General features: G+C 29.8%; 1 protein-coding gene across 2 annotated transcripts; it reads left to right on the top strand.

Moving 5' to 3' along the window:
- The first annotated feature begins 46,495 nt into the window (after positions 1-46,495).
- LOC148301089 (lachesin-like) lies at positions 46,496-113,696 on the top strand. 2 transcript variants are annotated; one of them, XM_088273841.1, is made up of 9 exons: positions 46,496-46,854; positions 63,910-64,099; positions 80,886-81,019; positions 86,528-86,713; positions 87,767-87,959; positions 91,143-91,271; positions 93,681-93,800; positions 110,190-110,360; positions 111,194-113,696. In XM_088273841.1, exons 2-9 carry the CDS (start codon positions 64,018-64,020, stop codon positions 111,550-111,552), a joined length of 1,374 nt encoding a protein of 457 aa, XP_088129967.1. In that variant the 5' UTR covers positions 46,496-46,854; positions 63,910-64,017; the 3' UTR covers positions 111,553-113,696. The 2 variants fall into 2 exon arrangements, with proteins under 2 accessions (XP_088129967.1, XP_088129968.1); XM_088273842.1 differs by having other exon boundaries at positions 80,886-80,992.
- The last annotated feature ends 30,483 nt before the right edge of the window (positions 113,697-144,179 follow it).

Raw genomic sequence — 144,179 nt, forward strand, 5'->3', positions numbered from 1 at the left:
CTATTTCTCCACTAACTCATTGGCTAAACTTTCGATTTAATTCAGGCGCATTTCTTTGAAGTTTCAAAGAAACGCCAAGTTGCTAGAACAAACATGGCGTCAGTTTATTTTTCTTTGCAGTGCTCGCCAACGAATTATTCCGGTCAAGTAACAAACAATTTTTTGAGAAGAAATACGTAATATTTATATTAACAATAATAAAAAAATTGTTTTGTATTCGTAATATTTCTTTTCTAAGGTTCCAATATAATGAATGTACTTATTTTGTATTGTTTGTACATACTTAAACGTTTCCAATTAATATTTGGTTCATATATTATTCTATTTTATCAATTTATTTACACATTTTTTTTATATTGGCTTATTCCTGAATAAAATAAGTTGCTTAAATTTTAAGTCATCATAATTTTTTGATACAAATATAATGACTTTTTAAAGCCGAAATATAATTTTTTTGCTACTATTTTGACACTTACATAAAATAAATTGAAATAAAAATAATATGTAATCTCAAACAAAATAAATAACGTGTCGTTTATGGTTTATGGAATTTCGATTCCGTTGAGTGATTCTCCTAATTCACATACATTCGCCTCATAAATATGGTTTACTGTTTTTTCTTCACTCAATCGTTCCACATGCCTAAACCATCTCAACTAACTCATTACTCATAATTGTATCGATTATGCTTACTTTACCCATGAATTTATTCCCTATACCATTATTCTGACATCTATCACACACCGTTTTCCGCACATTTGTCTGAAAAATCACGTTTCGACTGCATTTAGTCTATGTACATCCATCCTTCCTATGCTAACTCTATGATTTATTTTTATACATGTAGCTACAAACACAGACAATTTTTTTTTTACATTTATACATATGGCAAACTTATAATTTTAGTTTCGCTGTGCCTCTCCAAAAAAGAGACTGCGCTTTTGTACTTGGAAAGGGATTTACACTCATGGATTATTGTTTTACTTGATTAATGGTATAATGGTCTTTTTCTTTTCTTTTAAATATTTTTTATAAAGATCACACATAACGGGCATTATTTTTTTTCTTTTGAATTTGAATACATTCTATTTTTATTCTTTAGGGAGTTTATTGAAGTATTTGGTTCCCAAGTATTTATATGTAAGATGTAAAAACTAATGGTTTTTAATCGTTTAAAACTAGATTGGTTTTTAATCAAAACTTCTTAATTTTTAGTCGCCTCAGTTTTGTTATTCCTTTTAAAATTTTGATCAGTCTCCTTTTGACATTGTGGGGGGAAAAAATCCCTGCAAGCTCTTTCTCAGCTACATCCTTCTCACACTTCAACTTGAAGAAAGTTTCTCAGGAATGTTCGAAAGCGGAAAATTGCGATCTTACCCCTTGGATACCAGCAGAGATACGTCCAAGAAAATGCAGCCCCGATCGGATCTCAAATACCTTACTGTCATTTAAAAATGTGATTCACATGACAGAGGGATTTGAAAATATGTAATTATTTAATTGTTATGAAGATAAAGTACAGTTTCTAGATGTATTATTTTTCTAGAAGGTTATATTTTAATTTTAAATAAACATACAAAACTTGGGTCTTAAGAGTAAGCTATGATACAGAGAGAGGTGACAACAGACCTAATATAGTCGCAGTGTCATAAGGGATGCAAGATCCCTTGACCTCATATTTAAATAAAAAAATGATTTGTATACACTACTTTTTATCTTTATCTGTACCCAATGGTACAAAGGGCACTACACCAAATTTTGCAATGTTTATTCGATCGTTCATTATATGACGGCATGATGAATTTAGTCCTGTACTTCAAGAACCAGTCCTGGAAAATATGAAATTAAGGAAAGAGTGAAGAAAAGAAATGCATTGAACTCACCCGCTTTAGGAATTGAGTCCGGGACCTCCAGTAAAGTAACCAAATATGTTAACCACTACACTACGGAATTTTATAACCATGTCTGAACAAACTGATGCGTTTTTTAAATAGATATTATTATAAAAATTCCTACATTTTAATAATAATAATAATAATAAAAATAACTCTTTATTCCAGCTTGACTAAGTGGTGGGTGCAATACTTAGTCAACCATATATGTTTTACAACATTTTTTTATAAAATGAAATTAAAATTCCAATAATAAATAAATAAAATTTTAAGAAAAGAAACCGCGAAAGAAAAACAATTGAAAATAAAGTTTTTTTTGGAGAGATGTAGTAGATGAAGATGGCTTCGTAGAAATAAACCTTGAAAATATCTGATTTTTCAGAAGTTAAAAATATTTAATTGATATTTATAAAATAATAAGGCAGACGGTGGATATCTTTGGTTCCACATTCAATAATAAACGATGTTTTTGTTTAGGATCTAATTAAAATTCCAGTAGGACCTCTGGTAGAATGCGTTATTCATGGCGAATCGAGACCCCATAACCCGAGGGTGAGGGTCAGGAGATCAGCATAGATATTCGAGGGACGACACGGGGTTGGAATGTTGAGAAAGAAATAGAGCATAGTGAAAATTCGAGGCTGTGCGAAAAATTGTGAAAATAATTCAGTATTTTTTCCAACAAAATTGAATTCATATTCCAACTGTACGAGTATGTATTTTGTTACTTTATTTTTTTATGAATTACCTAACATCCAAGTGACTCTGAAATCTAGCTACGGCTTATGCAACACCGCTTATCATGACCGTACTCAGGCTTCAACTTTTGTTAGTTTCATAGCTTTTGCCTGCTCGTGAGTGGATTTATTTACTTATTGACAAAGCACCCAAAATTGAGTGATACATAATTAACATGGATTTACTCACGCTAACCATTACACCAAAAAAAAGTACGTGAAACGTGTATGTTAAAACAAGGATTTATGTAAAATATAACACTCGTAAATATATATTTCGAGCAAAATTTGTGGGGCAGTCCGCCTCCGTGGTGTAATGGTCAGCATGTTTAGCTACCGTGCTGGAGGTCCCGGGTTCGATTCCCAGGGGAGGGTGAAAATAAATATTAGTGATTTAACACTAATATTTATTTAATATTACCCTGGACTGGTTCCTGAAGCGCAAGAGTGATTACCTTGCCTTCATGTAAGTAATGATCAAGATAACACTGCGTCAATTTTATGCAGTGCCCTATGCACCATTAGGTGCGGATAAGGGTTATATAATAACCATTACACCACGGAGGCGGACTGCCCCACAAATTTTGCTTGAAATATATATTTACGAGTGTTATATTTAACATAAATCCTTGTTTTAAAATAAACGTTTCACGTACTTTTTTTTAAGTACTTCTTAATTTATTTTGGATTTTAATAGTATTTTTAAAAATAAAAATAAAAAAATAAAAATGGAACTGGCAAAGGAAAAAATAGAACAGGCAAAGGAAGGATGAAAGCAGAGTGAACGCTGTTGAAATACGCTCCCTCAGACGAATGTGTGGAAAATCATTGTATGACAGAATTAAAAACAACGATATAAGAAAGGAATGTAAGGCTGAACGAGGAATAATTGAAAAGATTAGGAAGAGTTCTTTGCGGTGGTATGGACATGTGGAGCGAATAGATAACGAGAGAATGACTAAGAAAATATATGTGGCGAATGTGAGAGGGAAAACAGAACGTGGACGACCGAAAAAGACTTGGCACGATCAGATCAATCAAAACCTAAAATCTGGCGGTGTCAAAAGTCTGCGTAATCGGAGGGCATGTATGACTAGATGTATGGATGTGAAGGAGGCGAGGAGTGTATATCAGAACAGAAGAGTGTGGCGTTCCATCCTCTCTGCCTACCCCTGCGGGGAAACGGCGTGATGGTAGTAGTAGTAGTAGTATAAAAATAAAATAAAAATTAAGTGAAATACAAATCGAACGTTAACTAAACAACATTATTAAAAAATAAAAAATAAATCATAGAAAATTTTACATAAATACATAATCCACATAATTAATCAATTTTAAAACTTAATCTCCTAACACTTAAACGATAAATTTTCAAAAACGCGTGTTTCGTGCGAGTATCCTTGTGGAAGCCTCGCAAGCCCGCTGTGTAGTTTCCGGTTCCATGACGAAAAGCTCTCCTTCATTCGGACCGGTAAAAGCACTCGGAAGGTATTCTGTTTTGGAAGCTCCTTACTCTCCGACTGATTCAACCCCGAGAAATATTATCATCCGGTCACTTAGGATCCGGGGATGGTGGAAGTAAGGATTTTATATATTGGTCACGGGATAACGACAAAGCACGTTTCTTGCATCCCTTAAAATTTTATCTTAATCTCACAAAAAAATGTTCTCAAAATTGTAGTGTTAGTAAAAAAAAACTGTCATTTACCTTTAAATACTTTTTAATTGTACCAGTGAATAGTTTTTTGCCTCCGTAATATAGTAGTCAACACGTTCGACTACGGCGCTGGAGATCTCGATCAGATTCCAGGGTCAAAAAAAAAACAAGCGGTTTTTCATTCTATTATATATTATTTATATCCCTAGACTGGTATCTGAAGCGCTGGGCTGATTACATTTCCTATGTGTATTTAACTGTCAAGTAATTGATCATTTTATACAAACACTGTTTGTATAAAATCAAGTGCCCTATGCACCATTGAGTTTGAGATTAACACTAGGTTAGAGCAAAGGTTAGATGAAAACTAATTTTACAGTTTTCACCGGAATTGATATTTTTTATATTCAAATTTTGTTCAATTTAGTGACGTATAATTTATTAAAAAAATATATAATTAAGAAGTTACTTCCCAAAACCTCTATTTAAGAGGCTTTGCAAACTACCACTTTATTTTTTTTCTGCAGATAGAATAGTAAAGATAAGGAAAATAAACGTAAAACCTAGTGGTATATATAAATATGGATAGGCATGGAAGTCGAAATAGCTATCGGGAGTCAAAATAATCGGCGGGTATGTATATGGAGATGGTAGAGGCGAAGAATGTTTTCAAATACAGAGTGGTGTGGCGTTTTATTCACTCTGACTACTCTTGCGGAAAAAAAGCGTGATGGTTAGTTATATAGTAATATAGTAATGATAGGTATCACCCCATAGCCAACTCAATAATTGAAATTAAAAACATTTAATCCATTTTATTCATTGTTTTGGCATTTACTTTGTGGTAAGACATGATGAAATTATTAAAGAAAACACTTGTTTTTAACCACTTGAGTTTATTTTATGACGACTTGTTTCAAAAGCCAGCTTCCATCTTCAGGTCTAAATGTAAACTAAAACATAATAAATAATTAACTGTTCTATAATTTTTTCCTTTATTTTCAAACTGCGCCCCATTGACATACCCCCTCCCCCTAACTTACCCCTCTCCTTATTTATACAACAGTTAATTGTTTATTATGTTTTAGTTTATATTTAGACCTAAAGATGGAAGCTTAGTTTTCGAAACTAGGCGTCATAAAATAATCTCAAGTGGTAGAAAAAAACTAGTCTTTTCTTTAATAATTACATTTCATATACTTATGTTTTACATTATAAAATAAAAATTAGTAAATAAATAGTGACCACTAAAATAAAAATAAAAAGAATGATAAACTTTTCAAACGAAAAAATATTCGCTATTGTCATCAGTTCCCGTGGTTCAGTTATAAAATCCACTTTAACTTAAAACATATTTTTACACTTATGAAAAAACGCATTCATTGTTTTAAATTTAAAGCACTCACATTCATTTGAAAAGTGTGAATATGTATGTGTACGTGTGGGTATTAAAATAATTTACGGTACGGTGTAATATGTTCGGCGGCTCTGTTTTATTGCATTCGTAAACACTGGTCATGGTGCAAAAACACAAAAAGGCCGTTTCCGCCCACCGCAAGCGCGACCATAGTGCCTGGAGTACACTGCGTACCATAAACTAACGGACCAAAAATATTAACTTATTTATTTATTTTTAATCATATACATAATTACAAATAAAAAATAACAATAATGTGCCAACACTGAGTCTTTTCATTTACAGTTTACAACATTTATGTTTAAAATTATATTAACCCTAGAATACTGAAGTATCGTAAAAATTACGACGGCTAAATGAAGATTAGAGTGGTTCCTCGAGCGCCCGACGCGGCTGCTGAGAGAACCACGCTCCATCATTTATTTAATTTTCTCCGGACATTTACATCTCAAGTCTACAATTTTTCGCTCATCTATAAATATTGTGATTGGTGTTAACTTGAAATGGTTAAAAGTTATAATTTTATAAAGGTTAGCTGTTAACTGATGAAAGTGCATCAATAATATCATTGCGTCCTTCAATATAGTAATGCTGGTCTAAACGGTGTAGTGTATTTCTAAGAATCTGTGCCGAATGAACACATGTGGCAAGTTGGCGTTAAAAAGTGCTTTGTGTTCGTCCCTTAAGGGTACTTTACGACCATAGTGTATTCATCCGAAACCCCTAACTTCTCGGAGATAAATGACTGCAATAAAAATGTGCAAAGACAATACCAACCTGAAAACATGTGCTTAAATAGTTAAATTTTATGAAATCGAACTACAAACTTAAATACCTCAATTGCGCCAGCTCAATTTCAAAGGAAAACCTCATAGACAAAACCATCATGTCGGATCACGGAAGGGCGGCAAAAGAGGATAAAAGTGAAGTCCCGTTTGATTGTGCTAGTCTGGAAGTTGGAAGTTGGCCATCCACAATGACGAGGAGATCAACAAGCTGCCCTCCAGCGTGACGACCATCGCTCAGGAATGCGTCCTGCCCAACACCTTGGCCATTCTCCAGCCCATGGGATCAAGAGGAAGGCGTATTAATTTGTCGGCTCATCTTTTCCCCGCTCCAGACTCGACAGCCCGAGATCGATTGACGACGTTTTAATCCATTTTTTTATATCATTATCATCATCATCTTATTATTATTATTACTATCCATGTCTTTATAAGCGCCCTTGAGGTAGTATTTTACGAAAATGGCGCTATACAAATTATCCAAATTATTATTATTATTATGCCTGGAAAGAACAATCTTTTAGTCATTTCTGCGCTTCACAGTAGCCTTCTTAATAAACCTTTTATTTTTTTATTTAATTTTAAACCGAAAGAATGTTATTTTACATTAGTATTTTTTATTTATTTTATCCTGTTTATTCCCGTTTTATTTCTTTGTTATATTTTTTTTATGTTTAGTAATAACGTCAATCGAAAGATAGTTTTGTAATCTAGGGTAATTGGAAAATCGTTTATGGTATGTAATGAAATACGCCATAGCCGAATGGTTAGATATATTTCAGATATATCCACCTCAAATATTCATTTGTTAATAACGCTTTTATACTTAGTTCCCTATATTTAATGAGTTATTTCGTTATTTATATGTGACTCAATGAGTGATATCTCTAGATTTACCATTTTTTTGGCAATACCGGTGGTAGAAAAACAACTAAAACTCTCATTAATATTACCACATATAATTTTATTCACAAAACTAAATTAAAAATGAAACGTTATTTTCATTAAAAATAACGTGTATTTTATTATTTAGAACATACCTTAAGAAATTTTTACCGCGTAGGTTATTCTGATTTTTTTTTTTCATTATTTTATTAGGTACATTTTTTATGCAACTGAAACTCTTATAATTCTTTTATACACCCATGTACATATTATTCTGAGGCATATCCTAAAACTGAATTCCATAAAAAAGATTTAGTGTTAAACAATTCTTACTATTGAAGATATTTAAATATGTGTTTTTTGGTAAGTCAAAGGTATTGCTGCTTAGCATTAAACTCGCCAATGTGTACATATATTCTGTAGAAAATTTTAAAATAAATAATTGCATGACGCATAGTAAGTACATGCATGCTTAGGAAATTCGAGAATAAATGCTTTTAACTGAAATGATAGTTATAATAATAAACGAGGGTACCAACTCTATAAATGGAAACTGAAGAAAAATGATAATTTTGCACGTTGAAGTATGGCTTATCCTGAAATATTATATCTTTGTGTTATCAAGATATTAATCAACGAACTATATTTTTAAACGTTGAAGTATGGCTTATCCTGAAATATTATATCTTTGTGTTATCAAGATATTAATCAACGAACTATATTTTTAAACGTTGAAGTATGGCTTATCCTGAAATATTATATCTTTGTGTTATCAAGATATTAATCAACGAACTATATTTTTAAAGTCAGATAATTATAACCAGTACTGTACCTTCCTTCCAGAGCTATGCATATTTTTACGTTCGTATAAGTTTGGCATGTACTGAAATTTTCCCACACAAATACACGTTACTTTAAATTCTTTCGTGATTATACATACCATAATACGTACAAACGTTTGTAGGTCCGCATTAGTGCATCGGGCAGCATATAGCCAGGTACTGCGCTAGCGCGGTGTCGGCTATTTGTCAAATTTGTTTTTTTACTACGTGTTATACGTGCCTTATGACCTAAGTGACATAAACGCCACGTGACGATGGTCGAATTCTGCAGAATTTTATTAGCGCTCAAGTAAAAAACCTGACACGGTTTTTTTTGTATTCTTGAAATACTTGAATGAGAGGATTGCATATATTTCTTTTAATATTTTAAGAGAGCGTTATCTTGAAGTGATAACTGATTCTGAAACAACACTCATTTTTGCACACACACAGATGAAAACTATTTTTAATATTTATTGTAGATATATGTTGTTGGCTTTATTTTTTTAATATCTTATTAAACGTATTTTTTTTAAATTTCTTACTAGTGAAATTATTTCATAATTTAAATTTAAAATTTTGGTATCTCAATAGTGATGAAGAAGAATATACATATCTGGGTATTTACAGAGCTTACGGTCTATCATAATCTGTTTTTAATTATATTACTCAACTTCCGAGTGTATCTGAAACCTAGGTACGACTTATCCAATACCGTTTATCATGGCCCTATTTAGGCTTCAACTTTATACGTTTTAAAGCCTATACCTATTCTTTATGTCTAAAGTTACTATAATTTTAAGTAATTCACGAGTGAAGATTTCTTGGCAAAAAAACGCTCGAAGTGTCATAAGCTGTTCAGTGATGACTTCGAATGCTAGTTATATACACTTTGAATAGGTACTTTAAAATAAGTGTAACATGCACCTTTCTATCCAAGGTGTCAATAAAAATACAATTACAAGTTCATAAATTTGAGTAGTGTGGTTGTCATTCATGGGTAGAATATTACACTGTATAAAGTGTTCACTTTAACCAGCCTATGACAAGTATTAGCCCTGTAAATTCTTAGATTGAAAATTTTTCTTCTTCATATTTATTGAGGTATCAATAAAAACAACTTTTCAGTCGGAAAAACACAGAATTTGTGAAAAAAGCTTTGGACTCAATCAAATTATTTTAGTAAATATCAAATAACAAAGATTAAAGTAATGTATATATAAATATTGTTTAATTTCATTAATTGATTCGGCAGTCACTTTGTGGTAAAATCTATCCATTATTAATAAATGTTTTACTTAGTACATACCAATATTTCTCAAAATCTACTGTGACACGAGTTTTGATACATTCCGCATCATTTTCAAACACCGTTTATGAAGCTAATTCTAAATTTTAGAGTTGGGTCCTTGGGACGTTGAAGGTTGAAGAGGGGGTAATAGCTGTTTCTAAGTTTCATTTATTTATTTTTATTTTTTAAAATTTCTTATCAGTGGAAACATAGACAATAGGGGGGAGGCTTTATTCATTGTCATATTGATAACACGTGTCACAGTAGATTTTAAGATATATTGGTATTTACTAAGTAAATTATTTATTAAAACATTAAGTTGATAATTAACTGTCCAATTTTATTTAGTAGTTTTCATAGACTAAAAAAATAGGAAAATTTATACAATTAATCATAAAATATTAACTATTACAACCCTTAAGAATACTTTGCCTATTAATTACGTATTGGAAACTACCCTTATATTGAATATAATTTTGTTCCACACCACCGTCTAACAACGCTTGTAGGGAGTAATTAATTCACATTAGTGGGTATGTAAACTTTAAAACAACCATAAAATACATAAATTTGTAATTTATTATTTCATGGAAAAAATATCAAAGTAGCGATGGTAATTTCCTATTGAATCATGGCCTTAAGAAAGAAGTTTTTATTATTTATGGATATGAAAAATCTATTTCCTTCTTCAGCTAGATACGTGATCAAATTTATGCAAAAAAATATTCTTCACGTATATTATTCATTCCAAGTAAAAATATCGAAAAGAATATTGATTTTTTTTAATATATAAATAATAATTTTCTACATTAACAATTACTTTTGAAAATAACCAGTCTATGAACCTACATATAAACATTCAATTATATCTTTAATTTAAAATACTTTTTTCATGTTAAATTAAATAATCTGAAATACTTTTTATTAAGTGATCACTTTTTACACGTGTTACATTCACCATTTTACCGAAGAAGATTTCATTTGAAGCATTAATAGAAATTTTCAAAAAATTCAGTATTATTATTTCTTTTCGTACAAGGTATATTATTATGACTTTTTTAATTCGTCTTCAATTCCACTCAGCCAGAAATGGTCATCATCGCTGAAAAAGGCATGTTTTACATTAAAATTTTAATTTTACTTCTACTAGAACCATCATGCCATTTACTACAGGGGTAGGTAGAGAGGATGGAACGCCTCACACTTCTGTCCTGACATACACTCCTCGCTTCCTCCACATCCATACATCATGTCATCCGATTACGCAAACTTTTGACACCACCAGATTTTGTTTCTGATTGACTTGATCGAGCAAGTTTTTTGTCCATACCACCTTAAAGAACTCTTCTTAATCTTTTCAACTATTCCTTCTTCAGCCTTACATTCCTATAATATGTCTTCATTTTTAAGATTTGTAATGTAGATCTATTATGTATTATTACCTATCCCAGAAGGACTAAGGACTTAAATTTATTTTTATTTTAATTTTTACTGGGTCAGATGAACTGTGACCGTGACACACATTTCGAGGTACTCATCATCATTATCAAATACCGTTTAATCTTAAGAATTAAGGTTTAAGCTTTAAAAATAAGATTACTCTGCATTACATCAATTACCATCGTCACGTTACATTTCACATCCACACATTTACAAGTGTATAATGTTCCTTGATATGGTACAAGTTACCCGTTTACTTGTACCATTGTGTCGGGTCTATTAATGCTGCCGACAATAATATAATAATACACGGTACAGCACAAAGTGCGATACGTAAATGTGCTCACATTCCAGCCGAGAATAAGCGACTAAATGATTTACTCAACACATTACGTCTAGAGTTCCTTACTCCGTACCGCGCGGAGGGGCAATTTACTCCCCTTGATATAGTCTAAGATGGCTTTAATACCTAAATACAGGGAGCTCTGTGTCAAGAAAAGTTTTTCCCATTATAAAAATATATTTTTAATCAATTGATAACACTTAATTAATGAGTATTCAATTTTAATAAACAGAAATAATATCTTTTAAACCCTTATTGTATTGAAAAAATGAAAAAACAGTTTCAATATAAATAAACGACAATTACTTTAATTATTTTAGCTTTGAATTCAATCTTATTAGTTTTTTAGTACACTCCAGTAGTCCAATACCACGAGGAATTTTGAAAGCAAGGAGTTGAACACACTTAAAATTTTATAAATATTTTTTTTTTTAAATCGTGTTTTCAAATTTTAAATTATACGCATGTACTCGTTTATATATATGTGTTTGTATATATATATATATATATATATATATATATATATATATATATATATATATATATATATATATATATATATATATATATATATATATATATATATATATATATATATATATATATATATATATATATATATATATATATATATATATATATATATATATATATATATATATATATATATATATATATATATATATATATATATATATATATATACATATGAATATATACCTATTTACATTATGAACTGTATTGACTACATTCAATGCTTGAAAGACTAACTTATATTTAATAGATGACGAATGATACATATATTGTTGAACGAAATCTAAGATTATTTTTTACGAAGCATATTTGATCCAAGATATACCAAATATTTAACATTCTCTGTTTCTCTATTTCAACAAAAAAAAAAACAAAACTGCTATAATTTTATGGATGATTATGTATGAAAGCATTTTGAATTCCCTATTGTCTTCAGAAGAAGCCATCTGAGCTTATTAGTCCAATTTGAATATCTGCCTTCATTGTTTGACAAGAACGATATCCCTAATAGTAAAATTATTATGTAGATAATCTCATACTTATTCTTTAAGATGCGTTTTAGTGCGCAATTACCAGATTCCTTGGTATTGTTTATTTCAGAACGATGCAAAGATAATAAATATGTCCAGAATATAATTTAACAAATGAATCTTTACGGTTGGTTTTAAACAACAACAAAAAATCATTCAAAATAAGCATGAAAATGATATTTATAAGATTGATAAGTCAAATTATTTGTAAATACGGTTTATTTTCATTATATTAAAAAATTATTACTTATTGAATTTAGGCTTTTAATTTTAAACTTGCCTGTAATCAAATTGATCTTTAATATTTGATTTTTACTGAAAAATAATAAGAGAGAAATGAATCATGCAATTCTTTCCATGAAAGATGTATTTTGATTTTATTTATTTTTTCATTCAATTAATATTTCAAGTGTTTGTACATATGCATATAAAGAAATGTGTGTGAAAGAAGTTTTTTTCATACTTTTTGCTGATTTTTTTCTTATTATTTTTTGACATCTCATCAAAGATGAAGAAGAATATGGAAGTCTGGGCATTTACGGGGCTTACGACCGTCATAGGCTGGTTTGTTTGGTGTTACATCTCACCAATAGATGTCTCTAGTGAAGTTTTAGTGATTCATGAACAAGGTTTCTAAATTGGTTCATATATATAGAACTTCCAAGAATTTGAGTAGTGTGGTTGTCAATAATGGGTAGAATTGGTGAATGTTACACGTGTGTAAAGTGATCACTCAAACCAGCCTATGACGGTCGTAAGCCCCGTAAATGCCCAGACTTCCATATTCTTCTTCATCTTTGATGAGATGTCAAAAAATAATATGAAAATAACTCCTGTAATTGGAGATAATCCAGATTTTGTGAACAAGTATTTGGACACACTCAAAATGTTGATTTTTTTCTTGTTATTTTATCCTTATTAAGAAATAATAATAAAGTTTTTAAACGTAAGGAACGTAAAAAACCATATTTTCGTGTATTGAAAAATATTTAAGGGCATTTTGAAAGATATCCATAAAAAATATCAGTTAAAATATATTTTTATACGTTTCTCTAACTAGTTTGTATTTATTACATTACTACAATGAATATTTTTTTGGAATTTATGAAAGCAACATTATACAGACGTTTTCATAAGTAAATAGAAAATGCAGGAGTCTTTAATATAATAAACATTATGCATACAAATTACATGTTACAAGAAGTGGAAGCTTGAAGACATGAACACCCTTACACCCCTCTGAGGGCGCGAAGCCAGCAGAGACGTTCAGCGGTGACTTCATTATACGCGAATACCACCGTTTGTTTGCGTATCCACTAAAATGCTAACCCGGATTATTTTCAACATCTATCCTCTTTCTCTTCCCTCGCTGACGCCAATTATGCGCCATGTTTGTAACTACTAGGAGAAATATTGCGAAAATTCGAACGCCGAGCGATATTTCTAGAAAACTTACTCCCCGCGAAATGTAAATGAATCGCTTAATATTCTACTTATGAAGACGATTATTCAAGGACTACGCCAAGTGTTTGTTGCGGGCACATTAAGACTTTCGTGTGAGGTTATAATGTGAGCGCTCTCAGTATTTTAATAACGCAATTCGGAAATTTGGGGTTGTGAATTTCTCCCCTGAATTAATATAAACTTGTTATAAGTGAGAGTACACAACTTTTTGAAATTGAGAAATAAACATTATCGCGTTCGAGAATTTAATAAAGGCCACAAAACACAAACCTCCAGTGTGATACAAGTGTTCACATAAAGGATAGGTAATATTGTGAACTGAAGGAAACTTTGGATATTCCCCCACACGGAGCGCTGCTTTGAAAATAAATGTAGTCATTTCAATCGCATAATGTATTTCAGAGATTAACCTAACTTGTCTTTTCTCTAATAATTTAGTGTTTATTACCAAAAATGTATTCATAACTGTTTAGTATTCTAACAAAATTTATTGGAACAGTTCTCTCAAAAGTCGATTGTATTAATATTCTTCACAATATTTGATATATACAATATTTTTTTAGTAATCATGATACGATAAACTCCAAAGTTACAATGTAAAAATTATTAAAAACAACACCAACAAAAAACATCGTTAAGAAGTATTCAGATTTGTTTAAAAATTATCTATAAATTTATTTATTTATTACTAAACCAGCTTCATTCTGTTGTAATAAAATGCATATGATACTCATAAATTGACCAGTCTGACCAGTGACCAGTTTGATGATGTCGGTAACGACAAAACCCGGTCGCTGGTCAAATAAAAATAAAGTGGAAAAGCTAAAAATATTGGTTTTAATCTCATAAATTGAAATAATAATAAATAAAAGAAAAACGGGTATTTTTTGTGATATACTATATTATAAACCTTTATCAATGTTTCTGATAATTTCACAATCTAACTTGTGTCAAATCAAATATTTTTAATAAAAGATTTTATTTTCTATATTCAATATATTATTGATGCAATGTGTGATTTACATTCTTTACAAATCTATTAAAAGGCACACCTATTTTTCTTCAAGCCATATTAATACTTAGATAGCGAATTAGGAATTACATGGAATCGCCGTTCTGTTTTTCCTCAATTTCCTTACTTTATATTAGAAATATCCTCAAGCCTGAGTTCCTGCAATTTTTCCATAATTTTTCATCAAGCATACGAGATTTTATTCTACCCCTAAAACTAAATAATCTGCAGCACAATAAACCATAATGATTCCATGTATATTATTTAGATAGTACGTACCTACATACTTTTTCTATTATTCAAGTCTTATTTATCCAGATATAAAATAAAAATATTGTGAAATTTTCTGTCAGTCTCTGTATTATTGTGATAAGACACATATTATACCAAGAATCGTTACATACAAATATATTAATAATCTAATGCAAAATTTTACATGTTTTATCGTATGTAGATACTAAAACTTTTGTATCCTCTTATGATTTTCACATAATATTTCACGAAGTATTATATCGTCTTCACATAACACTATTATCGGAGGCGCTTATTCAGAATATTCAGCCAATACACTTATTCAAATTCGAACACTGCTTCCTCAATAAATAACGCGGTAAAACGATTTAAGCATTTCCCGCGAAATACGATAAAACACACTATCGTAAATATACTATCACCTACATATTCTACGTCCATACTGTACTTTGAAGTATATATGCATAGATATTCGACCACAAAAATACCGGGGCTTCTAGTTTTCTTCATACTGTAAATTTTTACTACCTTAGACACAGTATACTTGTCTACACCAATTTTTCTTAGTAAAACAATGCAAGTAAATAATTTATGAACGGTACGGCATTGAAAGCTCCGATTACTTTTAAATACCGCAACATGATTGATAACAGGTAAACCAAAATTTTAACACATCTCAACCCAAGAGAACTTCACTTGTTCCGGTACAAATTTTAATGAATTTCAGTGTCTTTGCCGTTGCAGATCCCGCGATGTGGAACAACTCACCCCTGAATCTGAGATCCATACAAAATTCTGAAGAGATTTTTTTTTTAAAAGGAAAATATTTATGTTTTTATTATTTACACATATATTTCAATTTCACACTATTTCGAATTTCGATTCGAACCGAGAAACTCTGACTTAAGAGTTCGCGACACTAACCACGGGACCACAACCCGATACTGATCTTTTTTTTTGAACCCGTATCCGCACCCAATGGTGCATAGGGCACTGCATCATATAAACGCAGTGTTATCTTGATCGTAAAGATATGAGGAAAGGTGATCAGCCCTCCGCTTCAGGTACCAGTCCAGGGTAATATTGAATAAATATTAGAGTGAAAAAATCACTTAAATTCATTTGACCCTCCCCCCAAGAATCGAACCCGGGACCTCCAGAACGATAGTCGAGCGTGCTGACCAATAAACGACGGAGTTTTGATCATAATCAGATTAAATCTAAATTTTCACTTAAATACATCGATTGCATTACGCAACTTTCTATACGTAAATATATATTCGTAAAAATATAATTTTTTTTTTTTTTTAAATAAGACACGTAAATTGTAAAGCGCTCTTGAGGTGATTATTGACGAAAATGGCGCTACATAAATTTGCCATATTTTTACATATTATTATAAATACATAAAAAGCTAGGTTTGTAATGTACTTCAAGCAATTTAGAGAACACAGGGGTAGGTACTTGTGCTCGCATTTATGTAACACAGTGTAACACTACACAGAATATAGGCAGTGTTGACACCTTAACCTTTCATAGGCATTGTTGTTCAATATACAGAGCGGAACGCTCCCCATAATAGAGCTTAGCGGCATGATTTCATAAATCACCCTGTACCATTAGCATCATCCTGTTTGTATCATTTACCTGGCTACCCTCGCACACGTACGAGGCCAGGGGCGGTGCGTAAGAGGAAATGAAAAAAAAAGAATGATTAATTACTCTGCCTGAAACTAAGATATTTAAACAAAATAATATGAATTACCATTTTGCTTCATATTTAAGGCACATACACTCAGGTTTTTCATTTTAATGAATAACATTATAAGCAATGCTACTTATTATCAACAAACATAATATTTTGTATCAGGTTGTGCATAATTTTTGACATTATAGTTCGATGAATTTTCTTTTCTATTAATCCTTTTCTCAAGCTTTTCTATTCTACGAATAAACCACAACAAACTGAATGTATTTTCCAAACCACATTAAACACCCCATTTTTTTTAAATTAAATATTTCTTAATATAATATATATTAATCCCAAAATGAAATGAATATTAATCCCAAGAGATGTGTCTTTTTTCGCGAGTGTTTTTGCCTAGAATTTTCACTCATGAATTACATGAAATTATACTAACTTAAAACATAAAGAGCAAATCCACTCGCGAGTAGGCTTACGCTATGAAACATAAAAAAGTTGATACCTGAGTAGGGTCATGATAAGCGGTGTCGCATAAGCCGTAGCTAGATCTCAGAGTCACTTGGACTTAAGGTAATTTTAAAAAAAATATGTCTTTATTTTGTAATTTTATGAGTGAAAAATATGTGATCTTGAGTATTAAAATTGATAGCAAAATTTTACGTTAATAACGGAGTCTTATACATGACAATGTGAAATACATTAACACAGTTAAAATAAATGACGTTTTGTAAAATTACAAAAATTCATAAATTAATAATATTTCCATTTCTTCACAAGCATTGTAAAATTAAACATCTTCTTTTCATCTCATTAAGCCAGACTATGCCACAGCAAAACGTGGTTGGGCGCAGTTTGTTAATAATAATATCTTCACAGCGTACCTACTGTTCTATTTTATCCATTATATTTAAAAGGGTTTATTTTAATAAATATACCAAATAAAACATATTCACTACACTCATTTAGAAGTACTATGTCAACATTTTTCTCGTCGTCCTTACTTAAATCAATCAAAAAGTGTACTCTTTAAAAAATACTCTTCATTTGAGACAGTAGAATCGCATGATTACAGTTCCAATTTTGTCGGGTAAATCCTGTTATTTTGTTTGTAGTCGTTCGCCTGGGAAAACAGTTTTAACTGGATTCGCACACATATATGTAATAAAATAACTAGGTACCTACCCATACATTTTATTAAGTACATACAAATAGTACCTACATAAAACAGTTCTACCAACAGATGTCGCATGCGTCACTCAGAAGAAAACAAAAGACTTCCGATAATATTATTAACTGTCAGAATCATATAGATATAAAAATTATTGTAAAGATTAATTAAGAATAAACTTTTACTGTCGTTTCTTTAATTACAAAGCAACACATTGTTTATTTTATTATTATACACCCACTTTACATATTATTTACACTTAATTTTCAAAAGGAAAATATTACCACGTTATAAAACGACAATTTTGTTAATCAAAAATAAAGAAACAAAATAAAAATAAAAATGGATACTGGTCCTCAAACATTACAAAACTTACTAGAAAAATTAATACAAAATGCTCAGGTAAGCAAACATCAAAATTTAAAAGATATTTCAGAGAAGTTCATCATTGAAAAATTTACAAGCAAAAATCCTAATGCAAACCAGTGGATAGATATTTTTGAAAAAGAATGTATACGTTTTGAGGTGACAACGGATGAGAAAAAAATTGAAATATTAAGATTGTTTATGGATAAAAGTTGTGAAGATTGGTACAGTTCGATGATGATAAAATTTTCCATGAACTCAGAATGGATAGTATGGAAAAACAACTTTTGTAAAACATTTACAAACAAGGGATGGAACCATGTAATGTTTGCATTATCTTTTAAATATAACGACGGTTCCTTGTTAGACTATGCCATAAGGAAGGAAAAACTTTTGTTGGAGATGAGAAGAACGATCGACATGGGTACCTTAGTAGATCTTATTGTGGCTGGTTTACCAGAATTTATAATTAATAAGATTGATAGAGAAAAATTAGAAGATACAGTTGATTTATTCAATGAAGTAAAAAAACACGAAAACATTGTAAATAAAAAAAGGTTTTCGGATCAAAGAAGATATGGAAATCTAAGAACTAGTGGTAAAATTAAAGATAAAAGTCCATGTAAGATTTGTGAAAAATTAAATAAGGGAACTCGATATCACCCTGAAGTAACGTGCTGGTTTAGAACAAAGGAGGATGATAAGTTTAATAATAAAAATACTATCAGACATGTAAACAATTCAGTTATAGAAGCTAAGTTAAACGAAACCGATCAAAAAAACGAATAGTAACACCATTAATAAATGTCAAACTATTACTAAATGATCAAATTGAAATATTTGGAATTTACGATTCAGGTTCAAATGTTTCTCTAATAAATTCTAAGTTATTAAAACTAAAAGGAAAAGGAAACAATATGAATGAAGCAGATTTAGTAACAATTAATGGTGTTAAAAAGACAAACGGTTTGACGACTTTGAAAATAAAAATATTTGAATTGGAAAAAAACGTTGATGTATATATTATTGATGAAGAAAATTTCAAATATGATTTTTTGATAGGATTAGATATGATAAAAAAATTTAAACTAATCCAAAATGAAGACTTAAAAATAACACAAAGACAATGCTTGAAAAATGAAAATAAAAAGAAAGTAGAAAAAATTTCTACAAAATATAAAATTAAAAATAGTGAATTTAAAAATACAGAAAATAACAACAGCGAGGAATGCAAAATAAATTATAATGAACATGTAAAAGAAGAAGATTTTGAAATAAAAATAAATCATTTAAATCAATTTCAAAAATCTAAAATAAATGAACTGATTTGCAAATATAAATCCGTTTTTGCAAAAGACAAATATGATATCGGCACTGTTAGTGGATACGAAGCGAGGATAGACTTACTAGTAGACAGATATTGCAGTAAGAGGCCTTACAGATGTACTGTAGAAGATAAAAAGGAGATAGAAAAACAAATTGCAAAATTACTGGATAATAAGCTAATAGAAGAATCCTACAGTCCATTTGCTGCACCTGTTACATTGGCATTTAAAAAAGAGGAAAACAAAAAATCCAGACTGTGTATAGATTTCAGAGACTTGAATAAAATAGTAGTGCCTCAAGCTCAACCATTTCCTTTAATTGAAGACCTAATGATAAAGACCAGGAATTGCAAATTTTTTTCAACACTAGATATAAACTCAGCGTTTTGGTCTATTCCTTTACGAATCGAAGACAGAAAAAAGACGGGATTTGTTACACAAGAAGGACATTTCCAATGGACTTGCCTACCATTTGGATTGAAGACCTCACCAGCAATTTTTCAAAGGATACTAGGTAACATATTAAGAAAGTATAAACTTACTGATTTCACGGTTAATTACATAGATGATATTCTTATATTTTCTAAAACTTTTGCTGAGCACATTAAACATCTAACACAGTTGCTGGAAGCGATCGAAACGGAAGGTTTCAGGTTAAAATTTACAAAATGCGCATTTGCGTCAGACTTGGTAAAATATCTAGGTCATATAATTCAAAATAATTCAATAAAACCAGTAAAGGATAATTTGATTTCAATAAAGAATTTTCCTGTTCCAAAAACGATAAAAAATGTAAGACAATTTCTGGGGAAAATAAACTTTTACCATGAATACATACCAAAGAGTGCAATAATACTAGATCCATTGCATAACTTACTAAGGAAAAATCAAAAATTTATTTGGTGTGATAAATGCCAAAAAGCATTTGAAATAACAAAAAGCATGCTTTGCTCACAGCCCGTTCTAGAAATTTTTGATCAGGATTTACCAATCAACATTTATACCGATGCTTCTTTAGAAGGTGTTGGGGCCATTTTGAAACAAAAGCAGCCCGATGGTAGAGAAAAACCAGTGGCATACTTTTCAAAAAAACTAAATGAAGCCCAGAAGAAAAAAAAAGCAATATATTTAGAATGTTTAGCAATTAAGGAAGCAGTAAGATATTGGCAATACTGGTTAATAGGTAAATCATTTACGGTTTATTCAGATCACAAACCTTTGGAAAATATGAATCTGAAATCTAGGACCGATGAAGAGTTAGGTGATTTAACATATTATTTATCGCAATATGAATTTGAAATAAAATATAATCCAGGAAAGAAGAATTTAGAAGCAGATTGTCTAAGCAGGAATCCAGTATTAGAATCGAGTGAAAATGCAGATGAACAATTAAAAGTTGTAAATTTGGTTAAATTAGAAGATATTTTAAGAGATCAGAATAAAAATGAAAGAATTCAACAGAAAAAAAACAAATGGATTGAAAAAAACAATGTCTATTTTAAAAAGGTCAAGAAAAAAGAAAAAATAATTCTTTCAGAACCGTTTAGCATCGAAATCATAAAAGACATACATGAAAACCTATGCCATATTGGAATTGGACAAATGCAAAAAACTATTAGTCCACATTACACAGCCAAAAATTTGACAAAAAACATAAAAACAATTTGTAGAAATTGTGAAATTTGTATTAAAAATAAATCAAGAGGACAAAAGAAATTTGGATTTATGTCTCATCTAGGCCCGGCCACAAAGCCTTTTGAAATAATATCTTTAGACACAATTGGAGGTTTAGGAGGTTCAAGATCAACAAAAAAATATCTACATCTCTTAGTGGATCACTTTACAAGATACGCATTTATTTTAACCTCGAAAACTCAGAATGCAAATGATTTTATAAAACTAGTCATGAAAATAACAGAAACCGAGGATATTGGTATGCTTCTCACCGACCAATACCCAGGAATAAACTCGAAAGAATTCAAGGAATTCTTAAATGACAAGCAGATCCCAATAATCTTCACTGCAGTAAATGCACCATTCTCAAATGGCCTAAATGAAAGGCTGAATCAAACATTGGTGAACAAAATCAGATGCAAAATAAATGAAAAAGGGAAAAGAAGAGCATGGACCACAATAGCTCAAGAATGTGTTAATAAATATAATAATACTAATCACTCAGTCACTGACTTTTCCCCAAGTTATCTTTTATATGGTACAGATGTAAATATTTTACCCAACGAATTAAAACAAGGAAAATCTAATAATGACTGGATTAGAGACAGGCAAATAGCGCTTGAAAATACAATAAAATCACATAATTACAATAAAACATTATTTGACAAAAATAGAATGGGCTGCGAATTCAACGTAGGAGACATGGTGTATGTGGAAAATGGAAACAAGCTAAACAGAAAAAAATTGGATGAACTAAAAATTGGACCTTATAAAATTATTGAAAAAATTTCTAACTCAATATACAGAATTGATACAGGTCACAAAAAAATAAAATCAAACCTTTATCATATCACTAAACTTATACCAGTCCCTTCACTACAAGAAGATGATCCGGAGGACGAGTGAAAATTTTACTATGAATTTTCATCCCCAAGGGGGGAGATGTAATAAAATAACTAGGTACCTACCCATACATTTTATTAAGTACATACAAATAGTACCTACATAAAACAGTTCTACCAACAGATGTCGCATGCGTCACTCAGAAGAAAACAAAAGACTTCCGATAATATTATTAACTGTCAGAATCATATAGATATAAAAATTATTGTAAAGATTAATTAAGAATAAACTTTTATTGTCGTTTCTTTAATTACAAAGCAACACATTGTTTATTTTATTATTATACACCCACTTTACATATTATTTACACTTAATTTTCAAAAGGAAAATATTACCACGTTATATATATATAAAAAAGATTCTTCCTTTTCTTACGAAATTAGTATTATGAATACATTTAAACCATGAATACATTAAAAAACTTTTATTTTATTTAAGAAGGTATTATTATGTAATGCACTTTATTTTTTATAATTTGAAAAAAATTATTATAATACGTTTTGGAGGGATATCGTATTTTTTTATATAAAAAATTAAAATCTAATTATATTTCGTTCGATTGATTTTAGCGTTTATACACCACCTACTTAACTTTTTTTATTAAAATATGTTTTTCAATGGTAACAAATTGAGCTACTTTATCTGCGTCATGAGCTGCATCAATATATGTTTTAATTCTTAGGTGCATAAACATACTAATTTAAGTGATGGTAAGTGGAAGTATTATTTTAATAATTATGCAAATTCAAATTTTCATGTTAAAAATATATTTTCTCATTTCAATAGTTATTATACTCAAATGACATTTATTGTATTTAATCACTTAAAAACAACTACGGTAGTATACATTATATTGATTTTTTTCTTTACTTTGTAAACTTTAATTTTTTTCTCCTGAAAAATAAAATTACGAAAATTTGTTCGCAGTCAAATATGGTTCATATTTAATATAGAATTTCATAACCAAATGATTTACGTTTTTTCTCGTAAATATCAATAGAACCTTCATATATTCTCTTCTTTTTCCTCTTCTTTATCTTTTTCTTCTGACCCTTATCAGCATCCAATGGTGCATAGGGCACTGCATCTCATCGACACAGAATTCATCTTTGTTGAGGTGTCAAAAAATAATATGAGCTCCTTTGATTGGGGATAATCCAGATTTCTGAACAAGTATTAAGGCACACTCAAAATGTTATCTAGGTCTAAAAGCAATACACAGGCAACAGTTCAGGATGATATTAAATAAATAATGGAGTGAACATTTTCTCTGACTAGTAATCCATAGTGAAAATTCATTTTCTGTGAGGAAAACGACTTTGATCTGAATTTAGGTCATAACTGTAACTTAAAATTCTTTAAAAGAACGATACGAAATGGTAATATTGTATTTTAGCACCTCCCACCGGTCCTGTCAAGTGTCCACCACGTTCCACTCTGAGGGATGAGTCTACTGTCCGCACGCTCCAGAGGTGGATCAGGATTTACACAACAAAACCCACATTGACAGACTACACACAACATACAGCCGAAGTGGTCGCTGCGGATTACGGCCGATCGAGAACCATTTCAGATGTTAATCTGCTGTTGGCCTCTATTATGTTGGACTTGTTATCATCCTACCGGAAGTAAATAACAATGACGTTAATTTAATATACGAAATAATTATCTATACAACTTTCCCATTCCAAAGGGTAATATGTATGTTTATTTGCCGATTGCTTTAAAGTTTTGACACATCGTAGCAAGTATTGTAGTTTTAATTTATTTTTATTTACATATCTTACTAGCTTAATATTGCCCTTAATAAAATCCCGAAGGATTTTAAACTTGGAATTTAATATATTGACTAGTTACAAATGACTAACTGCATTGGTGTTTATTTTCTTGCCAAGCAATAGTGACTTAAAAGGCCCTCCTGAACATTTTACGTTTTAGTTGTTGGTTACTTTCTCCTGTACGACTACGATATGTGTAAAGGCAAAACTTTTTTCTTCTACAAACCTTTATCTCGACTTGATGGTGCATAGGGCACTGCAACATATAAACGCAGTATTATCTTGATCGTAAACACATGAAGGTGATGATCAGCCCTCCGCTTTATATACCAGTCCAGGGTTATGTCAAATAAATAAATGTGGGAAAAATCACTCATATTTATTTGACCCCCCCCCCTGGGAATCGAACCCGGTACCTCCAGTACGGTAGCTGAACGTGCTGACCATTTCACTACAGAGGCGGATAATTCGATTATTTTAGTATAATTTTGTTTAAAGGATTTTGTGGCTACAAAATGTATATGCATGTTTTTTTTCAAGTGAAAGTAGTTTATTAATTATTTGTTTAATTTGTATCAAGTAAATAAACATTTTTTCTTGCTAAGGCTAGAGAAGTAAGAAGGTTGTTGATTTTTTTTATATGTAAGAGGCCGCATGACATTTTAAATCAGTGAATCTTAACCTGGATTCGACGGAACCTCAGGGGTTCGGTAAGTCAGTCTGCCGGGTTCGGCGGAGGTCAAAATACGCACCCGACTTATTGTACGACATATTGATTTATCCAATAGATCTAGTATATTGTATGAAAGGAATCTATCAAATATTATGCAAAATGATACGACATACGATATATTCATTTATCCAATACATTAAGTATATATTTTTAAGGGGAATATACCAATCAAACAATACATTTTTACAATCGAGGGTTCAGTGAACGCGCATATGAAACCGGTGGGGTTCGGTACCCTCAACACGGTTAAGAACCACTGTTTTAAATTAATCAAACAATAACTGAGATAATTGTTTGATTAATTCAAAATGCCAATTATTTACCAACGCCGAAGTTATAACTTTCAGTAAAAAAATATCTTATTTTTATTTTCTACGTTTCACGATTGTAAATTTTTAATACGTATCACGACTCCCATTTATATTTTTAATAAAGTGAATATTTAGCTTGATGAATATGGAAATATTCTATATGTATTTTTTTTTACATATCAAGGTAATGTAAGTTTCATTAAAAATGTTTGAATAAAACATTAGTAGCTTTTTCCATTTCCAATACATTTTAGCTGTAATATTGGGTTGAATAATAACTATTTTATTGTAACTGCAGTGTAAACACGCCGGCGGCTTGCAAACCATTATATCCCACCACTGTCTACGGTCATAAATCAGAAACCGATAACTGCCATATTGAAATATCAATCCTGATGGTTTATGATCACCATTCCATTAAATAGATTGGTGATCGGAGAGTAGTCAACGGCTAGCCACGTCGTTATACTTGTACATGGAACTTGTATTATATAAGCCACCCACCCTAACAGGACAGTGGAAGCAAGTTTATTGTACACATCAATATTTTGCGGGTTTTTTTATGTTTTTTTTATTTTTTTTTATTAATATTTTTTTTATTTTAACATGCTTATTATCTGTCTTCGTAATGTAATGGATAGCACGCTTGGCTACCGCGCTGAAGATCCCGAGATCGATCCGCAGGAGGGGGGTCAAATAAGTATTAAGTGTTTTCAATATTTACAACATTTTGAGTGTGTCAAAATACTATTTGGACACACTCAAATGTTGTAAATAAATTATCTGGTCAAATTATAAGCTTAAATAATAAAAATGAAAATGATGTTTTCTGGCGTTTCTCATGTGTGTGATTATAATCCAGGATTTGGACCTCACATACCTACTAATATAAGAGTTTCTGCTCAATAAAAAGCTTCTTTTCATCTCACCAATAGATGTCTCTAGTGAGATTCTAGCGATTCAAGAACAATGTTTCTAAATTGGTTCATATTTATGGAACTTCCAAGAATTTGAGTAGTGTGGTTGTCAATAATGGGTAGAATTGGCAAATGTTACTCGTGTGTAAAGTGATCACTTAAACCAGCTTATGACGGTCGTCAGCCCCGTAAATGCCCTGACTTCCTTATTCTTCTTCATCTTTGATGAGATGTCAAAAAAATAATTTTCAATATTGTTAATATTTAAAGCATTTGCTTTGTGGTTAGTCATTTTAACTTTTTTTATTTTAAAAATAAAACAACTTTGTTTTAACAACTTTTTATTGGTACACTTCATCCAACCGGTTTCGACAGGAGTTCCTTGAGTTCCTTGTCATCATCAGGGTTTATGTACTTAATTCTAAAACATTGAAACACTCATAGTTAACCGTTTGGATAAAATGTACCAATAAAAAGTGGTTAAAACAAATTTGTTTTATTTTACTAAGTTTATAAAATGTGCCACAAAGTATCTGCGAAAAACATTCAAGCATTCAAAAACATTCATTACTTTTATATTTTTTTACAAAAATATTGATTATATTAGTATAAAACAACTCATGATCATGTATCATTTAACAATTATGGATGAATTTAGTGAAAAAGAAGCACTGGTTTGGCAATAGAAAATGGGATTCTTAATATCTTCGAAATGTATTAAAATGTTCAAGTTTACAATTCAAATTTCGCGCGTAAATGCACACACTTCTATATCCTCTTACATATCAGCGCAATAAGCAATCAGTCAAGGGGCTGAATCATCCTGTCACATGGTGTTTGTAATATTGTACCTTCATCAAGCTGTACAATAAATGTGTCGTGAATCTTGTCACCGACACGCGTATATGAGAATCCCATATCTACCATACAGCGGTATCCCGTATTTATAATATGTACTACAATCCCTTATTTTATTAATTATACGGCGAATAGGGTGGATCAAATCACGGGGTGGTTTAATTTTTAGGGCACTTGAAAACGTCCCAACCTTCGTCATATGAAATACAAACTCCAATGATGTAGAAATTATGAATAAGGGCGTATTTTTTGTTGTTTTAAATTATGTTTTGATGTAGGTTTTTTTCAGCTGCACTATAGGCAATAAGCCCTAATATCGTTTGTCATTTTCTATTACGCACATATATCCTTTTTCCAGAGCTCTTTCGATTGCAACATCTCTGTATGATACTTCTTCAAACCATTATCTGCATCGAATAGTGCATAGGGTACTGCATCATATCAACACAGTGTTATCTTGATAGTTAACACATGAAAGAAAGGTGATCCGCCCTTCGCTTCAGGTACCACTTCAAGGTAATATTGAATGAATATTACAAAATAAAATCACTTCTATATTTGACACGCCCCTTTGGGAATCGATTCCGAGACCTTCAGTAAGGTAGCCGATCGCGCTGACCATTACACTTGGAAGGCGAAGAACAATGATACTATCAGATGTAAATAAATACATCGGTCAAAGTAATTTTACGTGAAAATGAAACAAACACTTTTGAATTTGTATTGTAAACACGACTAGTTTTGAGTACTACAGATGTTCTCATCAGGTTAACATACAAGTTTTGTATTTTCACCTGCTGATGAGAACATCTCCAGTTAGACACAAACTGCTTGTGTTTCCATTAATAAGCTCAAGTGTGGTGTTACGCAAATGTTTCATTTATTGTATTTATATTATTTAAATCATCATGTTACATTCCACAATGTTTATGTGATGCTACAGTAGGCTTTGACCGCTATTTTTTTGTTTATTTGACAAAACGGTTACATCACGAACTGTGTTGAACGGTGACAAGTTCAGTCAGCAGTTTTGATGAATTTAGACGTTTCGTAATTTTTAAATGAGATTAAATTTAGTACCAAAAATCAAAATAACATGCGTTTATTATTATCGAGAGCATTAGTAAAACTCACGTCTTTTAATCAACTGCACGTGATTTGGTATTAATTTCTTAATTTATATCTTTAAACGTGATACTGGAAGAAAAAATTTTCTCTGATAATGATATGAAAATGTATTTAAGGAAAGGATTCTGATATACGTTTTACTAGTTCTAAAAGAATCTTCAAATAAACACAACAACAATGAACCGTTTCATTGGGCTAGTACTTATTTTACCACTAATTTTATTTACGCAAGTAAGTAAAAATACTATCGATTTTTTTAACCGTAATTCGTACTGCAAATTTTAAAGATCGTTTAGTTTTAATGGTCTGTTATTACCTGCAAAGGTGGTGATCAGTCATGTGCTTCAGGTGATATCAAATAAATATTGCAGAAAAATTATCCATAGTTATTTTTATTTTTATTTCATTTGTATCCAATGCATTGTATTGCAATTTTGTATTTTTTTTTGTATTTGAACTTTTTATAGACAACAATGCTATGAATTCTGGACTTTTATATCCAGATATTTAAATATTTTTAAATACATTTGTATATCACAGTAAAATTTTACACCTGCTTAAAAATAAAAATTTGATATTTTATTACTTTTACAATATAATGATAAGGTAATCAAAATAAAGAGTACATTTTAATTGTTAAATTATATTAATTTATATTATTGTTTTTCCATAACTAAATAAAATGATATCGTTTTTTGTAGGAATGCGCATCAAAATGGATACCACCATGCCAAATAGTGATAAAAACATCTCATATCATTACTGGCTCAGCATCTTCTATATTTCAATCATTTCAACCAAAACCTGACGTTTGTGTCTGTCTCAATAAAGAAATCAAATACGAGGATGAATTAATGAATGAAATCAACACCATTGATTCAGCGGAACAATATTTAATAAAAGACGATGATGTTAACAGTCAGTTTATTAAAGATGATTCACCTTTGCATGATATTGGAAATCTACAACACAATTCCAATAAAGAGTCATCCGAAATTCATTCCACAAGAGGTTTGAGATTAAGTTTTGACTTGGACAAACTCTTTGAGAAAGACGATGGTCCTGATAACAACACCGAAATTTTTGAACGAGACCAAGCAGTTTTGATTCCAAGTAATGCAGAATTGAGCAAACGGAATTCATCAAAAATTCAAGAAGACGACATTTCGAAGCATTTAAAAGTGATTTTTATGAATATTCCATCAGCTTTGACCAGAATATTTGATCAAAAATCAATATCAGTGTATTAAATACAAAATCTACGCATCATCTATCTATCTTCAATATTTTAATAAATCGTGAAATATATTTTTTTTGTATAAATTTAATTAATTTCACGAAATAAATATCGGCACGCTCCACTAATAAGTTTTCTTTTAATACATCTACAAACATTAAGAACTCAATATATTAAGACGAAGGAAAATAAACGAATAACTTTGGCACACACTTATAATTTGAGTGTTTGAATGTATAAATAATATTATTTATGAAATAATATAATAACGTTACTTAAAAAAAGGTGAATGATAAATATCTCCATGTATTCTGTATAAATAAAACTTGAATGTGTATTTGATGATGTTTCTGGTTCAAGCATATGTCAAATTTTTCTATTTGAGGTCATAAAATATGTCTTTCACGAATTTGTGTAGTTGATTGTAGTACAAATACACTGTTATTCAAAACGGTTCAATTTATGTATTATTTTATTTTTAGTTAACAAATATTTGCTTTAAAATTAAAAACTCGTAGAAAATATAAATTTATCACTTGAATAACTTAAGGAAATATTTCTGTTGAAGTCTACGCATTAGAAAAAAATGTAACTGCGGTATGTTTTGATATGCATTTACGCATATGTGTTATTACTATTATCAATATTTATTAAAATTAAAAATTCACATATTCCTTCGAAATTTAATATAACCCTTACACTCGCGCGTTATTGTTTTCCAATAAGCCTCGGTAAACATGAAAAAGGGAATAATATTTTCCTATCTTGTTTGAAGCCGTTCGAGCCGTCTTTTTTTTCCTTTGCTCCGAAACGAGATGTTTCTTTTCGATTACTGCCAACTGTTTGCCCATCACTTTCTGGATCAGCTAATCGACTTTGAAGACAAACAAACCTTAAAAATACACGACATTTTTATACATCAATAAACTCAAAATGTACCAGTCGAAAAAACCATATAGGCCGACTATCTGTGGCTTCCTTTGTGAATTCCATTTATGGAAAACAGCAGACGAAATTTCAAAAATATTTTTTGAGAAAATTTTACTTTGGATTAAGATACATTAAATTATAATTCAATGAAAAGGAAATATCAGACATTTTCTGAAATTTCAAAATGAAACCATTGTCAATTGAAAATTCAATGAACAATACTCATCCAAAAAAAGATAAAATACCCATATTGAAATAGACCTCTTCCGAGCACATGGTTTAAGTTTAAATAAAAATTAACGTATTATTTTTTTTACATCTCATCAAAAATGAAAAAGAATATGGAAGTCTGGGCATTTACGGGGCTCACGACCGTCATAGGCTGGTTTAAGTGATCACTTTACACACGTGTAACATTCACCAATTCTACCCATTATTGACAACCACACTACTCAAATTCTTGGAAGTTCTATATATATGAACCAATTTAGAAACCTTGTTCATGAATCACTAAAACTTCACTAGAGACATCTATTGGTGAGATGTAAAGAAGCTTTTTATTAAGCAGAAACTCTTATATTAGTATGTGAGATCCGAATCCTGGATTATAATCACACACATGAGAAACGCCAGAAAATACCATTTTCATTTTTATTATTAAGCTTATAATTTGACCAGATAATTTATTTACAACATTTTGAGTGTGTCCAAATACTTGTTCACAAAATCTGGATTATCTCCAATTATAGAAATGAAAATAACTCCTGTAATTGGAGATAATCCAGATTTTGTGAACAAGTATTTGGACACACTCAAAATGTTGTAAAAAAATTAACGGTAAACACCTCAAAAACAAAAATATACATGTGTACTCCTACAATCTTATACCAAGGCAAATATAGCAGTTATCAGAAGAGAAGATGTACAATAATTGTGCAATACCAAATCTTATTTGCGCAGTTCAATTTCAACATTTGCCCTACAGATCTGTTCCGACCAATAAATAATTAAAATTTGTTAAGGATTTATATCACTAAAGTTAACACGTATTGGGTAGGTAAGGTTAAGTTAGGTTAAATTTTGAGAACTTAGTACCTACTTAGAATGAGTAAGGTTAAGTAACTTTAGGTTAGATAACGTTAGGTTACGTCAGGATAGGTTAAATAAATTAAGTAAGGGTTAGGTTAGGATAAGATAGGTTAGTTTTTGCAAACTAAGCACCTACTTAGAATGATGTAATGAAACCGATTCGTTAAGTATGCTTGTATTTGACATTGTTTAAGAACAATTCCCTCTTCTAGCACAAAAAATATTATTTACGAGAAAAAAAATCAATAACAATAAGAAAGAAGGAAGAGGGAAAAGCAAAAATCTTGTGTTGTGGTATTCCTCTCTTAAAGTCTCTTTAAGAGCTTAGCTCTTACTTAATTATTTGTGTAGTTCAATTTCGGGATATGCCCCATAGCTCTGTTCAGACTAATAAATAATTAAAAATTGTTGAGGATTTATATACCATTAAACTTAACGCATATTTGGAAATGTCCTTTTACGTGGCACAGGACTACGCCATTACATTGCAAATCGTGTTTCAGTGAAGAGGGTGTCAGTGAGTTTACTTTTTTTAAATTTAACTCGCATAATCCCGAGTGGGAATACGTGTTTTGTGTTTTGTGGACTGCGGTATATGATTTACTCCACGTGTAAATAGATTCTAGTCACGTTCCGCACAAACACGAATTGTATTAACTTTACTTCTATACGTATCTTCTTGTTTTTCTTTAGCTTTCTTTCTGTTCGTCTCTCGTTCTGTCTTGTTCCGTGCATTTGCAGTAGAGTCCAAACGGTGCAGATGTACATTACGTTTTAGGAATACATCCTTGTAATTTATTATTCTTAACATTTAATTATGTACTAGTTTAGTACCTACTGACAAAGATGCCATTGGACTTGTTAAATAATATTATTTTTTGACATCTCATCAAAGATGAAGAAGAATATGGAGGTCTGGGCATTTACGGGGCTGACGATCGTCATAGGCTGGTTTCAGTGATCGCTTTACACACGTGTAACATTCACCAATTCTACCCATTTTTGAAAACCACACTACTCAAATTTTTGGAAGTTCTATATGTATGAACCAATTTAGAAACCTTGTTCTTGAATCACTAGAACTTCACTAGAGACATCTATTGGTGAGATGTAAAGAAGCTTTTTATTAAGCAGAAACATTATTTTTCATCTTTGATTAGATGTCAAAAAATAATATGTAAAATAACTCCAATAATTAAGGATAATACAGATTTGTGAACAAGTATTTCGACACACTCAAAATGTTGTTTTATTTTGATATTACATTTTGAAATTATATTTGAATCTTTAGGTATTGTTATTTATTTTTGAGCCATTAATTAATTCGACTAGATCGAGACTGTAATATTAACAATATTTTTATGCCCAAATTATTGTTCTTCCTCTTTTTACCCTCATTTGCATCCGATATTTCAAAAGGCACCATATTAAATTGATGCAGTGTTAATTTGATTGTTTATCTATGAAATCAAACAATATTTTTTTTTAAATAAACAAACATGAACTTATCTTTTCAAATCCCGTAATAAACTTACTTAATTTTTTATTTTTACCGCCATTTTTGTAGAATTCCACCTAAAATACCAAGGACGCTCATGCTCGTAAGATCAAACAGCAACATGTCAACTTTAGGATAATATAATCATTGGTACATTTTTCGGACACCGTGACGCAGTTGAATAGATGATCGATCACGAAACTGGCGTCGCGGGTTCGATTCCCGCCGATAGTAAAATAAGTTTAAAATAATTATTTTTTTATTGGTCTGGATGTTTGAAAAATATTTTTCACATTGACCTTCCCTATCCTTACTATCCTATCTTGCAGACAAGGCTCTAAAAGTAGAGGCTTCGCGGGTTACTCCTTTAAAAAATATAAACAAACATCAACAAATATAAACAAAATAATAATAAATATGAACAAACAGAAACCATTTTTTTTTTAAAAAACGCTATTTTTCAAATACTAAAGGGTGACAAATATTTGAATTTAAAAAAGTTTATCTTCGAGATTCTTAAATGATTTTTCAACTCCAAAGTGCAATACTTAGCAATTTCAACAAAACTTTAAATACTTGGGAATTAAATATTTCAATTAACTCCCTAAAAAAAATTAAAAAATAGAAGATATAAAAATTCTTAAAAAAAAAGAATGCCCATTACATACAAATCTTGAAAAAATATATAAAAAAGACTATTATACCATTAATTATATGAAACATTAATCCATGAGTGTAAGTCCCTCTCCAAGCACAAGAGCTCAGTCTCTTTTTTGGAGAGGCACAGCGAATCTAAAACTAAAAATTTGCCATATGTTTAAATGTTTAGAAAATGTATTATGTTGTTCTTAAAAATGTAACTTTATTAAATAAATAAATTAAAATAAATTAAATAATAACTAATTTGCAAATTAAATTTCATTCCAAGAAATATGACTAGTCCATACATTTATCAGCCATATATGTATGCAAACGACGTCACTAGCCCTCGACTGATCTTCCTAAGGCCTCGCTCTCCGTGACGAGTGGCCTTCCCGGACCCCACTTCGTCCTCCGGCCTTCCGACGCGAGTTGAGACTCCCTGGGTCCCGAGGGGGTCGTACGGAACCGGCGCGAACGATTGGATCCCCCGCTATTGCCACTTGTGACGTCACGTACCACGTATCACATAAGGACCAGATCTTCACTTGACGTTAATTTTTATGTGATATAATTCGATTCGTGATACACAAAGACGGTAAAAAGAAACCAAGGAAAAATTAGCATGATCAAATATTTTAAGTAATTGAAAGTCGTCAGGAGTCAAAATATCACTCTTATATGTAGGTTTGTATGAGGAGATGCATGAATGTGGAAGAAGAGAAAATTGTTTGTAAAACAGATTAGTTCGGCGTTCTATTAGCCTACCCCTGCGGTAAAGCATCGTGATGATTAATACACCTATTTTTAAAATAATAACCCGCAAACTTTCTTTTTTACAGTATTGTTTGCAGAAAGGATGATAAAGAAAGGAATAATGGGAAAATTACATCACGAAAACCCAGACAAACTGAAAAAAAATATTCCTTGAACTCATTTTGCAATTGTCGGGTATCGAACCCACGACACCAGTTTCGCAGTTGAGTCTACCCAACTACGTCACGGCTCCTGAGAAAGTTTGTAAGTTTCAGGAATAATGTTAAATATATTACATTACAAAAATATTTTCGGATTTTAATCATGTTACAAATTGAAAATCCAACCCCTTTGTGACTTGTGACTAGATGTCACGTCGTATTTCTGGCGGGGTTGACGGGACGCACCCTTTATATTATGTTTGCACCGGTATCAATCGGTTTATCTAATAAATAACGCTTATACACTTCCCGAAGGTTTCCATTTCCCCGGTACACGAATAAACCGTTTCATGTTTTTCTTCAAGGTTAAAAACAGTTTTTCTTTTATTTAATTTTCTTAACTAAAAACTTGTTTTCCTTAAAAATGTAAAAGCATTTGCGTCGAGTGTAAAAGAGTTTTCTGATATAAACGTAAAATTGTACAAACAAATATAATTTTTAAATATTGAAAAAGGGTACAAAAAACATTGTACTTTAATTAAAAGAAAGGATTGCCAAAATATTCTTAGTTTTCTTACAAATTTATAACGTATATGATTTTCAAACACCTATTTAATACATTATTTTTTGACATCTGAACACAGATGAAGAAGAATATGGAAGTCTGGGCATTTACAGGGCTTACGACCGTCATAGGCTGGTTAAAGTGATCATTTTACACAAGTATTTAAATTCTTTAAATTATTGGATCTTCTAGGTATATTGATCAAACTTGTTACACAGTTTTTGATCTCGATATACTTCACGAGAGACATCTATGTTGGGATATCCAAATTGGAGATAATCCAGATTTGTAAACAAGTATTTGGACACACTCAAATGTTTTATCTATTTTATTTTCAAGATATGGCAGTTGAGATTTTTTTAATTTGATTCATTGAAAGCTTTCAAATGCTTGTTTATTTAATTTTCAAAAAATAACGCTGTATTTCAAAACATAACTATATTACCCCGAATAACTTTAAAATTAAATTGATCAGCATTAATCCAACTCATCGAAAATCCATTTTTTAGTGTTACATCCGAATAAATAAATTAGGGCTGAAGGAAAAAAATTAATTTGCATTATTTATAGGGGGATGGTAATTTTCATCTTGAAATATGTTATAGTAAAATATTTTTTCTCAAAATATTAACATTCCGGTTTACCAACAAAATGTATCCAAACATCATTTTGCTTACACTCTTATAACGTAAAGGAGGCACTCACGTGTTCAAACATTATTGAAATGGACGGCCCATATACTATCAGACTTTGGAACTTTTATACATCAAACTTTTACGACAGGAATTTTGAATATGCTCCCTCTCCCTCCACCCTCTTCGAAGGGAGAGAGACGCAGCAGTGAAAAGTTGCAAACTTACAAAGAAGAAGCGAGTTTTTTAAATTATTATATTACGTTACAATGGAAGGATAGAACATGCTGGAATTTTGTTTAGAGTTTGTTCGTTGGATGCACAAGGAATACTCATGCAAAATGTTGATGGCTTGCTCAAACTGTCGGAAAAATACTTATACCTTGGCAGGCTAGTACTGCCTGAAATCAGTCAATGCAGTCTGGAACCGATTACTTGACATTTCATCTGTATTCAAAATTTTAACTTTTTTTTCTTGATTTTCTGTCAATTATGTCTCCTGAGAACCTTAAACAAGCTTGCCTCTTTTACAAAGCATCAGGTTTGCGCCGCCCACGACGACCGCTGCTGACAATTCGTCGGCAGTTCTAGTCAGAACTTCGGGACGCGGATCTGACTTGGGAGGACGCAAGAGAGCTGGCAGCCGACAGAAAAGCCTGGAGACAGTTTGTGGACTCCATATGCTCCACCTAGGGAGCGGATATGGTTATATTATTATTATATAATTGAGCTTTTTTAGTGACAATTTATATCATGAGCGCTTTTATATCGTTTATATTTAACTACTCTTACAGTAATATTCATTGCATCTCCTCCGGTTGATGTGTATGTACGTAAGTAGATAAAGTACGTGGCAATAAATAAACTTCGGAATATAGCATTTTTAATTCAGATTCACCCATTCATTTCAATTTTAAATCTCTCATCCATATCTGAGATTGAGAGAACGTTTTTCAGAACCGAGTCAAATACGTTTCCTTTACCTACTGAAATCTGATGAAAGAGCTTTTCAGTAATGCGGAACATTCCCTTAAAGTCTGGTCAGTAGAAAGCTGCCAGTATCAAGATAATTTGCTAAATAGTCATTTCAAAAGAAAACACATACTCCTCAAGCTCGACTACTTAAATAAGTCGGACGAATTTCTGTAAAGATATTATTCGCAAATGAATTTGCCCGAAGGCATTGCCGGCCTCGCCCCCTAGATAATATAACAGATAAGCTACGCGGTACGTTGGAAACCACACAGATAAGACGCAATATGAAAGGGAGGGAAGGAGAGGAACTGTGCAGAAAGGAGTGATATCTCTCTAATTGTATCGTGTTTAGTGTGTGAATCCGCATAATAGTAGACAATTTCTTTAATAATGCTTCAAATCGGCACTTTTCATTAGCCACGATTCAATAACTAAATATCAAATGAGTAGTTTGGTATCAACGTTTTTCGTAAAAAAGGTGTATCTAACTAACTAACTATCACACCGCTTCCCCGCAGGGGTAGGCAGAGAGAATAGAATGTCACACCTCTCTGTCTTTGCAAACATTCCTCGACTCTTCCACGTTCATGCATATCCTCATACACAAGGGTGCATCGATTGTTATTTTTATAGATATCGTATTTGGAATAGATAGAACGAAAACATAATTAAATTATAAGCAAATTAATTAACACTTTGAACATTTTGAAACCAAACTAATGTGTTTAAAAATAATAAAATAAAATAAAATCTTATTTCTTTGGTGTATTTGTTGGTTTTCATTATTATTTTTTGTTTAAAAATATACTTGCAATGATGTTCGAGTTTATACAATGAACATTCTTCATATCATATATCTGTATAAAAGTATAAAGAGATAATAATAAATGCATTGGTATTCAATTAAATTGTTTCTGTAAATTATTTACACAACAAATTATTTCATATCAAATAAAATTAAATCAAGAGATTTTGATATCAGTAAACAGTAATGGTCCATTAAATGGAAATCAACAATTTTTATTCTTATCTCAACATAGTTAATGAAGTTTTTTGAGGTGGAAATGTAAATAACTGATGATTTACAGGACTAATAACTTGTCATTGCCTGGTTAAAGTGATACAATTTAAACACCATATGACAATCACCATGCTGACTTTATTGATAACCACATTAATTTTTCATTTGTGTTACCATACAAACGACAAATTTCTGAAATGTTGTATTTATACTCCAATTTATAAGGACAACTAAATGTTTCTTCATCGGCGATATCTATGATTAATATTATTATGTTTTTTGATAGCAGGAATCTTCATGAAATTCAATATAAGATTCTTTCGTGAGCTATTTTACAAACATGGAGACGCCTGAAAAGAATAACATGTTATTGAAAACTCATTAATAAATATTAAATATTTTAATAATTGAAGTTCAAGTAGGATAAATCCAGAATATGTGAACTAAAATTGAGAAACATTATATATATATATATATATATATATATATATATATATATATATATATATATATATATATATATATATATATATATATATATATATATATATATATATATTTATATATATATTGTAGTTATTAAATAAAAAAAGCACTTGTTTAATACTACTTAGTGATTATTTCATTACACATGACTAGTTTCGAAAACTACAGATGTTTTAATCTTTAAGTGAAAAGTAAAGTTTTACTTTTAAACTGTGGATATAAACATCTGTCATGTCATTCAACAAAGTTAATTCCGAATCAATAAAGATTATTGGGAAGAAAAATCTGGGTTATAAAATGTAATATGTAGAAATGCCCAAACCCTTTTGCATGGTTTCAATATACTTCACATACTTTTGAACCGTTCAAGACAACCCTTAATTCCAGCGTTTATATTATATGATAAATATAAGAAAAGGGACCCTTCGCTCGCGGGGCTAGGAGATAGAAACTGAAATCCTGAATACACACTTTCCTTCTCTGTAACACCATCTTCCAACTTTGCAAAGGGAAGGACCGAATTTATATGCTTTATTAACTAAACTTAACTCCGGCGTTAAGTTGAATCATCCTAGTGTAACGGAATTAGAGATTGAAAAATTGCTAGATTATTTTTTCAATGTCTTAGTATTTTAAAATGAGGTCGAAAGGTTATTTTTTTTACTTTTTGACATCTCAACATAGGTGAAGAAGAAAATGAAAGTATTTACAGGGCCCTGTCATCGGCTGGTTAAGTGATTAAAAGTGGTCAAATTATAAGCTACGTAAAAAATATGAAAATTATATTTTCAGACTTTTTCAGTATGTATGTGAGAAGTGGAGAAAATCCAAATTTGTTAACTTTATTTTGAAAAAAATTTAAAATACATTTTAAACACAAAAAAATACTACCGGGAATCAATGACATTAACGCACAACTTTCAAAAACATTTTTATTAATAACCTGTTTCCAGACATACATGAGTCTGGTCATTTCCACTATGTTTCTTTTCACAATGCTCGCAAAGCAATGATTTTTTTAAAAATTAAACAAGAGTGCATTCAAGAACAATAAAACGCTTAGTGGTAGCAGCTGCTAAAAAGTAGGTCATGAGCACTGTTAAGTATTTCGCATGTTCCTGATACTCCGGGATAAAAAGCTGTTTCAAAGAAAAACGTTTTTATTTGTCACAGGTATTTGACACAGGTAATAGATTAAAAAAAATATATATCTTTAAATGCAACGTTATGTACATTTTCAAGATAATTGTTCAACAACTTAAGAAGATGATTTTGAACAAATAAAAAAAAAAATTATATTGGTTTATATTTTCAAAATAAATAATTATTTTGATATTAAACATTTTTCGAAGAGTCACCTTAATGTGTCTATATCATATTAATTTTTAAAAAGTATAAAACTGTAAAAAAAATGTTTCTATAAAAATATTTAACATTACACAATCGGGTAAAATAAATCTAGGTTTATAAATTTCTTGATTAGGTACTACGAATATTATTAACCAAAATAATATTGAACTTAACATGGATTTAAAAATTCATGTTATAGTTTATTTATCTTATCAATAAATTTTATGTATAATTATTAAATCAAGTTTTGTGGACAAAGGTTGTATATATGCCGCTAATTATTCAATATTTTTTATTGACCTATTCATCCTAAAATAGTTCTACATTATTTATATTTTTCAAAATAAAAATTAGTTATTGATGTTATGGATCATACGTTGTTATAAAATTATAAAATGTTAAAGCCTTTATGAACTTAAGAGGTTTGCACAGTTCACCCCAAGGTTTGGAATAAAGAATAAAGAAAGAAAGTTATCGTCAAATCTCGATAAAAAACTACCATTCACAAAAATTATACAAATAATCAGTTTAGTTTTTGGTCTTTTTAATCAATTTTTTTTTGTCCATAAAAAGGATGATAAAAAATCTGTCTCTTTTGAATTGTTTCAATGTTAAATGTAAAGCTTTAGGACTTATTTTGGAATCTGTGTAACCAAATATTTTTTTTAATGTAAAGAGTCAAACGTAAATAAAAAGGGTTCTGCATAAGTCGCCATGGGGTGAATGAATGTTAAATAAAGAAAACACGAGCCAGTTGAGAGATACATCAAAAGATTACCTCCTTCCTTTAAAAGAAGGATTCCTTTGAAGACGGTTTAGTCAAGTTCTAAGGACGAAGGTTGTGTTCATTTTGCGATGTTAAACTGATTATTAAATAATTAAAAATGAACCCTCTTACGAAAACATTCCAGAAAGAAATTTAAAATGTTTTTATGGAATTAATTAAGGCAAACAAACATCTTTTTAGATTGTAGACATAGCATTATATTTTTTATTTGGGTGATCTGTCAAAAAAGAAAAAAAATATTATGCAATAAAGAATATTAAAATAAAAAATTATACTCAATTATAACAGACATATTTTAAGGTATTTAAAAATTTTTTATTTGATAAATCTTCATAACAATAAACGTTAATATACAATATCAACGTATTGATCCAAAAAAATACAAATGATGAATAAAAAAAATCATAAAAAAAATATTTTCGAAACTAACAAAATCCTAATAAGTGTAAATAAAAAGAATGTTTGAAAAAAAAATTAAAAATTATAAAAAAACACTTTAATCTAAAGGTTCTTCTTCGAGATACTAAAATGACTTTACAATACCAAACACTTCCAAAAAAACCTAAATTATTTCGTAACCAAGTACTTAAATAACATTCCCTTTGATATAAAAAGAGTTGATAATTCTAAAAAAAATCCTTATTTACATGTTAATCGAAAAAACACAAACACAAAATAGAAAAATTAAAAAAAAAAATCACCTATAAACAAAAACAATACACAACGAGTGTGAGTCTTTCTCCAAGCACAAGAGCTTTGTATCTTTATTAGAGAGAACAGCGTTACTAATTTTAAGATTCTCAAAAGTAGAAATATATTCAAATGAATTAAATTATTGTCTAGTAACTGTATTAAATAAAATAAAAATAATTATAATAATGATAACTCATACTAGTTCATTTATTGACGTATGTTTTTAAAGTAAAGGGTATGTCGGTCGTATAAGAATAATGTAGGTATAAATATGATTTCATTAAGATGAACAGGGATTCGTCCCCAATAAATAACAGTCCGTTAGGCTTCCCTCGACCACGGCGTGAAGTGTGTACCAAGTATATTGTTTCCTGTTCACTTATCGGTGAGCCCGCAATTGACCCGAGTGTCTCATTGTCCCGGATTGTCCCGATTGTGTGTGACTTCTCGACCCGAACGGCATCCGGATACCCCCGCCCATAAAATCAACCCCGCCCAACCCCTTGACCCCCATCATCCCCTGGTAGGCGGCATTTAAATGTCGACACACATTCAGATACAATACAATACTATGGCACAGTCAGCGCCACAAATCTCCACTGTGCGAAGGAGCTTAAGGCGGCCTTCACAATCTCTATTTTTTTACTAAGGGTGACAACTTTACAGCTAAAAAAGAGGAAAGAAACTTGGATTCTGAACATTTACTCTTTAGTTCTATTGGCACAAATAGCTTAAATAAACATTGCGATTAAGCAGACGATATCTGTTTATTTAATAAATCATTTTAAATACAAAAGCCGTGGCTTAGTTAAGTAGACCCTCAACTGTGAATCTGTCAAGTTCGATTCTAGGCAATTGCAAAATAAATTTTAAAAGTATTCATTTTCAATTGGTCTTGGTGCTTATGATATATTTTTCGTATCTTCCTTGCCTATCTCAACTATCTTATCTGCAGACAAACCTTTTTTTTTTTTCTTTATTTAAAATTCTTTTGCATTACATAAATTCAAAAACAAAAAATATTTAATAAAAAATAAAAATGAATACAAAAAAAGATCCCACAAAGGCATGGCCTGTGTGTGGGTATACAAAATAAATAGTCATAGTACAGGGTATAAGGCTATAGGTTTCTAAGTATAATTAGTTAATACTTAATTTAATTCAAAAAACTTAATTTAAATAAAAAAAAATACTTGACTCTCAGTGAGCAATTATTATTATTTTTTTTAATTAAAACTTAAACATAAAAAAGATGACAAAGTAAAAAGCTAGCGATATGTGCTAAATGAAAAAGGAACTTAAATCTGTCTCTTTTATAAATAATCTAAGCAAATTTTTAAATTTACACGAACTAATTAAAGCTTTCTGAATTATTCCTGAAAATGAAACAATTTGAATGATGTAGTATTCTTACAACATTTTGAGTGTGTCCAAATACTTGTTCACAAATCTGGATTATCTCTTATTACAGAAGTTATTTTTCATATTATTTTTTGACATCTCATCAAAGATAAAGAAGAATATAGAAGTCTGGGCATTTACGGGGCTGACGACCGTCATAGGCTGATTTAAGTGATCACTTTACACACGTGTAACATTCACCAATTGTAACCATTATTGTCAACCACACTACTCAAATTCTCGGAAGTTCTATATATATATATATATATATATATATATATATATATATATATATATATATATATATATATATATATATATATATATATATATATATTAACCAATTTCGAAAAACTGTTCTTGAATCACTAAAACTTCACTAGTGACATCAATCTAGAGACGTCTATCACTTAAATCAACCTATGACGGTCGTCAGTCCCGTAAATGCCAGACTTCCACATTCTTCTTCATGTTTGATGAGACGTCAAAAAATAATATAACAATCTAAATACGATTTTTTTTCTTTATATCACTTAAAGCATTGATACATTATATTAATAATCAATAAACCTTCTTTTGTTCCCTCTTCGCATAAAATATTTCCAAGAAACGGGTCAATACTTACCTGAATTGGGAGTGTAGTTCCGAAACTGATCAGTAGTATGATTTTTTAAAGAAGTTTACATAACATAGATTGAGTCATTAAGTAGATAAGAATTAAAACTCTCAAAGATATATTTGTTCATGTGTTTAATCAAAGATTGATCATGTGTCAACTATACATACTTACCTTTTAGTAATACATCGTCTTTAAATCTGTCTATTTAAATGTCAAAAAAAAAATTATCAACTGGGTTTTTTCAACTCACATCATCATTTCTATCATCAGCCCTTGAAATAAAAATTTGCCACTCGAATAACAAAAATAACACTAAGCCGAATATAAAGTTTTTTTTAAAACAAAAATGAGATGCCATATAAGTATTATTAATATTGCAAGTGCTAAATTTACTCGAACCTTTAAAAATAAAATGACGAGTAGTAAATATTTGCAAATATTTTTTTTTTACTTCTGGTGATTCGGGTAGCAACACAAATCGACGTAATTTCTATTGTGAAACGGGGTTTACACTGAAGCGCTCCAAGCATCGTCTGGAACAGATAAATAACTGAATAGCCGAGTTGACAAGACTTATGAATAATTCAAAAGCGATGAAGTGTTTTTTTGGAATGATCCTATTCAAATTTATTTACCTTAATCAAGGTCTAATCAGGATACTTTATGAAAAATCCTACAGAACATCGTTTTATTGCAGGCCAATAATATTCATCGTCAGTAAATTTACGTTCTCAAACCTTACGAAACGTACAATCAAGTTCGTTTTTTTTCAAATACGACTCAAAGCTTTAATTATCATCATATTTCACCGTTCTCATATAATCTAATGAGTTTACCAATGAATTTTTATAAAATTATTAATTAACTAATTTTGACCTTTTCATTAACGTTTTATGTACCAATTTTGATTTGAAAAAATGCAAAATAATTGCATTTATATTAATAATTGGTTTTAAATTCAAAATTGGTATTTTTTATATTAATTATTTTTTTCACATAAAATGTACATAAAATATACATAAATATACATGTCACATAAAATTATTTTAAAGTGTAGAGAATTGAACCCAAAAACAACAAAAACTTGACTCTTTAGCAAACAAAATAATATTTTATATTATTAATTGTAGAACATTAATTATAATTTATTTTTCGTCCTCTTACTGACATTTCAGCTACACTCACAGGAAACTTCTTCAAATAACTATACTACTTAAATTAAGTAGGTAATAGCGCCCAAAAGAAACCTTGCGAGAGTATTTGAAAAAATATGCATTATTTTTTTTTACCTGAAGTACATTTGTACTTCAATATTTGTGAAAAATTAGATTTTTCTAAAATATTGTATCCCAAAAAAACAATCATTTATTTCTACTAGATTCGTTACAATGTAATAAAAAATAATATTTTAGTTAAATAAAATCGATTCAATTCTACAAAAACACAACTTACTTAAAATTTTAATGTTTTATTTATTTATTTATAAATATCAATCCATTTACAAGCTAAAATATCGCCATATAAGAAACAAAGCTAACAATTCTATTTTGTATGTAACATAAGTACGTAAATTCCGTATTTAGCAGTTTTGCTTTCCATTGAGAAATAAGCTTATTCGAGTATTTTCCTGCCTTGCTTACCGAAGTATTCACGTGATTATAAATAACATCCACTGTCATTGAAAGTTAAAACGTAGTTATTTGTTGAATAAACGTTTAGAACATCGTTTTTCTTTACTTCACATGTATTTATATACACACCTATATTTTTAGATATACCCAAGCTTTAAATACAAGGGGTTTATAAATGCAATACATTCATTACGGTCCCTAATGCGAACATCTATAGTATTTTAACCTGAACAGGAAGTAAAGTTTCACAATATTGTTTCTTCATTTTATGATTATTTTATATATTATTATTTGACATCTCAGCATAAATGAATATAATCCCGATTTGTGAACAAGTATTTGGACACACTGATGTATGAATTGTACACACATGTAAATGAATTATCTGGTGAAATTTTAAGCTAAAATAATAAATGAAAAGGATATTTTCTGGCGTTTCTTATGTATGTAATTATAATCCAGGATTCAGACATCACATACAAATAAAAGAGATTCTGCTTAGTAAAAAAAAGCTTCTTCATCACACTAATAGATGTTTCTAGTGAAAATTTAAGTTTCTTTATATTTTGAAAATTAGCGTCATAACCCCTTATAAATACGAATTAATTAATTCACTAAAGATTGTTTTCGATATAATCATAAAGAAGATATTATGAAGGGATATGAAAAATCTGGGTATTTTCAGAGCTCAGGACTTGTCATTTACCGGTTAAAATAAAGTATATATAACCTGATAAATAATCCTTGACCATAATACTGTTTTAAACTGCACATCATTTTTTTTAAATATCAATCTTTGTCATTTAAAAAGGTTTTTTTTTATTTTAATTATGTGACACATACATTGTAAATCAAAAATTATGTAATTTTACAAAATTCAAAACAAAGTTTCACAATAAAAATATTGTCTTCGACTTTTTCTTCTTCTTTTGGTCCTATCCGGACGTAAGCGGTGCATTGGGTACGACATCGGAATGAAGCTCTTTTAACTTTATCGTTGTTCATATTAAGGCAGAGTGATCAGTCGTGCGCACCAGGTAAGGATCTGAGACAGATTGTCATATAGGTGACGTATGTGAAGGAGCTCAGAGTTAAGGATATGACTTTTGTATACGAAAAAAAATAATTAGAATATGGAAAAGTTATTTTAATAAAAGGAGAATGGTACCTACGGTCAGACCACTCAGGGTTACAAGCAGGGATTTAAGAACTAATATATACTTCGTATTTTTTATCTTTTCTCATAAACTTCAAATATTATTTTGAGCTTTTTCATATGAATTATGTATGTAATAAACGCTTTCATTAAGAACCCAAATGCATAAGCGAATATGTTTAAATTGCATTGCTAAAAATATCTGATACCTGAATTTTAAAACATAAAAAAGTTAATATAAATTGGAAAATTTATAAACTTCATAAAATAGATAAAATTGAAACTATGTGACCAACCAAATTTTTTTTTCAACCAATTTCGACCAGCACCTTGATATCTTCAGAAATGGATGCGTTCATCCCTGAATAGCAATATACTTGTCAAAATCGGTTGGGGAGAAAATTACCAAAAATAAATAAAAAGTGGTTTAGAATAATGTTTGAGCTTTATTTATTTTATAAAATGTGCCATAAAGTATCAGTAAAAAAATATTGAAGAGACAATTTCATTTTAGTAATATCAAGAAAAAAAATTGAGGTATCATCAATAAAATTAAACGTGTATTCTAAATTGGAAATATATGGAACATATGCTCGTAACCTCAACCTATTTTTGAAGCGTAGGACGTATTTTTTCGGCGACGCCTCGTGATAGATTACTGGCGTTCCATATACATAGGCCAGCTCCTAACACAATATCCGACCACACTCGCAGCGTACATATGCCCAACCGAGATATAGGAGCGAAGACGAAAAACCATTCACCAAACAAAACGGCCAAGACAGCTTCTAGGGTAGGCGTGTCCAGGCTCTCCTTAAGCTCCGCCCGGTTCCCCGAAGGCCCTCTCGGGAGCGATCGGGAAAGCTCGGGTGGCGTCGGGGAAACCCTCTGGAGGAAAACCGGCTTCGGATACTCAGTTGGGCTCTGACTCATGGCGCGAGAACACCTCCCGCGATTATACTATGCCGTAAAAATACGTTTAAATATTACGAAAAACTTTATCTCGTAATTATTCAATTAACTTTTATCAATTAAACATATGTGCATAATCTTGTGCGAATGAAATAATGATGAATTTAAAAGAAATGCAGTTTAATTAGATTTTTACAAAAAAATTAAAACTTTTTAAAAAGTTTTACACAAACATTAAAAAGAACTAAAGTGAGTGAAAAAAAACGATCATATGAATTTTTATTAAAAGTAAGGACTAAATATGACAGTCAAATAAATAAAGTTAATTTTATGTGATTTTTATTGCAAAAAAGGTTTTTTCTTCTGCAGAGAAGATATAAAATAGTAAAGGTATGCAGGCACTTTTTAAAAATATTTTATTTTAGGAAGAACTTTTTTTTTTCGAATATATATTTTTATAATTATTTATTTATAACATTATTATAATTTTTCAATATTGAAGTAATTTTTTTTTACTTATGTATCTTATATTCACATATATGTGTAAGATTAATTATATTATTTTAAGGATTAATTTTATTATATACTTAGTAAATAAATATTTAAATGTGACGTAATTTTATTTCAATTAAAATAATCACATTTACCGACGGTTTTTGTTGTACCTAATTATAATTTTATTACAAAATTTATTTAGATTATAATTGTATTTTTATTATAAAAAAATAATTAAAAACTGTTTTAAACATAAATATTATATTATTTATATTTGTTAAAATTTGATGATTTTTTTTAAAATTTTATATAAAAAAAATAATAAATACTAACGATAATGAGAAAATATTATTTATTTAATTATATATTAAGTAAAAATATGTAAATTGTATTTATGTAAATTCAGAATCTTTGGGTATCGAGCTGAATATTTTGCATATTCAATGTAATACACGCATAATTATAAAGAAAATTAAATATAAAATGAATAGCATTAAATAACATTAAAAAAAGCAAAAATAATATTGAATTAAAATTTTTACATTAAATATTTTATTTTAGACGAATCAAATGCAAAAAATTAAGTTTGTAATAAAATTCAATAAGCTTCACATAATTGTAGAACGTAAGGGTAAATACATAAGGATGCATAGATGGTTATATCACCCTCAATATAAAAATGACTGATCTATTGAAATAATGTAATTGAATATCTTAAGTCGGAAGTCCTACAGATTCAAAGTTATAAAAACGTGAGGTATTATACTAATTAATAAAAAAAAACTTATCTTCGTTCTGTAAAGCAGAAACCTGATAAATGTTTAAAATGTTAGGCTATTAAGGGTCTTTTTTAAGTGTCCCTTCCGAGGAAGATAATGCGAGAATATCTGAAAAATAGCCCTATTGAACGATAATGTAATATGATATCGCTAAAGGTTCCGACCCCATATTTCATAAAAACTTTCGAGATCCTTTCAAGACTTTTATTATTAAATTATCCTAACGATTTGTTTGAAAAAATGAAGGTTACCGTGGAAAATTAAAAACTTGAGGTTTTTTTTTCGAAAACAGACTACAATTTCATTACATAAATCAAAAGCTAATTTATTTGAAATTTCTCACTACTACATTGAATTCAACGTTAAACATTTGAGCTTTACTAAGAATGAAACAAACACGTTATCAATCACCTCATAAATTAGTTCATTAGATTTTTGTGAATCTTTTAACACGACATAACCAAAATAACGATGCGTCTATAACATTTACAGCGTTCATATGTGCATCGGTTTATTTCCTCATGTGTACAATTCAAATTACTCTAATCATTCGCGAAAGATGTAATTTATTTGTAAAACGGTCATCAAGTTTTGTCCGAGTGCTTGTTTAGTCCACAAAACATTTTTAAGAATAATGCAGTTTTTCCAAAAGCATTTTTAGCTTATTCAAAAACAATTAACTTGAGATATTTGCTCACATAATTAATTCATTCAAACCCTTGTCCGCACCTCAGAGGTGCATAGGGCACTTTATCATATAAACGCAGTTTTATCTTGATCGTTAACTTATGAAGGAAAGGTGATAAGCTCTCCGCTTCTGGTACCATTCCAGGGTAATATTGAATAAATATTAGATTGAATAAATAACTTATATTTACTTGAAACCCCCCCTCCTTGGGAATCGAACCCGGGACCTCCAGAACGGTAGGCGAGCATGCTGACCATTACACTACGGAGGCGGACATACTTAATACATACTCTTAAATCCACAAAAAAGGATGTATTTTTGGTATAAAATGAGTTTCAATTGGTTTAAAGTAGTTTAGAAAAAACATTAACTTTATTTTCCATATGGTGTAAAGACCAAACACGCGCCCAAAAAATCACAAAAGATTTTTTTCATGTGTTTATTGTTAATGTATTTACTTTACGCACTGCAAGCAGAGTCAAAATTATAATCTTGTGATAATTAAAACTGTAAAATATAAAATATTTTAACAAAAAAAATAATGTGTTACATCATAAAATCATAAGGTATAAAAAAAGTGTTTTTTTCACTTATATTTTATTTGACCAGTGACTGGGTTTCGGCATAACCAAAGTATTTAGACTAGTGGAAGACAAGACCAATTTTTTTATGTTATAATCATTAATCGACGATACTTAGTGGTAATAATATCTATCTATTTTTAATATGTGGTATTTGAAAATGAAGCGTAATGCATCGAAACGCGTGTTACAATAAATTTTAAGAAAAAGTGGTACCAACCGAGTAAAACATAAATATAAAATGAAATATTTATTTTTAATGTATTTTTCAGAATAAACTAAGCAAAAATTAATAAATTTAAAACTATACAAATTTAAAGTCTATTTTATACATTATTTTTGACATCTCATCAAAGATGAAGAAGAATATGGAAGTCTGAGCATTTACGGGGCTGACGAACGTCATGATGAGATGTCAAAAAATAATATGAAAATAACACCTGTAATTGGAGAAAATCCAGTTTTTGTGAACAAGTATTTGGACACACTCAAAATGTTGCAAAGTCTGTTTTATATCTTTTTAATTTAAATGGCCATCTTACATTATATTCTTCCGTTATTTTAATAAAGTCCTCAGACTTAAAAAAATTATGAATTTATTCAAATAAACATATAATAATAACAGTAGATACTTCAAAGATCTGTATTGCAGCAATAATGCATAAAAAATTCTGACAAATAGTCGTGTTCAAGTATTTCAATTTCGTTCTACATATTTTCGTAGGCCTATGCAGGCCGTTATGAAAAACAGGAATTAAATTGTAGTGGAGTAGGTTTGAACCAAGAAATTTTCACTGGGTTCACAATACTAAAACCGAGACCACAACCCGACCACAAAATAACCGTTTCATTATGTAAATAAATCAAATTATTTTATAGAGTATTCATGATTAAGGTATTATTAATTGTTCGCTGTACAGAACAAGTACACTAAAGAGAAACATTTCGTTGTGTCGGAAAAAATATATTAATGTAATAAACTCGTTGAAAAATTTTTTTCTTTTATTTCGATACGTCTTTTTTATGTTTCATTTTTCTTTAGGTTTTTAAATATTTACTAAAAGTAACATTTATATCAAATTGTTGTTGTTTTTTTTAAATAAAAAGTAATTGAGTAAAATATGAGTAAGCATTATCACTTATCATTTATCAAGCATTATTTACAAACAGATTATATTCTGGTTAACTAAAATATTATACTTAATGATAAAATTTATATTTAATGAATTGTTTCAAATGTCGCAGCACTGTTATTAATACTCGAATGTACAAGCATACAAATACATAATTAAATCAGTCAAACAGTCTGCGCTTTGAGTCAAATGATCAAAGATTTGCGTATAATCAAACGCCATACACGTGAAGGCTTTCATAACATCGCCCGTCCGACATAAACGTCCCGTACACGCGGCAAATTGTTCTCATGATAACCCTACGTTAGTTAGTTAATAGTCGGACTGGGAAACGGTTGAAAATAATTAACGTTTGGCCGCACACATCGTAAATTCCCAACCCTTATCATACAATCTGGAGGTGAGAGGGATTTGTGTTGGCAATGCTTTACAATTATGATCCGGGGAACTTTTATATCACTTCAATTTGACTGCAGAATCCTTCATTTTTGACACGCATAAATCATATTGTTTAGATTGTTAGCCAGAATAATTACTATTAATAATTTCTTAAATATTTTAACCGGATACTTTGTAGCACATTTTATAGCCTTTATAAAATAAATCAACTTTGTTTTAACCACTTTTTTATTGGTACACTCCATTCGTAGTTATCATTTGAAGTTGACGTATTTGCTACGCAAAAAACAATAAAAACAACATTTAGGAGTTTTTCAATCATTTTTTTGTTTAAATAATATTTCATATGGTGTAGGGAGTGCGTGGAAGTTTTTGGTAAGGAAAGGTAATTATAACATATAAAAATATTTTACCATCGGACAGGTAAAATACTTTATTTTTCAAAATATTATATTTAAACAAATAGTTTTAGCATTTATAGAGTACACACCGTAGCTAAATTTGCTTAATTAAACTAAAGTTATATTTTAATATAAAAATAAAACGAATTTGAAATACCAGTTATTAGTTCAATAATGTAAACACAATTAATTTCGAGAACACGTGTAGCTTCTTTTAAATTCAACTTGATGTCAACTTGTGTTGATATTAATAAATTCGGTTGATATTAATAATTGTTATTAATAAATAAAATCAAATTATTAATAAAATATTAAATATTTTTTTTTATTTAAATCATACGGTTTTCCACAAAATTAATTCCAAATCAATAAATAACTCAATTGAATAAAATGTTACTTTTTGACATCTCATCAAAGATGAAGAAGAATATGGAAGTCTGGGCATTTACGGGGCTGACGACCGTCATAGGCTGGTTTAAATGACCACTTTACACATGTGTAACATTCACCAATTCTGCCCATTATTGACAACCACACTACTCAAATTCTTAGAAGTTCTATATATATGAACCAATGTAGAAACCTTGTTCTTGAATCACTAGAACTTCACTAGAGATATCTATTGGTGAGATGTAAAGAAGCTTTTTACTAAGCAGAAACTCTTATATTAGTATGTGAGGTCCGAATCCTGGATTATAATCACACACATGATCACTCAAAATGTTGTAAATAAAATGTGTTTTGAATTTTATCAAAGACCAAAAAATTGCTTGAATCAAGGTGTTTTATTGATTTGAAATATCAATATAGATAGAGCTTCAAAGTTTCCATGCAGCGCGTAATACAAAGAGGGTTGTTTACTCGTCAAACCAAGAAATTTCGGCAAACTTCAATTAAAAAGCTTTCAGAACTGCTAAAAACTCGACGGGTTAGTAAACGAAAATGCACGGCAGGACGAACACGTCAGAACCTTTTCACATCAAGCAAAAACGTTTGACAAGCTACAAACAACCTGGCAAAATTTAAAAGTTTCACATTATCGTGATAATGTAAACCTTTTGTTTTTGATTCTGCATGCAATTGAACAAACATTTTTTGATCAAATAAAAAGGGGTAGGTATTTTAAAATCCACTCACCATGATTAATCGTTTGATAATGCCCTAACAAGGCGAAACAATTGTCAATATAATTTTGTACGTGTTTTTGTTAATAAAATACAACTAAGTAGACTCAAAAAATCTGTGTTTGATTTAAAATTCATACATAAATTAAAATGGAGTTCTACAAATTAAACGCCAAATCAATAAATAGGTTTAAAGTACATACTTTTACAAACACATATCGTAGTCATACAGGAGAAAGTGATCAAGTGCATTTTTTTTACAAAAACGTGATTATTGGCTATTTTATATTTTACTTGTTTAATGTTAACGATTTAAAACTTGAAAGTATAATAAATGGACTTGTTAAAAATTACCAACTGCATTGATATTTATTTTCTTGCCAAGCAAAAGTGACTTAAATGGCCCTCCAGAAAATTTTATGTTTTGTTAGTTGGTTACTTTGTCCTATACGACTACGATATATTACAAATATATTACACATTAACTTATATATACACTCAAATAACAAGCAATTTATCGTAAAATATTTTTTTATGTATGTTTAATCAGGCTATTTAATTAAATTTAAAATTAAGTTTACATAATTGAAGAAATTATTTTTTTATTACCGAGGGGAGCTACCTATTGTAGGCAGTAAATCTTAAGAAAGCAATAAATTATGTGGAGATTTATATCACCGTGACGCATAAACACGCCGGTTAACAATTACTGGAAAACTTTTCCCCTTTTCAGGCTTTTGCGTTAAAAATGAGATCGACTGAAAACTCAATATTCTTGTTTTAAAGATTTAAATAAAATTGTGAAGATTTTCTCAATGGTTGTGGTTCACTTCTTAAGGGGGTCAAAAAGATATTTGTAATTTTTTTACTCTTATATTTATTTCATTAGCAAAGTCGTATTTATTTAAAACATTTTGATTGTGTCCAAAATACTTGTTCACAAAATCTGGATTATCTCCAATTTCTGGAGTTATGGATAGAATTGGTGAATGTTACACATGTGTAAAGTGATCACTTAAACCAGCCTATGACGGTCGTCAGCCTCGTAAACGCCCAGACTTCCATATTCTTCTTCATCTTTGATGAGATGTCAAAAAACAATAATCGTAATTATTCATTAATTGTATTTTGACATCTCAACAAACATGAAGATAAATATGTGGATATCTGGGTATTAACAGGGCTTACGACCCGTCAAAGGCTGGTTTTACGTTTTAACTTTGCACACATGTAATATTTACCATTTTACCCATGAATAATAATGACTGATTGCCTTTCGTAACTAACTAACACTACGCCGCTTCCCGGCAGGGATAGGCAGTGCATGCATCTCCTCATATGTAAGCGCTGATGACTTCGACTCCTGACCCAGCCGCTTTATTTGTATTTATAAGTATTTGACATATCTGGACATACCAAGTTTTTTTCGGTCTTCTACGGCTGCTTATTCTAACTACATTTGCCTCATAAATTTGTTTTACCGTTCTTTACTCGCTCATTCGTTCCACATGTCCAAACTATCTCAACACAATTTTCTTAATTCGATCGATAATGCGTATCTCAGCCTAGCATTCTTTCCTTATTTCACCATTCGAACATCTATCATGCATATTTTTGTCGCATATATATCTGAGGGATTGCATTTCGTCTGCATCCAGTCTACCTTCATCCTTGTTTTATCAACTCCATGCTACGCTCCCATACTTAAGAGTTGGAACCAGGACATTCGCCTTTCTTTCATGTATTTGACGATCGCAACAACACTGCTTCTACAAAATGCAGTGCCCTACGCACAATTGAGCACACGTATATGTTAGAAACATTAAGTGCTTAATATTTTCAGATGTATTATTTAGTCATTTGTCATTCACTTTGGGTAATAATGTATTGATTTTTTTTAAATTAAACACTTTTATAATCCCACCTTTTGAGTTTTATATTTTACTATTCACCTCTCAATGATAACAACTATAGTTTTCGAAACTAGTAGTGTGTAATGAAATAAAACACAACTCAAAAAAGTCCTATTATACACAATTACATACAAGTTTTTTTATGGTTTTAAATAAAAAGATGGGGCAAGTGAACAAAGATGCAGCCATCTCAGGATGCCTGAAAAATGCTATATGGAAAAACCCTGAGATGAAGATCGGCAGCAAAATCAAGATCTACAAAACTTGTGTCCGACCCATCTTGACGTATAGAATCGAAAGTAGAGCAGACACCGCTGCCATAAAACGCGCTTAGAACGCGTCAGAATCTGAGAAGCATAACAGGCAAGGTCTTCGAGATATAATCAGAAATGCCAGGATCAGGAAAATATGCGAGATCGAAAATGTCGTCAAAAAAAAAAAAAAACCTTATGGTAGACGACTCCCGGGCAGACTACCAAAGAGATGGGTCGATGGCTGGGAATCGACGTCGCAGGCTAATCCATCTTAAAAACAGACTGCAAGGCCTATACCATAATAAGAAGAAGAAGAGAAGAAGAAATAAAAATATATAAATAATTAGGTGACATATTTGTTCCCATTGCAAGAGGACGTAATTTAATAAACCCTTTGGCTCAATGTGTGGGGGAGGGAATGTGAATTGAGTTCTGTGTTCATAGTTATGTTAGGGGGTTGTTATATTATCTTAAGCGAGAACCTACAGTTTCGCGGTAATGTTCTTTACGCTCCCCACCCTGTCTTGTTCTCATTTTAATTTTCCCTTTTCTCCCTCTGTCTTTTACACAGTGTATAACAAACCACTTTATTTTAATTTCATTATAATAGACCTGTGCAGCTACTACGAGTATTCAAAGGCATTACAATATTGTAAAGACGTTGTTTGCAACCAATGGTGCATAGGGTACCGTGTTCAATCGACATGGTGATGATCTTTACCTTAACAAAAATAACATGTTCAGTCCTGCGGTATAGATTTTTAAATGTGAGGGTGGATTTTACTTTAAGATTCACAAATTTAGAACGCAAATGGCTGTGTTATAGGTAAGACGCGTTTTTTTTAAATATATGTTGAAATAATAAATATATATATATATATATATATATATATATATATATATATATATATATATATATATATATATATATATATATATATATATATATATATATATATATATACATATATATATATATATATATATATATATATATATATATATATATATATATATATATATATGTATATTTATATATATATATTTATATATATATATATATATATATATATATATATATATATATATATATATATATATATATATATATACATATATATATATATAATAAAAAAAATTCTGGCGTTTCTCATGTGTGTGATTATAAACCAGGATTCGGACTTCACATACTAATATAAGAGCTTATTTTCATCTCACCAATAGATGTATCTAGTGAAGTTCTAGTGATTCAAGAACCATGTTTCAAAATTGGTTCATATTTATAGAACTTCCAAGAATTTGAGTAGTATGGTTGTAAATATTGGGTAGAATTGGTGAATGTAACACGTGTGTAAAGTGATCACTTAAACCAGCTTATGACGGTCGTAAATGCCCATACTTCCATATTCTTCTCCATCTTTGGTGAGATGTCAAAAAATAATTTGAAAAGATTTTCAATATTTCAACTCCTTACCTTTCAATAACTCTTTTATTTTTTAAAAACCCTTTGCATAAATTTCGAAGAAAAACTTATTTTTTTCAGTACAAAAACGGTATTTTAAGCAAAAAAAATCAATAACTTCAAATACTATTTGGGTTGAAAAATATTTAGTTACGATTCATCGTTTATTCGGCCTTAAGAAACTCATGGTGAACCACATTACTGCCATAAAGGAAAATAAAATAAAATAAAAATAGGGATGATATTAAGAATAAAAAAAGGTAAAAGCATCATCAAGTTACTCATGGTTACATACCCGTACTGTACACGATGTACGAGCCCTTGAGGAATAATTTACATTATTTACAATATAAATGCATGTGTATGTGGATACAATTTTTAAATTTCAAAACGATTGTGAAATTTAGATGGGTAAAATGGTGAATATTACGCAAATATAAAAGGTAATCACTTAATTTACCCGATGACAAGTTGTACCCCTTGTGAATTATTATACTATCGTATTCTGATTAAAAGTCAATTTGTCCGTATCGAAAGGTGTATGGAGTGATTAAGAGTTTTTCAGGATCATATTTATAATACAAATTACCCTGGACGGGTTTTCTAAGGATAAAACTTTTTATTTCTATTTTTTTAATTTAATTAGAATTTCTAATTTTTGTCCTTGTGTTTAAGATGATTTCAACAACACAAATAGTAGAAGTAATTAAAAAGGCATATAGCAACACTCAAGAAATAAATCATTTTAAATTTATCTGCGCCGAACTAATCTTGTTTCTTTAATTGTACGATATTTCATTTATCTATTGAAATTTATTTTGAAAAAAATTTCAATTTGGTTTTGTGTAGTATATATATTTTTGAAAATAAATAAATTGTGAAATGAACACTTCATTTTAAGTAAAAATATAAATTGTTTGGGGTGAGTTCTTGAATCTTCCCTTTGGGCGTATATTTCGAATCAAATACAGAAAGTGTGAGCAGTAATTGAAAAACTTTGTATTATATCATCTCTGAGAAACTCGTCAACTTTATGGCGTATTGCAATTATTATATAGCCTGCATTCTCCCTTATCCACTTAGCATTCAGCTTTTATTGTCATCAATTAACCATAATATTCTTTATCTCTTTCCCAAAGCCTCGCAGTACTTTCTCTTTCCGTTGCGTTAGAGGGTTTTTTTACTTTCCCCTTTTAAACCCTTTCGGGGAAAATTTATAGCAAGTCGGGCGTATCGCTTTACAAAAGGGTTTAATTTGATTTGTGTTTATACTATTATTAATGTTTTGTAATTGTATTATTAAATTGTGCCCGATTCATAAAAATGGTAAATTGGACCTCTGTTGCCCATAAGAGACAATTTATAGAGCTTCTTATACTACGGCTTTGGTGTTAAATGAACGCATAAAATTATTTAACTGTTTTATTTTAAGTGGGTGAAATCATATTTTAATACCTAATTTATCTTTTGTAACTTTATAACCTCGAAGGAATATGAGCGCACTTTGATAAGAAACTTCTAACATTGTTAAAATAAAGGATTTTTACTATTTTTTAAAAGAATATATTTTTTTATATAGAATAAGTTGTATTTTTTTATGTCAGATCATACAAGTCATATTTTTTACTCTCTTACGTCATTACTGTACAATGAGTAAGAATCTTCTCCATTCAATAAATTTAGTGAAATTAAATGTCTGCCTCCGTAGTGTAATGGTAAGCACGCTAAGCTACCCTTCTGGAGGGCTCGGGTTCGATTCCCAGGAGGGTCAAATAAATATTAGGGGTTTTTCACTATAATATTTATTCAATATTACATTGGACTAGTACCTGAAGAGGAGGGCTGATTACACTCCATTCATGTGTTAAAAATCAAGATAAATTATGAAGTGATGGAGAGTGGTGCCCTTTTATTTAAATTTCTCACTTAATTTTATTTTTCTGTAATCTATTCACATCCACGTTGGTCATATGGAAGCAAGATGCTATATTTATTTTTTTTATTTAATAATTAAAAAATAACCGTTTAAGCACCATTGATTTTTTTTAAATTACCAAATGTTAAAATATCTCTGAAATCCAGCCATTGCTTATGCAACACCCCATATCATAAACTACAACTTCATATTTTATATACTCTTTTCCTACTTGACATTGAGTTTTCTTTTATTTAAAAACTTTATTGAATTCATATAATTCATTTTTTTAATTTCAAAGCAAAAGTACTGGCTTATTTTGTTTTTGAATATTCTGAATCTTTTACATACTCGCAATAAATTATACGTATAGCCATTTCTGAATATCACTTTTCACAGAACCTAAAAGCTTTCTTTGAAATTAAAAATGGAGAGTTTTTATCCAGTTTCATGAGTTTCAATAAATCAAAAAGTGCATTATGTCGGAGAATGTCAAAATATTATAAAACTGTGGTTCTATCGTCTACGGGGTATAATTTTTCCTACTTTTTTTTTTATTTATAATAAGCCTCAAATATCAAAACTAACAATTAGTTATATCACATTTTTTGTTTGTATCGCATGCTCTATCACAAAATCTTTACAAAAATTTTCAAAACTAAAATTCTCTCAAAGGCGCTTGAAATAATTTAAAAAAACAGTATTTATGATTTTCAAGAGAAGAATATTAAAAAAAAAAAAAAAAAATCTCATTGGGGAAAAACCCGCAAAGCCTCTATTTTTGAGGTTCATATGTTGGTAGGATAGTAAAATAGCGATCAAAAGAATGTATAAAATATGCAGATCAATTGAAAATAATATTTCTGGTATTCATTTTGGTAATTGGTGGGAATAGAACCCGCGACGCCAGTTTCGCAACTAAGCGTCTGCCATCAGATTATGTTATTCATTTTAAATGGGGTGGAACATAGGACGTTATTATTACTTTCTGTTGTTTTATAATCCCTTGTCTCTCAGTTTAATTTTCTTTTAAAACATTTCGTATCATTTTATACCAAAATTTTATAGATGTTCACAAAGTACTCATTAATCTGGTTAATTTTTGAGACGTGTTGAAGAGAAATGATTCCAACTTCCTGTTTTGCCTTTTAGTTTTATCCGCTTATTAATTGTCGATTCCTGTTGGCGAAGTGGCCCGGAAGTGTCTGTGCCGGATGTGATGGTATCACCCCGTTACATTATACCCTCAGCGGGGGAGGTTTGCCACCCCGTTCAAGGTGACTTCAAAACAAAAGTAATGAAGTTTAAGGGATAAAGCTGACCGTATCTTGGACGTTTCAGCATTGTTGTCCAGAATTTTAAATCACTATTTAAAAACAATTGTCTTCCGTAAGCATAAAAAAGGATCTTTTTTACATTTTCCTATTGTGTAACCAAATATTCCTTAATAAAGTTGGATAATTCGTAAATATTTTTTAAGTAAATTGCTACTTTTTTTCAAACTTTTTAATTTGTTTACTTTGTCTCCGTTATGTAGTGATAAGCCATCACACAAATATTTCTTTGCTAGTCACCATTGAATGATGCATCATTAATAACTTTATTTTTTTATTTGGTTTCACAAAGTCACACTCAATTTTTTATATGGATTATCAATGTTCATCTTAATAACAATAATAATTTTGATAATTCATAAACCGCCATTTTCGTAATTCATTACCTTATGGCCGCTTTAATTCACCGGAAAAAAACTAAAATTTTATGAAGGAGAAAATAAAATAATTGGAATGACTCCCAACATAAATGCGCAATTTTTTTTAAAACAAATCATATAAATTTCATATTTATCAACTGTAAAATACTATTATCATCCAAATGTTTGTACCATTGGAATCGCAAAAGCAAAACCTTTCAAATTTAGTGAAATAGTTTTTCATTTCTTTTTAAGTAATATTCGGTTAGTCAAAACGCGATTTCTTAGATGAACGTACGACAAAACGATGTATGAAAAAGTTCGTATGGTAAAATAAGAAAAAAATATCAGGCTAAGATTCTTTGGGCTTGTGTAATCAATGAGTGAGAAAAGAATGATAAAATAAATTTATGAGACAAATTTAGCTTAAAATAGAATTAGAAAGATACCAAAAACGATCAAATTTGACAAATAAATATATTTTTAATGAAAAGATTTTTAATTGTAGTAACTAAAAATAATATTTCACCCCTTTTAAAGAGGTATGCATATAAAAAATATTTTCTGGATTATTCGCATTTTTCGTCCGTTTGAAATGCTAAATCTGAATTATTTTCCCTAAAGGGGACACATTCGTATATTAAAACTAGAGATAATATTTCTGCAAATGAGGGGAACACACGAAAAGTTTTCCCTAAAATATTTACCGTATTTTTACTCTCTCCAAACTCAAGTCTCCCGCTGCGCCGCACATAGGCTTGGATCAGTAGTAGAGAGGGAAAAATACAACAAATAACATACCTACCAAAATCACTCAAATCATTTGTTGGAAATCACTAGCTTTTTTACATGGTATTAATTTAATATTATTAAGATTTCATACATAAATTGCCGGAAAAATGTAAGGATTTTTTTAAATTTCGGGAAACAAATATCTCAATTTTTCTTTCAATTGTATTTGACATTTGTTTACAAAGTCAGCATTGAAAAATGCATTCAAAATAAAACAATAAAAACATATGACATTAATAGCAAATTATTATATCATTGATTTTGCATATGCAAACTATAATACACTCTAATATTTATTTAATATTACACTGGACTGGTCCCTGAAGCGCAGGAGTAATCAACTTGCCTTCATGTATAACACTGTATTAATACGATGCAGTGCCCTATGCACCATTGGTTGCGGATAAGGGTTAAAAAACAAGACATTTTTTTCAAAATACCCTGAATTGCATTCACTAATCACATCACTTTGATTTAATTTATGAACGCAATAAATCTGTTAAGTATTTTACAAAGAGAAAAAAAAATTCAATTATTTCCCAAGAAAAAAGCAATTTAGTCCAGTGTGCGCTGTGACATCCTTAGGGGAGAAATTTTATCTCATGAATGAAAGCGGGAATTAAATTTGTCAGTAGTTTGCAAGTTATCAACAGTAAATATTGAAAATAAACTTATTCATAGCAACTTAAAGGAGTTATGTCTCATAAACTCTTGTAGGTTCATTATTATTAGATATCCAAATCAAAATATAAATTGTGTGGCTTTTATTTTCATTTAATTTATTTCGCAGATAAATCTTAAAATGACTTGTTAAGTTTACAAAAAAACCGCCTTTGAGCATAAAGACAAAAATGTTTACGTTAATGAGATGCAGTAGCAATAGATGCGATGCATTTCAAAGACATTTTAACTAAAATTGATATTTGCTCATTCCACCGTTCTAGACTAATGAGAAAGGGAAAAAAACATCGCGTATGAAAAATAGACATTGATGGGCAACACGTGTATAAATAATAAATATGTGTCAGCAAAAAAATATGAATAGATACATTGCTCCTATTGGAGAGTCAATTTACAAAACTGTAATTTATGTTTTGAGAGTACTATTTGTTTGATCATATTACCATACGAATTAAATAACCCTAAATTTGTCATTTTGCGTAAAAGCTTAACCAATCAATTCGCGATCGAGTAATCATGGAGCTGTTTTAATTATGCTGTATTTGAGTCAACTCTGGTGAAATATGTCCAAATAAACATCGTACGTCAAAACGTCGAAGACCATTCGACCTAAACAAATAAATTGTACCTATTTTAATCATCGACCGTTTTCCAGCATTTTTGCGATGCTCTCTTTTTAAGCGGAATTCGGAGTGCCAGGGTGGCGGGGGGTCGTATGAATTACGGGGGGTCGGTCGGGTGATACTTTTATTTAAATTGTCCGCCAGGGGGTGATCTCATCAAACAACTTTCATCGTGAATATTCACAGTGACATCGTAGCAGGGTAGCGTGCATGTAAATTATTTGACCGTTACACGGGTCGATTGTTCGCGGAAGGGTTGCTCGCGTGTATTTATAAGCGGAAATACCGATACGGGGGGAAATGTTGATGAAAGTAAACATTATTGCAAAAACAATTTTTTACTTGTCCAGCATTTCTCATAATATATAAATAAATATAAATTTTAAAAAATCTAAATTAAAATGCATCATCGTATTTCATCTAACAAAATAATGTTTGAGTATATTGAAATGGTTGTTGAATATTTTCAACAAAGGCTATTTCAGTCAATAAATTCAAATCGAACGAAAAAAACGACTATTTATAAAAATATGGTAATAAACGGATTTGAAAAATACGAATTCTTGGAATTAATCGATGTCTTCTTGACCTTTTTATTATAATAGAATAAAAAAATTAAAATCAACACCATAATTTATATTTGAATAACTAACTAAATAATTGTTTTGAAGGGTGTTTGTAGAATTTTTAATTAATATTTACAGAAATGTATATCAACGCCTTAAATTTTCCAATGAAAAGGGGAATTTTCGGGGTTTATTTACTTTTAAATCGAGGAAAACTTTTTAATCAACTAATAGTATTTGATTTCCACTGGCAGTCAATATTATGTGACATACCAACCTTTGATAGTTGACATGAAAAAGATAAAGCAAAGTACGAACGGAATGAAACGGACTGCAGAACTACGTGATTCCTTTGCTAGAAAAGCGTCGGATAGAAATCGCAGATAAAAAAAACATTCCCTCTATACGAGTACGTATAAGACTAAGATGAGTACGTATAAGTTAGACAAACTACTCGTCCAGCCTCAGGCTTGATTCCAGGCCCCCATATTTCTCACCAATTAGTTTGAAACCTCGAAAAAAGTGACAGTTTTGATATACGATTTTTTCAAATGATTGAATATCTTTTATTTCCTTTTTACTAGTTTGCAACGAAAATATCGTTGAGCGGTGTGGACGGCAGTGCATGCAGACCAGATAAAACGAGATGGCATCTCGTAAAGGTTCACATTCAAACAGATGTAGTAAAATAAATATACAGTGCAGACTTGCTCCGCGGTATTTCACAGAAGGAATTTTATATCAAAAAGAGATGTACAGTGAATGGACGTGCTTTCTGTAATGGGGGAAGGGAAAAACAAAATTTGTGTGCGCGGCACTAAATTGAAAACAAATAATTTAATATTTAGCAACGTACATCTGTGTTTAATTTACCGTCGGCTTTGAAATGGCAAATTTTATGAGGTTACTTTATTTTGCATGCACTTACTTTTGAAACTTCTTCTTTATACATTTTCGCTCCCCAGGCGGAGAATATTGCCACCATGAATCGTCTCTAAGCCAGCATACTACCCTGTGAGCTATGTAACCGGATGAGACCTCAGCTAGACTCTAGTAGGCATAGTAGAGTCAGTGAGATCTAATTACAGTCTAATTACATGACTGCAGTACAGTTTGAACTGTGTAACTAGATGAGACCGTAGCTAGACAATCCTACAGCTCTACATTTACGCATAGCTGCGTCAGTACAAGTGAGTTGTTAAATTACATGACAGTAGTACAGTTTCAGCTGTGTAACTAGACGAGACTTTAGCTAGAATCTAGGAGGCGTAGCTGAGTCAGAACCCGTGAGCTTCTTGAGAGTTTCACTGTTGTATTTTTTTTGGCTTCCTCCCAGATCAGTCCAGTATCTTGAAGTTCCGCTGAGTACTAACTGCACTATCGCCAGCGCTATTTTGGGTCACCAAAATTTTCGGCGCTTAAAGAAGAGATAAAAAGGATTATGTGCCGTTGTCAAATAGTAGAGAAATTTTAAAATATTAATTTATTTATTAATATCTCAACAGATACGACGAAGTTTTTGAGAAGCAAATATAATGTTTTATTTCAATTCATATTGGGAATAGGAGAGATAATCTAGTGTAGAGTAATCAGGAACTCTCAACATTTGCCCACTGCTGGAAGGAAACCACATGAAATTAAAAAAACTAAAAATAAATCACTTGTGTAAGACTACTTTTTGTGTTTATTAATGCAAAACCGACTTGTTTTGAGAATTACAGATGTTCAACAATAAGTTACATAAAATACAAACTGTTTTCGAAACTAGTCGTGTTTATATTAATAATCTTAAAAGTGTAGTCTTACATAAATATTTTATTAAATAATTTAATGCATCGTGTTATTCCATAAAGTTAATGCCAAATCTGTGAAAAATATAGTTTTTCGGAGGGTTTGAATCAGTATTTGTATTTATTGGTTTATTAATATTTATTTGATAATTTCAGGGATGGTTACATAAAAGTCTGGAAAGGAGAAGTGGCAAAGGAGAAACCAAGAACCTGTTGAGTTGGGAGAACGGGTTCGATGAGGACTCAGGTGGTTTGACTTGAGAAATGACTCCTACTGGAGTGTTCGCCTTGCAGCTTCTATGGACCAGGCTGCTGGTCTTCGCCATTCTGTCCTTGGAATTCGTCGGTGAGTATTTTAATCCTGTATGTTACAATACACAATTGAACAGTGATATAATATAAAACTACAATAAAATCCTTTGAATGTTATACGCAAAACTGCCTTTTAAAATATTATAAGATTAAACGTTGTAGGATTATAATAAAGAAATGAGTTAAACATTTTTAACATCTCAGCAAAGATGAAGAAAAATATGGAGGTCTGGGTATTTACAGGGCTTACAACCTGTCATAGGCAAGTTAAGTGATCACTTACAATCGTAAAACATTCACCATTCTCTCCATGATTGACAACCACACTACTCAAATTCTTGGAAGTTCATAGAACTATATATAGATATATGATCCAATTTCGAAACATTGTGTTTGAATTACTAGAATTACACTAGAGACATCTATTAGTGAGATGAAGGAAGCTTTTCAATGGAGCAAAAACTCTTTTTATCTAATATTTTTTTTCGGAACTCCTAGATATATTGATCAATCTTATAACACAGTACATTAGAGTTCACAACATCCATCTATATTGTATTGCGGAACTCCTAATTGGAGAAAATTTGATTTTGCGAACACGTATTTGAATATACTCAAAATGTTAAAAATAAAGAAGTAAGTTAAAATTTATAGTAAGACTAGCTAGCTAAACCCGGTCACGTATTGTCGTGACTTATTCCAGGTGAATAGAAAGGAAAGAATGGAGAAAGGACACATTTAAAAATGTTTAATTTCGCAATGCTAGTCGGTATGAATATTTTGTCAGTTATTACGATAGGCAAAATATTTTCAACAAGTTATTGATATTCATGCTCGGTGGATTCATGCAAAGACATATTGAATGAACCATGAACAAATCAATTAATGTCTGATTGCTCAATAGCGTTTTTTGCAATATTCAATATATAATTATGTATTTAACAGAAACACGCTAGATTATTATAAATATTTAACGCTAGATTATTATAAATATTTATTTCATGACTACTAATCATCAACGATTCACAGCTGACACGGGAAACAACTCATTCCAGAAATGTGACAAACCCAGGAAATAATACCTAATGTTACAAAGTTTGTTACATTTCATAACACGAATATACGCGGTTATTTTTATTTATTTTTCTTGGAGTCAGAAAAGTAGTGCTTTTATGTGCAGTATAGCGTGATTGAAAACATTTAATAAAATATTATTCAACTAGCATAAACATATTCCACTACCTACTTATACAATTTGAAAAAAAGTTTCAAAAATTGTTATAATTTTCTCAGAAGTAGCATTAACATTTTGGAATTATTTATGGATTAAGCATCAACATTGTGGAATGACATGTTGATTATTTTTAAAATAGTATATAATTGTATAACAACAGTTACTGAATTTTATTTTAGTATCCAAGACTAGTTTCGTTTCAAAACTACAGTCGTTTTTAACAACAGGTGATTATAAAAATATATTTTTTGAAACTAATTGTGCCTTATGAAATAAAACTCAATAAATGATACTCTACATGTGTTATTAAATTAATTAAGGAATAATCTGAGGATTTCATAATAATAAAAAATTGGGTATTTTAATGTAAGCCCGACTAATTTCGAGAACTTCAGATGTTTTCATCAACAGGGAAAATACAAACTCTTTGCATTTTCGCTTGTTAATGAGAATATCTATAGTTTTTGTATTTCTATTGTTTTATAATGTTAAATAATTTTCTCTGTTAATATATCAAAGATTTACTGACTCTATGATGTATTTTTTCCAGAATAATTATGTTTAAAATAAAACTTACACATTGTTGAAAGAAAACATAATATACATATTTTGTGTATTAAAAGCATTGTTAACTTTGTAGTATGGTAATATAACAATCTCCTTTTCATTTATCGTTCATTAAACGTAATACCACTTTAAAAAACACTACTTCGTGACTGCCGAGAATCAACTTACTACAAGTCCACTCTTAAAAATATTCCTTTTGTGATTCATTTTTCTTCTTTTTCTCTTTCAAATTTATTTTTTGTATAAATGTCAGACCGTAACTATTTAATTTTAATTTTCTATTTTTAAAAGCGGTATTACACAAAATGAACGATAAATGATAAGGAGAGTGTTATATATAGTACATTTTATATTTGTAATATATGTATGCCGCTCAGGCTGTATCATGCACACAAATTTGTTATCATCTCTTGCGATTATACAGCACCGTCTCTTATTAAGTAATTGTATGAATAACTTGGTACGCACCGAACTCCGAGCGAAAGTAGGTGAGGGTGAAACTAAAAGTCATCTAAAGGTCTCGCCTTGTTTTCTTAGGGGGTAGAAGTCACCCCTACTCTATAAATCATTACTCCCTGAATATGCGGGGCTGCTAATAATAATATGTCAACAGTTTGTAAACCATCAAAGGAAGCCTATTTATCAGGCGGAACCTTTGTAATCATAACAAGTCAACACTACTTGTTAAAGGTATTTCTATTTCATTTAAATAGTTAATAGTTTTGCAAAATTTTCTTCATCCCACCAATAGATGTCTCTAGTGAAGTTGTAGTGTATCTTAATTGGTTCATATATATATATATATATATATATATATATATATATATATATATATATATATATATATATATATATATATATATATATATATATATATATATATATATATATATATATATATATATATATATATATATATATATATATATATAATATATATATATATATATATATATATATGTGTGTATATATATATATATATATATATATATATATATATATATATGTATATATATATATATATATATATATATATATATATATATATATATAAATGTATATATTTATAAATATAAATATATATATATATATATATATATATATATATATATATATATATATATATATATATATATATATATATATTTATATATATATATATATATATATATAATATATATATATATATATATATATATATATATATAATATATATATATATATATATATATATATATATATATATATATATATATATATATATATATATATATATATGTATATATTTATAAATATATAAATATATATATATATATATATATATATATATATATATATATATATATATTTAAACATAAACGTAATTTCATAGCCGAAAATCAATTTGAACAGATAATACTTATAATAAGGATTTACCAGTCAGCAGAATTCTTTGGCGTCAAAAATTGTAAAATTAATTTAAAAAATGTATGTAATATTTTATTCCATTGGTTTTCCTAAATGATTTAGTATTAAAACTGTTCATATGTATTCAATACAAATAAAAGTAATAATTATTTATTTCATTAATTGATGTACCACTCACTTTGTGGTAATATGTATTACTTTTTAATTTTACTTGGCAAATAACACAACTTCTCAAAATCTAATTTGGTAATTGTTTTAATAAAATCAAAATTATCATCCTACACTTAGTAAATATTTAGGAGTTTTGCCTGAATTAAAAGGAAAGTTGATTATAAAAAACACATTAGCTACAACATTTTGAAACAACATAATCTAAAAACATGCATAAATTATATGAAATTATTAAAGCTATTGACATACATATTTATTGTTCATTTTCCCACTAGTAAAAAAATTGAAACAGCTCCTACCCCCTCCTCGTCCTTCAATATCTCAAGAGCAAAATTCCCAAATTTAGACTAAGTGGAATCACGTGGTGTTTTATAATGATATTGAAGATTAGGAAGAGTTCTCTAAGATGGTATGGACATGGAAAATGAAAGTATGACTAAGAAAATATATGTGGCGAATGTGAGCGAAAAAACAGAACGAGGATGGCTGAAAAAGACTTGGCACGATCAGATCAATCAGAACCTAAAATCTGGTAGTGTCAAAAGCCTGCCTAATCGGAGGGCATGTATAACTCAATGTATGGATGTGAAGGAGGCGAGGAGTGTGTGTTAGGACGGAAGAGCGTGGTGATCCATCCTTTCTACCTACCCCTGCAGAGAAATAGCGTGATGGTAGTAGTAGTAGATGTTGAATGTATCAAAACACGTGTTGCTATAAAAAAAATTAAATGTGGTATTTACTTAGTAAAATAAATAATAATACTAAAAACGTAAAGAATAAAAAAAAACTGTTGGATAATCAGATAGTAGATACATATGTTTATGTATTGCTACGCCATTTTTAGTATGCTTTTTTTCATTTATCTAGTTTTTATGAAAATTGTACGCACAAGCAAACAAAAAAACTTCGAATAGCTATTCTCATTAAATGCGTATCAGATGACTCCACTAAAAATACTGCATAAGTAGTTAATGATGCTTGTGAAAACGGAGGGTTGTTAGTTAAAAAAATGTAATCAATACGTTAGAAAATTTATCAAATCTCCATTAGTTAATTCCACAAATCACTGCTCTATTCTTTCCTAACTTGATAAATAGATTATTTATATAACGTTAAATTATTTTCATCTTTGCTAACACTATTTAATCAATATGAAAATTTCTTAATAAGATAAAAGTTTGAAAATATATGTTAATACATACCATATACACATGTACATATTTAAAAAGTAGATGTAAACAAATATGCTTCATTAAAATAAATTCAAAGAAATATTTCGATCCCGTGATAGCGTATAAAATTACATATGAAGTAAAAGCAAAAGGTGCTACTGCCCATAATATTTAATAATTTACACTACTAAAATTTCGGAAGATCTTTGCTTGTTAAAAAAAACTTACTCAGCTCAACCATAGATGACGCCGTGAACTAGCATGTAAAAGGTATCAATTGAAATATAAAACCGTAAAATATTTAACCGAAATTTGAGTAGTGTGATTGTCAATCATAAATATAATAGTGAATGTTAAACTTGTATAAAGTGATCACTTAAACTAGCCTATGACAGGTTGTTCGCCTTCTAAATACCCAGACTTTGATATTCTTCTTCGACTTTATTGATATAATAATATAAATAATAGGGCAAACCCAGATTTGTGAACAATGATTTAAACGCACTCAAAATATTATGAATATATAAATGATATTATTTAATGATTTGGCCAAGATCATGACCAAGATCATGATCATAGATCGATCTAAGAAGTTTGGTGATCTCGGGAACTCACTGGAAGGTTTAGAGATAATAAACGAGTTCCAGTTCCTTGGATCTCAAATCAGCAATGAAGGAACTTGTGAAGGAGAGATTAGACGTCGTATCGCCATCGCCAAAAGTGCCATGTCTAAGCTAGACAAAATTTGGAAAGACCGGGGTGTGAGTAACAACACCAAGATGAAGCTTGTCAGGAGCTTGGTCCACTCCATTTTTCTCTATGCTGCTGAAACATGGACTATAAAAGCAGCAGAAAGGAGAAAAATTGATGCCTTCGAAATGTGGTGTTGGAGGCGCATGCTCCGAATTCCATGGACAGCTAGACGCACCAATGAGTCCATTCGCCAGGAACTACGCTTGGATGGCTTGTCTCTGGCCAATATCTGTACCCGACGGATTCTCCAGTTCTTTGGACACGTTGCGCGTGGCAACGAGGATAGCCTGGAACGCCTAGTTGTGATCGGTAGCCTGGAGGGAAAGAGAGGGAGAGGAAGATCCCCCACACGATGGACCGATCAAATTAAGGCAGCAGCAGGCACCTCAGTGGTTGGAGCGCTACGTGCAGCGCAGTCAAGGGATAACTGGAGAAGAGTCATTGCTTCTGCAAGGGTCACAACCCTCAGCAATGAGGATTAAGACGGAGAAGAAAATGATTTGGCATTTACTTCGTAGGATGACGTGTTGATTATTAACGATACTTGTATTACACCACTAATTGTGGTCTCATATCAATTATAGATAGTAAGTATTTGATAAAATATTTTTTACACCTTAAATATCTTGCTGTTTCATTTTTTACTATGATAGTACAAAACTTTTACATAAACAAAATACTCACACGGGTACATTATACCAGACTTTAGTTTCAAAAGGGAAGTTTCACCCTGCAACTGAATTAACGCCATGCAATTCTTTGTTGCACGACTCGTAAACTAGAAAAACTGCACAAACTCACCCCAACTTTATAATGTTTACCCAGTGCATCGGAGCTCTTAACCTCCTTTGCATCTCTCCTTTTAAAATATCGCTCTCTGTCCATCAGAATCTCAGGAGAGGGGGGTTTCCACTGTTCCGTTTTATTTTACACCCCAGAGCGTCCCTTTGCCTCCCTTTCCCTGACAATTCACCCCCAGTTCGACACATTCTTATCTCAAATTGAAATTCTCGCTTCAGTCGTCGGCCGTCTGAAGGAGAAGCTGTCTGAAATGTTTTACACCCTCGTCGCCCGCTCTTCTAGTGTGTTATTAAAACTAAATAACCGGGGAGGGTTTTATGATATAAATTTTAATGGTAGGTGTTACGGTTGAGGACCCCCTTCCGTTTTTCAATGCCTCTGTGAATAAATATTTCTGCCTTCTTGCTCCTAATGAGGCAACCTTTTATTTCGACATAATTTGATTCGAAACAGAAATAAGTTTTATCCTTTCATTAAATGGATGTACGTTATCTTTTTAATTACATGTAACGTACATTCTTATTTTGAGTAAAAAGATGTTGTTAACGAATAATTTTTTCAAGATTTCTTTTTTGAAAATATTATACTTATAGCACAACACACATGTAAATAGAAAAACCTTCATACTTACTATTTTTACCGTATGTGTTTTATATATTGTAATATTTAATGCGTTTTCCTTATTGAATAGAACGCAACGATTTTAATTGATCCTTTACTCTTTTTTTTTAATAAACGTAACAGAGATATGATCATCATAGTTACAGCTTCATAAAACTTTTTCACAATTTAATATTACTAATTAATTCTGTGCAAGAAATTAATTGAAAAATAAATTTAAATAAAAACACTCGGAAAGAGGATGTTCAACTAGTTTTGAACCCTTGCATGAACTTACTTCTTCTTCTTATTATTATTATTATAGGCCTTGCGGCCTGTTTTTAAGAGGGATTAGCCTCCTGCGACGTCGATTCCCAGCTATCGACCGATCTCTTTGGTGGTCTGCCCGGGAGTCATCTACCATGGAGTTAGCCGTACAGTGCGATGTGGGGGAGTCTGGATGGTTCCATTCTCCTCACATGCGCATACCATTGTCTCCTTCGTTGCCTTCCTCACCTAACGACATCTTCGATCTCGCATATTTCCCTGATCCTGGCATTTCTGATTCTATCTCGAAGACTCTTGCCTGTTATGCTTCTCAGAGTCTTCATTTCTGACACTCTAATGAACTTACTTCAGGATACAAAACTATGTAGTAAAAAAATAACGTTAGATTGTTATACCATTTGGTAGTAGGATGATAAAGGTACAAAAGAACTCTTAAAATATATTATATATTTTACTATTCATTACAACAATTTTTTAAGAAATATTTTTTTTTTATTCTTAAGATTGATCGTGTTAACAAGATGAACGAGCCCATTAGTTCTTCGAAAACAGTGTATCGAAAGTTGTGCGACGTCTAGAAGCATCACCACATTTGTTTTCCAAAAACAAATCATCAAGTTTAACCGGCTTTAAATTCGTTCGGGGTCGTGATTATAGCCGCTTCCCGAAATTTCACACTCAAGAAGGGGAAGATTTTCACGTTCCAGACAAATTTACAAGTGTACAGAATAATGCGGTGGAGGCTTCCAGAGCGCATCGTTTAACTGCGGGACCGAACGGAGAAGAAGGAAATTTCACCCTTCTCCGCTAAGCCGATTAACCGTTAAGTCCTTAGATTCTCTTCAGCGCCGGCGTCTTTTCAACCCTTCGTGTACAAACTCGTAAAGACGACCGACGTCGGAGCGTGAAATCGCCATCCAAATGATTACAAGTAGCTTTGTTGTAAACATGAAATTATTATTGAGTGCTTTTCTTTCAGTCCACCTGTAATCAATGATGCGGATAACATTATTTAAGAGCATGTTTGATACTAATGTTAAAGGTAAATGTGTGTTTAGGATTTGTGGAAAGCGATTATGTTTACACGAATGTAAGAAACGATTGATTCTTTTATACATACAATCGGACGTTTTAAAAAGCCCTTAAAACATTCAAATATACAAATGCACTGATACTAGCGCACCAGATAGCCTTTATCCTGTCAGTACGTTGGCTTGCCTGGTATTAGTTGGTGCAGCAAACGAATGTATACATGTATTACATATTTATTTATATATATATATATATATATATATATATATATATATATATATATATATATATATATATATATATATATATATATATATATATATATATATATATATATATATATATATATATATATATATATATATATATATATATATATATATATATATATATATATATATATATATATATATATATATATATTTATATATATAAGTATATATATGGACTGGTACCTGAAGCGGAGGGCTGATCACCTTTCCTTCATGTGTAAACGATCAAGATAACACTGCGTTTATATGACACAGTGCCCTATGCACCATTGGGGTGCGGATAAGGGTTTTATTATTTTTATTATTATATATATAGATTTTTTTTAATTCACCGTAAAAAATAGTTTCTTGGCTTGTTTTATATTACTGAATTTTTTGACAGAAGGATAAAGTTAAATATTCTATAATTCTTCAAAAAACAATATGCTTTAAAATATAAATGCAAACCTATACTTTTCATTTCATTTCGATACAGAAATGAAACATACTCGTTTTTTGTAAACAGATTGAACAAAAAGCAATTTACGGTGCATTTTATTTTCCTTTGCTCTGAATTGTGTACCACCTGCACCATGTACTCGAGTCTACTGAATTTGTTAGAGAACATTGTTCAGCAAAATAAATAGGTTCGTACAAAGACAGTATCAATTTGGATAAGCTTATAAAATACTTTTAACCTCAAAAATATATGTATGCGAAAAAACGCAATATTTTCAATTTGTTCATTGAAAATAATTTTAACCGTCTTTTAAAAAGTTGTATCTAACATATTGCATTTAAATTTTATACGGGTACACAACTTCCTTTATTTTTATTAATGATAAGTTTTAAATGCAGAGGGCTTAATGTATTTCGTTTAGCTTTAAAACACTTAAAGAACAAATTTCAGTTCATTTGAAAAACAGTAACCCATGCTAACATATTCATACAAGTTACTTTAAAGTACAAATTAGCGAATGGCACTCACTCACTTTGTTGACCTCAAATGCAATTAATTGCGATATTATTTTGCCACTTCAGAAAAATAATATAAAAAAACATTTTTAACTACTATTCAGAATCTCTATTATTGGAAAATCTTTGGGACCTCGTTGGCATGAGTAAGAATCATCGTACAGGGATGAAATTCCGTATCTGAATAGGCCATCGTAGTTTTGAAAAAAATAACCGGAAATGCGTTTTTAATTTTTTTTTAAACTGTCGCCAAAGGGGAATCTTATTTACTAAATTAAAAAAACTTTTACTTATTTATTTAAAAATATTCTATCAATGAGTAGTATAAACATTGGTATTAGTTTACTAATCAATATTTTTTGTAATGTTCATGCAAATGTAATAGGTATAATTTTACACATTTTAAAGAAATCTCGAAAATATTCTCAATATTATTAATATTTAAACCATTAGTGCATATTTAATCTCGGCTCGTAACGCATGTTTGTGCTGAAACCTTTAGTGCATGTCGGTCTTCGGGTCGATCAAAAATCACATGTGTTGAACATTTTGTGTAGTTTTAAGTGTGTAATTGGTGCTATGGTGGTGAAGGGTGGTATTGTTTGCATGTTGTGGTAGTGATTGTTCTGATGAAGAGACGGGTACGTCTCAAAACCGGTAGACATAAAAATCTCGGTGAGTGGTTATATACTAATATCACTAACATTTTTATGAAAAAAAAAAAAGTAAATCTCGAAAAGTTTTTTTTTAAAGTTTTCATTGTTAAAAATATATTATTACCATCGCGTTGAGGTATATTTCATTACATATAAGGCTAGCAGTAGTTGTTGAGAAGTAGTCTGTAAATCCGGGGGTCGCAACAAGCGCACGATGATACTTCCGGCGTCGGCGTCACCGGATCCCGGCGTCGGACGTACATGATTGGTATGCCGCGGGCGTCCCCGATTGATTTCCGTTATCGCATTCGCACGTGACCGTTCCACGGTTTGATCATCGGAAGAGGAGTGAGTGTTGTGCTTCATGAGATCACTCGTCAGTTTTATGACTTTGATCCCAACTTACAACTGTTGGTCGTAAATCAAACGTTTCAGAAAAAACACCCCGTCTTGTTATGGCGATAGGTTTCGAAGCTTTGGGGATGTTTTTATCCATTCACGTAACAGACTTACGGCGCGTTTTTATTTTATGAGCAAAAAACGTACGCAAGTCATTACACGCGAATAACATGATTACTCCTAACATTTCTAATGCTCAAAGTTGAAAACCCTTAAGTTTTTTTTATTAAATTTAAATATACTGAGCTTTCTTTTAATAATTTGGATGTTTTTCTTTTACATTTTTATTTTTCACTGTATATTATATAAAGTGTATGCCATATGAAACAATGGCATGTATGGGTGTATGGGTTCTCACAATTAAAATCAAGGCTTAGAAAGAAAAACGAAAAATCAATCAATCAAAAACGAAAGTAATTCGTAAGACGTAATTCAGTTAATTTTTTTTTAATTAAATACAAATTAAACAAATTGTTGAAAAATACATAACGGTTCATTTTTAAAATTGTTTTCCAATAACGTAAGCTATTTTTAACCATTATTTTTATAATATTCTAGACAGCCGATCAAAAAGTACGTTCAAATATCATGTAGATACTACTTTTATTTTACTTTTTATTGCTGTCATTTTTTGCAGTGTATTTGTGTATGTTTTAGATTTAATTTTATCACACTGTGTGAAGAAGTCGTTCAAATTACTTCTGTCAAAAATATTCAAACATCAATCCTAAAACTTGAATATTTTTTACAATTAAAAATTAAATGAATTTCAATTTCACTGGAAAGAGTTTTTTTAAATAAACCATCGCAATAATGAAGCATTTTTAATAATGAAAATGTGCTACGCGCAAATCGGGGGGAGATTATGTATCTCGTGACACGGTGCATTCTTAGAATAAATTTTTGTCGACATTTTGAAACACAAAGGCTGAACACTGACTACCCTCCCCTTACGTGAAGTGACGGGTCTCACCCCTTAAACTATTTTAAGTGGATTTTCCAAAGGACCGCGTGGAATCTTGAATGAAAGGACGTGATATAGGAGACTATTCCGGAATCCTTATTTTCTATATTCTCCCCATCCTTGTACTTTATTGATGAAAACTAATTTAAGGAGAGTTCTGCAAATTATTCTGCATTTATGTTAATAAGAGTTTTAAAATGAAAATAAAGAAATGGGTGAGCGATCAAGAGTTCGTATATTATGAATTTCTCCATAGTTTTTATTTTGTGTGTACATTTTACTGTAATTTTATTACAAACTAGCAGTAACTAGAGAAAAGATATGAAAAAAGAGAAGAAAAAAGAAGAAGAAAGTAGGTTTCAAGCACAAGAGCAGAGTTTTTTTGGAGTTTCTCAGCGCAACTTAATTATAAGATTTATTTTTTTTCAACGTATGGAAATTGTATAATATTGTATTGAATAAACTGTAACTATATTAAATTTTTAAAACAAAATAAATCTAGCCGCTCGTTGCCGTATCTTAGTTTAGTTAATTGAAAAAATAAGCACAAATATATTATACGTGAATTTCACAATGCTAGTGAAGCATAGAAAATGTTAAAGATGAGACAACAATGCAATCGAAAATATAAAAACAGCAACTACCAAGAAACACGCTGTCTGCCATTTGAAGCACACTGTCTGTAATATTAAGTTAGCGTGTGTTTTCAAACGTAACATTGTGTTAAAATTTCAAAGCAAACGATGAATTACAAATGTTTTAATATATAAAAGAATATCTAGAATATATTAAAACATCACTTTCAAAATAAATTTGGTTGAAAAAAATGATAAATTTTTAAAACAAATATATTTTCGAATCATATTAATGGGTTTATATCGACACCACATATATTTAACCTTCATATTTATTCAACATCAGTTGTTTGAAAATCATTCATGATGTTGTGATGCCAAAATATTAACTAACTCCAAGTTAAAGAAACCCGTATTTATGAAGAAGGATTTAAACACATCCAAATATTATCCAGTTGTTCTATTTACTTACATTCACTTCTTGTCAGCCGAAAATGTTACAATTTATTTATCAAGTTTTGTAAAATTAGCCATCGGCACGCGAAGATCCAGTCGGACACATTTTGGCAACTCTAAATTAAGATGAAGTACATAATATTCTTATGAATGGCACCTAACACTCTTACTCTTACTATGAGTGCTACTCTTACTATTTAATTTTGTTGTAAGGACCCTTATTTTTCAATTTTAACACAAGTTTTTTTGATTTTTTAGCCTAACTGAAAAAATCAACAACAACAAAAACATATTTTTACTAACTACATATTTAAGTTTCAGCTGTTTTTTTCAATCATTTTAAATACATACAAAATGACAAGCAATATATTAACTATTATTTCAGGACAGGACAAGATTTTCAAAATCGCAGTAGGTGGACTTGTAACTCAATATCTATTAAATTTATTTTTAATGATACAATCCAAAAAAAAATACATCTAGGGTTCTTCAAGAAAACTCTTCAATTCGTGTTTACAAAATGTGTTTACATACGGTTTTTGTAAGAATTATTGACGAAAAGATTATGTTATGTTTAATATTATAAATATTTTAATATAAAATGTTTTAAAAAGGACTTTTAAATATCTGTATCCTTACAGTTTAATTAAATAATATGTGGTCACAAGAATAAAAATATTTGTTTAAAAATAAGAATTGAATTTTTCTCTTAAAATGTGATCTTAGAGAATAATTTTAATTTTAAGATGTGTTATTTAAAATTAATATTCATTTCTTAAAATCGTGTCAGCGTTAAATTTTGTCAACGTAAGAATGCGTTGGTAAAATGCGTCTTGATAATAAAAATTGAAATAATTTAAAGGCAATAATTTTCTGAGTGTTTTATTAAGATCGTGAAATATTTTCAACGCCATTGAGCCCCTCAGTATGGTAATGAATGACATAAGTATAAAGGCAGATTACTCATTAAAAGGGACTTCACCCTTCCCCGCGAGGGCTGTAAATTGCGGAGGTATTTTCAATTACGGTTTCCGAGAAACTTGCTTAACATCCCTTTAAGGAAGCTGCTGAATAATTATCTCGCGGAACTCATTAAAAAAACGCTTATATTTATCATTATAGTTTTCCCTTGCTAACTATGCAAAGTGATCCACCTGGAAAATTACATTTTCTCTGGAATACAACTTTACTCTGAAAATCCTTCTTACGTCATAATATAAAACATTATTTTGTCTCACATGTATTTCCGTTTTTAACAACGTAATATGCAATTTGAAACTTATCAAATATAAGTTCTTTTTTTTATTATTATTTAAATTTAACTTGGTAAGTATTCTTCTTCGTTCTTCTAACCCTGATACGCACCCAATGGTGCATAGGGCACTGTATCGTATTGACGCAGTGTTATCTTGATCGTTACTTACATGAAGGCAGGGTCATCACTCCTTCGCCTTACGGACCAGTCCAAGGTAATATTACATAAATATTATAATAAAAAAATCACCAATACTTCCTTTACTCCCCCTCCCCTGGGAATCGAACCCAGGTCCCACAGCACGGTAGCTAAACATGCTTACCATCACACCAGCCGGCCGATCAATTAATAAGGTTGCAAATATGTTTAATGTAATAAAACAATAGCTACAAAGTTATTTCCAATTTATTTTATTTGACCAGTCAAAGGGTGCCGTCGTTACCGACATCATTGGACAGATAATCATCGATTCACCAATCTGATGATGTTGGTAGCAACAAAATCTGGTTATTGGCCAAATAAAATACAGTGGAATATTTCTCGAATGTTTTTCGCACACACTTTGAGGCACATTTTATAAACTTTTTAAAATTAAACAACTTTGTTTTTTTAACCACTTTTTTTTTAAAAGTGGTTAAAACATAGTTACATATTTAATTTTACAAAGTGGAATAAACCAATTAGTTATTTTTGATATATTAAATCCAGTTCCACCAAGGAATGTCAATACAAAACTAACTTCTTTTAAGAATAATTAATATTTTTTAATTCTGAAATCATACTCTAAATATGATGGAAATGCTAAAAAAATGCATTTCTAGTTATATAAGTGGAGATTTCTACAATTTCTTATGCCTACAATTTTTCTTTCATATAAATCTAGTAAAAACTTGGGATAAAAAATTCCCCGTGTAGAATTAATGCTCAAACGTTGACTTCTTTTTGTTATGCTACGTTAATTACATTTCAATTCATAATAACTACTCTTAGAATATCTGTATTCACCAAAGCATGATATTACGTACATAAATTTTCATTCAGTATCTAGTCAGTGATAACATTCTACTCGACAATCGCTTCTCAAGTGTCCATCCCGATATACTTGTGAGTAATAATATTAGAGGTGCAGAGACGTAAGCGGTGCGCTGCTAGGGGGTAGGATACAGGTAGTAAGAAGGGTGTATATGAGTAGTAAGTGGGGAGGCAATATTAAAGGGATGGTGAACCTTTTTGATAAAATAAAATAACAATCATATAATTCTTTCCACGTGAATTTTATTTGACCAGCAACCGGGTTTTGTCTTAACCGACATCATCAGTGATCATCATCGACTGGTCTGATGATGTTGATTACGACGAAAACCAGTTGCTGGTCAAATAAATTCACGAGGAAAAAATTATGTAATCGTTATTTTATTTTACAAAATGCAGTTCCACCAAGAAATATCAGTACAAAACTTAGACCTTTTTGAGACTGAGTGCCAAAAAAACATTTTTAAATATAATAATATTTAAAAATGTTACACATACCATGGAAAAAATTGCATCAAATGTTTATGCAACAATATGAACAAAGCATTAATTAATACATCCAAAAAAGTAATTAATTACTTATCAATAAAAAAATAAAACATGTTATATGTTATATAAAATATGACAAGCTTGAAAATTTCATTAAAAGTGACATTTTTGTTGCTGGATGCTAGATAGCCATTTTTTGTATCGGGTTCATAGCTGGTAGCTTTTAACAGAATACAAGCAGTATTACTTTCGTCAGTAAGTCTTCTTCTTATGTGTTATTTAATAAAGTTGATAGAAAAAAATAATGATTCACAGGAATAATTCGATGAAAAGATTGTTAAAATGCGCAATGCTATTTTTTAAGACAATAAAAAATTTCTGGGATGGATTGCCAAGCTGTAAGTATCTTCAATTTTGGCATTTCTCTGGACTGGTCCAACCAATCAATTTCGCTCATTTTCTTCTTAAATAATTATTAATAATTGATCAATCACTTTTTGTACGATAACTTAAATTTTTAAATAATAAGAATACTGATATCTGAAGTATGTGTAAGACGGAATATATCGTGAGGACTACAACGAAGGCGATACTGGAATGAGCATGTAAACAAAATGTCAGAAGTCAGACAGACTTCCACGGAAAAACCAAGGAAACCCTGAAGGACGTAGACCCCCAGGCAGACATCTAAAAAGGTGGTGAAATAGCTGGCAGTCAACATCCTAAGAGCGACAGGCGACAACACAAACAGAGAATCTATAAAAATTGTAGATGAAATCTATTAAAAGAAGGAGAAGAAGACTTCAATTTTTTCTCTTTATTCGGGTGCCATGCAAAATCATCTCGCGTGCCATAGGTTCGCCACCCCTGCAATAGTAAGTAACTTGGTGAGTAAGAACCCCCTCAGAGTGGAAAGCTGACACGGTGTCACTTGCACTGCCAGTGCAGGCGGAAGTTAGTTGCCATACTCCAGTTTGCCATACTTCAACAGCACATTCAAATTGAAACTAGAACCTGTCTAATAAGATATGAAAAGCGTTTATTGAACATAATTGCTGAAATATCGATTATCAACTGAATAGAAACGTTTCATTATATAAGTATACTTCATTTAACGCATTTTATTTTAAATAATTTTTGACAGAGAAAAAACATTGAATATTTTTAATGAAAATACATATTCATATATATGTACATACATATCTCAACTTGATATGAAACATCTATTGTTCCTCTTTTCATGAAAGATTATAGAAATCCGGTTCATCTCGAGCATTTTTTTTACAGGTGAATAGTAAAACTGTTTTACTATTCACCTGTAGATGAAAACAACTATGGTTTTCGAAAAATTATAAGTGTTTTTTTTTTAAATAAGGAACTCGTCATTCCAAAAAGCTAACCTTCCCCTCCCGGAAAATGTATTTACTACAACTCGACTTAAAAAATAAGAATATCAATATAAAATATAATAGATACCGTTGCATGCGGAAGTTTTTTTAGCACCGTAAGGGCGCTTGTGCACTACATGGAATTTTACTATCCGGCAGTCCGGTTAGCATTATAAAACGGATGATTGGCTTGTATTGGTTTTTGGCCCTCTTTCTTCGGATCAATGCGTGATCACGGTGCGCGTAAATTCGATCACGCTAAAATGTCGTAGTCACACGTGTAGGGCACAAACGCTCTAAGGGAAAGGTTGATGCCGAATCAATAAATAATACTGTTTTTTTATGTTTTTCACAGCTCTCGGGTTCGAGCCGGACTTTCTCTACCCCCTGGAGAACGTGACCATCGCGCAGGGTCGTGACGCGACCTTCACCTGCGTGGTAAACAACCTCGGAGGTTACAGGGTGAGTGGCGACTCCGCCACCGCCAGGGTGTGTATCCTCTCGACTTACTTTTGGTTGTGCCCCGCCTGCCCTGCACCACTTGGTCTCTCTCACTCTATCTCTCTCTCTCTCACTGTCACTCTCACTCCGCCTCTCTCTGTCTCTGTCTCACCTTCTAGAACACACGCACTTGCATACGTCACTATATACTCTCGAGTAGAAGAGGGCCCTAAATATTTCAGTCTGCATATTCTTAATTTTAAAGTACTGTAACGTACAAAAAAACACGAACAAAATCCGATTTGTCATTTTGTTAGCTATAATAATTCATAATTTTGTAGGCTTAATTTCTAACTTACTAACCATAAAACTATAGTTTTTAGTATTTAGTAGCAAAAGAAAATGTTTGTTTAATTTTATTGAAAAAAAAATCAATTACATCAGTTTTCTTCATCCACTGTTGGAAACAAAAATTATCGTATTTTTTTTGAACTGTAACAAACGCCGTTTTTTGACACAAAGCTTAACTTGTGAGAAGAGAACCCCTTTTGAAATAAAAGGATTCTTACATTTAAGGAAATGTGTTATCCATTTTTTTTTTTGGAAAAGTGGTATAATATTGTATTCGTATGATTTTGAAGTACTCTGAGTGTTACTTAATAAACACAAATCATTTTTTTTATCTTTTAACACTATGATATTATAAACATGATTCAATCAATCTGTTTTATTCGTATATATTTGATTTGTATTCGGTGATCAAACATTTAATTTTATTTAAGGTGAATAATTTTATTTTTTTAACTCATCGTCACCTTATATAAAATAAAATATATAAAAATTTCAAATTTTTTAAAATGTAAATAATTTTAACACCTCACTCCCTTATATTTACGAAAACTGTATACTTTTACCAGCAACTTAAAAATGAATATTTTAAAAATATAAAAATTAAGTTTATGAACATTTAATGTGAATTTTGTTTAAATACAGTGGCATTTTAGCGTCAACGTAATTAACATAATTTTCCTGAGAATAATGAAGAAAAGACTTGAAATATTTATGCCCTCTGACACCCTCTCTGCATCCACTCTTCTCTCACTATTAGAGCACAAAGCACTTAGGGAAATGTCAACAGATATAATATCGCACTCTCATCTCATAACTTTTGGACTAGAATGTACAATGATCCACGAAATGCAAATATTTAAAGCACGAGCTTTTTATTTTTGTATTTAAAAATAAATAATAAATTGCCATTCATATTTTAAGCTGTATTTTTGTACATTGTGATCTAATGTAAAAAACAAAAATAAATAAAAATAAATTTAACGCTCTCCTTATCATTCATCTTTAACTTGACGAGAGTGTTTTATTACCATACCGTAATGTTAACAATGTTTTTACTATACAATTTTTTTTTGTATTTCTAATTATTTTTAACCGTAAAAGAGTTTTTTGTACAAATTTTGTATCTCAAAGCACTCAATCATTCTACATCTCAGTCCAAAAGTACAGCACTATAACTCTAAGCACTTGTGAATTTGTACGTCTCTTTTTGTGAAATAAGTCCGAAAGTTCTCGACACAACTTACGGGCTATTTCACCCTCTAAACTTCTTCACTCTAAAACTGTCTCTTGAAATGCACTTTAGAGAAGGCTTTTCTTAGATTTAATACACTACCTTCGTTTTGGTATTATCCACCGTCTTATCAAATTATCGTGAGATATTTTAAAGAAATTTTATTATGAAATTATTTGATTAATAATATTTTAACAATAAATTTTCTCTGCGTTAAATACTTTACTGCGTTAAAGACACATGTTTTATATTATTGGTGTTTTTTATCCATTATAAGACAAATTTATATATTTATTTCATGGTGGATAATACTAGACAACTTTTGCACTCTGAGCTTGCCAGAAACACACCTTAAGACAACCCTGAATGATGAAATTGATATAATGTTATACCTCTGTAACACCTGCTTGAAGATATCCAGAACACCTTAGCATATTGCACCCAAATAGTTTAGCACATAAACCCTCCACCAATAAATTGATTTTCTAATTAAAAATATATATTTTGACAAAATTCTAACCTTCTAAATTGTTTTTACCTATGAAACCAAAAATACGTAAGTATATGCGAGAGAAACTTTTTGGTACTACCATTTCCCGACTCCCTTTTTATCGATGTTTTTATGACTGACCTATAAATTTCCTTTTACTTTGAGTATTCCCATATTGAAATTTGATTCAATTTATTTTATTTTTCCCTTTCCAAATAATTGTACCTTTCCTTGCACGAAAATGCTACAAAACGCACCAAGTTGCACCAATTTTGCACCCTTTACATATATCAATACTTTAGAACCTGCACCTTATGCACACACTGGTTTGTGATGGTAATGGTATGAAAATATTTATTTTATATCTGTCTGGTGTAGAAATTTATGAAATGGATATTAATCGATTAAAATAAAGATTTTTATGTTTCTATGAATTTTATATTACGTTGTAATTATAGACGATAATGTTATAATAGCGTATTTTACGCAAAGTTTTATCACGTTTGAATTTTTAAATCTGAAAAATTCATTTGAAAAATACTTTAATCTGCGAAATCCGCAAAACAATTCCATGTGAAAAGATTTGAATAAATAAAACTTTTTTTTTCGAGATTTTTTTTTCTTAAGGGTAAAATATTATATTTTGCCAAAATATGTCTATATCCTAAATATTTCTACACGAAATAGATACTAACTCTTTCACATGACCCCTTCTCTATAAATAATCTATCTTTCTTCATTTCTGAAAAAAAATACCTTGTTTTTCCTTTACATATTTTACAACCATAAAAAAGTCATAAGATCGAACTATTATTTGTCTCAAAAATGAAAACAAGGTGTTTTTTTTTTTAAACCTGCACTTCTATTTTATTTTTACTTGGATGTTAAAATATTTTTACTAAGAATTAATATCTAAGTTTCATGATGGTCTTGTGTATATTTGAAAAATTAGTTAAACTTGTAACGTACTTGAACAAAAGCACTATTTTCTAACCTTCAGCACCCACAGCACAGCACATTAAATTATGTAAATAAAAAATAATGGTTGTTTTCTCTTTTTCTGAAATACGTGTTTCATTCGAATTTAATCTCAACTGTTATTAAACCTTATGAAGAGTTTTTCGTTTCAAAACATACTATTTTTAAGCATCATATTTCGTATTTTTATATTTTAAAACAGTACATTGTCAACGGTTTTAAAACGCTCATTTTATTTTGTAAAATAATTAATAATGCTCTTTGACATATTTGAATTCTATTAAATCAAGGGATGACGTAAAGAGAATACATTTATTTTACTCGATTGAGGATTATGGAACCAACAACTGACATTATGTCAATTTCATCCTACTTTTTTCTATTAAATGTAATGGTTTCAACGTTGCTGTTTCGTGTTTATTTGTATAAGTTTCATTATTATCACAGAAAATATCTCTTTCCAATTACAATCCGAGGATTGATTCTAAATACTTGATTTCTTTATATTAGTGAAGTTTTAATACATTTTTAAGTTTGCTCCTTTTCTGTCAAAAAATATTATTGGTAACATTAACTTCACGACAATACACATCAAAATTTAATACGAATATGCCAAAATCGTTCAAGATATACGTTAAGCATTGATTTTTGCAAACCGTGTACTATATACAATATTAAACATTATAAAAGACTATAAAAATTGGTTGTTTTATGTTTTAAAATTTAAAATTCAGATGCTTACATATCGCTCACTCCTTTCAAGAACGTCATAAATCAAAAAACTTGATTTTTCAGGTGAACGTTTTTAATGTTTAAAAATATAACACAATGTATTAAAAATAAATATCAAGCCACTTGTTGAACTTTTTACTGTGCAATAGATCGTTTTAAGTAAAACCTGAAGGTTTTTTCTCCATTTGAAAAATATTTAGTACATTTAAAAAAAAGAATTAAACAACACCCCTTCTTCAAAATGCAAAAACAACACTTTCTGCCCTGTAGCGGGTAAATATTAAGTTAAAAATATGCCTCTTTTGCTGGGATATTGTGGGCATTCCCTAGAATGCATTTTGTGGGCATTCCGAAAACTTGCACAACTGAAAATTGACGATTTTTTATTTATGACGTTCTTAAAAGGAGTGAGCGATATGATCAAAAATGTAATGTTGGTTTCAAATTAATTCATTCCGTGTCAGACAATGAACTGTTTTATTTAAGGAATTACACGTTTCATTGCCCTTAAATATTTTAAGTATGAATATCTTACTGTCTATTCTGCACAAATATTCTAATTCATGTCAGTTTCAGCGCGAGGATCTAAGGTGAAGTATAAACTGTGTTTGAAACATTGTGCAAATAGTGTAGTTAAGGAATTACGTATCATAATATGATAAAGGCATTATTCATGAATTAATTATCAATATAATGATATTCCTCGAAAATTTTAGGTCTTGTAAATGGGTAAGGAACCTAGAATAAGCAATTAAAGGATGTGATAAAATAATATTATTACAAGGACTCGTTGTTTGGCAGAAAATTGCCTAACTGTACTACTAACCATATTAAGAAAAAGCATTATCAAGGATTTTTTTTTTATTGATATTTTATTTTGTAATATTGATATAACCTACATATTTTATAATTACAAATCAATCCAGAAATTATTTCAGATCTTTTACTAGTCCATCAAAAAGAGTTTTAAAAAAATAATAGGCACACAAACAGAGTCAAATATAATATTAGCGACTACAAATCCAAAACACAAGTTAACGTTCAATGAGAGATTTTATGAAACGAATTAAATAAATTATTATGTCCTAAGGATATTCTTCATTTAGTAATTCAATGCCATTTTCAATGCAATGACTTAGTTTTAAAAAAAATCTAATTTAAAAGATACACGTTATATTTTTTAGGAAAATCATAAGTATTCTAAATGTCTTTTTTTTGTTTCCATTCAAATAAAAAAATAACTCATCAATGCATTTTCTATGTTTTGAATAACACTATGGATAGTGATCAAAATAAATAAGTTTGAATATTGAAAAACAGCAAATAATAAAAATCTACAAAAAAACGAACACGCAGTTTCTCGTTGTCGTTAAAAAAAAATTTATTTGAATCCTTTTCTTATAAACCATTACTGTTATTCATAAATATACATTCATTTATTTTAATTTGTGTATTTTTTTATATTTAAAATTGAAATAAGACAAGCCAAAAAGAATTATGTAAATACCTTAACCATTTTTTAAAATGGTAACTGGAAAAAATTATAAATATTATTCTTAATTATTTACATGCTTTTTATGATAATATTTAATTTCCTTATAAAAATAAAATACAAAATAAAATTCTTAATTAAATATTTGGTGAATGCTTTTCCTCAATAAATATGTCTGAAATTCCTTTCAATGCGATATCCTGTAAATGTGGTTATCTAAAGTTTGTCTGATTGTTATCCACACTTACACATACACACCGTTCGTGGCGTTGGACCAATCAGGTGGCTTGGATCAAGGCCGACACGAAGGCGATCCTGGCTATCCACGAACACGTGATCACCAATAACGCGCGTCTGTCCGTCACGCACAACGACTACAACACGTGGACACTCAACATCAGGGGCGTGAAGAGGGAGGACAGGGGGCAGTACATGTGCCAGGTCAATACCGACCCGATGAAAATGCAGGTAAGAATAAATAATAAAAAACAGTCGAATGAAGTGGTGAAATCCGCAGGGATTCGTGTGACCCTTGAGACCCGATTTGTTTCGAGCTTTTTACAATTGTATTAATAATAAAAAGGCTATCGCACTCCTCTTTAGGTTTTTGACGACTATAAGATATCATAAAATTGTTAATTTTGGAAGGTTTTTGTTTTTTTTTTCGTTCAACACTTTTGTATTATTTATTCATTCATGCAGTTGGTCACAATATATTTTTCTCTTCTTATAATTAAAATGTAACTTTGTTTTAAAATCATTATACATATTATATTTTAACTTAATTATAATGTCTACCGATTTCGAAGCTAACCGCTTCTTCATCAAGACTGAAATCAGTCTTGATAAATAAACAGTTAACTTCGAAACCGGAAGACATTGTAATTAAGTTATAATTTAATATTTATAGTGATCTTAAAACAAAGTTACATTTTAATTATAAAATGGAAAATCACAATGTAAGTGCTTCAAATATTTTTTTTTCTCTTTTGGTCTTATTTTTAAGGGTGGTAAGTATGTTATTTCTGGGATGTGATATCCGCTATTCGTGTGATTGGTTCCATTTTTATAAATAAAAAAAAAACTTATAAAAAAATATAACCTTCAAAATTACTAACTTAAGAATTAAAAAATCAACATTAATAATTTTTTTCATGAATATTAACTAAACACTAAATTGTTTACAGAAAAAACAACATAATTTCCCGATTCGGTGTTCAGCTCTTCAAATATTGAATAAAAATTAATATAATCGAACAACGAATTCCACTAAAAATCTTTTTTTCCATTAACCAATTTAAAAAAATAACAAAAAAAAATCTTTAGTTTTATAATTATTTTTCTGATCCCTTTTCTTCTTGAATTGCTTACTTTAAAAATTGTATCCATATTATATAAATTTGATATTTTACACTTTCGTTTTGAGAAATAACGGATGAGAAGTTAAAAAATATTATTTACGTCTTAAATTGCTTTTTTTATCAACCCTTTTTGCGTCTTGAACTGCAGTTTTAATTTTAGACAGCATTCTTGGAGGTGGTAATACCACCTGATATTATATACGAAGAGACCTCGGGAGACATGATGGTCCCCGAAGGAGGATCTGCCAAGTTGGTATGCAAGGCCAGGGGACACCCCAAACCCAAGGTCGTGTGGAGGAGAGAGGACGCCGGGGAGATCATTGCCAGGGGAGGACCACAAGGCAAAACTAAGGGTATGTACGAAAAATCTCAAATATTCACTGTTACATACAGAAGTTACCGTTTGTTTTATCTTTTTATTGAAATCTCCACTCATCGGACATTTTGTATAATGTCAGTAAGTTTTTTTTTTTATCTAGATTTGATAGTATTTTACTTTAGAGTACTTTTACCTAAAAAAGGAAACTGAATGTTTTCAAAACATAAAATAAAATATATTTAAAAACAACAAAAAAAAACAAAAAAATATAACATATTGTTATTTTACAAATGTAAATAGAATTAAAATTCTAAAATAATTTTTAAAAAAAAAGAAAACAACATAATACAGTATTTTGTTTGTATCACGAAATTTTCATTTAGATTTTTTTTTATTTTTAATATGATAGAATAAAATACTGTTTTATTTGGTATATACATATTTTTATGAAATTCATGAACACAGCTATTTTTTGTGCCCTCAAGATATTTAAAAAAGTGTAGAAAAAGAGGTTTAGAGAGTAAAACTATATATTTTCATTTAAAAATATCTGGATGAGAAAATACAAATTAAATAGGAATTAAACTTGAAAAAATAATGATAAAAAACTATTTTTCATATTCAAAACATTTCATAATCGTTACAATTTTTTTAAATGGTTACACTATTAAACTATAGCTTTCGGTACGTTTATTTTTAACATCCCACTATAGTTTAACTTTATGTAATTAAAACAATACAATTAAGTAGTTTAGTTGCATTGCTCGAAATCACCGTCTCGCTTTAGCCGCCCTTCCACACTTCGTCACAGCGTTCCAGTTAATCCGGCGGGATTTAGACCGAGTACAGGGTGGAATAATTAACTACTCCCGCAGTGTATCACAAAGACTTGCGGTAACTTAGTCCTAAAACTTTCCGATCGACATTTCTCAGGGCCTGACACCCGTAGAAAGGATGATTAAACACGCCCTTGCACGTCCCCAACCCCCGAACTACACCGCTTCTCCAAAGTCAATCAGCAGAATTTATTCCGAGGACCAATGACTAGGACTCGAAATGAATTTGTCAATTAGATAGACACTTCGGAGAATAATGGCAAACTCTTTACAATTACTTTGATTAAATACAGTCGGTACTTTTGACTCATTGGGTAGAAAATTAATTGACTTTTTATAGATGAATCGAGTGGTAATTTCTAGATCCGTAAATCTATTTATACAAATAACTCAATGAATAAAATACTCTAACAAAAAGGTTTTATTTTAAAAGCAAAATTTTACTTTCTTTTGATTTTCTTTTTTTTTTCGTATTAAATCTTTTTTTTACAGCAAAGTTCATTGTGAAACGGTGGTTTATTTTATCAAAATCTTGGGTGAAAACATGATAGATACTATGTGGATTTTTTTTTCATTTCACTTTTTTAAGTACAAGCCAACGTTGTGTCAAAAATTTTATGGAAAATATGAAAAACTTTAGAAGATTTAAGATTTTAAACGAATTAACATTTACGTTTTTATTTATTAAGTTGTAATCCCGTGGTTATTGTTATAAACTCTAAGTTAAAAGTTTTAGGTTCTTAACCCACTTTGCCATATCTAGATTCAAATATGCTATGAGTGTGAACATTGCACAAGCGTAAAAAGTGATTTCTTAAACCAGCCAAATGCTAGAAAGCCCTGAAATGGTCAGACTTCCATCTTCTTTCGTTTAAAAACGATAAATGCTTCTTCTCAAGTTAAGACACCTATAATTTATATATTGATTTGTCGTTCTTAGTGCGAATGTCTTAGAGAATAAATAACACTTTTTTAAAAACCTTTTTTTGCTTTTATTATAGTTCTCAGATACCAAAAAAATATATTAGTAAGATTTTCAAAAATAGCTTCATTTGTTATTTTTCTTCTTATAATATTATAATAATGTATGTTTATTCGCTGTACTTACATTAAGTTTCTTGCTTTTGCAAGTAAATCCTCCATGACTAAGTAAAGAGACAAACTTAATTGAAAATTTATACCTTTGAGAATATAGTACATTGAATTTTGCTTCACACAAACATTGAAATAGTATCATTGATTATGTATCTTAGTATTGAATGGTTAACCGATTCCAAACTGCCTCTCCTTTACGTTCTGTGGGTACATAATATCTGTACCGAAGATGCATACATTTTCAATACTATAATCGGTGGACAGGGGATGATGCTGGAAACATATAGTTAGGAGGAGAGATATGCAATTCAAAGTACAAAAGGAATTAATAATGCCAAGGTGTTTATGAATATAACAACCGTAATTCCTTTGAAACAAAAGGATGTTCGGGTAAACTTTGAACATTTTCGTTTCGGACATGCATCCGTTCGCCTTTCGGATACAGACGTTATAACTTAGTTCATTTGGACTTCATATTATTTGGCTCTTTAAGCATTACATTTATGTTATTTATAGCTATTTTTGATCCAATAGCATATTTTGTATACAAAAATAATTAAAGTCAACTGATAAGCTTTTTGTAATTCAATTTTATTTCTCTTTAATAAGCCATTTAGTTATTGCTTTAATTCATCGAATAATTTACGACAGTTCAATGAAAAAATACTTTAATTTGATCCATATAAAGAAATACGTAAATGTATGGTCGTTAAAAATATTTCATGTACTAAAGTTGTTTACTAATTACTAAAATTATTTTTGCCTTAAGTTGTATTCGAATATGCGAGTTTTCATCAGAAGAAATAAAAATGTAAAAGATAAGAAAAATACAATTTTACCAAAATAGCAGCGCCATCTGTTGAACATAACAGCAATTTGTTCAATACAAAACATTGCTCATGGTAGACAAAGTGCGTCTTGACACTGCTATCACAAAGTATTTTCAATGTTTTCGGTTTCATTATTGTTAGTTTTTTTATATTTTTATTGTATCACATGGTAAAATTATACATATTTGAAATGAGTACTTTATTATTTTTCATTTAATCAAATTGAGATAAAGCAACGCGTTGTCGAGTAAATCTAGTATAATATAAATCATTACTGTTTTTTTCATTATAAATGTATATTTTTATGGAAAACGATTCTTATAAAAAACACCATAATTTACTTCACATAGTATATTGTAAAACAACAAAAAAATAACTCCTGATTTATTTAGTTTTATGCTTCACAGATATTAGAGATAAATTTTCATATGACTTATTGTCGTGTCATTGTTTCAGTTCAATCCATAGAAGGGGAGGTCCTTTCTCTCACAAAAGTAACAAGATCCGAAATGGGAGCCTATTTGTGTATAGCAGCCAATGGAGTGCCTCCTTCCGTCAGTAAAAGGATGATGCTTCACGTGCATTGTAAGTAAACAAAAAAATAACTTACTTTACTGATTTTCGTTAACATTTTTTTGATAAACATTTATTCAGACAGATATATAAACAAGTACGAGTATATACAAGTATGTTATGTAACCCTTAATACATTGTTTTAATATATCATTCATAGGGTGAACAATCCAGTGTCTGATAGAACAAAATAATTTTTTTGTTAATAATCAATCATCTACTGAAAAATACATTTTATTTCAGGCTCTCTTTATTAAAAATAAATAAACGAGAATTTATTCTGAATGTCATAGTCGAATTGAATTTTAATCGCGCTATTATTAAATAACTACCTACTAACCTAATGACAGTGCCATCATCTGAAATTAAATGCCACAAACACGGTTCTTAACAACGCGTTTTATGTTTTATTGTTATTGTATTGTATTCTTGTTATTGTATTCTTTCAAGCATTTCAAATAATCAGACTTAGCCACAACAAAGCCACGCATACGTCCACGTATTACAATATCTCATATACAGATAAAATATTATTTTGAATATTAAATCTGTATATTCAATGTTTAAAATAAAATAAAAATCTGACATAGCACACTCTAGTCGTAGCGCAATGCAACGTTTCTTACAGGCATAACAGACGGAATTACGTATGTTATGCCTGTAAAACACTGATTTTAAGTCTACTTAGTTTTATTTTTTGTTTAAAAAAACAACTGAAAAAATATATTCGTGACAATTGTATCGCCTAGTTATTGCATTTTCGCACGAATGTGAAGATTAAATGGACCATGGTCCTCATTTTGGACTGGTTTTAACATGTGCAGTAATAATTTACGAGCGACAACAATCGTCAATGTAGGTACGAATACGTACATATATTAATTTTTGGGGAAAGGAAGGCATTGTGAAACCATTAATATTTTTTGTAGCTTAAGACAAATGTTGATAATATTATATTGTAACAGGTTACTATTATTTGACACCAATACACGACTTAAGTAGCATGAGATTTACAAATTTAAAGCAAAATAAATAAATAATAATATCTGGATTTTAGGCCGCTTCGGAATTAAACGGTTTTCGGTCGTTACAAGTTACCTACAGGAATAATAGGAATTTGATAGCCCCTTCATTGAAATAACTTATCGAACGTCCGACATTTCAACATTGCTACAAACTTTTCGGGATAATTAATCCTTAATCTCCGAGATAGCCGAATCCACGTTCCTCTCGAGCCGCATTCCCACCATGTCATAGCAAAGAAATCAGACTGTCAATATGCGGATGCGATAAGCCAAGAATCTGCAAACTTTTCTAATTTGCGTCCTCATTACCGTGTCAATTAAATTCTGAAATGGCAGACCGAGGCTGGTCGAAAGGGAGAACGCTTTCCTCTTATCCTCCCCGAATCACGGGATCGGTAATGGAATTAAATAAATAAGAAAAGTTTATTTTCACTTGTCACGGGAACATTCTTCGCAATTTAATTATATCGAATTTAAAATTAAAAATCTTCAGGCTGCCTTATAGGAGATTCTTTTTACAGGTTTATTTAAAAATTTGTCAGAATGCTTGTTAAGTTTCATGCCACGCAATTATACACAAAAACGAAATACGTCGATTTAAAGTTTTTTTCACTTCAATTTTTGGCGAGTAGTCGAAACAATTGCCAGGTATGTACAAAAAGATTGAAGCGAAGATTTTTTGCTTAGACAGAGTAGTATGAAAAAGTAAATTATCTAAACAGTTCTGATAATATGAAACGATAATCAACAACAGTTGTATGATTTATTATAACGATTATTTATAACGATTATCAAAAAAAGTAAATATTCGTAAAATCAAAAATAGTGCATGTGCATAATTTTACATATGCTTTAGTATCAAAAATATAAACACAATACCAACAAATAAGTTTATCATGATTTATCTATACAGTATATCGCCTTATAAATTCGTTTCATCATTCTTTCTTCGCATACACCTCAACACACCTTTTAAAATTTTATCCATAATGCTAATTTTAGCCTTGCATTATTTCCTTATATCACCATCGAACATCGACCGGAGTTGGTTAGTGTAGTTTAAATTTAATCGCGCTATTACTATATTAAATAACCACTTACTAACATAATGATAGTGCCATCATCTGAAATTAAACGCTACAAACACGGTTCTTAACAACGCGCTTTATTATATTGTATTCTTTAAAGCATTTTCAAATACTAAGGCTTGAAGGTCTTACTCATTAAAGATTATTACACAATTACACGTTTAATATGACAGACAATTGAGCACTGTGAATTGAGTATTTGACAGGATATCAGTCAGATCCTGGTTCGAGTCTAAGAGCATACTAAAAAAATCGTAGTTTAACTATTTTTTCTTCTTTCAAAAACCTAAAAAAAAACTTTTTTCCAGTTCACCCCCTTATCCAAGTTCCCAATCAGTTGGTCGGAGCTCCTCCGGACACAGACGTCACCCTTCAATGCCACGTGGAGGCCTCTCCAAAGGCTATCAACTACTGGACAAGGGAATCCGGTAAGTCACCACTACTATTTTATTTAAAAAAAAATTTTAAAAGTAAACGCGTGTATAATACCACTTTTTTCCTAATTTATCTTTTTACAAAAATGTTGATAATATTAGTTTTTAACCACTCACCGAGATTTTTATGTCTACCGGTTTCGAGACGTACCAGTCTCTTCGTCAGGACAATCACTACCACAGCATGCAAACAATACCACCCTTCACCACCATAGCAACATTTACACACTTAAAACTACACAAAATGTTTAACACATGCGATTTTTGGTCGACCCGAAGACCAACATGCACTATAGGTTTCAACCCCATGCTTGACGACAACACTACTCAAAATTTTGGAACTTCTATATATATGATTAATCTCATGACTCAATGCATATGAGTTCACAGCAGCCATCTTTACTGAATTGTGAAAACTTTTATTTAGCAGAGACGTTTTTATTTGGATGTATGCAAAATCCGAACTCTGGATTATTTTTACACACTGGGAAACATTTTCTTTTATGTAGCTTATATTTTGATCTATTTTTTAACAAGTTTTAAGACACACTTTAAATGTTGTGAATAATAAAATATTCTTATTACTCACATAAAAACAAACAAAAAAATATCTGGCAGTCTCTTCTTCAGGATTACTTTTATTACATTTTAGTATTGTTTGTTAATATCGACAAATGTTATTCTTACTCACATCAAATTGTAAGCTATCTTTACTTTACAATTGTCTCACTATCAGCCATACTTCCAATTATATCAAATGAAAACTAGCATATTAAAGGAATCCAAGAACCATGTTTAATAATGAGCTGAAAGGTGAACGTTACACAAGTGTGTAAAGCAATCACTCAAACCATCAGATCAGTTATACAAGTTCGTATTCTGGCATTATGATATTAAAATTATATTGAAATATGATTTATCATTGGAGTCTTATTTTAAATCTGTTTAACATTGAATACAATAGCGTGGAATGTAATAATATAATTGGTGTAGTGAAAACTCAAAGAATGAAAAGCAACTTTAGTGGATTCAAAGAGAAGCGTACAAGTAAACAAACCGATGCATTAGAAAAACAGCGTTAATCAGTTTACCACAAAGGAATTTAAATCATATTCTGTATCTTACTGGAAATAATTGTATTGTGAGTTTATTATTCTTATGGTAATTCCAAAAGAGGGATTTCTGAAAAATAAACCATATCAAGTATTTTTTTAATTCGAATATTTTATATATTTTGAAGCATATCACCATTACAGGTATTTTAGCTATCACAAATTACTAACTATAATAATAATAATAAAACCCTTTTCCGCACCTCAATGGTGTATAGGGCACTGCTTCATATAAACGCAGTGTTATCTTGATCGTTTACACATGAAGGAAAGGTGATCAGCCCTCCGCTTCAGGTACCAGTCCAGGGTAATATTGAATAAATATTACAGTGAAAAAATCAATTATATTTATTTGACCCCCCCTAGGAATCGAACCCGGGACCTCCAGAACGGTAGCCGAGCGCGCTGAATTACTAACTAACTAACCATTAAGCTGCTTCCTCCCACCCAGGCGTAGGCAGAGAGAATAAAAAGCCATGCTAATCTTTCTTTACAAAAATTCTTCGCTTCTTCAATAATAATACATCTCCTCATGATCTAACTGCTTTTAAGTATTTGAAATACTTGATCATAGAGTATTTTCTTCGATCTTCTTCTGGTCTATTTACCACATCATTTGCCTCATAAATTTCGTATCGTTCTTTATCACCAATTCTTTTCAGATATCCAAACCATCTTGACGCAATTTTCTTAAATTTACCAATAAATCTTATTATTTTAAAGCCTTCCATTATTTCTTTAATTTATCATTCGACTCTATCATACACCGTTTTACCGCACAAACGAGTATATAAAAAATTAAAATAAAAACAATGTTAGTTTATTTTTTTATTTTTTAAGACTCCAGTCGATTACGAGTGATTTTGGGTATAATGGACAAAATACATTGTAATAACAATAAATAATTAGACATAAAGATAGGAGCAAAAAAAAATAATCACAATAATTAATTGACATTGAGGAAAATATCAAATAAACTATTCAATCCACATTAATTAAATCATATTGAAATGTAAAAATAGATATTGTTATTTTATAGTTCTAATTTTGTGTTACCATATTCGTACTGCATAATAAACTCTAAAGAAGTTTCAATGTAAATTTCGCAGAGTCCATGCTTTTCGCCCACTAAAAGCAAACGCGACACTAAATTGTTACAGTCACAGACCGTAGCGTCCTACCCGTTCCACGAACTGAAATATGCAAATAATAATAATTAGAAATCCACCCCTTACCCGACCATTCCCTTCAATGAGTTGAATATGTTCCGGCAGTAATTGAAGGAATCGGGTGGTCAGCGGTCAGTCCTAATGAATTACAATCTGTTAATATCGGGTATACAATATATGAGTGGTGAAAGGTCAATATACAGGAGCTACAAAAATTCCTTTAGTGCTTATATGTTACGATATTGTTTCGCATTCTCAAAAAACTTGCAATCGTGGTAGCATAAATACATGGATATATAAGTAAAATTTAACTTACTAACTAACCATCGCGTCGATTCACCGCAGGGGTAGGCAAACAAAATTAAAAGTCACAACAATCCGTTCCTCATTCATCTTCTCATACAAACACGCCGATTCCCAATCCTGACATGACTACGTTCAAGTATTTGAAATACTTAATCATGCCAAGTTTTTTTCAGTCTTCCTCTGTTTCTATTACTCGTCTAAAAAAAGTAAATAAAATAATATAAGTATTAAAACAAACCTATTACTTATTGCAAAGTAGCATTTTGGTTTTTGATGCTCACGACCTGCCTGTATAAATTAAAAGTAATTTAGGCAAATCTTTCATATGACTTATGGTTACTGAATTTAACTGTGCAAGTTTTTTTAAAGCAGTACGAAAAAATGGCATTTGCATTGGAAAATAATCAGTTTAAAAAATAAGAGATAGTCCAATACATTGTTCCGCAAAGTGTGTGCCCCGGCACACTGGTGTACCGTGGGGATTAGCTGATGCGTGAGAAAAAAAGTCTAGTTTTGTGAAAATGACATATTTGCTCCAAATTTTGATTGCCTGTGCTTAGTTAAGTAGGCTCACATTTCGCATTAAACATAAAAAAATTAATATGTTACCATAATATGGTAAATATGCAACTCTGTAATTTCTTAATTTGGTAGGTGTACCGTGAATAGAAAAAGTTTGCGGAACACTGGTCTAATATATATTTATATTAATTTTTTCATGTTTTTTATTAATATAAAGTTTAATATATGTGTAAGTGTGAATCAATTAACTACGAATGATAATGTGTTTCATCGATTCCATTATAAAAATTAACAGTTTTATTCTTACATTTATTATTACAAAGTTAATTTGGCGATGTTAACTCAGCCATCTACATTTCACATACGTATATATTGCGCCTGAACAGTGGCGAACTGTGGACCATTTTAATTTGCATACGCACCATTTACCCCAGAGATGTCAAATGGATTAATGTTTAACTCAATTAATATATTTGGTTCGAGGGCCATTAGTGCATTTAGCATATTCAATGTTCTTAAAGATAATTTACTGACCATGATTGGGTTGGATTGAGAGGATTATTCAATTATTTCCAACCATGGCGATAATATTATTCCAAATTAAATCTCAAAATAGATAACGTTTCGTGAATAATTCTGCTTCAAAGCTCCTATTTTTATTTGTATTCAATTATATGCTCTTGTATGCGAGTTTATAAATTTAAAAAAAATTGTCCAAAAAAACTTCATCATATATTTTTACCACATCTTTACTTTTTGGATTGTTAATCGAATGTATGAAAGTGATTTCTTCTCCTTTCGGTTATGACTTGTCTAGAAATGAACTGATGAGATGATCGATTAATTAATCGATAATCATAACAATTTATTAGTCAGATTAAGTGAGACTATTGACTTACCTTATCCTATCCGAATCCTATGGGAAGTCTAGTGTATAAATTAATTTCTTTAAAAAATCAAATGGACGTAAATTGGTACTTTCAATTGATCTTACTAATTTTTTAAAATTTATTTTTATTTCAATGCTTCTCATTCTCAACATTTCTTAACTTTATTCTGTTTTTCCCGTTATTCTGATTTTAAATTATTAAAGTTCATAACATACTGTAATATTAAATATATTTTATTGTTTACTTACGTAAAGGCCATGCCTATGTGGGAATTTCCATTAAGATTAAAAAATATACATAAATTAATGCTCATAGCATGCAACCATATTTTTTTAATAAAATAAAATACAACAAAATACAGTAAAAATATTTTTTCCTTGCCGCTCCTAAAGGTGCATAAGGCATTCCATAGTATTGAAGCGGTTTTATATAGATCGTTAATTGCAAAGGCAAGCCTAGATACAAGTAATTAGATATACCTACTTAAAGTGAGTATAAACATGTTTTTAAAATTATTTTAAATAACTTTTAAATCAATAATATGAAATTGTTCTCTTTAAGCTGTGGAGTTTTTTTCGTACTTTTCACCGTTCGTATACAATAATTTTATTTTGTATATATGTATAAATGTATTTTATTTTGTATATATGTATTTTATTTAATATTTATGTATAATATATATTAAATAAATTCAAACATTTTATTTTTGTTCATTTTCACAACCATTTTATCCGCAGTATGAATCCTTTTTAAATTAAACTAATTTACCACGATATGGAAAGGAAATAATACCAACCCTCATTTAAAAAGTAAACAACTTTTATTAAAATTAATCAAGATGATCTGTACAAATTAATAAAACACCAATAAAATTGTATTTTTCTTTGTTCTTACGAAATATTTGTTTAGCCTTTTATTGGGCTCACAAAATAAATTCCGACACGAGAATTCAACATTACAAGGTTATTGTGTATTCGTTTTAAAGCTGAGCATTCGAGAATGGGAACACTACAAGCGTGCATAAATCAAGTAGAGCCTTTGTGAGGATTTTTATCAATTTTTATCAAAACGTTAAATTCCTCGCCGCTATTATACTGGGTACAGTGACATTAAAACACTTAGCGAAAATTTATACCCACGATCCCACATACCGCCCCACCCTTCGCATTTTCCCCTATTTCCATACTACCAGTTAGCAGACAGCCACCAATGCTCCTACTCGTCCAATTGGCGCTAGCACATCGCTACAAATCTCTACCGCACATATACACCTAACCTAACATATTATGGTTATATTTCATTTCAAAATTAGCTCTTATGTGCTTTGGGTTGATTTGTATCATGATAAACGATGTATTATTTTTCCAAGTTTGGTATTTCTCTTACAATTGTCACCAATAACAAAACTTTTGGCATCAATACATTATACATGCATTGTACAGCAAATATACCAATTATGGTTATTTCATTTCAAAATTAGCTCTTTTATACTTTGTATTATTTTTCCATGTTTATTCAACTGGTATTTCTCTTACAATCGTAACCAATAAAATGCTATTATCATGAATACATATTTCATTTCAACAAAGATTAAGAAGAATATGGAAGTCTGGGTTATCACAGAGCTTACGACCCGTACTGTAAAATACCAAAAAAATAAGGTTTTATTCTCAGTTGGGTGTTAATTAGTGAAAAATGGTATAAGTGTGAGCCCAATCAATATTTTTTCAAGTTTTTTGAGTTCTATAAAAGAAAAGACTATAAAAACGTTAGTTTTGTTTAATAATTTATTAGTTTTGCTAATGTAACAAGTTATTTTCAATTTATTTTTAATTAAAATTCAATTTAGTTGAAACTGAACCATAATAATCTCAATTTAAGTATGGGCAAGTCTTCAAACGTATCTCCAAGAAAATGTAGGGAAGTACAAACCTTACTACCTCATTTCACATATTCCCAGAGAGAGATAGCAGCACTTACAGGTTTTTCAAAGTGAGGATTCAACCGGATAAAAAGAAAATTTTTTAAAAACCTGCCTCTAGAAGCAGCCCGCGTCGGAAAAAGTGTCAGAAAAAGGATCACCACTCCGCGTGGTGACCATAAAATCAGGGACATCTATTTCCAAAATTGTAAAAAATCTGTTGATTTTCTAACTACGTTGTTAAACAATGAAGTGATCAACGTCTCCAAAAGGACAGTTCGAAGACGGTTAGTTGAAGTAAATCTAATGGGTCGACGTCCAACCAAAAAACTACGCCTGACTGAGGCATGAAGAAAAAACGACTCCTATGAGCTAGAGAACACCGGAATATGACTATTTCGGACTGGAGTCGAGTATTTATGACTTTAAAAATATTTTTATATGTATATGTATGTATATATATACATATATATATATATATATATATACATATATATATATATATATATATATATATATATATATATATATATATATATATATATAAATATATATGTGTATATATATATATATATATATATATATATATATATATATATATATATATATATAGATATATATATATATATATATATATATATATATATATATATATATATATATATATATATATATATATATATATATATATATATATTTATATATATATATATATATATATTTATATATATATATATATATATATATATATATATATATATATATATATATATATATATATATATATTTATATATAAATATATATATATATATATATATATATATATATATATATATATATATATATATATATATTTATTTATATATACAAATATATATATATATATATATATATATATATATATATATATATATATATATATATATATATATATATATATATATATATTATATATATATATATATATATATATATATATATATATAATATATATATATATATATATATATATATATATATATATATATATATATATATATATATATATATATTTATATTTATATAAATATATATATATTATATATATATATATATATATATATATATATATATATATATATATATATATATATATATATATATATATATATATATATATATATATATATATATATATATATATAAATATATGTATAAAAATATATATACATAAACTATAAATATGAGTTTATTGCAAAGGCATCAACGAAAACTAAATTAGTAAATATAATGTATATTTCAAGCTTTATAATATTGAACATAGAATTTGAAAATGTTTGTGAAGTTTGACAAGTAATTTGAGAGGTGAATAGTCTTGTAAACGTGAATAAACCATACAGACTAGCTTCCACGTAATTTGAAATTCAATATGTAATTATATATTGAAAGTAAATTGAGAGTTAATTGTTAATTTATTTGAGTTTATTTTAAGTTAAATTGAGAGTTTATTGTTAGTTTATTTTTAAAGGAATTTCACATACGTTAGCAAAAAATCAAAAAGATATGGTTTTATTATTGTTTTTAAATACTTGAACTCAATTTTCAATTCATTCATTTACGGTTTTAAACCTCATGTTCTACATTCAAATATACTAATTATCTAATTTTTTATTGGTTCGAACCCATTTTTTATGAAACTGAAAAATCTAAGTTTGCTTTTATACTCCCCAACGAAACTACTAAAACCATAGACAGTGAAGTTTCATATCTCTTTCAAATAATTAGGCGGGAAAGATTTTCCCTTATTATTTTCTTTATGATATTATTTTTTTTCTTTTTAGCCCTAATCCGCACCCAATGTAGCATAGGGTACTGCACCTTAGCGGCGCAGAGTTATATTTATCATTAATTGCAACAAGGCTAGGTGATCAGCCCTGTCCTTGAACCCTGCACATTTTGTAGTATTTTAACTAAGTCTTTTCACTAGTACATATTTATTTGTTTTATTTTTTAACAAGCCTGTACGAGTACAGGTATCAAACCTATTAAAATAATTACATTTTCGACATCTCAATATATGTACATAAATCAAGAAAATTATGGAATTCTGGGCAATTACGGAACTATCGACCATCATAGGTTTGGTTAAGTGATCACTTTACACACTTATAACATTCATCAAATTTGCCATCAATGATTGACAACTACACTATTCAATTTTTGGAACTCCTAGATATATTGATCTAACTCGTAACACAATACATTTGAGTTCACAATATCCATCTATGTTGGAATAGGGATAGCTTTTATTAAACAAATACTTTTAATATTTGTATGCAAGGTCCGTCAAGGTTGCAAAGTAAATTATGGTTTTAATTATTAGCTACATTTTTTTTTATTAAGCTTATAATTTGACGAGATATTTTATTTACAATACTTTTTTGAATGTGTACACATCTGGATTATCTCCGCTAAGGAGTTTTTTTTTACATCTTTGACATCTCGACATTGATGAAGTAGAATATGAATAAGTCTGGACATTTCCAGGGCTTACGACTTTTTATAAATGTTTTTTTTCTATATTTAATCTATGCGTCGGAAAGTTAAATCGTCGTGATTATAATAGCAAAGGATAGAGTTACGTGTGCTCCGCTCGCTAGTCATTATGATGGTATGTTGTGCATATGAGGCCATATTAACTACAAAGCGAGTTCACTACGTTACGGAAAGTTACTGCAACACGTACGCAGAGACACATATATACATATCGTAGTCGTACAGGAGAAAGTGACCAACTTCCAAAACGTAAAATGTTTAGAAGGCCCCATTTAAATCACTTTTGCTTGGCAAAAAAATAAACATCAATGCAGTTAGTCATTTTTAAAAAATCAATATATTATTCTTCCAAGTTTAAAATCCTTTGGGATTTTTTTCAGGGCAATATTAAGCTAGTAAGATATCAAATAGTTAATGACTACCGTTTTGTAATAAAATGTACTAGGTCACTTTCTCCTGTATGACTACGATATGTATAAACATAAGGATAATCCGCTTTAGATGACATAATACATTATAATTTTAGAAACTACTACCTACCAGTTTACGAAAACTCTTTGAATATTTTTACATGGGGTTTACACATTCAAATTTCCCGCAACAAATTGATGGTGACATCCACCGTGTGACATATTGAGCCATCTTGATGAAATCACAGCTTTATTAGATCAATGCCATTCAACCGAGGTACGAAAAGCCAGTAAGCCTGGTTCTGTAGCGCTCTCCATTGACCGCAACATTCTTGTCGGCATCGTCTTAAAAAAATATATGGACCAATGATTCCACCTGCCCCCAAAGCACACCAATCAGTGACTTTTAATGGATGTAAGGGCGTCTCGATAAAGGTTTCTGGGTTTTCTCCACTCCAAATTCCGCAATTCTGCTTAAAGACATACCATTCAACCAAAAATGTGCCTCATCGGTGAACAAAAATTTGCGTTGAAAATCAGGATCAAACTGAATAATGTTTTCAAAATAAATTTGCACAGTTTGCAAACGCCGTTCTGATGTCAGTCTATTTGTGGTGAAATGGTAAAACGTAGTGACAAATTAACTGTCAGCTGTCAAATATATATGAGGAGATGCATAAATTTGGATGAGGCGAAGATTGCAAATACATATCGGTGTGGCGTTCTATTATCTCTACTTACACCTGCGGTAAGCGGCGTAATTATTAGTTAGTAATTTATTTAATTATAATTTTTAGCAAGACCGGTTATAGTTTCAGAGTTTCAAATAATATACTTGATATTCAAGAATAAAGCGTATGCAGAAAGCGCTCCACATAACAATAAAATAAAACATGTTCCGCGCGTGCGTCGCATGTGTGTAGCCGGCCACCTTTTATATTTTCTTGCAAATATATGGAAACATATATTCGAACTTCATTTCGTTCTGGCAATTCAATAAATTTTCCCGCGCTTAGAAGAGTAAGAGGCCATTAGGCCTCCGTGGGTCCCTCCCGGCGCTGCTGCCGAAGTATGCGGGTGTAATGTCACCTGAATATGACACATGCGAATCGTTTGTGCGAAATTTATGTAAAAAAAGGCACAAAAACAGGAGAAGACCGCCCGAGAAATGGCGGTGAACGGAACCCAAATGTATTTCGAATACATGATAAATTACCGCCAAGAGTTTTGGCTATTTAATTTTTTTTATTTTAAAAAAATCATAAAAGGGTCATACGAGTAATGAAAACAAAATTTAGAGAAAATTGTTTTTATATTATTTGAAACTAGCTTTACCTAACCACGCATTGCTCAGTCTTCTTAAAAATGTCATAATCCCTGGAAATACCCATACTTATACCAAACATGTAGGATAAGAGCGAATTTATTTATCGTAATAACTTAAGGGGATATTCGCTAACACAGATTTTTTTGAAATCTCAACATACATAGATGAAGAATAATATAATAAAGAAATCTGAACATTTACGGAGATTGCGATCATTATAGGCTGGTTTAAGTGATCACTTCACTTCCATATTCTTCTTCATCTATGTTAAGATTTCAAAAATTGGAAGATAACTCAAAAATGGAGAAAACCCAGATTTGTGAACAATTTTTTTTATGCCTTCACTCATAAACGAGTGATTTTAGATTATTTAGTGAACAAGTATTTGGTCACAATTCAAAATGTTTTGAACAATTATAAATATTAATGGCAATAATATTCGGTTTTTATTTTCTTTAAAATTATTAATGGGCAATTTTTGCACTTTTCGTCTGCATATGTTGTAATAGAAATACATGTATTTTTTATTAGAATATTTTAAAATGACATCCACAATGAAAATATTTGATTATCGTAAAGAAACACCGAGTACACTTCTTAAGTAAAATTTTTCATTGATGTCACATTTTACAGTGACTATGATTTTATTATCAAGCACATTTCTTGAATAACATTTTTCACTGATTTCACATTTTACAGTAACTATTATTTTACTTTTGTTATTGAAAATTTGCACTGTTTATTTGTTCAGTCGATGTGTTCACACACGCGTGTTTACTTAGTAAATGGAATTGAATTCCATATTCCGAAATTCCATACACTGATTCCATCTGTGTTTGGCTTTTCTCTGCCAGACCGTATCGGTATACAGGACAACCAGAAGATATTTTCCCTTTCACTGGTTGCAAATATAGCGCGCCTGGTACTTGGGTTCATCTCTGATTCATGTCGTTCATTTAAAAATTCTAAGAATTATAGGAATCAGAACGATAAAACAAGGCATTTTTCTACAATATATTTTGCTTTTTTATTTTTGACGATATGTATTCTTAAAAAAATAGCCGGATCGTCAACCCTTATTACCCTTTAAGGTTAAAGTTAAAACCTCATATATTGAAAATCGAAATATTCATCGAAAAGCCCTTTATAAGAACTTAAAATTTGATGCGGACATTTTTTTACGTTGCGGCGGATAACAATTTAAAATTTTCAATGACATTTTCTCTGATAATTTATGTCAGAACTTACTTCAATATTTCCTTTATCGAGGTGCCTCAACTAGGCATTCCAAGGCTAGCAACCTTTCATTCGGCTTGTTTAAGTGATCATCATTTAAACATTCACCATCCTAGTCATTATTAAACATACATCTAGCATTTATTTTTATAAATGTATATATATATTCATATATATATATATATATATATATATATATATATATATATATATATATATATATATATATATATATATATATATATATATATATATGTATATATATATACATTTATATATATATATATATATATATATATATATATATATATATATATATATATATATATATATATATATATATATATACATTTATAAAAATAAATATTTACCCTTAGTAGCTTATGATAGTTTCAATCATTAATTCGGGTGTTACTTTTTGGTAATATCTGTCTATATTTTCTTTTAGTTTTACTTATTTTACTTTAAATCTTTCGTAACACGTGTTTCGATCCATTCAGATTCGTATATTTGATAATAATGCTGAATGCAATAAAACACGTTTTATAATACATTTTAAGAAACAGTGGTATAAACCACGAAAATTTTCAATAAAGTGAAGTACAGATTTGATAAAAACATGTCAAATTCAAATTTAAAAAAATTATTAATAATTTCATGTAAAAAATTCATGCCTGTATTCGTACTAGCTTTTATAACTTAAACACTACTTATAAATACAAATCCCTTAAGCTGTCAACTACTTTTTTTTTTAAATGGTAAAAATATTTCCACAACACTTTTCACTATTTACAGCCTTGCATATCCGGGGTAATAAAAACACAGTTAAATATTTTCTCATTTCATAAAATAAAATATGCTAACTGTATTTTTTATCTAGAACCATACTGGCCTTCGTTAGGGCAAATTAAATCTGCATTCTGTCCTAGTTTTAGCCCTGTGATATTATTAATTACACAATAATAACATGAGCCTAGTTCTAGTCCACGGGCTTTAACCCTCTTGCCTTCCATACATTGCAACCCCTTACAGTATGTGAGCACAACAGCCTTCAGAGAGACTTTGGTATACCTCGCGCTTCAGGGTTGAAACTAGGTTATGTCTACCGTGAGCTACTGCAGCAGTGGTCACCATATTTATTTTTTAAATATATCACAGGATCCATGTATTGCACTTTTTAATTAAAACTAAATAAAAAATAATTTAGGCAATATTGTTTACAAATATTTTCAGAAAACTTCCAATTACAATAAGTCTACGTACTGCCATCTTTATTCTCTTTATATTTGTATTGTTTTATTATATACATGTATTGTAGGTGTGGCTCTGTGTAATACAATATTATAGCATCTGTCAAGAAGCATACTGTTCGCCATTAACAACGTTGAGTGTAGCGTGTGTTCTATTTTTTACAGTTTAAAAATATTCAAATATTATTCGCCTCTTCCACATTTATGCATATCATACATACCGGTCAATTTCGACTCCTGACCCAGCCGCTTAGTATTCGACATACCTGATCATGCCAAGTATTTCTCAGTCTTCCTCGGCTCCTTTTCCAACTACAGTCGCCTCATTCATTTATGTGGATATATTGTGATATTAAGGACCATAATTGTGGAAGAGGCGAAGATTGTTTGTAAAAACAGGTTGGTGTGGCGTCTTTTATCTCTACCTACCCTGGCAGCGAAGCGATATTGTAATTAGTTGGTTAGTTTTTTAATCAAACTTCATTACTTTTAAAAATATTAAGATGGACTATTGAGGTTCAAAGTAAGGAAGCTCTAGTTACGAATCCCTGGTCAGCTGGGCAGGTACTTTAATGTTTAGAGGCACTGCTGGCCTTTTTTAAATTTAATATCCAACCACCACCGACCGCTAGGGGATGGTTCGGGGGGTGACGCTACCCCCTCCAGACTGCCGGCCAAATTGTTTTAAGCTGGAATGCCGACGAGGCTTTTTTACGCTGCTTGTATCCTATATTGCCGGCCGAATATACTAGACTCAAATAAGATTTTATAATATCGCAGAATGCAGGTATTCACTTCGTATTGGGAGCCATTTGGTACTACCACGTCTACCAACAAATTAATTAAAAATCTAAATAACATAAAGGAAATGAAAATACAGATGCATGGTAATTTTCTTTTGAATATCTTTTATATTCATCTGAGTTATTAAACAGAGTTTTTTTACGTATTACGTTTTATATTTAAAAATTATAATTACAAATAAATATCAATTTCTTCTAACCAAATGCCAAATTTGCCGCCTTTTGACGTCTTAGAATAAAACCATATTTAAAAAAATGGAATTTCAATATACAGTAACGGAGAAGAATGTGGAAGTATAGGTTTTTACAGAGGTTATGATTTTTTTATTTATTTACGGCATTACTGCCTTTTACAAAAAATAACATATAAATTAGAAATTAAGGTAGATTGTATAGAAAGTAATAATAAATGATATAAAATAAAAATAAAAATAATGAAAAAAGAAAATATAGGTATAAGTAATAAAAAATATGCAAAACTTGGTGAAAAAAAGAGTTAAAAATTTTTATACAAATTAGGGAAGCTAATAGTCGAAATAAAATTCATACCAAGAGATCCAAAAAGGGCTCTGTAAATTTTGACGTAAAGATTGTTTATTGAAGTACTAAAAATATCAACCAATGGCACGTATTCATTTCCATATCTTAGAATTCTTAGGATTCTCGGAATAATGATCAGTCATAGGGTGGTTAAGTGATCACTTTACGCACGTGTAACATTTACCATTCTACCCATGACTGACAACAACACTACACAATTTTTTGGAACTCCTAGATTTGTGACCCATCTCATGACACAGTACATATGAGTTCGCAACAGCCATCTGTGTTGGATTGAGACATCTTTAATTTAACATATCTTTGACAACCACACTTCTCAAATTTTTGAAGTCATACATAAATGATTAATCTCATGGCGTTTCGTTATTGTGATGGTGAATGCAAAATGACTAATAACATTTTGAGTGTGTCCAAATACTTATTCACAAATCTGGATTACCTTCAATTAAAGGAGTTATTTTTCATATAATTTTTTGTGAACAACTCTTGTGACAACTCTTGTGACAACATTTTGTGACACACTCAAAATGTTGTATGTAAATTATCTGGTCAAATTAAAAGCTTAAATAATAAAAATGAAAATGGTATTTTCTGGCGTTTCTCATATGTGTGATTATAATCCAGGATTCGGACCTCACATACTTATATAAGAGTTTCTGCTTAATAAAAAGCTTCTTTACATCTCACCAATAGATTTCTCTAGTGAAGTTCTAGTGATTCAAGAACAAGGTTTCTAAATTGGTTCATAAATATAGAACTTTCAAGAATTTGAGTAGTGTGGTTGTCAATAATGGGTAGAATCGGTGAATGTTACACGTGTGTAAAGTTATCACTTAAACCAGCCTATGACGGTCGTCAGCCCCGTAAATGCCCAGACTTCCGTATTCTTCTTCATCTTTGATGAGATATCAAAAATAATATGAAAAGAAAGTGGATTAAAATATCAATCTGACATGAAATTTAATATTCAAATTTTCTAGTGGGTTCCAATCTACAAGTCTCACGTCGACTCGGCGACTCGGCCCGCATATTATTTATATTTCGCGTATCTCAGGCCACGTTCTCTACCGGAGCTCATCATATATTTACCTTTTTCTGGCGCATTTGGTGAGGATTCTACCTGATGAGGACGAATAAAAGTGAGCCGAGCTTTCTTTGTTCGCTTTTAATGAACCGAAACAGCTCCCCGCGGTTTTGCGCTAACATCCCGACAAATTGCTCACACTTAAATGTCTTTGTTTTCCTGAAAAAATATATTTACGCGAGTCTTGAATTTGCCACATATGAAGCCATGAAGTTATGACTTATCATATTAGACCGTAATATACTAAATTGCCATTTGTAAAAAAACAATAAAAAAAACTTTTAATTAAAAATGTTAAACAGGAACTTCCTTCATTTGAGTGTTCTTTTTATTTATTTATCGATGTTTATTCTTCCGGTTTTTTTGTTGGCAAAACATCTAAGTCAAAATGAATTTACTCAACAATCCATGAAAACTATGTCATCGATAACTAAGATTTTTATTGATATCTCAACATAGAAGGACATAGAAGTCTGGATATTTACGTGGCTTACGATCTCTCAAAGGCTGGTTTAGGTGATTATTTTATACATGCTTAACATTCATCTTAAAAGAATTAAATTTTCTTAATAATCTAAGTAAACAATGTCATCTAAAAGTAAGATTACTGATATCCCAAAATAGATGTAGAAGAATAAAGATATCTTGATGTATACAGGGCTTAAGACCACTCATAAATTATATGTGATCACTTCATACACCTGCAATATTTTCCATTCCACCCATTCACAAAAATACTACTAAAATTTCGGAAGTTATATTTATGCTTCAATTTAAAACATCTCACTTTCATAATTTTATTTTTGTGTAAAAGTCAGACCGCAACAATTTTATTTTAATAACCTGATAATGGAATGAGTATTTCGAAACCGGTAGTCACGAATTAGTGTTTGTTGAAGTGGTATTACACAAAGTGAACGATGTATGATAAAGAGAGTGTTATATTACCTTACCACAAAGTAAACAATGCTTTTAGTGTACAAAATAAAATTTAAAAATACATTCATTTCGATCCCTCGGAATCGCACCCGGGACCTCTATTACAGTAGACAAATGCGCTTACCATTACATTACGGAGGCGGACCACCAAGACAAACAACAATGCACCACGAAGTGCTTATAAGGGTTATAAAAACCAATAAAAAAATCACTCATTTCTTTTTTTCTTTTTCGTTCCATCCAAAGTTTTTTTTTTAATTACTGTTATATATACAAAATAAAAAATAATGATTATTATCTTTTTCAACTTTTCTCAGGAGAGATGATTATCTCAAACGACAAGTATAAGATGTCCGAGATAAGTAATTCCTACTACAGTGTGCAGATGAAGCTCATCATCAAGAAAATCCAGAAGAATGACATGGGGGGGTATAAATGCATATCCAAAAACTCTATAGGCGATGCTGAAGGCAACATTAGACTGTATGGTAAGTTATATATAAATCTAAAATATCGTCTTCAAGGAACTCGTACGTACACACTGTACATACTGTATCCTAATTACACAAGATTGTAATGAGTATGAAACCCCAAGTGCCCTTGTTCTTACTTTTATTCTCATCTAACCTACTATTCCTTCTCATTTCCTTTCCTGTATAGTAGTAATACCCTTCAACCTATGTTCTTTAATTTACATCAGCTGTGTTATCACTTCAAATATAATCCACTCATATATCCAAAGATCTGGAGCCAGATCATAAAATAAAGAATCATAATGTATATGATAAAGTTGAGAACGTGTTGATCCAATAGTTTACCCTAGGCGTTACATAGGTTATTTATTTACAATATATATTATTATTATTATTTATCTGTATTCCAAACCTTAAAAAGTGCAAGTTCCTAAGGATCATACGGTATACACATTATTTAACGCAAAAAAAAATCAAAAAGAAGAAACATAAATAATTAAAAGAATTATAATATTATAAAAGTTATGTTTTTACTACTTAAGTATTATATTGTAACGACTAGTTTCAGAAGCTACATATGCTTTAATCTACGGATTTTCATATAAACTTAACTTTTTTTTTACTCCTATTCACACTCAGCTGGTTCATAGGGCACTCCATCGAAACGATGCAGAATTTATTTATTGTCAATCGCATAAAGACTAGGTGATCAGTTTTACGCTCCAGAATTTTGGATTTAGGTGGAATATATTACGCAAGTGAAGAATATTACCGCTAATTGGGAATGAAAATTAAATACACTTAACCAAGTTTATTTATTTGTATTTGATGCACCATTTCCTACGCAGAGATGGATTTGCCGTATAGAGTAAAGTCCGCGCTCGATCGCGAAGACCTCGACTCGGAAGAACCCTCGGGAGAGAACCAGTCAGAACCAGACAACAATCTGTATAGCTTCCAAGGTCCTCTACGGGAGACGAGCCAAGGAGAGTCGGCCTCGTCGTCGGGCAACTCTGTCAGCAAGGAGAGGGGCTTTTTGGAGTCCTCTTCCTCCAGCGCCCAGAGGCGTGGAGCCCACAATATCCCCCTAGTGCTACCAGTGAACTTGTTCCAGTACATTTTGTATCGTGTCGGCTTATATAAGGCCCGTTTACTCGATGTTCCTGTGTGGCTGTGCTTAATTTTTCTGTTGCAATTTATACAATAATCTACGATAAGCTTTAATAATAAACGTACATTTGTTTTAAAGAGGAATAAGGAAATACATGTTTGCAGCGCTTTTTTTTCATGAAAAAAAACATGAAAAAAAAAGCCGGTGGAACGCCGTTCAGGCACCTTTTTTCACGGACATTTTTTTCTAAATTTTCAAAATCAATTAGATGAAACAATGTTTTGCTAATGTAATTACAATCTTTATTTATGAAATTCGTCAAAATTATGAAAAATTGTATTGTTATAAATATTCAAATGATATTTGAATATGTTTTTTAATGAGTTCTGGGACCTTTTTTGTTTAAAAAAAAACCCTGGAAATATGGTTAACTCGCGAATTTACCAAACTTTGTATTTTTTTATCCTAATTGAAAATTTTGCACGCACCGTAAATTCAAAATTCATCTAATATTGATTACTGTGAAAAAAATGCGTGTCAATTGTTTTAATTTACCGTCTATTAACAAAAAAATATTAATTCAAAACTTAAATCAAAATAAATTCATGAAATTCAATTTAAAAAGAAATGCTAATGAATTTTTTTTTAATTTTTAAAGATTTTTTAAACTAACTAATAATTTTAACCAACAACAAAAACAATATTGTTCTAAATATTTTTTAATTATCGAATAATCATGCATAATGGAGTGTTATTTACTCAAAATATTTTATGGAAATATGTGAAAGCAAATGCTTTTAGCTATGTTAAAAAAATAGGTATGAAATGTATTATGTATGCAGTATTAAAAATATATTAATTATTGCCAACAACTTAAAGATAATAACTAGATATATCTAAGGTAGGCTATTGTAATAATTATATACAATCACGTGTAAATAATACAGAGAAATGTAAATATCTTTTAAACCTGTCATAGTATATTGACTTCTTATCGTATAAGACTTTTTGCGGTACTCGTGTTAAAAAAATGTGGAAAAAAACATTGTTCATTTGATTATCTGAAACTTTTATAAAACACATTAATTTTAAACCCTTTAATATTTTTTAGTAATGAATTTTTAAATCTTCAAAAAAAAATAACTCATTTTACGTTGAAAAAATTTAATAGAATCAAAATTAGATTTTTTTAGTACTGAAATGACGAATTGTTTTATTCTGATTCTAAAGAGAAAATCACTAAGAGGCAATCGGGCATGAATTGGATAGCTCCGACGATTTTATCACTAACAATTTAAATACGTTTCCAATAATTATTCTAATTCTATATATTTACCTTTTTTTAGGCATACAACCATAAAAGTTTTTTTTTAAATGTGAATAATGTCGGTAAAGTCGTACCTATCCAATTCATGATAGTTTTCTCAACATCTTTCATGTTAATAATTTTGTATCTTAATAAACACATACTCTAATTTGTAATAATTTACAAATTCTTCACTCTTTTGACTCAAATTTGGTGTTTGCTGTAAATATGTTCAAATTATTTTATCTTAAATAATTACTAAGTAAAAACTACTATTTTTAACGTATGATGTATTGTGCCAAATGTAAATAAATATACATGAATTATTTTCTGCTAAATTACATTTGGGAAAAACATTTGAATCATTACAGATTTCACGAATTTAAAGTGATTTCCAAATACATACCTGTACTATTAAATTAAAATATTAAAATATTTTTCAAAAATTTCAGTTATCGTATCAATTTAATTTCTATAATTTTACGTCAGTTATGGATTAAATTTTGCATAAAATGCTTCGATAATAACAAATTGAAAGAAACCATACGTTTGTTATTGTTTTAAATATATATAAAGATAAATAATATTACCTGTTTATATTGCTTAATTATTTTTTGTAAAAAAAATAAATAATTATTTAAATAATTTACATGTTAGTTAATGGCGGTGAAATAGACGCTAATATGTTTAGTGTTTTAACAGTGGAACATTTTAATTGTCACTTCAGTTATGTAAAAAAGAAAACGTGAAGGACTTAGACTTAGGAAATTATGAAAAAAGTGTCAATGTAACTTGATTATGATATAATTTTACACCATAAAATACATGTTTAAACTATAATCATAACAATGAATTCAAATTTCACATCTAATTGATTTGTTTAAGTCTTTATTTTGAAACTTTTTTTGGTCGTTTTATTTGAATACCTACATGAAATATATTTATGTTAATCAGTGTATATTGCTCATTTAATAAAATATAAACTGCATTGATGTTATAAATTCTTTTTATTTTTCACCTCCCCTTTTCCTGTTTACATATATTATGATTGTCTTAATATGTTTCTATTTGCATAACCATAAAGCTGTCGGAAGCAAACTTAGAATAATCCATCAAAATTAAATAATAAATTATTAACTTTGTCATAATAATAAAAGCCCTTTAAAACTGTTTCCATACAATAAAATGCGGGGTTAAAAATTTTAACAACATTCAAAACATTACTTTTTTTTAAGTATATTATATTTGCCTCATGAATTGGGAATTTTGATGCAATTGGGACTCCGGTATTAAAAAAAGTATTATTTTTTTTGGCTAACGTAATGTGAGTTTATCAGTTTCAAAAAAAAAGTTCTCTTGTACTTATAGACATTTTTGAGATATGGACGAAGAACCATTTTATTAAAATAAATAATTTTTAAAACATTTTTCTGTGTAAAAATCGAAAAACACAATATCCATCAAGGAACCGAAAATATTTCTAATTAACAATTCGCTTATTATATATTTTTTTTGTTACTTAATCAAGAATAAGAACCCTGTTTTGACTTACACTTTCCCACAATTTTTTTTTTTTTAATATTTTATGTACAAACAATATTTACCTAAGATTTTTTTTCCAAATTGAGTATTACTTAATATGCAAACAAGATAACGACGCTGTCCGCATGTGTCAGAATCAGAGCTCTCACAACCTGTATTTAGGGGTGGAGTAAACCTGTTTCCTCCACTCACACCCCTCCGACTCTCACTCCCTTACAAAACTAAACTCGAAACGTCTAGCACATCACACTTCCAGCAGCGGTTCTAACTCCTTGATATGAATTAATGGCAATAATGTTCAAACCAATCTGCTGCAATTAAATTCATCTAAATTCAATACTAATTAAAGGCAATCAGTATTTGATACTAAGATTTTCGTTTAACGACCATCTCTACTTACGACCGTTATAATACATCTACGTACAATGACAAACTTGATTAACTGACTGTCTGATCATCTACAAAAAAATACACTTTATGTTGCATCAAAGTCGTTTCTACGTTTCTACTCCACATATGTTTTTTTTTTAAGTGAAATCCGTTAATCGCAACTGTATTAAAAAATGTTTATGGATACACACACACACACACACACACATATATATATATATATATATATATATATATATATATATATATATATATATATATATATATATATATATATATATATATATATATATATATATATATTATTTATATATATATATATATATATATATATATATATATATATATATATATATATATATATATATATATATATATATATATATATATATATATATATATATATATATATATATATATATATATATATATATATATATATATATATATATGTATATTGTTATTTAACCATATCCATATAATCTGACTATATAATGTAGGGCAGATGGACTCCACAAACTGTCTCCTTGTTTTTCCAGCTCCCTTGCATCCTCCCAAGTCAGGTCCATGTAACCATATATGGTTCATAAACAAAACCAACCGAAAATGATCCATAAAATATTTTATCAAACGCTTTTGATGATTTAAGCCCAAAAAAAGTTTCTTAAAATTATTACCATCAAATACTTCCTTTATTAAAATTGGGCTTATTTACCTAAAATATCAATATTTTACAATAGTCATTTCTTGAAAAATTTATTTGATGTTATAGCAGCAACTTAGTAGAAAAAAATCCATCAATAAGCACCAATTTTTATGAAAAAGTAGTACTATTTGAAATTTCCCTTTTAGAAATAAAAAATATAATTTTTGTAGCTACAATATTTGTTTCCTATTATACATCCTAGTATAGTATCATACTTCCTTATATTTTCATAAAGCTCCGATTATATATATTTTTTTAATATAAAGTTCCAAATGTTTGGAAACCTGTCTGTAGAATTAGTACTACAGGTAAGCTTTCACGAGATGTGGTACTGACAGAACAACCCCTCGAGAGAAGCCAGCCTCCTCTGCCGCTTCACAGCCTTCGCGAGAACGGATTACTACAGCTCCACTCGGAATCTGGAAATATTAATAGAGTTTAATTTGATAGGTATGTTAATAATATAATATAATATAAAAGATGTGTCAATTCATGCACATCAATTTGGATATGAAATCTGAGGTGTGAATATATTGAATTTAATAAACAAATATCCATTTTTTCAATAAATTATAAAGCGATCCATAGACGATCAATATTAACACGTTAACTTCCACAGAATTTTTCCGAATTCCGGTAAAAAACCCAATTTCATTTAAATAATCATATAATATAAATGAAAACTCTAATTACAGTACATAATTGATTTCTGAATAAATTTTATGTTCATGTAAGCCAGCTTTGATTTTTTGTTCTCTTCCCAGAAGCCATCAATCCATATTAGCACTGATAAACTACGCATTTTATCGTAGCTGAACGAATATGCTAATGAAACACAGTACGAAATAACTCGTCACCGACGTCTTAGCGAAGAACACAATCTACAAGTAATCTTGTAGTTGGCAGTCAACATGGTAATTGACAGTGTTTAAGGTTGCACAATAAAAGGAAAGCGTAAAGGTTTTATTGAAAAGTTCCATAATTTTACTGATTTTGTTTTTTTTTTGTATGGCTAATGCTATTTATAAACTGAAATTTTTTGTAACGTCTGTAGAAAAATTTGCAAAATGTCTCATCTATCTTCCATTATCAGTTATAGTACATTATAACACCTTAATAATATTTATCGCTTGCCAGCCACAAAATGCAATTTTAAAATATAAAAAAATAATAATATGTGGCAAGTAGAGCAAATTTTTTAACAGTCCATTTTTTATGACAATGGCAGCGACATCTGTTGATAGTAACAACAGCATTCGAAATACTAAATAGTAGGATGGATTTTTTATTTATATTTTGATATACTTTTGATTACAATTAACATTTCAAGTTAAAAAAATAAAACAAGAGAATCAAAATTGAATAAAAGATATCTTCAGTTTTACATTATACTATTGTATAACATTTACCGATTTTAAAGTCCCTACGGCTAAATATCAATCTTATTTAAGTACTGCATCGGAGACATGCAAACTAAGCTCACTAAGAATCACCTTCAAACTGTAAAAATCTTATTTTATTTGGGAGATCGTAAATATTTTATGGGCTATTAATTCCTTTAAGTATTATGTTACGGTAACAAAGGCTTTGATATCAAATTATCAGTAAACGATATTGGATATCAAACCATTTTACAGCAATCTTTTGTTTTGTAAGAAAAATATTTAATACAACAAATTTCTGTAAAACATTATATTTACAACATTTTGAGTGTGTCCAAATACATGTTCACAAAATCTGGATTATCTCCAATTACAGGAGTTATTTACTTATACAAGAGTTTCTGCTTAATAAAAAGCTTCTTTACATCTCACCAATAGATGTCTCTAGTGAAGTTCTACTGATTCAAGAACAAGGTTTCTAAATTGGTCCATATATATAGAATTTCCAAGAATTTGAGTAGTGTGGGTTGTCGATAATGGGTAGAATCGGTGAATGTTACACGTGTGTAAAGTGATCACTTAAACCAGCCTATGACGGTCGTCAGCCCCGTAAATGCCCGGAATTCCATTTTCTTCTTCATCTTTGATGAGATGTCAAAAAATAATATGAAAACATTATATTAGTAAAAATTATCCGATTTTTATATGGATTTTTTTCCTATTCTACATATAAACATGAAATGTATGAATACATTATACTGCACATACGGCCATGTGCATCCACATATAAAAGTCAATGAGTCGATAATTCATACATTATAAATGTATTATTTTGATGCTTTACTTCGTATTATGCTTTTTGCATATATTTAACTATTTAGAATTGGAAATTAAGCTCTTTTTTTCTTTACTCACAATCCCACAATTTATAGTATATAATATTAACATGAATAATTTAGCATTATTTCGACTCATAAATTAAATATTTGCCTCTGATTGCAATGGTAAGTGCGTTTAGCTTACTGTTCAGGAGGCCCCGGGTTCAATTCACAGGAAGCTGAAAATAATTATACTCTTTTTTCACTCGAAGAATTATTAAATATTACGTCAATTCATTCGGTAGTGAATTTCGATCTATCCATTTTAAATTTAAGTTTTACTTGTTAAATACAACTTTTTCTTAAAAATATTATAACACGTGTTTTGATCATTTTCATAAACCCTTATGATACACGGTGTTTGTAAATTATATGGAATGCATCGACACATGTCGCTCACTCCTTTCAAGAACGTCATAAATCAAAAATCGTCAATTTTCAGTTGTGCATGTTTTCGGAATGCCCAAAAAATGTACTTCATCCTAGCAAAAGAGGCATATTTTTACCTTAATATTTACCCGCTACAGGGCAGAGAGTGTTGTTTTTGTATTTCGAAGAAAAGGTTTTGTTTAATTATTTTTTTTAATGTACTTAATATTTTTCAAATGAAAAAAAACCTTCAGGTTTTACCTAAAAGATCTGTTGCACATTAAAAAGTTCAATAAGTGGCTTGATATTTATTTTTAATACTTGTATTATATTTTTAAACTTTAAAAATATTCTCCTGAAAAATCAAGTTTTTTGATTTATGACGTTCTTGAAAGGAGTGAGCGAATTGTCACAATAGATTTGAGGTGTGGTATTTACTGATTCCGAGGTAATATTGAGTAATATTTAGTATTACCATGGAACCTGGTACCTTAAGCAGAGAATTAAACTGCTAAAGATAAAACGGTGTCGATATGATATAGTGTTATACTATTAAGTTACGATAAGCGTAAGGAAAAGATAATGAAGTTACAACTATCGGTGTTATACCATAATTAATGTCGTATAAAATTAACGTGTTTTGTAAAGTGTATTTTTTCAAAATTGTATTTTTTTATAGATCATATTCCTAGTTTTTAGAGCAAGACAAACTTAACTAAATTAAATATTTCATCAATATTTTGAGTAACGTAAAATGCTTTAATATTATTTATTTTCTTGTTGTATATCCAGTTGAAATTCGTGTCTGTTTATTTCATTCACTTCTAGTCTTATTCATCTGGTGGTTCGAACGTAAGGGTTACTTAAATAAAATCCCTTAACACAAACGTTGAGGGTTACTTTGATAGGCGTTTTAAGCAATTTAAACTTAAAGCGCCTATTAAAATTCAGCATAGGCGGTTTTGCCGTCTCAGCGACGAAAGACAAACATTCGAGTCATAACATTGATTTCGGATTTTCAACAACTCTAAATTTGCGAATATAACGCATAATTTTATTCGTCAGCAAATATGTCCTAAGATAAAATAACCACGGTTTATTTTGTGTTTTACAATAAAAAGCGTGCTTACTCTTTAAATGTTACATTGCATTTGAGATCTCAACAAAGATGAAGAAGAATACGGAAGTCTGGGCATTTGCTAGGCTAACGATGTCATAAGTTTTGTTAACCAAGCCTATTACGGTCGTAAGCCCAGACATTCATATTCTTCTTCATCTATGTTGAGATGGCAAAAATAACATCTTATTGGAGATAATCCAGATTTATGAACAAGTATTTGGACACACTCAAAATGTTGTTTGGGTAATGGTCAATACGCTCGGCTACCGTACAGAAGATCCCGAGCTCGATACCCAGGGGGGGGGGAGAGTCAAATAAATATAAATGAGTTTTCACTCCAATATTTATTTAATATTCCCCTTGAACTAGTACCTGGATCGGAGGGCTGATCACCTTTCCTTCATGCGTTTATATGATGCAGTGCTCTATGCACCATCGGGTACGGATAAGGGTTTTAAATGTTTTTGATTGAAGATTACGATAAGTTTTTTTTTATTTTAAGTTAAAATTAAGATTTAAGGCTTTAATTTAATTTGAGATTCGAACTAGATTACTTGAGGATTTTTTACATATTTTTTCCTTGTTAATTTTTACGTTTGTTACAATAGTTATAATATATATGGTTTTTCGGATTAACTTTAGAGCTCGTGAGAAATAAGCAAACGCCGAATACAAACGTGTAAATATTTTCTTACGGTCAAAATAATATTTTTTTAAGCTTTTTTAACGTTGGAATATAGGAGATATTTTTTCCAATTATGAAGCTTTTAAAATAATTACATAAACAACCTGTTCGAGGGTTGTTGTATAAACACGAAAAGTTGTGTTTCGCCAGAGCTTTAATTAATTTCGTAAATCCGCTAGGGTGTATTTTTTAGATTATTTTTCTCACCACTACGCATTGTTTAAAGTAATTTAATGTTTATACAGGATGCCTTTATTGAACAGCAGGTTCAACAAGTTATTAGATAAATCAATAAAAACGTATATTCAGGTGAAAACGTTGGGTATGCGTCCCTTAACAGCGATATCATATCTACTATCCCGTAAAGCGAATTTTATGTTAGCTAATGTTTTTAATGCATTTATTTTGTGGTCCGGTATTCTTACAAAATGTAAGTAACATTAGTGCATGTTGGTCTTATCTAATGCATGTGATTAATATTTTGTAAAGTTTTAAGATTTGTACTGACATTTCTTAGTGGAACTGCATTTTATAGAATAAAATAACAAGTATGTAACTTTTTTCACATGAATTTCATTTAACTAGCAACCGGGTTTCGTCATAACCGACATCATCAGACCAGTCTGATGATGTCGGTTACGTCAAAAACCGGTTGCTTGTCAAATAAAATGAATGTGGAAAAAGTTACAAAGTTGTTATTTATACTATTTTGTAAAATTGATAGTGAATAAATAGTGCTATGGTAGAGACGGGTAGTATTGATTGCATGTTATTGTAGTAATTTTCCTGACGAAGAGACGAGTACGTCTTTATACTAGTAGACTTATATCTCAATAAGTCGTTGCATACAAATATTACTAGCATTCCTTATCTAATAATTTATGAAAATATAGACCAAGAAAAATGAGAAACGAGAATATTAATTTATTTATATAATTTTAATTCTTCTTCTTCTTTTTCTTTTTCAAGAAGAAGAAGAAGAAGAAGATAATTTTAATTGCATGTATGTATTTAGTAGCTTAAAAAAATACATAAACTTAGATATCATCTGTAGAGAAAGTATCAAATGATATTTATTCTTATTTTTAAAATTTATTATTGTGCTGGAGGCCCCGGGATCGATTCCCAGGGGGGATCTAGTAAACATTAGTGACTTTTAACTCTGAAAATTATTTAAATACTATCCAGAAGTGGTACCTAGAGCTAAGGATTGAAAACCTTGCCTTTAAGTAAGTAACCATTAAGATAACGAATGCGAATAGTGCTTTTTCTCATCCAAAAACGGTACATATCCATCTTTAAAAAAATAATGTGATAAAAATTTTCAATGATAAACAAAATGGAGAATGCTACACAAGCGTATAAAGTGATCACTGAAGCCAGCCAAGTAGAAAGCATAAGCTCTGAGATGCTCAGACTTCGTATAAAAACGAGTGTGTCCAAATACTTGTTCATAAATTGGTGAATTTGGACACACTCAAATGTTGTATTTGGTATTTGGACACACTCAAATGTTGTAAATAAATTAACTGGTCCAATTATAAGCTAACATAATAAAAATTAAAATGATATTTTCTGACTTTTCTCATGTATGTGATCCAGGATTCGGACCTCACATACTAATATTATATAAGAGTTTCTGCTTAATAAAAAAAAGCTTCTTTATATCTCACCAAAAGATGTCTCTAGTGAAGTTCTAGTGATTGAACAACAAGGTTTCTAAATTGGAACTTCCATGAATTTGTGGATTGTGGTTGTCAATAATGGGTAGAATTGGTAAATTTATGTATTAATTTTAAATCAAACACAGATTTATTGAGTCTACTAAGCTGTATTTTATTAACAAAAACACATTAAAATTTATATCGTGACAATTGTTTCACCTTGTTTGTGAACAAGGCCAAACAATTGTTACAATATAAATTTTTTATGTGTTTTTGTTAATAAAATACAACTTTGTAGACTAAAAATATCTGTGTTTGATTTAAAATTAAAACATAAATAAAAATGGAGTTCTACAAATTAAACGCCAAATCAATAAATATATAGAATTGGTGAATGTTTCACATGTGATCATTTAAACCAGCCTATGATGGTCGTCAGCCCTGTAAATGCCCAGACTTTCATATGCTTCTTCATCTTTGATGAGATGTAAAAAAAATATGAAAAATACTCCTTTAATTGGAGATAATTCAGATTTGTGAACAAGTATTTGGACACACTCAAAAAGTTGAATAATCCATAGTCCCAAGCACTCATTGACTCCACTGCTTACATAGTTTATTTATAAATATTTTACACACCAGTTGAAATTAATCCCATACAAAACGTAAAATCCTGTACCTTTACATTATACTTATTGCGTTGTGTTTTTGTCTGTATGGAGTTTTGCAAGCGGAGCTTACTGCTTATCTACATCTAGTGTACGTGCATTAGCGGGATTGCCTGTTTCGTTATTTCTGTGTATCTATTCGCCATAGACATCCTACACCCTCCTCCTACCCTCATTATATGTACTATGCACTATACACAATCTGCTCTAAATGGTATTAAACATGCATTTCCAATCTCATAATACTTTTTACCATTGATTAAAATACCATTTGCTTATATTTTGTACAGTATTTGTATTTCGTCCGCCTCTGTAGTGTAATGGTCAGCACGCTCGGCTACCGTTCTGGAGGTCTCAGGTTCGATTCCCAGGGGGGTCAAATAAATATAAGTGATTTTTTCACTCTAATATTTATTCAATATTTGCCTGGACTGGTACCTGAAGCGGAGGGTTGATCACCTTTTCTTCATGTGTAAACGACAAGATAACACTGTGTTATATATGACGCAGTGCCCTGTGCACCATTGGGGTGCGGATAAGGGTTTAAAAAAAGTATATAAAACAGATATTACAAAAAAAATCTAATCTAATCTTTGAAATAACGTTAATTTTTTTAACTGTATTTTTCAAGATAATGTTTTAACTTATATTGAATGACTGTTAAAAAATTATAGAGATGCACTATTCTTCTTCTTTACGTGCCATATCACGTTCTCACAATGTCGACAATCACTTGAGAGTATTTTTTCCTATCTAAGGCAGCTCTAAACAGCGCCTTAACGGTTTTTATCTAATCTCATATATTCTGGAGCTAAAAGATCTGACTTCTACAGATTTGCCTTCTGCTGAGAGTTGCAGTACAATGAATAATTTCAATTAATTTCATCTTAATGAAATAAGCAAAATTGTATTTTTTATGTAATAAAATTTGAATAACGGAGTCAAAATAATTATCAGTATAATTTTATTAAGTGAATCGGCAGTTACTTTTTGGGAAAATGTGTATTCATTTTTAGTTTTAATTTTACTTGATGCGTACCACTTTATTTTATTGTGTTCAACATAACATCGTTCAAAACACGTGTTACAATAGATTTTAAGGAAAATAATATTTACCAAGACATTAATATAATATTTACTAGATCTTATTATAAATTCGTTATAACTTCTCCAAAAATATTTCTTGTTTGAAATCATGTTTTCTGATACTCGACAAATAGTACCCTCAAATTTAATATCCTCATAACTTAAATCATTCCCTTTATAATATTGAGTTTCGTAAAATTTGGAAGTCAGAGATCAGTGATTCGGGTGAAAAGCTGTTGGGTCTAAGGTCTGAGTCCTACTTGACCTCTCTCGAGCTTGGAAGATGTTCTGCTACCGAGTATTAGTTGAAGGGTGGCATTGTTAAAACACAGCTTCCAACACTTCAATAGTAAACTTCAATATTATTTGAAGTGCTCCTAACAACATAATTATTATTCCCAAATAAGGCTTAAAGTATATCAAAATAGGAAATTTGTATTCATAAACAAAAATCAAATATAATATACTACAGTATGTAATGGCTGTTGTTTTATTAAGTACCCAAGTCCGCCACTGTAAAATTTCAAGGAAACAACAAATTACAAAATTTCTCTCATTCTTCAAAAAAAATTACACAATTATTTTTTGGAAAACTTATGTTAAGTATATATTTTTAAGAATTAAAGAAAAAAATTAAGTACACTTTTGTAATTTTGAAAATATAAAATAATAAATATAATAAATATATTTTTACGAGCAATATATTTTTTGTTGAGAAAAATATCTGTAGATCTCAATTTTATACTGTATTTACAAACTAAATAGTGATGTGTGTCAAACACGTGTTTTATTTTTGATTTAATCATCTTTTTTTCCACAAAGTCAAAAACTAAGCATGTAGAAATATGGACAGTATAGAATTCACGAATCTATTACAAGCCTCTTATTGGTTTTGATATTTTTTTCCAATCCGGTTTTTATGATATACAGTATGCAGAAATTGGAAGGTAGGTACTTTTTACACATTTAATTACAACTTCAATAATAACATGTACGGCAAGCAAAATGTATTATCCGGTAAATTGGTTAAAATATCTATTGAAATCCTGTAATATAACATATTATGAATTATAAATTAATACTAATCATTTAAAAATGAATCTTTTGCCATAAGGTAGATAGAACACGAGTAATAATAATAAAAAAATTGAGAATGTATTTGAACAACTTATAGATTTAAGTTACAATTAGTTCCAGACCACTTAAAATTTTTTCTTAAAAAACTGAAAGATTTTTTAAAATTAAATATGTTCACTTGATCAATACGTGCAAACCGACACTAATAAAAATATATTAAAAGTTTATTAAAAAAAAATATATTAAACAAATATAAAATAAAATATTTTACATTAAAAATCCCGCTATATCTTATTTCCTTTCGATGCGAATTGTGCGCTGAGGTTTAGTTAGACTTTTTTCTAAGACGTATTTATATTCTTCTTATTACCCTTGCCCTTACTCAATGGTACATAGGGCACTGAATCACATCAAAATATGCAGTCTTTTCTCGGTCATTTATTACATGAAGACAAGTCCTTCCAAATACCAGTATAGGGAAATACCAAATAAAGGTCAAAATATGTAAATTTAGTGAATACTAGTATTTATTTTGATCCACCACTCCTCTAGGAATCAAACCCGAGACCTTTATCACAGTTTTTAAACGCCCTTACCACAATACAGTGGAGAAGGACATTTAAGTCTATTTTTTGGCAAATTTTCTACACTGAATAAAAAAATATCATAACATAATTCGTTTTCATTGCGATATTACTGCTTTATGCACTTATGTACATAGATATGGCATTACGCCGCTTGCTTAGAACCATAAATGGTTATAATATTGGGTACACAAACTTATTAGCATTTCAATAGCTTCGGTCATGATGTTTCGTGTTCATTGTTATCCAGACAAAATCAATATATGCTAATGTATGCGATAAACTATTGTTTTGTTCGATATTTCTGCAAAAGCGTCATACACCTAATATAATGCGCAATTAACCGATACATTTATGGGTTTGCATAACCCATTACGATTTTACTTAACTTATTTTATACCTGTGTAATAGCAGGCATAAAAACATTTATTTAGACCATTGATCTACATATAAGGGGTGAAAAACACGGTAGTCTAGGTCTTTTTTCTAATGTGTATATTAAACGACTAATTAATATTTAATATTTAGATATCATCCTAAGCTTATTAATGTTGGAGCTACTACTTCAATTCAGTATACATATATATGGATACTGTTGGATGAATTAACGTCACAAATATGTGTTATCTCTCCCATTTATGTATGTCAATATGTTAAAATTCAAGTTACATAATAATATGTTACATAGATGTAGATACCTACAATTATGGTGAATCTTAATATTTTCTTCATTTTTTACAGAAAACAACAAACATAACATATCGTATAATTTATACGTATACTCGTATAGTGGATATTTAATAGATTTAGAAAATATTATTTTTTGACATCTCATCAAAGATAAGGAAGCATATGGAAGTCTGGTCATTTACGGGGCTGACGACCGTTATTCTAACCCTTATCCGCACCCAATGGTGCATAAGGCACTGCATCATATAGAAAGCAGTGTTATCTTGATCGTTAAATACACGAAGGAAAGGTGATCAGCCCTCAGGTACCAGTCCAGGGTCATATTAAATAAATATTAGACTGAAAAATCACAATTATTTATTTTTACCCTCTTGGGAATCGAACCCGGGACCTCCAGTATGGTAGCCTAGTGTGCTGACCATTACGCTACGATGGCGGATGACCGACATAGGCTGGTTTAAGTGAACCGTTTACACACGTAAAAAAAATAATATGAAAATAACTCCTGTAATTGGATATAATCCAAATTTTGTGAACAAGTATTTGGACACTCTCAAAATGTTGTAGATTTAAAAAATATTAAGTATTTTTAAAGATTTTTTTTCTAGTTAAAATTTAGTTCAGTTATACATTATATGTTTTACTATTTAAATAATTTGTTTTAAAATGAATTATTGATAAAGAGTAAAAATAAATAAATAACGAAAAAAATAAACAAATTGGTCGTTTAATTTAATAATTAAATACCTGATAAACCTTCGTATATTTTTTTTCATTTTTTTTTATTTATTTATGTGTATATCATTTTATTTCAAATGAAATGCGTCGTGAAATGAATTCAATCACTTTTAAATGGGTCTAGGGTACTAGGAGATAATGAAAATGGAAGAGATGTCATGTTATCTGGGTAGAAAACCAGTAAAGTAAAGTAGTATCATTGAATTACCTCTGTAATGCGCTGTTCTCCGGAGGACTCTCGTCTCGAGTATTGTTCCTTCCTCAGACAATACGTTAGCTCGAAGATAACAAGTGTGGGGAATCCCTTGTTTTTACAACACTTATTTTCTGTAGCGAACTTCTCAAACATCTCGAATTTCAAGAGAGTCGCACTTGTCACGAGTCTTGTACACAGTATCGATGGAATGTCTTTTGTGTTTCGTTAAGAAAAGTATGTTTAACTTGTGAAATTACAAAAAAAACTGATAATGATATGAAAATATCTAATATATATCTATATAATATATGACTGCATCTTGATATGAAAATATTAAAATATAAGTTCCTTTAAACGAACAAAACGTTTTCATTATTTATATATTTCTAATGTCTTGACTTGATACATTATGACTTTTATTTAGTAAGGGTAGTAAGTTCAGTCATCGAATTTTTGTGTGGCATAATAAATACCATTTTTTAAATGAAAAAATATTTTTTTAAATTTTGTATTAATATGTGTATTATTTTATCTATATATCTCAATTTCACAGTGTTTAATGATGCACACATTTTCTTGTAATAATTTAAATATTTCTTATATAATTACCACGCTTCAAAATATAAAAATGGATCTGTAGATGGATACAGAAAACCTGATACAGCAGTCTTGGTGAGACCGACATTTTTGTTGTAAAAACATAAAAATAACTTCATGCATTCAAATTTTAATTTACGGTGTCCCTTCAAGCATTTTTAATAATATTTTTAAGAGGACACGAAGGAACATGTCAATCATAAGATATATACAAGTTCCAAAAAAATACTGGTGTAGTTGTCAATTATGGATAGAATAGTGAATATTACACGTGTATAAAGTGATAATTTAAACCAGCCTATGACAGGTTGTAATCTTTGTAAATACCCAGATGCTCATATTCTTCTTTATCTATTTTGAGATGTCAGTAAAAAGATTGCTGCAAGTTTCTGTACATATTTATTTAGCAACTAATATTAACTCATATTATTTTTTAACATCTCATCAAAGATGAAGAAGAATATGGAAGTCTGGGCATTTACGGGGCTGACGACCGTCATAGGCTGGTTTAAGTGATCACTTTACACACGTGTAACATCCACCAATTCTACCCATTATTGACAACCAGACTACTCAAATTCTTGGAAGTTCTATATATTTATGAACCAATTTAGAAACCTTGTTCTTGAATCACTAGAACTTCATTAGAGACATCTATTGGTGAGATGTAAAGAAGCTTTTTACTAAGCAGAAACTCTTGTATTACCAGCTTATGACGGTCGTCAGCCCCTTAAATGCCCAGACTTCCATATTCTTCTTCATCTTTGATGAGATGTTAAAAAATAATATGAAAATAACTCCTGTAATTGGAGATAATCCAGATTTTGTGAACAAGTATTTGGACACACTCAAAATGTTGTTAATATTAACTCAGTGTCATGTATCATAAGCACAACAATTCCAAAAATAATTCAAGAATTAAACCTTAAAATACATATATCATGTTATAGTACCGTAATACGTCACAGTGTTTTATGATCTGTTAGCTGTAGCCCTCTCACCCTCCGTGCCTCGGTAGGGTTGGCAACTCTTGCGGAGGGCCTAGTACCGGTCTCGGTATTCAAACCGTTATTCACAAACACTCAACGCTGAGCGTTCCATTGTTCGGCCGCAATAGTGCCATCTATATGTAAACAATGCCATCGGATGTACCTCGACCCGCGACACAGCCAGGGCTACCACAAAACTTACCGTTACTTTCATCAATAATAATTTATCCGTAAAATTACTTCCTCGAAAAAAAAACATTTTTTGGTTTGTTGTATCAAAGTATAAATTTGTGACAACCACGGAGAATCTAAGAATATTGAGTTATTTAAATTTGACACATTTTAATTTTTATAAATTCAACTAGATATACCTATACTCACTATCGACATTATTTTAAAAATTAATACCTATTAAAACGCAAAAAAAAAATTGGTTTGTTGTATAAAAGTATAAAATTGTGACTACCACGGAGAATCTAAGTATTTTGAATCAATTAAATTTGACACATTTCAATTTATATAAAATCAACTATATATACCTATACTCACTATCGACATTATTTTAAAAATTAATACCTATTAAAACGCAAAAAATATTTTTTTGTTTGTTGTATAAAAGTATAAAATTGTGATTACCACAGAAAATCTAAGTATTTTAAATTAATTAAATTTGACACATTTAAATTTATATTAAATCAACTTTATATAATTTAAAAATAAAAACGTATTAAAACGCTTAATTCTCCTTTTTTAACTTAAAATACAAGATTTAAAATATACTTAGGAACCAAGTACATAACATATAAGTGGGCTCAAAATACTCTTCCAAGTAATAATATGCATAAAAAATCATTCAAATAAAATAAATTCGGAATAGTTATTTTCAATATACACATTTTAACTTTTTGCCTCCTTATCTAAAAAATCGAATCCTTGTTATTATTAAATAATTTTGCAAGTAGGGGTTTGCGATATACCATTGTTTTACTCTCTTCATTATTTTTTCGTGTAAATTTTATTGCGGTTTATATATGGTGAATATGTCTCTTCATAAGTTTTTTTTTAATATTTGCTTAGTTATGACTTTTAAAAAATATCTTGAAGTGGTTTTTCCCAACCCTTTCAAACTACCCGTATCAAACATCAGGAAATGGTCCCGCTAACATTTACGGTCGCGGGAAAGGCTTTTGCGCCAAGCTACATTCGTCTTTACGGCTTTCAGGCTAGTAGGTATTACAGAGGTAAGTACTATCGCCCCTCTGCATTTTTTCACTAGATTGTTTGTGATTTACTGCTTTTGTTACTTGCATATATGTATAAGAGCACAGAAACGTGGTTTTAGCTTGATGAGTTTCTATTTCAAATTAGATAATTTCAAGTCTTGGATGAAATTATAATTGTTTACCACCAACACAACGCTCCGCGCAAGTTTCAAACCTATTACAAAAAATCTTTGTAGAGCGAATATATTGTATGTTATCCTAGTATTTTTAACTTCAACCCCTTTATCAAAATTATATAGAGTACAGTATCAATCAATCTAAAATTGTATGAAAAATATTACTTTTATATTTTAATAACTAACTACCACGCCGAATTTCCAAAGGAGAAGGCAGAGAGAATAGAACGCCACACCACTCTGTCTTTGTCAACATTCTTCACCTCTTCCACGTTCATGCATCTCCTTATACATACCCACCGATTATTTCTACTCCTAACCTGATCGCTGTCAAGTATTTGACATACCTGATCATGCTAAGTCTTCCTTTGCTCCTTTTTGCAACTACATTCGCCCATTTTTTTATACCGTTCATTGCAGAATAATTTTAATTTCTTATTATTTTTCAATTATAACATAATTTTATAAATATTAAAAATTTTATGTTATTTTTACTTTCCATGATTTGAATCACATAAGTGAGTTCTTTGTAGAATATTTCAGGTTATTCAATGTTAACATAATTGTTTAAATACATTTTTTTCAATGTTATTTTTACTTTAAATAATTTGAATAACATACGTGGGTTCTATGTAGAATATATCAGGGTTTTTTTACACTTGTTTCAACAGACTGCAAAGCTCTACAGGGTTTCATTCTCTGTTTACTTTGCAAGGATATAATATTTGGCTCTCTACAACACTCTCTTAACGTAAATGTTCATCTCTTTACTCGCATTACACAAGCCTCAAGTATACCTGGGATATTCCCCGCAACACCTCGCGAGATATGAAGCCAAGATTAGCAATTTTCCTAGGGGAAATATAAAAGTGCACTCCTATCAGAAATCTTTATTAGTCTGGCGCTTTCAACCGATTATTCTCCCACCACATAAGATAACTCAGGGTTATTTACTTACTACTCTCTTTGATATTTACAGTTTTTCGGGTAATTAAAAATGAGATAACGAAAAGCTTTATGATACTCTTTGTCGTAACTTTAGAAGATTTATTAAAGACGAGTGATATTTCACACCCTTAAGAAATTAGATGATATCTTTTTTTAATTACTTTTTAATTTTAAGGTTTATATATATCTAAATATAGACCAAATTATTTTAAGGGTAATAAATATGTAAATTTTTGTATGACGTTTTTAATCACTTTACTTCGATAATGAGCATTTTTTAAATCTACCGATAAAAAAAAGTAAAAATAAAATATGAATAATTTACAGAATACGTTACAGATCTAACCCCCTCTTCTCCCTTCAATGTCCCAAGGACACAACTCTAAAATTTAAACTTAGTTTCACACACGGTATTTAAAAATGATGCGGATACCGCATCCAAACACGTGTCACAATAGATTTTAAGTTAAAGTTATATTTACAAAGTAAAACTTAAATAATGAAAAAAAAACATTTTCTTTTCTATCTTTATTGAAATGTCAAATATGTAATACTAATAAATTGATTGTTTTCATTGGGACTTCAGCAGCAAATTGTCTAGATGTTGGTGAAAGTAAGACTACTTGTATTTTCATTGGGCCTTCGGTAGTAAATCGACTAGTTGTTGGTAAATCTTTTACTACTTTTATTTTCATCAAGACTTCAGCAGTAAATTGTCTAGTTGTTGGTAAATGTTACACGACTTTTATTTTTATTGGGACTTCAGAAGTAAATTAACCAGTTGTTGGTGAATGTAGGACTACTTGTATTTTTATTGGGCCTTCAGTAGTAAATTGCTAGTTGTTGGTTAATATTTTACTACTTTTATTTTCATTAAGACTTTAGCAGTACATTGTCTAGTTGTTGGTGAATGTTACACTACTTTTATTTTTATTGGTACTTATGCAGTAAATTGACTAGTTGATGGTAAGTGTTTGACTACTTTTATTTTCTTTAGCAGTAGATTTTCTAGTTGTTGGTGAATATAAGACTACTTTTATTTATTGATTTGGTACTTTATTTGTAGAACTCCATAATTTGTATTTGAAATATTAAAACCAAATACTGATTTTTCAGGGTCTACTAAGTTGTACATTTTCTTATTTATTTTTTTTACAAAAATGTTAATAATATTATTATATAACCACTCACCTAACGGGTGGTTATATACTAATATTATCAACATTTTTGTAAACAAAAAAACAAGTAAAAATGACTAACCACAAAGTAAATGCTTTAAATATTAATAATATTGAGAATACGTATATTTTCTATTTAAGAAGAACTAGAAATGAAAAAATATTCGTGACAATTGTTTCGCCTTGTTAGAGCTTTATAAAACTGCGGACTAGTTTGATAATGCCGTAACAAAGCGAAACAATTTTTTTGTAAATAAATTACACAACTGCATAGACCCTTTAAATCAGTGTTTGATTTTAATATTGAAAATATAGTATACTTTTATTTTCACTGGGACTTCGGCTATAAATTGACTAGTCGTTGGTGAATGTAAGACTACTTTCATTTTCACTAGGACTTCGGCAGTAAATTGACTAGTTGTTGGTGAATTGCCCCTGCCTCGCCGAAGAGAAAACTAGGAGAAAAGTCCGATCTGACGCGGGGCCGGAGGATGACAAGTCGGGAAGATGGCCGGGTCGAGCTGGCTGTAAACAACTTCACTCCGACATATTTCACGAATACGTTTTATTGTTCGCTTGGGTATTGAAGAAACGGCAGCACTTTTGAGAAATCGTAAAATTGATCGACGAGATTCGGAAACAAAAATACTTTGCAGTAATAAAAATGAAGAGACACCCCTCGTACGTGCGAGGAATAAGCATTGGTTGTTTTGGTAAAATAAGGCATGTAGAAGTTTTTTAAAAAATATTCATATACTAATACGTATTATGTATACTTGTATAACGTGTGTGTGTGTATATTTAAAATTTTTGTTAAAATATATATATATATATATATATATATATATATATATATATATATATATATATATATATATATATATATATATATATATATATATATATATATATATATATATATATATATATATATATATATATATATATATATATATATATATACATTTTTTTTATTATTTTTTTTTTCAATTTAGATACAACTAAAATCTAAATCTAATATCAATTCTAATAAAAATGTGATACATATCTAACGAATAAAGATAAAATGTAATAAAATTTACAGTTGAGATGCAAAGTATAATTACTGATTTCACCCAATATTGAAGATATCAAAATACGTCTATTTTAATTATTGAAATATACATATTTATATATATATATATATATATATATATATATATATATATATATATATATATATATATATATATATAAATATATATAAATAGTTATATATATATATATTATATATATGTATATATATATATAAATATGTATATATTATATTTAAATATAACAATAGTTAAAATAGACGTATTTTGATATCTTCAATATTGGGTAAAATAAGTAATTATACATTGCATCTCAACTGTAAATTTTATTACATTTTATCTTTATTCGTTGGGTGTGTATCACAATTTTATTAGAGTTGATATTAAATTTAGATTTTAGTTGTATCTAAGTCGAAAAATAAAAGAAGAGAAATGCTCGAAACTAGTTAAATTTTCAACAGGTTTAGTAATAACTATTTTTAGCTTAAAATATTTACTTAAAACCGGTATTAACGTTATAGAGTTGGAGTTCGGAAAATTAACGGATATTATGATTACCTCTAACCTACCAATTTAGATTGATAGCATTTTAATATAAAAACTCGTATATTCAAAATAGTTAATGATATTTCTTCATTTTTGACTGGTACGTAAGTCGAATAACAGTCGAATTAAAATCTAATTCGAATGATATTCTACGAGTACTTTTTAATAGATTTATATTATCCACTGACACTCCGTGATGGCATTGCATTTTTAATATATTATTAGATTAAAACCAATATTTTTAGCTTTTCCACCTTATTTTTATTTGACCAGCGACCGGGTTTCGTCGTTATCGACATCATCAGACTGGTCTGTCTGACCAGTCTGATGATGTCGGTAACGATGAAACCCGATCGCTGGTCAAATAAAAATAAAGTGGAAAAGCTAAAAATATTGGTTTTAATCTAATAATATATTCTACGAGTACTTTTAAAAATATATGAACGCATACCCATATACAACCATGCGTTTAAATTTATAAGTTGTTATGTTTAAAAGATCGTGAAATATAATTTTCTTCCTGTGGAATTTGACTCTCTGGGTGATCGTTTCCACTCTCTTGAGACAACAAAATCAACCCTTCATGTACTAAATGGGGTAAAGAAGGGGAACTCTACTTCCAGTCCAAGTAAGTTTCTCCAGAGTGAGGGGATAAACAACCAATTATAACTTGTATTCTCGAGGCGTTGAACGCCAATAAAGTTCCAATTTTTCAAGGGTAATCTCTTATACTTTCCCATCCCTTATCGAATAACCCTGATCATAAAGATCTATTTCATACATTTAATATCATTTATATATCCATGTAAAAAAATACAAACTCTTTATAATTTTTCTTTATATAACTTAATTATCACTTGTAAATATGTGCTAGTATACATTAAAAATAATATTTTTTGACATCTCATCAAAGATGAAGAAGAATATGGAAGTCTGGGCATTTACGGGGCTGACGACCGCCATAGGCTGGTTTAAGTGATCACTTTACACACTTATTATACTTCCAGGTTTTGTGAACAAGTATTTGGACACACTCAAAATGTTGTAAATACATTAAAAACGTCAATCTGGGAAGGCAATGTTTGACTTTTTTCACCTATTTTTAACGTTAATTAGCACCCTCATATTTTTTTGTGCATTTTCTTGTAAAATTACATTTTTAATATTGACAAAGTAATAATCGTGCGATTTTTAAATTATATTAAAAATTTACTTTATGTCAAAAAACAAATATTCAGTTGGTTTTTTCCCCTTTTCCTAATTAATCTTTTTCTATTTTATTATTTGTTCATATTTTTTAATTAAATCATTTTTTCGTATTATTAAACTATTTTTTTTAACGAATTAACTAACTTTGCGGCAGAAGTAGGCAGAAAAAATAGAAAGCCACACCGATCTGTCTTTGGAGATTCATACATCTCATACACACACATATACACACGCCAATTATCCTGACTTCTGACCTAACCATTTTCAAGTTTTTGAAATACTTGATCATGCCAAGTTTTTTTTCTTTATCTGCTTGTATTACCAACTACATTATTCGTTTTTTTTAAACTATTTACTATAAGAAAACTAAATCAATACAGAACTTTATTGTTGAATTTTGTTTTTAAAAAATAAACTTAAGAACTATTAAAAAACATAATATAAAGTTTTATATTCTCAATATTTTTTTATTCATAATGCAGTCCTTAACCCGACTTTTTATTACTTTTAAAAAACATTATTTGTAAGATGATAGCTGAATAATTAAAAAAAAATGTGTTGACCTTTTTCTGTGTAACTTACTGTCACTCATAAGCACAAGTTTATCAATATTAACTTTTTTTCAGGCAACGTGAAAAAATTATCATCAGAAACATATTCGCATACCTGTGCTCCCTTAAAGTTTTTACATGTGTACCCTACGTTAAGTACATTTGCCCGAACGCGAATTCAAGCCGTGCTTAATTTAAAACTTCCTAGACGAGAACACATATTTGTTTTTCATAAAATTAAAATTTGATGGAGAAAGGGAGGAAGGTACTGAAACCGTCGACGAGTTGACACGCGATCAATCTAGTACAGCAACACCCAACTGGTTCCAGTCTAAATCTGAAGGTCCTGAAAAGCATTTCAGGTAAATTACGCCACTGATTTTTTTTACAGTTAGTCAACAATACTTTCAGGAGAAAAAATGTTCGAAAATGTTATTTGAAAAATGCTAATTGAGTAATTATAACTTTTTACTGCACATTAGTATTAACTGCTTATTTTAATGTCTGTTAAATATATTAACAATTGTTTTTTTTTATGAACATTTATTTAATTTAAAAGATGTATAGAATATACATACTTATATAAAGGTAGAACAAATTATGAAGAACGTTAAAGTTTTATGAAAAAAAATGTGTTTGTTTGTAAAATTCAACAAGTAGCACAATTGGAATCAAATCCTAATCCTGAAGTTAAGGACTTCCAATTGATAACTATTCAAACTATAATAAAAATGGTATGTTATGTTACAGAATAAAAATATTTATGTATCATATTTGTCTTATTAATATTATTATATTTTAATTTTTTAGACATCTCCATAAGTTGAAGAAGAATATTGAAGTCTGGGCATTTAAGTGGCTTATGACCGTCATAGGCTGGTGATCACTTTACACACGTATAACATTTACCAATTCTTCCCATGATTGACAACCACATTACTTAAATTATTGGAAGTTCTATATTTTAGTATGATCCAATTTCGAAACCTTTTTCTTGAATCACTAGAATTTCCCAAGAGAATAATATGAAAAATAATTCCTAAATATTTGGACACGGTGAAAAATCGTATGTTATTTATGCTTTGAATGAATTTTTTGAGTTTTGTTTATATGTACAATTCCGTGCGTTTATATATGTATACATATTTATAGGTATATATATATATATATATATATTGTATAAACAGCGTTTAATAACATCGGCGTATTATCGTGTAATGCTAAATGTATTCAGAAAATCCACGGGCTTATTTAAAAATCCGTAGCTTCAGACATGCGAGTACGTGACTCCGACAAAGAGATTGGGGTATTTTTTACCCTGGATGTTTACCTAGCTGGAAGTTACGGGGGGCTGGAGAGGGCCAGGGTTGAAATGGGACGACGTCAGGGAGGGTGGTCACACCAACACCCAATACATAGATAGACGGATGCAAGTGGAAAGCTCCTTATGGGATTTATCACTCATTTCTACGGGCACAAGTTTGAATTACTTTCTAGTCATTTTAAAAAGTAACATTCTTTATTCGCATAAAGAAGCTTCGGAAAATTTGTTGTCTCCATTTTCTGTAATTATTTATTTTATATGGCATCTTTTTTGACCATAAATAACGTAAAGGCATCAAAACCAAATCTAACTCACACATAGACTTTACGTTTTGGTTCTATTCACTTGATTTTGATTGTCAAATTAACACCGGAAAACGGCCAAGCCAAAATTCAATGACTCTAAAAATTCAATAGTCACGTTCATCTTGCTTCCTTACTTCTCCATCTTTAAATCCAACTACCTGTTGATAATTGAATTGTAAAGTCACAGTATTTACACATAACACTCTTATACACCAATTGTATCCAAGTTACAATAGCAATACAGTTAGAGATATGCAAACCGAGTACTTAAACATCCTTTCACAGAAAACAAAATACTAAAACTATAGCGAAATTTCCAAGGTAGCATTTTTTTTTTGGTATTTTTGTAGAATATTTTAAATCTTTATCATTCAAAATTTTCAAGATGTTTAAAAACACATTTCGCAAATTAGTAATTGGCCTGGGAGTTCCTCAGTATGCAAATTTTGTATAACAGTTAACGAAACGCAAATCCACATTCTCTATAATTGTGACGCACTCGCTCGCAAACAAAGTCACATTGTTGGAGGACCTCTACTGGACTCCGAAAAGGTGAAGCTTCTACCACCAAGACAGGTCGTGAGCTACACGACTCATGTAGGTCTTGACAGTGAGCTGTGATACAGAGGGAGGTCTCAATAGACCTAATATGGTCACAGTGACATAAGATATGCAAGATCCCTTGACCTCACAGAAAAAAACAACAACAAAAAACAGGTCATAATCATATAAATCCCTTTTTAACAAAAAAAAAAGCGAAAAACTCCTTTTGTACCCTTTTTTTGGTTTCCTAATAATGATTTTTTACTAGAGAATTTTTTTTGAAATGTTTAACGTTTCTATAAAATCATCCGTTAATCTTTCCTGAGTCCTTGTTTATGCGAGTTTGTCACTCTTATTAAATAGAGTGCCTATATCACCACCAAAATGATATCATAACATAATATTCCGGTGTTATTCCGATCGTCAAGTCCGTATAAAGAATCCCAACGACTTGCGTTAATTTCTTCAGGGACTTGTGGGCTCCGAGCGACTGTAAACCTATAACCACATATCAAATATCAAATATCCTCCTCCACTGTACGAGTAGATCAGGACTTGGGAATTTCCAAAATAGAATACGATAATCTACAAGAATCCTACAAACGACTTTCTTTTGTTTAACATTTCGTAATGGGAACGTCGACGATAAATTCAATCTGTAAAAATAATTTGTTTATTGTAACTGCATACGGTTGGTAGAGCTCCATTTTCATGTTTTGGGTAATATATCCAAAATTAAACGAGGTTATTGGATTGAATTCTACTCTAATTTACATATTTGCGTGTTTGATAATGTCTTTATAAGACGAAACGCGTCACATATTTTTGTTATATTAAAAAATTTATAGTAGTATGCGCTCTTATTATTTTTTTTTAAATATAAGATTTGTTGTGCGCCTCCGTGGTGTAATGGTCAGCGTGTTTAGCTACCGTGCTGGAGGTCCCGGGTTCGATTCCCAGGGGGGGTGAAAAAAAATATTTGTGATTTTACACTGTAATATTTATTTAATATTATCCTGGACTGGTTCCTGATGCGCAAAAGTGATCACCTTGCCTTCATATAAGTAATGATCAAGATAACACTGCGTCAATTCGATGCAGTGCCTTATGCACCATTGGGTGCGGATAAGGGTTATAATAAGGTTTTATTATACCATAAAAAAACATCACGAGATGACATATTTGTGAATATTATAGTATGTAGTCGATATCTAGGGATCATACTTTAAAATACAACACAGTTCAAGGCCTAGTGTACTAGAAGCTGTGAAACGTTGGTCGTTAAACAGTAATAGAGTGAAAAATCAGTGATATTTATTTAACTCCCACTGGGAACCGAACCTAAGATCTTCAGCACGCAGTCAAGCATGCTAACTACTACACTTTGAACGAATATATATAAATTTATGATTATTATTATTTTATTTATTATATATATATATATATATATATATATATATATATATATATATATATATATATATATATATATATATATATATATATATATATATATATTTATATATATATATTTATATTTATATATATATATATATATATATATATATATATATATATATATATATATATATATATATATATATATATATATATTTATATTTATAAATATATATATATATATATATATATATATATATATATATATATATATATATATATATATATATATATATATATATATATATATAGTACCTACATAATATTATTTCTTAGGTTTACAAACCGTATCAAGCGATGGGTTGATGTTGGTATGAAAAAATAAATAAAAAATTTTGCGAATGTATTAAGCTAAAAATCAATCAAGAGCTCCCCTTAACAGCAATCAGGGCGTGCAAGAAACAAATTTCGTCTCCGTAATGCCAAATCTCATTAGTCTGAGATATAATTTCTATTCGCTTCCTTGTTTCCTTACCTCGCTGTCTGCCTTTCATTCTCTCTCCTTATATGAATGGGATCAGTGTTCAAGTACACCGAACACGGGACAATGAAATGATTTGCTGAGTCAGATTCTACGCACGGATAATATAAAACCTTTTAAGACATTCTACGCCGGTCCGTTTTTCGTGTTTAGTTCAATTAAATCATTTGGAACATTTTGAGTGTTTTAAGTTGAATTTGAAATTATTTGAAACATTTGAAATAACGCATACTGTGTTACGAGTTTGATCAGTATATCTAGACGTTTTGAAATTTTGAGTAGTGTGGTTGTCAATCATGGGTTAAAAATGGTGAATGTTATACGTGTGTAAAATGATCACTTAACCAAGCCTAAGATTCAAGTCAAAAAATAATTTAAATTATTTAGGTTGAATCTTTTTTAAAGAATGTGTTTAATTTTTTTACTTAAAATATTTAAGTAATGGAAAAAACGATTCAAATATTTTTTTTGCTGATAACGGGTTCAAACGTCACTCTAGACTTAAATCTCAATACAACTGAAATTATTTTATTATTTATTTGAAAATCAACAGAATATATACCTAAAACAACAAATATTTTAAAAAATCAAATGATATTTAAATTATTCGTTTACTACCGTGTTGTAATAGTTAAAGCATTGGAATTCAATTTCCAATTGTTAAAATATACATGAGTTTTAACTCTAATATTTTTTAATAAGCCTGGACTAGACGATGTGTGTTTATATATATATATATATATATATATATATATATATATATATATATATATATATATATATATATATATATATATATATATATATATATATATATATATATATATATATATATATATATATATATATATATATATATATATATATATATATATATATATATATATATATATTTATATATATATATAAATATATATATATATATATATATATATATATATATATATATATATATATATATATATATATGTATATATATATATATATATATATATATATATATATATATATATACGAGTTTATATCCAATATGTGAAACATAATTATGTAATGAATTACAAATCAATATTATTTAGGTCCAAAAATTCTATTTTCTTCCCTCATATATCTGTACAAAATAAACCCTTTTTCGTCAGCAGTAAACTATATAATTTTGGAAACAGTTCGCATGTACTCGTTCATACCCAGTACACAGGGGCTTGTATTAATAGGGGAACACCGATTAATTTAAATACACCACGAGCTCGTGATCCGAGTTCAAATCCCGATCAAATTAAAGGGTAGTTAATACCTACCCCTTGAAAACCCGCGCTTCCTTACCGACTGTACCTGTTATCAAATGTGTACACTCAGGATGCTAGGGTAAAATGCTGTGTGTATCAGCAAACAGAACGCTGCCGTGAAAAGGTATCTCAGCGAAATGGAAACGAACACGCCTTTAACATTACCGAGCTGAATATATGTATATGCATCGCGTTCCGTCTGTATTGTACATAGGCAAATGTGTATATCTTCGTTCGATTTCAAAGGTTTATTTATATTCATTCCATATCGAAAATACATTAACGTATGCGCGTTTCCATAAAATCATTTTGAATTATTTATCTTATCAAGCGGTTAAAACTAGCGTGCGACACTTTTGAACGTATACATATGTTCTCAATATTCTTAACATGAAAGCATTTATTTTGTGGTTAGCCATTTTAACTTATTAATTTTTTTTTATAAAAAAGATAGTTATATTTGTATATAACCACTTACCGAGATTTTAATGTCTACTATTATTTCAATAATTTTAATATTTTGAAATTTCTAAACATTTTGTGAAATATGTTAGTGTTCGTTACATATTTTGAAAGATTCACCAGTTAAAAATAGTACATAACAAAATAATGAACCAATTCTCACCACCTACATATATTCTTCCCCCATCAATTGAAAATCATAATTTTCTCCAATTGATCGGCGCTTCGAGACCCGTATACTAAGAAGCCAAAATAACGCAACCAGAATCGTAATGTGAGACGAAATGGCAAAATAGAAATACAAATTTGGAAAATTTTGCATATTTATCACATTCTGTTTAACTTCGTTCGATTGAAAAACGTCAGTTTACGAAAGTAGTTTCTTAATTAGTCTAAAAATTTGCCAATATTGTTTTATTTCTGCCTCATATTTGTAAAGATTTCAAAGGATTTTATCGAGATTTCAAAAGTACTAAGTTTATAAATGTTTAAATTGAAGACAAGTAAGATTAAAGTGATTGATTAAAAAGTTTATTTTCAGATTCATTGACCTCTCTATTTTATCCAGAGAGATACTTAAATATTTCAATAATCTCCATTTGCTTTTGGCTAACAGAATGGAAGGGGGTTGTATTAAGGGCTGGGGATGAAATACCAGGGAATACAAGATAATGGAAGTAAAGGAATTGTGAATAGAAGAGGAAGGTTCCCGAATCGAAAGAGCTTATCAATGAATGTTTTATGATAGCACGTTTCAACACTTAAAGTCACAATTTGTATCCGAGTCCAAAAGGTTCGTCGGTCTGAGCAACAAGTGTTCAAATTCGGCTACTAAATAATTCATATCAGAATACCAACGCAAATATATATATATATATATATATATATATATACATATATATATATATATATATATATATATATATATATATATATATATATATATATATATATATATATATATATATATATATATATATATATATATATATATATATATATATATATATATATATATATATATATATATATATATATATATATATATATATATATATATATATATATATATTTATATATATATATATATATATATATAAATATATATATAAATATATATATATATATATATATTTATATATATATATATATATATATATATATATATATATATATATATATATATATATATATATATATATATATATTTATATACATATATGTTCATTTGTTATAGGGGGGGAATTTAATAGAATAAAAACGTCTGGATATTTGAGATGTCAAAATCTGGTTAATTTGTTAGCTGCATAAAAACTAAAAATCAAGTACCCAATGTGTAAAATAATCCGGTAAGGATCATTCATACATCAAAATAAAAGATTCTCTGCCAAATGAAAGCTTTCTCAAACCATGCATAGATGGCTCAAGGGTCAAGAGATTTATGATATTATATTAAGGATTTCTAAAAAACTTGCATTGTGGTTTGCGATCATGGGTAGAATGATGAATGTTACACGTGTGTAAAATGATCACTTTAGTAACATATGATAGATCATTGCACTGTTAATACTCAGACGTCCAATATGTTGAGACATGTCCAATATGTTGAGATGTCCAAATGTTACTGTTTTAATTTACATATTTTATTTTCTTTCGTGTTTTTCGCAGATACTTTGTGGCACATTTTATAAATTTAATAAAATAAAACAACTCATAAGGGAAGGCATCGTAAGGGAAGGGTAATTAACTATAACCTTACTATGAGTATTTCTATGTTTTAGACGTAATACATAAACCCTGATGATGACAAGGTTCTTGTCGAAACCAGTCGGAAAAAGTGTACGAATAAAAAGTGGTTAAAACAAAGTTGTTTTATTTTATACAGCTTATATTTTTTATAATGCTAACATTTCTGTATTTAAAAAAAACTGTTTCATAACTATAATATGATTCGAATTGGAAATAAACGCAACGCCACGAAATATTATAATACGTACGAGTAATTCGATGAAACTCGTTGCTTCCAAATTCAGACAGTCAATGTTGTTGGAGTGAAAGCTGGGCATTATGATCTAACAAGCTGTCTGATTAGGGACAGCGGCTGCCCTATTGGCGGATGGCAGTGGACAATAATAACATTTGCATTAGGGTTTACCGCCCTTAGACCCCCCCTCCTCCCCCCCAATTCAACCCGATTCCCAATCCTCCTAAACAGGGCCTCGTGTCAGGTTAATATTGATTTAAAAAATATATATATTTTTGTATTTTAAAGGCATTGTTTACTTGTGGTATAGTTTACAACATTTTGAATGATTCCAGATACTTATTCAAAAATCTGGATTATTTTCAATTTTAGGAGTTATTTTTCATATTATTTTTGACATCTTTCATCATCAAAGATGAAGAATATGGAATATATAAAACTTAAACTAGCCTTTGATGGTCGTCATCCCCATAAATGCCCAGACTTCCAAATTCTTCTTCATCTTTGATAAGATGTCAAAAAATAAATGTGCTACGGTAAAATGATCTCCTTATCATTCATCGTTCACATTGTGTAATACCACATTAAAACTCTACTTCATGACTAACGATTTCGTAATAACCAATTTAACATCTCCTTTTCATATTCCTCTGGTTTTTACAAATTGTAGACAGAATTCATATTTATGGCAAACTTTACCTATTTTAATGCAATCTCGAAATCAGTTAACGAAGACTTGTTCGAGAATAACCACAGTAGTGTGCGGCGATGCTCTCCTTATTGTGGTTAATTGTGCATTAGTATGTGTATGTGTATGCTTGGGTGCGTGTATTTATATGTGTGTAAGTGTGTTAATTGATTTATTTATTGATTTTTATTTGTAGCTGTTGGTTTTCTAAAAAAAATAATAATAAAAAAAACCAGGTCAACTGTGATGATGGAATAATTATTCCGAATATAGAAATCGTGAAGTAAAGTTTTTAAGTGGTCTTACATAAAGTGAACTACAAATGATTAGGAATGGTGTAGGAATGAACTTTAAAAAAATATACTTATTAATATAAGTGTATAAAATTATAGCTTAAACTAGCCAAATGCCAAGTCGTAAGTCTTGGGATGCTCAGACTTCCATCTTCTTATTTCGTTCTATCTTTAGAGTAAATAATCCAGTATCTAGAAAAATAACAATAAAGTGATAATTCAAATACATAGGATAAAAAGTCAGAATATTTTCTAACCACAAAAGTTGTGGTCAAACTCAAGTGTAAAGCACCCTGGAAAAAAAACATTTTACGTTAATTAATTCCTCTCA

The sequence above is a fragment of the Brachycentrus maculatus genome, unplaced genomic scaffold, assembly GCF_059751285.1.
Source record: "Brachycentrus maculatus isolate JH-2025_06_01 unplaced genomic scaffold, ASM5975128v1 h1tg000613l, whole genome shotgun sequence".
Taxonomy (NCBI): Eukaryota; Metazoa; Arthropoda; class Insecta; order Trichoptera; family Brachycentridae; genus Brachycentrus; species Brachycentrus maculatus.

Coding starts and splice junctions, on each gene's coding strand:
- LOC148301089 (XM_088273841.1), top strand. CDS start 64,018: ATGACTCCTACTGGAGTGTTCGCCTTGCAGCTTCTATGGACCAGGCTG. Junction 91,272..93,680: donor GATGATGCTTCACGTGCATT/GTAAGTAAACAA, acceptor ACTTTTTTCCAG/TTCACCCCCTTATCCAAGTT. Junction 93,801..110,189: donor CTACTGGACAAGGGAATCCG/GTAAGTCACCAC, acceptor AACTTTTCTCAG/GAGAGATGATTATCTCAAAC.